This window comes from Rhinoderma darwinii, chromosome 1 (assembly GCF_050947455.1).
Source record: "Rhinoderma darwinii isolate aRhiDar2 chromosome 1, aRhiDar2.hap1, whole genome shotgun sequence".
Taxonomy (NCBI): Eukaryota; Metazoa; Chordata; class Amphibia; order Anura; family Rhinodermatidae; genus Rhinoderma; species Rhinoderma darwinii.
In genome coordinates, this window is record NC_134687.1 from 74,412,753 (window position 1) to 74,534,648 (window position 121,896).

General features: G+C 43.5%; 2 protein-coding genes across 2 annotated transcripts in view; one reads left to right on the forward strand and one right to left on the reverse strand.

Moving 5' to 3' along the window:
* The window catches only part of SCFD2 (sec1 family domain containing 2), a 578,236-nt gene extending 565,661 nt beyond the window's left edge, over positions 1-12,575 (reverse strand). The window contains exons 1-2 of the mRNA XM_075859720.1: positions 11,661-12,575; positions 469-637 (exon numbers count right to left, since the gene is read on the reverse strand). Coding sequence (XP_075715835.1) covers positions 469-637; positions 11,661-12,447 — 956 coding nt within the window. The 5' untranslated portion in view covers positions 12,448-12,575. The remainder of the gene's footprint in view (positions 1-468; positions 638-11,660) is intronic.
* Positions 12,576-49,378: 36,803 nt separating this feature from the next.
* Positions 49,379-120,487, forward strand: FIP1L1 (factor interacting with PAPOLA and CPSF1). The gene is made up of 17 exons (XM_075859729.1): positions 49,379-49,590; positions 56,879-56,927; positions 58,565-58,622; positions 59,826-59,926; positions 60,007-60,071; positions 61,514-61,621; positions 61,826-61,956; positions 65,205-65,314; positions 67,310-67,406; positions 72,143-72,305; positions 74,353-74,400; positions 76,326-76,394; positions 76,800-76,854; positions 83,425-83,480; positions 95,987-96,218; positions 116,197-116,361; positions 120,140-120,487. The coding sequence occupies exons 1-17, from the start codon at positions 49,413-49,415 to the stop codon at positions 120,282-120,284; spliced, it is 1,830 nt and encodes a 609-aa protein (XP_075715844.1). The 5' UTR covers positions 49,379-49,412; the 3' UTR covers positions 120,285-120,487.
* Positions 120,488-121,896: the final 1,409 nt, after the last annotated feature.

A 121,896-nucleotide genomic window follows, 5' to 3' on the forward strand; every position in this document is an offset into this window, starting at 1 on the left:
CCCATTCCTCCTCACTGCACGATTGCATTGAGAACTTTAAATGGAGCGGGGGCGAGAATGCGCACTGTCGCTCCATTCAAAATTTATGGGACTGACTGAGACAGCTGAGTATAGTGCACAGCTGTGTCCTTCAGCCCCAGAGAGACTGAATGGAGTGGCAGCATTCTAATGATCGGTATCATATGATCGTATATCACTCATCCGGTCTATCTTGTAACAACCTTATTAATACCAGTGGATCATGCAAGTGGTGCATCACTATCTTTCCCTTGTGCCATGTGGGCCAGACTCTTCAAAAGTGCACCTGGAGTTATATTTCCCCATTTTTTATTTTAAAAGTGGTGGAAAACGTTCATAAATGAACCTCACACGACTCGGACACCCTGCAGTGGCAGATAACTCGTATGAAAACATTGATTCATCTGTACAATGTAATCCTTTTAATAGATGCTTGTTTTCTTCACTTACTTTGGTTGTGACAAGCAACCTGGTGCTATTATCCCCTCGTTTTCACCATCAATTCGCAAATCTGTGAGTTCATCCATGTCGATCATCACATCATTTTTCTGTCCAGGAATAGAAGGAAGAAAGGAGAGGATCTTCTCTACAAGACTGTCTCCATGATGTCCAACAGCTCCTGAAACAATAAGGAATGAGGCAGTGGCTCAGTAGGTCTTGTGGGAAATTATTTTCCAGAAATATTGACATATATATTCTTATTTACTTTATCTGATTTTGCATTGAACTCTTTATACCCAGGCAAACTTCTATTTTTAATATTAATTCAGTAAAGACCATACAATATTGCATTTTGAATTTTGCGTAAACTCATGTTAAGAATATCATACTTTTACAGGTGTCTTAGGTCAGTATCACACTGCCGCAATACGGCCATATTTTATCATCCCTTTTGCACACGTAACACTCAGAAGCCTCACAAAGCATGACTCAAACTTGGATAACTATACGGTTCTATGGTGACCCAAGTTGACTTCATTAGAACTGCTGAAGTGCCGGGTCTTGAAGCTGTAATTCGGAAGTTAAACTGTGGATGTATTAAAGCCATCTGAAACTGGCCTTCGATAGAGCCAACACGAACAAATCTGGATTCTAGCAATACGTTGGAAAATTGTAAGCATAGACCAGGGATTTTTTTTTATAATACTGTAGATGAGTGGTGGTCAATCCATCATATTGTGAGGGCCTTTAATGCGGACATTGACTCCATCAATGGGCCACACATTACATTCAGCAAGAGCCAGCTCAAGGAACGCGCAAATGTAGGATTTGTTTCACACAGCTGTATTTGGGGGGGGGCTCTCATTTTTTCCATATATATATTTTATATAGCTAAAAGCAAGTTGGACAAATAAAAAAATACATATGGAGGTAACAGAGTACAGGCATTTATATAAAAAAAAAAAAGCAGATTTATTTTTAAATAGAATGCAGCTTGCATAATTATTTAACCCCTTCAGACATGGTAGAACCACATTTTGCTGCAATATTAAAAGTTAAAGAGGCTCTGTCACCAGATTCTCAAATCCCTATCTCCTATTGCATGTGATCGGCGCTGCAATGTAGATAACAGTAACGTTTTTGTTTTGTTTTTAAAACGTTAATTTTTGGCCAAGTTATGAGCTATTTTATATATATGCAAATGAGCTTTGAAATGGACAATCGGGTTTTTTTTTAGTTATGTCCAACTGGGCGTGTATTGTGTTTTTAACTGGGCGTGTTTACGTGTATGACGCTGACCAATCAATAACCAGTCAACGTCATACACTCATCTCCATTTATTTACACAGCAGTGATGTGCAGCCACATAAACAGAGATTAACGTTAATCAAGTGTCCTGATAATGAATACACATGACCTCCAGCCTGGACGTCATGTGTACTCAGAATCCTGACACTTCTGACTCTTTTCTGTGAGATTCCAGCGAGCCACGCGTAATCTCGCGAGATTACGGAGGTAAACGAGATTTCGTTTCCCTTGCTGGAAATCTCAAAGAAAAGAGTCAGAAGTGTCAGGATTCTGAATACACATGACGTCCAGGCTGGATTTCATGTGTATTCATTATCAGGACACTTGATTAACGTTAATCTCTGTGTATGCGGCTGCATATCGCTGCTGTGTAAATCAATGGAGATGAGTGTATGACGCTGACTGGTCATTGATTGGTCAGAGTCATACACATAAACACGCCCAGTTAAAAACACAATACACGCCCAGTTGGACATAACGAAAAAAAAACGCCCAATTGTCCATTTCAAAGCTCATTTGCATATATATAAAATAGCTCATAACTTGGCCAAAAATGAACGTTTTTTTAACAAAAAAAACGTTACTGTTATCTACATTGCAGCGCCGATCACATGCAATAGGAGATAGGGGTTTGAGAATCTGGTGACAGAGCCTCTTTAAGTTTCTACCAGATTTGCACTTCGTTTCGGAATTATTTTTTGCCCACTCTGCATTGCTGATTTGCTCCAGGTTGTGGGGGATGGTGTACTTAGAAATGCTGACTGCACATAGAAATATGCATGCACAATAATACAGTTATGCCAATTGTTCCATTATATAATATTAGCACCTTACTCAGGACCTATAACATGAAGAACTAATACAAATGGAAAGTGTACTCGAAATGAGCCATGGAGATTGATCTAAAGAATATAATTAGTCACAGTCAAATATTCAATAATCGTTTGTATTGTGGATACAATGTTTTAGGGTCTGTTAACCCGGATATGCCACCATCTTGACATGTACGTGGTTTCCAAAATTCTCAATGAAAAATATTGTGACGGTTATGCACCAGTCAGGTCCACACAATACACGACAGCCAAACTGAATTCAGGTCTTGTCAGCTTCACATGGAGAAAGGTCAGAACATGAAATACAAGTCCATAACCATTCCTTACCTCTTCTGACAGTAGATTAAAGAGGTTTTCCAATGATCTATATTTATCACCTATCCACAGGATCAAATATATGATAGGAGGGGGTCGGACCTCGGAGACCGCCAGTCAATCCCGAAAACAGGCTCACTTGGTCATCTCCGTGCACCACATACGAATGGAGCAGTACTGCGCATACTCAGCCACCACTCCACTGTCTATGGGGCAGCCGCTTGGCTAACTCCAGCAGCCCCATAGAAAATGAATGAAGCAGTGGCCAAGCATGCGCAGTACTGCTCCATTCATATGGGGTGCACAGAGCCAGGTAAGCCCTTCTCAGGATCAGTGGGGGTCCCAGCGGTCAGACCCCCACGATCAGATATTCATCACCTATTCTGTTGATATGAGATATCAATTATGGGAAAACACCTTTAAGGGACATGGCGCTCTGTAAAGCCCCACACCACCCCCTTCGTTACACCTATCATGGGGATCTCAGCACCCAGGTCCAAAGGAATGTTGAAATTTTAGTGAATTGGCAACTGGTGAACAATACATCTAAACCAGAGTTTACAAAGCTAGATATACACCAGAAAACAAAAGTACAGACCCAACAAACAATAAAAAAGAGCATTTATTACATAAAATATATTCTACATTTTAGTTTAAAGGAACATGACTGTATGACAGTGAAGCTAGTGCACACCTATAAAAGAAGTGAATGTTTTCATAAGAGACCCACATAGTCTATTTGAAAATCATAATATAATCTTCATAAAAATCAGCAACCGCTTTGTCTTCTGATCATTCTTCACCTTTAGGGTATGTTCACACGGAGTGTTTTCAGCCGTTTTTCTGGCCGTATATGTCCCGAAAACGTCTGAAAAATCGGAAACAGAGCGCCTCCAAACATCTGCCCATTGATTTCAATGAAAAAAACGGCGTTCTGTTCTGACAGGCCGTTTTTTTACGCAGCCGTTTTTACGCATGGCCGCGTAAAAAAACAGCCGCGAAAAAGAAGCGCATGTCACTTCTTCAGGTGTTTTTGGAGAAGTTTTTCATGGACTCTGCAAAAAAACATCTCCAAAAACGGCCGAAAAAGACGCTGCGAAAAACACGAGTATGATTAAAAAGCGTATCAAAATCAGGAGCGGTTTTCCCTTGAAAACAGCTCCGTATTTTCAGATGTTTTTGAGTTTGCGTGTGCACATACCCTAACTATTGTATTTCAGACAACAAGGAAAGACAAACACACAATTTGTAATGTCCGTGGATGCGGGGTGTCAGCTCCGTTCTCCCCCTGACAGCCGCGAGTCGGCAAGCGCTGGCCCAAGCCTCCTCCTCAGGAGGCGCCAGCGCTCGCGTCCACTCACCTCAGCCAGATCTCATAGGGTGCGCACACACGCTCGTGGCCGCTTTTAAAGCGGCAGCGCGCGCACCGGACCTTATTGATGAACTTTGACCCGTGAGTACCCTGGACTATAAGAGGGGTCCAGCCCCCTAGTTCTATGCCTGAGCGTTGTTGTGTTCCCTAGTTTGTCTATGTTCCCTAGTTTGTCTATGTGTGATGGCCTCCTAGTGTGTTACCTGTTCCAGTTCCTGTACCTGTCCCAGTTCCTTGCATTTCCATACCACCCTGGTTGAGCACTGTGCCGTGCCAAAGTCGTGTTGTGCTGTATTCACGTCTGACCTGCTTCACCTCGCCTGACGACTACCTGCTGCCTAGTCCCAGCCGAGCCTGCCCTGCTGCTGTCTGAGCTGCCACAGGTACCTATACGAACTATAGACTTTCACCTGCTCCCTGTTGGCCAGCTGCCTTACCGTCAAGGCGGTACGGCCCAGTGGGTCCACAGACCCTTCGTGACACAATTACATTCTGCATTTGGTAATCAGTTAATGGAAACCTAAAGGGTATGTTCACGCGGATTATTTTACGATTACTGCTACTGGGGGATCATGGGAGACCCTGCTGCAGCTATTACAGCTACTGGGGGATCATGGGAGACCCTGCTGCTGCTGATACGGGATCATGGGAGACCCTGCTGCTGCTCTTACTGCTACTCGGGGATCATGCGAGACCCTGCTGCTGCTCTTACGGCTACTAGGGGATCATGGGAGACGCTGCTTCAGCTCTTACGGCTACTCGGGGATCATGGGAGACCCTGCTTCTGCTCTTACTGCTACTCGGGGATCATGGGAGACCCTGCTTCTGCTCTTACTGCTACTCGGGGATCATGGGAGACCCTGCTTCTGCTCTTACTGCTACTCGGGGATCATGGGAGACCCTGCTTCTGCTCTTACTGCTACTGGGGGATCATGGAAGACCCTGCTGCTGCTCTTACTGCTACTGGGGGATCATGGGAAACCCTGCTGCTGCTCTTACTGCTACTGGGGGATCATGGGAGACCCTGCTGCTGCTCTTACTGTTACTGGGGGATCATGGGAGACCCTGCTGCTGCCCTTACTGCTACATAATGGGGGTTAATTACTATTAATGTGAGGCACATGGAGGTTCAAAATTCATAATACCTCGTGCCTCACATTAATAAGTGAAAGCAGTTTTTTATTTTCTAACAGCGTAAACATGAATGACGCTATAAATGTGTTATTATGGTCGCATATGTATCGAGACTTATTTTAATGTTTATTGTAATCTGTGGTTTTTTTTTATTTAACATTACTTTATTATTTCTTTTCACTTTTAAACTTTAATGTACTAGCATATATCTATATGCCAGTACATTAGCCTGTGTACTGATAGGTAAGTCCTAACAACTGCCTGTGTACTAAGTATGCCCTAACAGGAAATATGGTCAGGCAGCCCTGGGGTCCTTTAATGGACCCTGGGCTGTCTGCCCATATATGGTACGGCTCTCGATCGCATCACAGGAATTCCCTGTGATGTGATCCAAAGCGCATCTCCCCTTCTCATTTTCCCCTGAATGCTGCGGTCAGCTTTGATCGCAGCATTCTGGGGAATAGCGGCAGAGATGAGAGATTTCTCTGATCTCCGAGGTTAGAGCAGGGTTGCGGCTGTGTAATACAGTCATTGCCCCACTCCTGACAATAAGTGCATGCGCGGTCAGTATGAGATGATGCGGCTGGCGCTGCACTAACTAGCGGCGGCTCAGGCACTGAAGACAGAATATGAGGGTGTTTAGCAGTGCGCCCGCAATGTTCTGTCTTCAGTGACGCCGCTCATTAGTGCAGCGCTGGTCGCACCATCATGCTAACCGCGCGCACACTTCTCAGGAGCAGGGCAATGGCTGTATTACACAGCAGCAACCCTCATACATTCATGTGTTACAATGCTAAGCTGTGCGGCCGCACAGCTTAGTATTGACATACATGAAGTAACAGTATTGAACCGTTTGAGGGTTCAGGGTATCGAAGTTTCGATGCATCATGCATCCCCAATACACACACATTTTATTATATATATATATATATATATATACACACACACACACACACACACACACACACACTACCGTTCAAAAGTTTAGGGTCACTTAGAAATTTCCTTATTTTTGAAAGAAAAGCAGTTTTTTTTCAATGAAGATAACATTAAATTAATCAGAAATACACTCTATACATTGTTAATGTGCTAAATGACTATTTACTAGCTACAAACGTCTGGTTTTTAATGCAATATCTACATAGGTGTATAGAGGCCCATTTCCAGCAACCATCACTCCAGTGTTCTAATGGTACATTGTGTTTGCTAACTGTGTTAGAAGGCTAATGGATGATTAGAAAACACTTGAAAACCCTTGTGCAATTATGTTAGCACCGCTGTAAACATTTTTGCTGTTTAAAGGAGCTATAAAACGGACCTTCCTTTGAGCTAGTTGAGAATCTGGAGCATTACATTTGTGGGTTCGATTAAACTCCCGAAATGGCTAGAAAAAGAGAGCTTTCATGTGAAACTCGACAGTCTATTCTTGTTCTTAGAAATGAAGGCTATTCCATGCAAGAAATTGCCAAGAAACTGAAGGGAGTAGTACACACCGTTGTAGGAAATCTTCAGAGGACAGCACAAACAGGCTCTAACCAGAGTAGAAAGAGAAGTGGGAGGCCCCACTGCACAACTGAGCAACAAGACAAGTACATTAGAGTCTCTAGTTTGAGAAATAGACGCCTCACAGGTCCTCAACTGGCAGCTTCATTAAATAGTACTCGCAAAACGCCAGTGTCAACAGTGAAGAGGCGACTCCGGGATGCTGGCCTTCAGTGCAGAGTGGCAAAGAAAAAGCCATATCTGAGACTGGCTAATAAAAGGAAAAGATTAATATGGGCAAAAGCACACAGACATTGGACAGAGGAAGATTGGAAAAAAGTGTTATGGACGGACGAATCGAAGTTTGAGGTGTTTGGATCACACAGAACATTTGTGAGACGCAGAACTGAAAAGATGCTGGAAGAGTGCCTGACGCCATCTGTCAAGCATGGTGGAGGTAATGTGATGGTCTGGGGTTGCTTTGGTGCTGGTAAAGTGGGAGATTTGTACAAGGTAAAAGGGATTTTGAATAAGGAAGGCTATCACTCCATTTTGCAACGCCATGCCATACCCTGTGGACAGCGCTTGATTGGAGCCAATTTCATCCTACAACAGGACAATGACCCAAAGCACACCTCCAAATTATGCAAGAACTATTTAGGGCTAGAAGCAGGCAGCTGGTATTCTATCTGTAATGGAGTGGCCAGCGCAGTCACCAGATCTCAACCCCATAGAGCTGTTGTGAGAGCAGCTTGACCGTATGGTACGCAAGAAGTGCGCATCAAGCCAATCCAACTTGTGGGAGGGGCTTCTGGAAGCATGGGGTGAAATTTCTCCCGAATACCTCAGCAAATTAACAGCTAGAATGCCAAAGGTCTGCAATGCTGGAATTGCTGCAAATGGAGCATTCTTTAACGAAAGCAAAGTTTGAAGGAGAAAATTATTATTTCAAATAAAAATCATTATTTCTAACCTTGTCAATGTCTTGACTATATTTTCTAGTCATTTTGCAACTCATTTGATAAATATAATTGTGAGTTTTCATGGAAAACACAAAATTGTCTGGGTGACCCCAAACTTTTGAAAGGTAGTGTGTATATATATATATATATATATATATATATATATACACACACACACACACACACACACACACACACTAGGGATGCACGATGCATCGAAACTTCGATACGGTTTCATTACTGTGCATCCCCAAATAGTTCGATACCGTTATTTCATGTATTTCGATACTTCGCTGCACAGCTAAGTACAGTAACACATGGATGTATGAGCGCGGGGCTGCTGTTGTGTAATACAGCAATTGCCCCGCTCCAGAGTACTGACAAGCGTGTGTGGTCAGGATGATGTGATGCGGCCAGCGCTGCACTAATGAGCTGCGGCACTGAAGACCGAACATGGCGGGTGCACTGCAAAACACCCCCATGTTCTGTCTTCAGTGCCTGCGCCGCCGCTTATTAGAGCAGCGCCGGCCGCATCCCCTCATGCTGACCGCGCGCACTTGTTGTCTGGAGCGGGGCAATGGCTGTATTACACAGCCACAGCCCCGCTCTATAACAGCGGAGATCAGAGAAACCGCTCATCTTCGCCGCTATTCCCCTGAATGCTGCCATCAAAGCTGACCGCAGCATTCAAGAGGAAGTGAGAAGGGGGGGGGCGCCCCTTGGATCGCATCACAGGAATCCCTGTGACGCGAATTGAGGGACATACCATATATGAGCAGACAGCCCATGGTCCATTGAAGGACCCCAGGGCTGTCCTACCATATTTCCTGTTGTTAGGGCATACTTGGGTACGTCCTAAAAACTGCCTGTGTACTATCCGTACACAGGCTAATGTACTGGTATATAGATCTATGCCAGTACATTAAAGTTTAAAAATAAAAAAAGTAAAAACAAAGTAATATTAAATAAAAATACACATACACATTTTTTTACAATAAACATTAAAATAAGTCTCTACATAAAATATACACATATTGGGTATTGGCGCAGCCGTAATAACCTTCAGAACAATTTTTTTGCATCATTTATGATATGTACGCTGTGAAAAAATAAAATAAACACTGCTTTCATTCACTTATTAATGTGAGGCGCGAGGTGCGATGAATTTAACCTCCATGTTCCTCACATTAATAGTAATTAACCCCATCATGTACCTTACACATTAACACATTATGACTGAAAAACATGATGGGGTTAATTACTATTAATGTGAGGCACATTCAAAATTCATCACATCTCGCAGAAAATGGAAGAACTTTTTTTTTTTTTCATTACTGTTGGCAAAGTATCGTTTTGGTATCGAAATCGCAATACTAAACGAACTATCGGAACCAAACTGTGTGAGCTCAGCCCTAAGACTTTATTCACACAGAACGGAAATGTTGCGGATTACAGTCCCAGCCATGTGGATGAGATTTTATAAAATCTCATCCACATGCTGCTTAAACATTTTCTGGACAGAAATCAGAGCATGCTATGGATTTTCAAACCGCAGCATGCTCATTCTGTTATGGACGTTCACTGCGGATTTCAGCCTTTTCAATAGTGACAGCCGTAGCAAAATATGCACCAAAAACAAAGCCACTGCGGAAATGCTGCAGAGAAATTCATCAGCATTTTCGTCCTGTGTCAATCCAGCCTTAGGCCTCATTTACACGAGCGTGTGCGTTTTCCGCACGCAAAGAAACGCAGCGTTTTGCGTGCGCAAAAGGCACTTGACAGCTCCGTGTGTCACCCGTGTATGATGCGCGGCTGCGTGATTTTCGCGCAGCCGCCATCATAGAGATGAGGCTAGTCAACGTCAGTCACTGTCCAGGGTGCTGAAAGAGTTAACTGATCGGCAGTAACTCTTTCAGCACCCTCGACAGTGAATTCCGATCACCATATCGAGTAACCTGTTTAAAAAAAAAAGAGGTTCGTACTTACCGAGAACTTCCCGGCCGTTGCCTTGGTGACGCGTCCTTAGTGACGCGTCCTTGGTGACACGCCTCTCTTGACATCTGGCCCCACCTCCCTGGATGACGCGGCAGTCCATGTGACAGCTGCAGCCTGTGCTTGGCTTGTGATTGGCTGCAGCTGTCACTTGGACTGAATTGTCATCCCGGGAGGTCAGACTGGAAGAAGAAGCCGGGAGTTATCGGTAAGTCAGAACTTTTTTTTTTTTTACACGTTCACGTATATTGGGATCGGAAGTCACTGTCCAGGGTGCTGAACCAGTTTAACTCTTTCAGCACCCTGGACAGTGACTGTCTCCTGCCGGGTTCGGTCAAAACGAATTCGGCCGAACCCGGTAAAGTTCGGTTCGCTCATCTCTAAGACACTCCGTTCGGATGTTTGTAAACAGAAAAGCACGTGGTGCTTTCTGTTTACATTCAGTTTGACAGCTCTTGCGCGAATCACGAGTTCACACGGAAGTGCTTCCGTGCGACCTTCGTGGTTTTCACGCACCCATTGACTTCAATGGGTTCGTGATGCGAGAAAAACGCACGATTATAGAACATGTCGTGAGTTTTACGCAATGCACTCGCGCTGCGCAAAATTCACGCATTGTCTGCACTGCCCCATAGAGTAATATAGGTGCATACGACACGCGTGAAAAGCACGCGCGTATATTACGCTCGTGTAAATGAGGCCTTACAGTTTCTGCAGACCACATCAATACTGCCTCTTAAGCTGGGTTCACACTGTTTTTAGCATGCAGTTTTTTTTGTTGATAAAGTCCCTTGTGTCTCAATGGGAGTTTATCTAACAAAAAAACACGCATGTTAAAAATGCACAGCGTGAACCCATACTTAGGCCCCATGCACAAGACCATGCCCGTAATCATGGCCCATAATTAAGGGCACAGCCGGCCGTGGAGAGAGCCATCTGCAGTTGCGGTCCGCGTTCCCATTATAAAGTACAGGGGCACGGTCCGTAAAATAGGACATGTCTTATTTTTTACGGAAGGTTTCTACGGCACGAACACCTTCCCGTAAATATACGGGAAAGTGTCCGCCAGCCGTAGAAATTATTGGGTTCGCAATTACATACGATTTTACGGTCGTGTGGGGCCTTACAACGGAGGAAGATTTGTCCAAACCTGCCTCAGACTATAAACCAGGCAGGATTCTCTCTCCCTCGGTTTCATTCTTAGTAGATGTTTTAATCAACATGGACCACAATGTCTGTAAATGCTGCATTTGTATGGATTCGGCTGTCCAAATAGTTCTGTGTGTCACTATGTGCTTCCCATTGTATCCACTGAAGAAGAAAAAAAAAAAAAAAAAAAAATTATATATATATATATATATATATATATATATATATATATAAAATAAAGTCAAATATCACCAATAGAGGATTGAACTATAGGCAGCAGTCAGGCATCTCAAATTCTGCTTTTGACTAAGGAAAACCTAAAAGAAAACAAACAACAGTGGCGCAGCACCAGAGATTACATTTGTTAGCCAATGCACCTTCCTTATTGTTTGGTGCCCATAGCTTCACCTTCATATTCGAGAACAGTGTTGCCATAGCACGTGATGATGACAGGAAAAATGCAAATAGCTATGTTACAGCGGGCAGAGCTCTCTCGATGACACTGCAGCATGATGTCACGACACGTCAGTATGTGATGTCACGACACTTCAGTATGTGAGGTCAGTGGCTGAGGGGTTGGCCTGGGTATAACTTTTGCACTGGGAGCTTGAAGCTATGCCTATGCTACATAACGTCTTAATAAGGTCCTCATACCAGTAACGTCCAGCATCCGGTCTACGAAGACCAGTGACGCCTTGCTCTGGGCAGTCTTCCTGCGAGGTTTCGCCTGGGGATAGTTGGCCAGTTCTCCAGCAATGGTTCTGCTGAGATATCCCACAGAGAAGCACTCTTCCCGCACTCCAATGCCTTCCATTATGTTATTGAGTCCAGACACTAAGTTCTTGATGAGAATCTGCAGCTCCTGAGGAAGTGATGGGAAGTCCACATCCCCTAACCCAGGAAACCTCTTCTTGTCAGGTCGGCTGCGGTTCAGAGACTGAAGGTCTTGTCCAGGCAGGAGAGGGAAAAGGGAATGGAAAGCCGGAGCCAGGAGGAGATAAGGACTGATAGGGGCTAGCAGAATGGGAGCCCATAAGACCTCAGCAGTGTAGCCCATGTTCCCCATCCATTCACACAGCTTCTCCTCCAGCTGCTCATGGACAATCCTACCGTCAGCCTCCCCTGGGCTCACCGCAGTCACCACTATGCAGTACTGGAAGGAGCTCTGGCTCACCACATCCCTGATCACGTCCAGTGCCCGGCCCCGCAATGGGCTGCTCACTACGAAAACAGCCTTGGGCTGGCTGGGGCTACCGGACTCGAAGCTGGAGAACTCCTTGATGTTAAGCGCTCCAGCGGCCAGTAGGAGCTCGGCTCCGCCGCACCAGTGCAGAATCTCCGCGCAAGCCTCGTCCATAAACACAACAGCCCGCCGGGACTTAGCAAGTACTGGCTCCCATACTTTCTGACTGAACGACGTCAGCCCTGCTCCACTCGCCATAGTGACAACACGCCGGTTCCACTCTGACAGCTGCCTGCTGATGACGTGTCACAACACTGGGGACGCACACAATATACGTCATACCCAACAATGTCACGGGGGATGATAGTGCCGTACTATCATGCAGGTGTGGCGAGATTGCTAATAGCAACCAATCAGCGTTCGGCTCTCATAATACAGTGCCCTGATTAATGAACTGGTATCAGCAACTACCCTACCTATGACTTTTTTTTTTTTTTTGGCAGGTAACTTTATTTACACAACACTTTTTCCTGATTCAGGTAGCTAAAAAAAAAATAATTATAACTTTATTATTTTTTTTTTTTAATTCAACAGTAATTTATTTATATATGCAATAAGAAAAGGTACTATGCACACCAAGAGTCGTTATCCAAAGGTTGATTTTAATATTAATAGTTATGCCAGTATCAGTGCAACGTTTCGGTCATGTCTCTGACCTTCATCAGGCACTGTGATATCCTGGGTCCTGCGTAATGGCGCTTAGTGGAGGCGCTCTACTAGCGGCAAGCCGCCATACACTAAGCGCCATTACACTGGCATAACTATTAATATTAAAATTAACCTTTGGATAACGACTCTTGGTGTGCATAGTAGCTTTGCTTATACTATACGGGTTGGGCCCCTACGCATGCACCCATACGAAAACCTGGTGCGACATGAACACCTTCAAATCCTTATTTAGATATGCAATTACACAAGGTTTATGGTGTAAGTGCATTGGCGGGAATGACCCCTACTACTTTTTGTTGCAAAAAAACATGCTGGGTGGAGCTTTTCCATGTGACTAATTCAATAAAAAGCTTTCCACAACGTGAATTATGTCATGTACAACCTGGGGTAGTTCAGTAGCTGTGCTGTATTCCTCAAAAGACGTCTCAGTCACAGAAAGGGTATGTTTACATGGCATATTTTCAGCTGAAAACAGTTAAAATACAGAGGCTGAATCCCTCCAAGCATCTGCCCTTTGGTTTCAATGGAAAAAACGGCGTTTCGCTCCCACGGAGCGTTTTTTTACGCTGTTCAGATGAGGATTATTTTTACACTGCTGAATTCAAAAAACGCCTCGTAAAACAAAGCCTCGTAAAAAGAAGTAGCATGTCACATCTTGAGGCGTTTTTGTAGCTGATTTTCCATTGACACAAGAAAAGCCACAAAATAAGTTTCAAATTAAAAGAAGCTTAATTTTCAGATTCAAAAATATATATAGATTTTGCTGCTTCTGAAAAAAGCATACAAGGGAATGCTTGGAAATATTGTCAGGTTATGTATTACTGCATGGTGGCGGTTCAAGGGGTTAAAACTAGTTCCCATTAAATAGACAATGAATTGCAACAATTCCCTCTGCCCTGCGATTTTGTTATTATAAATATATCCTTTATAATTACAGCACTAGAACCATTCTCTGACATATATACAATACCAGAACCAAGCTCAGTACATAAACACAGTACCAGAACCAAGCTCAATACATATATAAATCCACAGAACCAAGCTCAATACATAAATACAGCACTAGAACAGAGCTCAGTACATAAATACGGCAACAGAACAAAGCTCTGTACATAAATACAGCACTAGATTCAAGCTCTGTACATACATACAATGCCAGAACCAAGCTCAGTACATACAGTTAGGTCCAGAATTATTTGGACAGTGACACAAATTTTGGCATTTTAGCTGTTTACCAAAACATATTGAATATAATCAATATGGGCTTAAAGTGCAGACTCTCAGCTTTAATTTAAAGGGAAGGTGTCAAGAATTTTTTTTTTTTATATGTTATTGCTTTTAGTATGTCACTAAAATAAATTTTATTTATTTGTGTTTTTGTGTTGTACTTTTTTCTTTCTTTTACTTCTCTATGGGGGCTGCCAATTTTTTTTTATCACTATGTGTCGATTAACGACACATACAGAGATGGAATACGGCACATACATCCCCATAGAGAATGCGAACGAGAGCCGTTCCATTCACTATAGCGTACGCCGTCTGTGTGGGAACGGCGCATGCGCCGCTCCCACACAGTCCAAAAGGAAGGTCTTCGGCAGAGCGACATCCGGCGCCATTTTCATGTGCATCAGAAGCCGCGGCCGGACAGTAAGATGACAACTTCCGGTCCCGGCTTCCGGCCATATGTTCAAGGCAGCGCAGACGCAAGGACTAGGAGCGGAGGCGACAGCGAAGGCAGGAGCAGGTAAGTTATGTTTGTGTATGTGATGTGTGTGTATGTTCGTGCTATACTGTGTGATTACCACTGTATCTAATCCTCCGACACTGTGCATTCGCTCAAAAAATGGCGGCACACAGTGTAGGAGGTTTGAACATTCAACCCCCTCCTTTCTCCGGGCACTAGCCAGGATAAAGGAGGGGGGATCGTTTGAGGACACTAGAGCGAGTGTGTCTTCTCCAATTTTGCAGCATAAAGCAATGAGGTTGCTTTACCACATGCAAACACTGCAATTTTGGGAATTGCTCCCTCTAGTGACCAGCACATGGAAATGTTATAAATTAGAATCTAATTTTTTATTAATATTTCCTGAATTATAGGAAAAAAATTAGAACATTGTGTAATCATTTATATACTAACAGTTTAACTAAAAACAATATATATATTTTTCTAGCGACACATTCCCTTTAAGGGTATTTACATTCTAATTTGAGGAATGGTTTAGGAATTACATCTCTTTAATATGTAGCTGCCTCTTTTTCAAGGGATCTAAGGTAATTGGACAATTATCTCAAAAGCTATTTAATGGACTGCATGGGCTATTCCCTTGTTAATCCATCATCAATTAAGCAGGTAAAAGGTCTGGAGTTGATTCTAGGTGTGGCATTTGCATTTGGAAGCTGTTGCTGTGAACCCACAATATGAGGTCAAAGGAGCTCTCAATGCAAGTGAAACAGACCATCGTTAGGCTGAAAAAAAATGAAGAAATCCATCAGAGAGATAGCACAAATATTAGGAGTGGCCAAATCAACAGTTTGGTACATTCTTGGAAAAAAGAAGAGCGCACTGGTCTTCTTGTGAACTCCAAAAGGCCTGGACATCCACAGAAGACAACAGTGGTGGATGATCGCAGAATCCTTTCTATGGTGAAGAAAAACCCCTTCACAACATCTACCCAAGTGAAGACCACTCTCCTGGAAGTAGGTGTATCAGTATCTAAGTCTACCATAAAGAGAAAACTTCATGAGAGCAAATACAGAGGGTTCACCACAAGGTCAAAACCATTAATCAGCCTCAAAAATAGAAAGGCCAGATTAGACTTTGCCAAACATCATCTAAAGAAGCCAGCCCAGTTCTGGAACAGTATTCTTTGGACAGATAAAACTAAGATCAACCTGTACCAGAATGATGGGAGGAAAAAAGTATGGAGAAAGCTTGGTGAGCCTCATGATCCAAAGCACACCACATCCTCTGTAAAACATGGTGGAGACAATGTGATAGCATGGGCATGCATGGCTGCCAAAGGCACTGGGTCGCTAGTATTTATTGATGATGTGATTGAAGACAGAAGCAGCCAGATGAATTCTGAAGTGTTCAAGGATATACTTTCTGCTCAAATTCAACCAAATGCAGCAAGGTTGATTAGACGTCGCTTCACAGTACAGATGGACAATGACCCAAAACATGCTGCGAAAGCAACTCAGGAGTTTTTTTTAAGGTAAAGAAGTGGAATATTCTGCAATGGCCAAGTCAATCACCAGATCTCACCCCGATCGAGCATGCATTTCACTTAAGACAAAACTTAAGGCAGAAAGACCCACAAACAAGCAACAACTGAAGACAGCTGCAGTAAAGTCCTGACAAAGCATCACAAAGGAGGAAACCCAGCGTTTGGTGATGCCCATGGGTTCCAGACTTCAGGCAGTCATTGCGTTCAAAGGATTCTCTACAAAGTATATTAAAAAAAAAAAACGTTTTATTTATGATAATGTTAATTTGTCCAATTACTATTGAGCCTCTGAAATGAGGAGGCTGTGCAGAAAAATGGTTGCAATTCCTAAACGTTTCACAGGATATTTTTGTTCAACCCTTTGGATTAAACCTGAAAGTCTACACTTCAATTGCATCTTAGTTGTTTCATTTAAAATCCAATGTGGTGGAATGCAGAGCCCAAATCATTTAGATTGTGTCACTGTCCAAATAATTCTGGACCTAACTGTATATACACCGCGTTCCAAATTATTATGCAAATGTTATTTTTCGCTGATTTTCCTAAATAGTCGATGCAAATGACAGTCAGTATAATCTTCAAGCCATCAACCGTTGGAGTATAATGCTAATTTTATTGAACAAATCTCCTAATGATAACAGATTTTTTTTTTAGACGTAAAAAACTCAAAATGCACTGTTTCAAATTATTATGCACAACAGAGATCAAAACATTTTAAAGGTTGTAAAGAGAACTAAAATGGTAATTTGTTGAATTTGCAGCATCAGGAGGCCATATTTACAGAAATCAAAAGCTCTTTCAATCAAAAAAAACTTAGCAGGCCAAGTTACATGTTAACATAGGACCCCTTCTTTGATATCAACTTCACAATTCTTGCATCCATTGAATTTGTGAGTATTTGGACAGTTTCTGCTTGAATATCTTTGCAGGATGTCAGAACAGCCTCCCAGAGCTTCTGTTTTGATGTGAACTGCCTCCCACCCTCATAGATATTTTGCTTGAGGATGCTCCAAAGGTTCTCAATAGGGTTGAGGTCAGGGGAACATGGGGGCCACACCATGAGTTTCTCTCCTTTTATGCCCATAGCAGCCAATGACACAGAGGTATTCTTTGCAGCATGAGATGGTGCATTGTCATGCATGAAGATAATTTTGCTACGGAAGGCATGGTTCTTCTTTTTGTACCACGGAAGATAGTGGTCAGTCATAAACTCTACGTACTTTGCAGAGGTCATTTTCACACCGTCAGGGACCCTAAAGGGGCCTACCAGCTTTCTCCCCATGATTCCAGCCCAAAACATGACTCCGCCACCTCCTTGCTGACGTCGCAGCCTTCTTGGGACATGGTGGCCATTCACCAACCATCCACTTCTCCATCCATCTGAACCATCCAGGGTTGCACGGCACTCATCAGTAAACAACACGGTTTGAAAATTAGTCTTCATGTATTTCTGAGCCCACTGCAACCGTTTCTGCTTGTGAGCATTGTTTAGGGGTGGCCGAGTAATAGCTTTATGCACACTTGCAAACCTCTAGAGGATCCTACACCTTGAGGTTCGCGGGACTCCAGAGGCACCAGCGGCTTCAAATACCTGTTTGCTGCTTTGCAATAGCATTTTAGCAGCTGCTCTCCTAATCCTATTAATTTGTCTGCCAGAAACCTTCCTCATTATGCCTTTATCTGAACAAACCTGTCTGTGCTCTGAATCAGCCACAAATCTTTTCACAGTACGATGATCACGCTTAAGTTTTCTTGAAATATCCAATGTTTTCATACCTTGTCCAAGGTATTGCACTATTTCACGCTTTACGGCAGCAGAGAGATGCTTTTTCTTTCCCATATTGCTTGAAACCTGTGGCCTGCTTAATAATGTGGAACATCCTTCTTAAGTAGTTTTCCTTTGATTGGGCACACCTCGCAAACTAATTATCACAGGTGTCTGAGATTGATTACAATGATCCAAAGAGCCCTAAGACACAATACCATCCATGAGTTTAACCCCTTAACGCACCAGGACGCACCGGTACGTCCTGCATTGAAGTGCTTTAAGGCACAGGGACGTACCGGTGCGTCCTGGCTAAAAACTGTCACCCTGTCAAATGACAAGGTGACAAAACTGGGCCGTCAACTGTTTATGACAGTTGACCGGCACAGTAAGACGGCAGGGGACCATTCACAGCGGTCTCCTGCCGGCGATCGCTGTCATTGGTCAGTCAAAGCAGACTGACCAATCACAGCTCCATGACGTAAGGTATGTGATGGCGCTGGCACATCTTGAGCCAGCGCTATCACCGCCGGTAATCAGATGTCCGGCACCCCTCTGTAACGGCCAGGACCGGAGCTAGGCTCCGATCCGGCCGATTAACCCCTTCGATGCATCGATCAACGCGATCGATGCATCGAAGTGTCTTGTAGCCTGTCGGCAACCACGATGGTTGCCACGGGCGCGGGTGTCAGATGTTTGTCACAGCTGACATCGTGCTCTAACGGCCAGGACCGGAGCTAGGCTCCGATCCGGCCGATTAACCCCTTAGATGCAGCTATCGCTGCATCTAAGTGATTAGACCGCACGCTATGGTTGCTAATGACAACCATCGGCACACGCGGGTGTTCCGATGGTTGCTATGTCAACCATAGCCTAACAATCGCTTCCTAGTATGGAAGCCTATTAGGCCCCGCCGGGAGGCGAAGCCTAATAGGCTTGCTGTCAGTGAATAGCTGACAGCTCTAATACACTGCACTATGTAGGTAGTGCAGTGTATTAGAATAGCGATCAGGGCTTCATGCCTTCAAGTTCCCTAGTGGGACACAAAAAAAAGGTAAAACAAGTTAATAAAAATGTTGTAAAAAAGTTAAAAAAAAATACGTTTCATGAAAAAAATAAGTTGCAAAAAACACTAACAGCCTTTTTTCCTATAATAAGTCTTTTATTATAGGAAAAACAGAAAAACACAGAAAGTACACAGATGTGGTATCACCGCGTCCGTAACGACCCAAACTATAAAAATATCACGCTATTTTACCCGTATGGTGAACACCGTAAAAATTTTTAATAAAAAACAATTCCAGAATCGCTGTTTGTTAGTCACTACCCCTCGCAAAACAGAATAAAAAAAGGGATCTAAAAGTTGCATGTACCCCAAAATGATACCATTAAAAACTGAAGCCCGTCCCGCAAAAAACAAGCCCTCCCGCAGCTTTTTTGACGGAAAAATAAAAAAGTTATGGCTCTCAGAATCTGGTGACATAAAAAATTAATTTGAAACAAGTGATTTTATCGTGCAGACGCTGCAAAGCATAAGAGAAACTATATACATCTGGTATCGCCGTAATCGTACCGACCCGCAGAATAAAGTAAAATTGTCATTAATAGCGCATGGCGAACGATGTAAAAATTTTTTATAAAAAACATCAGAATTGCAGGTTTTTGGTCACCTTTCTTGCCAAAAAAATAAAATACAAAGTGATCAAAAAAATCGCATGTACCCCAAAATGGTACCATTGAAATCTACAGATTGTCCCGCAACAAATAAGCCCTCACACGGCTCCGGTGATGAAAAAATAAAGACGTTCTGGCTCTCAGAATATGGCGATGCAAAATGTGCAGAGTGTCCAAAAGCGGATAAGATCTGGCACCATTTATCAGTGCGACACCGGCCACATATCTGCGGATTATTATTTATTTACCCCATTATTACACCCTCTTATTATGCCCCTGATGTACTCCGCACAGCTTACATATGCCCCGACATCATAACTGAAATACCAGCGAAACCCCAAACAAAACTGCCACTAAGCAAAATCCACGCTCCAAAAGCCAAATGGCGCCTCTCCCTACTGAGCCCCACAGCGTGCCCAACGGGCAGTTTACGTCCACATATATGGCATCGCCATACCCGGGAGAACCCGCTTAACAGTTTGAGGTATTAGTCTTCAGTGGCATGAACTGGGCACAAAATATTGTGCACTAAAATGGCATATACCTGTGGAAATTTGCAATTTTCACTTTGCACCATCCACTGAGCATTCATTTATTATAGAAAAAAAAAACCCTGTGTGGTCAAAATGGTCACTACACCCGTTAATAAAATGCCTTCAGGGGTGCAGTTTCCAAAATGGGGGTAACTACTTGGGGGTTTGTTTTACTATTTGACATCAGAGCCCTGCCGTTGTGGGCTAATGCTGCGAAAATCACCAAAATAGGTCTCACATGCGCCTTTCACGCCTAAGCCCTGTCATATATCCAGGCAAATGATAAATGCCATGAGTGGTGTAGTTTACAAAATGGGGTCACTTCTCAGGGTTTTACACTCTACTCTGGTACCTAAGAACGCTCTGCAAATGCGACATGGCGCCCATACACCAGTCCAGCAAAATCGGTGCTCTAAAAGCCACATGGCACTCCTTCCATTTTGAGCTCTGCCATGTGCCCAAACAGCAGTTTAGGGCCACACATGGGGTATTGCCGTACTCGGGAGAAATTGGGTAACAAATTATGTGTGTTTTTTTCTAATATTACCCCTTGTGGAAAAAAAATTGGGTGCAAAACTACATATTTTTGGGGAAAAAAAAATTATTTTTCATTTTCACTGCCTCATTCTAATACAATCTATGAAACACCTGTGGGATCAAAATGCTCAGTACACCACTAGATGATTACCCTGAGGGGTATAGTTTCCAAAATCTACATGCCAAGTAGCACTCCTGCCATTCTGAGCCCTGTGGTGTATCCAAGCAGCAGTTTATAACCACATATGGGGTATTGCCGTACTCGGGAGAAATTGGTTTACAATTGTTGGGGCGCTTTTTCTCCTTTATTCCTTGTGAAAATGAAAAAAAATCAACATTTTAGTGGAAAGAATGTAGATTTTCATTTTCACTGCATAATTCCAATAATTCAGCAAAAAAACTGTGGGGTCAAAATGCTCACTATACCGCTAGATAAATTCCACGAGGGGTATAGTTTCCCAAATGGGGTCACTTTTGCCGAGTTTGCACTATTTTGGCCCCTCAGTGGCTCTGCAAATGTGACATGGGGCCGCAAACCATTCCAGTAAAACTCGAGCTCCAAAAGTCAAATGGCGCTCCGTATTTTCTAACTTCCGCCATGTGTCCAAACAGCAGTTTATTACCACATATGGGGTATTGCTGTGCTCAGAAGAGTTTGCTTTACAAATATTGGGGTGTTTTTTTTCCTTTATCTATTGTAAAAATGAAAAAATCTGAGCTAAAACGACATTTTATTAGAAAAAAATTTAGATTTTCAATTTCACGGCATAATTCCCATAAGTTCAGCAAAAACCGTGTAGGGTCAAAATGCTAACTATACCCCTAGAAAAATTCCTTGAGGGGTGTAGTTTCCAAAATGGGGTCACTTTTGGGGAGTTTCCACTGTTATGGTCCCTCCAGGGCTTTGCAAACACGACATGGCACCGAAAACCAATGCAGCAAAATCTGCGCTCCAAAATCCAAATGGCCCTCGTTCCCTTCTGAGCCCTGCCGTGGGTCCAAACAGCAGTTTATTACTACATATGGGGTATTGCCGTAATCGGGAGACATTGCTTTACAAATGTTGTGGTGCTTTTTCTCCTTTATTCCTTGTAAAATCTAAAACATCGTATGTTTTTTCAGAAAAAAAGTAGATTTTCATTTTCACAGACCAGTTCCAATAAATTTAGCAAAAAACCTGTGGGCTAAAAATGCTAACTATACCTCTTGAAAAATTCCTTGAGGGGGGTAGTTTCCAAAATGGGGTCACTATTGGGGAGTTTCCACTGTTATGGCCCCTCCAGGGCTTTGCAAGCACGACATGGCACCGAAAACCATTCCAGCAAAATCTGCGCTCCAAAATCAAAATGGCCCTCGTTCCCTTCTGAGCCCTGCCGTGGGTCCAAACAGCAGTTTATTACCACATGTTGGGTATTGGCGTAATCGGGAGACATTGCTTTACAAATGTTGGGGTGCTTTTTCTCCTGTATTCCTTGTAAAAACTAAAACATTGTATGTTTTTTCAGAAAAAAAGTAGATTTTCATTTTCACAGACCAGTTCCAATAAATTTAGCAAAAAACCTGTGGGCTAAAAATGCTAACTATACCTCTTGAAAAATTCCTTGAGGGGTGTAGTTTCCAAAATGGGGTCACTTTTGGGGAGTTTCCACTGTTTTGGCACCACAAGACCTCTTCAAATCTGACATGGTGCCTAAAATATATTCTAATAAAATAGAGGCCCCAAAATCCACCAGGTGCTCCTTTGCTTCTGAGGCCGGTATTTCAGTCCATTACCACACTAGGGCCACGTGTGGGATATTTCTAAAAATTGCAGAATCTGGGCAATAAATATTGAGTTGCATTTCTTGGGTAAAACCTTCTGTGTTACAGAAAAAACTGTATTACAAATGAATTTAGTAAAAGAAAATTGAAATTTGTAAATTTCACCTCTACTTTGCTTTATTTCCTGTGAAATGCCTAAAGGGTTAAAAAAAAATCTGAATGTGGTTTTGAATACTTTGAGGGGTGCAGTTTTTAAAATGGGGTGTTTTATAGGGGGTTTCTAATATATAAGGCCCTCAAAGCCACTTCAGAACTGAACTGGTCCCTGAAAAAATAGCCTTTTGAAATTTTCTTGAAAATGCGAGAAATTGCAGCTAAAGTTCTAAGCCTTGTAACGTCCTGGAAAAATAAAAGCACGTTCAAAAATCGATGCAAACATAAAGTAGACATATGGGAAATGTTAACTAGTAAATATTTTGTGTGGTATTACGATCTGTTTTACAAGCAGATACATTACAATTTAGAAAAATGCAGATTTTTGCAAATTTTCTCTAAATTTTGGTGTTTTTTACAAATAAATATTGAATTTAACGACAAAATTTTTTCAGTATCATAGAGTACAACATGTCACGAGAAAACAATCTCAGAATCGCTTGGATAGGCAAAAGCATTCCGGAGTTATTACCACATAAAGTGACACATGTCAGATTTGCAAAAATCGGCTGTGTCCTGAAGGCCAAAACAGGCTGTGTCCTTAAGGGGTTAATTGATAAACTAATAATTAAATGTTTATTACACTTAAATCCAGTGTGCATAATAATTTGGAACACGGTGTAGTCTTGCCCTTGGAACCTCTCTGGAACAGGAGTGCACCAGCACCGGGCGTCCACCTCCAACGAGAACTGTCAAGATACATCTGGATATTGGAGAATAGAGGCTGATGTGAAGGCACTCTTCAGGCTATTAAATGCGTATTCCTCCTCAGGGGTCCACACCTCGGCGTTCATGCCTTTCTTGGTGAGGGTAGAGATAGGACATGTCAGTGAGGAGAAGTTTGGAATGAACTGTCTGCAGAAATTAGCGAATCCCAGGAAGCGCTATATGGGCCTCAAGCCTTGAGGGCGTGGCCATTCCAGGATGGCCTTTACCTTCTCAGGATCCATCTTGAGGCTTTGCTCCGAGATGATGTAGCCCAGAAAGGGTAGAGCATTTTTCTCAAACACGTACTTCTCCAACTTGGCGTACATGCGATTCTATCTTAACCGCAGCAAAATTTGACGGACATGTCTCTGATGAGTCATTGGATCTGGAGATAAAATCAAGATGTCATCAAGATAGACCACAACACAAACATAGAGGAGGTCATGGAAGATGTCATTAATGAACTCTTGGAAGACCGCGGGAGCATTGCACAGGCCGAAGGGCATTATTAGATATTCATAATGTCCGTCACGGGTGTTAAATGCTGTCTTCCATTCGTCACCTCAGCGAATCCGGATTAGGTTGTAAGACCCATACAGGTCTACCTTCGAAAAAATCTTGTTGTAATGTCCGTGGCTGCTGGCTGTCAGCTCCAACCTTCCCCTGACTGCCGCAGCCACAAGTCGGCAAGCGCTGGCCCCAGCCTCCTCCTAAGGAGACGTCAGCGCTCGCATCCTCTCATCTCAGTCGGATCCCCGTGAGTCCAGCCCCCTAGTTCGTTGCCTGAGCGTTGTTGTGTTCCCTAGTTTGTCTATGTGATGGCCTCCTAGTGTGTTACCTGTTCCAGTCCCTGTACCTGTTCCAGTTCCTGCTCCTGTTCCTAGCATTCCATACATTCCTGGTCTAGCACTGAGCTGTGCCAAAGTCGTGCCGTGCTGCATCCACGTCTGACCTGCTTCACCTCGCCTGACGTCCACCTGCTACCTAGTCCCAGCCGAGCCTGCACTGCTGCTGTCTGAGCTGCTACAGGTACCTATAGAACTATAGACTCTCACCTGCTCCCAGTTGGCCAGCTGGCTTACCGCCAAGGCGGTGCGGTCCAGTGGGTCCACAGACCCTTCGTGACACTCGTATACGATCAAAGAGTTCAGAAATCAATGGCAACGGATATGTAATGGCAGGGGGTAGGGAGACGGACAAGTGAGCCCTAATCTACCCGCCACTCTGTCCCTGCCTACTTGCAACGACCCGCCCTAGGCGACGGGGTGCAACTGGGCGGCGGTCCCTGCGCTCAGTAAGTGCACGACAAACACGACAAACATACAAAGGAACACAAGCAAGAAAAAGGGGCCGTTGCCCACGGCAACACCGTGAGCAACCAGAGTGGTGAACGAGCCGAGTCAAGCCAGGAGTGTGCGAGGTACAAAACGAAAAGCAGAAGAGTAGTCGGTAAGCCAGGGTCTGTATGGAGCAGGATCAAAAATAGCAGGAGCTGTAGCTGGGCCAGGAAACCACAAGGAAAGAATCACAAGCACCGAGGGACAGGAAGTGCAGGCTTAAATAGACCGAGGGCGGGAGCTAGCTGAGTCTGGCCAGGTTACGATAGGTTCTCCCACTCCTAAGCCTGCCAGCCTGAATGGTGGAAGCAGGAGTCAGTCTCAGGGATGTATTCTCAGGTGCTGACTGATTAGTTCTGGGAGTTAACCCCGAAGCTGTGCCTGGCAGATCCTTTACAGGATATCTATTTTTTACCGTGATCTGGTTGAGACCCCGGTAGTCGATGCAGGGACGCAGAGAACCATCATTTTTCTTGACAAAGAAGAACCCGGCTCCTGCCGGAGAGGAGGACTTCGTATGAAGCCACTCTCCAGGTTCTCCTTAACATAGGCCGATATGGACTGAGTCTATGGCAAGGAGAGAGGATATACCCTACCACGGGGAAGGGATGCACCAGGAATTAGCTCGATAGGACAGTCATACGCCCAGTGTGGGGGCAGCGTCTCCTCCCCTTTCTCGCTGAAGACATCCGAGAACGCAGAATAATGATAAGGCAATCTTGCCAAGGACTGAGGCAGAGGAGGCTGAGCCGGATGAACCTGTACCAGGCAGCGGTTGAGACACTCAGGACCATACTGGAGAGCCTCTCCAGAATTCCAGTCCAGGACTTGGGCATGTAGTCGGAGCCAGGGCAGGCCCAGCAGCACAGGGTTGATGGCCTTAGCCAGGACAAAGAACGAGAGGTGCTCGGAATGGAGGGCTCCCACTTGGAACCTCAGTGGCTTGGTCACAGCTACAACCGGGTCGTGCAGAGGTAGTCCATTCACAGATGCAACCATCAAAGGCCTCTCCAGAGGGGTTGTGGGCAACTGCAGAAGACCCACCAAGTCTCTCCGAATGAAGTTAGCTGCGGATCCAGAGTTCAGATAAGCAGCGACCCGATGTGTTTTTTCGCCGGACATTATGGTCACGGAATGGACAATTTAGAAAGATGACCTTCTTCACGCAGGGTTGTTTCTCCAACTAAACCTAGGCTCTGGGGCTTTTGGGGGCACAGATGCACAAGATGGCCTCCGAGGCCGCAATACAGACAGAGTCCCGAAGTGCGTCTGCGATGTCTCTAGGGTAGACAGCTTGAGATGGTCCATCTTCAAAGACTCCTTTGGAGAAACAGCTGATGAGGACAGCAGGGGTTGCTGCAAAGTAGGAACCGGGCTAGGGAGTATATCATTCCGGGCGGCCAGAAGGATGAGGTCATCCAGGGTAGACGGCAGATTTCGGTCGGCAAGCTCGTCCTTAATTTCAGGAGACAGTCCCTGCCAGAATGTAGCCACCAGGGCCTCATTGTTCCACAACAATTCTCCGGCCAGGGTGCGGAAGTGGATGGCATAGTCGCCCACAGCGGTGTCTCCCTGGCGTAGGCTCAGCAAGGAGGTAGCTGCAGACGAGACTCGTCCAGGCTCCTCAAACACCATACGAAATGTCCGTAGGAACCCCTGGAAGTCACGGGTCCCTGGTCCTTGTCTTTCCAAGATAGGGTTCACCCATGCAAGGGCCCTTCCAGTGAGGAGAGAGACGATGAAAGCGACACTTGCACCATCAGTCGAAAATGCCCTTGCATACAGTCTAAAGTGGATCTGGCACTGGTTCAAAAATCCACGGCAGGTCTTCGCGTCTCCATCATAGCGGTGAGGTAGCGACAAAGAAAATCAGGCATCAGCACTGCCAGGAGGTGTAGTCGGAGGATCTGTACTGCCAGGAGGTGTAGTAGGAGTAGCGACAGCTTGCACATCCAGCCGATGTGCAATAATGTTCAATGCCTGAAGGAGTTGGTCCTGTCGAGACCGGAGGTCTAGCATATCCGCCCGCATCTCTTGTGACGTCATCATGGTCTTGGATTGACCAGTGGGGCACATGGCCTGAGCTTACTGTCACGTTAGGTATGTTGACCCACTGGGCCGTACCGCCTTGATGGTATGGCAGCTGGCCAACAGGACACAGGTGAAAGTCTATAGTCCGCATAGGTGTATCTGTGGTAGCTTCAGACAGTGGCAAGAGAGGCTCGGATGGGACTAGGCAGCAGGCAGGCACCAGGCGTGGTGTAGCAGGACAGGCGTGGAACACAGCGCAGCATGACTCCAACTCAATACAGCACTTGGATCAGGATACCGGTTGTGATGGTGCATTATGTGTGGTTTATTATGAGTCCTCAGCAGAGAGGGATGACTCTCTAATCAAGTACCACAGGTCATGTCTCCAGCCTATGGACAATTGGACGAGTCAGAGGTGAAGTCCACAAGACAAAGTGTTGTCATTGTCCACTCTCCACAGGGGGTCATCAGGAGGCACCACAGTTATATTCAGCTCAGGTGCAGACCAGCAAACAAGGGTGATCCAATTATCTTCCCCATTGTGTTCTCATCCTGGCTGTGGCAATACACATCATAGCACAAAGGACCACAACTCACTTACAGACAGTGTATGATTACAAACTAAAGTCATTATAATGATGGTGACTAGAAACTGCCAAGATGTTACTCCCCCTGAGTGGATATAAGGGCTTGTCCTGGGGAGGATGGAGATCTTCTGGATTTAGACCTTTAGGAGAGCTGAAGCTGAGGCCAGCACTCTGAAGATGTTCCTGTGACTACCTTATTTTGTGGACTGTGTGTTGTTCCTGCATTGAACGTGACTTGTTCTGTCAACATTGGATGCAATAAACCCTGTTGGAGTTGCCCTGACGTCTCTGGCTCTGTTGATCGTGTATAAACGTAACGAACCCCATGACAACTGGTGTCAGAAGTGGGATCAACAGAGTGCAGGAGAGATGGACAGAGGTCTGAACACCAGGATGTCTATCGTGAGGAGAGCAATTGTGTTTTACCAGGAGGCAATGGACTGCCTTGGACCAAAGTTTACAGAAGACATTGAATGCTGGGCTTGGGATAAGGCTTTGACTATGGCAAGGAAGGAACAAGTTCTTGTGCGAGCTCAGGAGTTGCACCAGGAGACCATGGATGCTCTGGGATGTTTGGCCTCCAAGGATGATTGGTTCTGGGACTGGGACTGGAATTGGTGTCTGGCAACAGCGGAGCGAGAGGTGCCGCAAACATGGTGTGAACGGCCAGCACAGTGTTATAAGGATTGTGCAGGTGCTCCAGGCTCGGATCGCTGCAAATCTCCAGAGAAGGCTCCAGAGTGTCCTGAGGTGAGTGATGTGACGTCTGTGGGCAGCTTATACCATAAGACATGGGAGCACCAGGAAGAAGTAAAGGATTCTGGGCTTGATTCAGGACCGGAAGGAGTGCATACAGAGAATGTCAGTGTATCTGCAGAAACGGGTCCTGTGGATGATGAAGATGCAGGAGATGTGGCTAGCATTCGTGTGGATGATAAAGATACAGGAGATATAACTAGCACTGGTGTGGATGATGAGGACACAGGCGATATGGCTAGCACTGGACCTCCTGAAACTTTTGCCACTGAGATCACCAGTGCCAGTTCTGAAAGCCCAACTGAGGTTAAGTCACACGATACAGCCCCACTAGTGAGCAATGATGTTTGTGCTTCTCCTGGCGATGTGTTTCCTGCATTCCCTTCACCCCAGGATTTTCAAGAGGTTGAGGAACCCAACTGTATTGTTACCTTGAGGTCTGATTTGTCTTTGTCCAATGATGTTGTGGATATTACGGTCAGTATGGACTCTCCAGGCGCACAGTCTTCCAACATGCATGAGGATGACACTGGAGTGTCAGCGAGTTCTAAGGTGGAAGAAGGAGCATTGGAGGAGCAGGTCTGCGAAGGACAACAAGACACTGGTCCCAACAGCAGTGGTGACCTTCATGATGGTGAGACTTCAGACCCTTTTCAAATATGCCCAAGGCCCTTGTTTTCTAAAAACGGTTTGACTTCTATCTCCCCCTCTACTGCCACCAAATTCTCAGGACTCACTACAATTCTGAACAGTGACTATATATTTTGGTATGATCTTTGCCTGGGTGATGGGTCAGATAGTATGCCAGCATTACCCAATATATGGTGGTGGGATGCACTGGGGAGGAGGGTGTCTGGATGGTCCATGTGGAGTCTGCAGAAACCTGTAAACTGGATAAAAGGTCCCAAGAAACCCCCTGACCCCAGAGACTCCATCTCATGGGCTAAACTGTCCTGTAGGCCACCGGATCAGCTCTTTAAAAGCGAACAGATGACGTGGAACTTTTGTGGAAGTGTCTTGAACTTTGTGGTGGTGTTTCCAGACATTGCCCCGGATGTACATGTGCACTGGACTTTCTTTACAGCCTGTGGACTGTTCTTATTGAACTGTAATAAGTGGCTTATGAGTGAGGTGGCCAGCGGCCTGTGTAGGCCACATGGCCAGCTCACTTATTATATGAGGGGAGAGGTTGTGATGGTGCATTATGTGTGGTTTATTATGAGTCCTCAGCAGAGAGGGATGACTCTCTAATCAAGTACCACAGGTCATGTCTCCAGCCTATGGACAATTGGACGAGTCAGAGGTGAAGTCCACAAGACAAAGTGTTGTCATTGTCCACTCTCCACAGGGGGTCATCAGGAGGCTCCACAGTTATATTCAGCTCAGGTGCAGACCAGCAAACAAGGGTGATCCAATTATCTTCCCCATTGTGTTCTCATCCTGGCTGTGGCAATACACATCATAGCACAAAGGACCACAACTCACTTACAGACAGTGTATGATTACAAACTAAAGTCATTATAATGATGGTGACTAGAAACTGCCAAGATGTTACTCCCCCTGAGTGGATATAAGGGCTTGTCCTGGGGAGGATGGAGATCTTCTGGATTTAGACCTTTAGGAGAGCTGAAGCTGAGGCCAGCACTCTGAAGATGTTCCTGTGACTACCTTATTTTGTGGACTGTGTGTTGTTCCTGCATTGAACGTGACTTGTTCTGTCAACATTGGATGCAATAAACCCTGTTGGAGTTGCCCTGACGTCTCTGGCTCTGTTGATCGTGTATTAACGTAACGAACCCCATGACACCACGGTATACAGGTTACAGGTAGCAGGAACGGGAAACACTGGGAACTGGAAGACTCTAGGAGACCATTTGCAGAGACAAACTAGGGTAACAACAACAATGCTCAGGCAATGTGGGAAGGGGCAGAGCCCTTCTTATAGTCCAAGGAGCTCATGGGCTCACTTGGTCTTTAATTCAGGTGCGCGCGCTGGCCCTTTAAGAGCGGGCAGAGCGAAGCGGAAGTAAGCGCTGGTTTCTACTGAGGAGGAGATGGGAACCAGTGCTCACAGATCCATGGCTGCAGCCGTGAGGAGGTAAGCAAACCTGGCGGCCCGCGACCATGGGCATGACACATTTGCTTCACTGCAGGGGGGGTTTTAGACAAAGTGTGGCCATAGGCAAAGTTATAAGTCAACTGCGCTATTGATTCCGTCAAAAACGGAAACCTTACGGAACGGAGACAAACAGAAACCATTTGCAACGGAAGCATTACCATTGAAATCAATGGTAATGCAAACAAACGCTATGGTTTTCATTTGCCTTTCCGTTGATGGGTTCCTCTGATGGAATGGTCTGATGGAAGCCATCAATGGAGACCAAACGCTGATGTGAACACACCCGTACTGTATCAATAATGCAGTCAATTCAGAAGGCGGTGTGCAGAGAACTGCATCACTGATTTCTAGTGTTTCCAGGTGGGTTGCAACCCCCAAAGCATATGTCCCTCCTCTCACACAAAAAAATTATCTATATACATACACAGTTATTATACCATACCACTATAATAGATGAAATATTACCTGCATACTGTTACTGCACACAACTCTCTCTTATAAGACCAATATTACCAATAATAACACAATATAAGGTCCAAATAGTACCGCCACACCATAACCACACAGTGACTGTATAATACCTCATACTGTTATTGAATAATACCACAAGAACATAACCACATAGTGATGAATAATACCCCCATACTGTTACTGAATAATACTACCACACCTTAACCACATAGTGACTGAATAATACCCTCATATTGTTACTGAATAATACCACCACAACATAACCACATAGTGGCTGAATGCCCCCATACTGTTATTGAATGATACCACCACACCATAACCACCTAGCGACTGAATAATACCCCTATACTGATACTGAATAATGCCACCACACCATAACCACATAGTGACTGAATAATACCCCCATACTGTTACTGAATAAAAACCACTATACAAACACCAATATTACCAACATATAGTGACCATGTAATGGAAGATTCCAGTTATACACAGGAGCTCTGCTCACGATATATTACCTCCATATAGTGACCATATAGTGGTAGATGGCAGTTATACACAGGAGCTCTGCAGACAATATAAGACAATATAAGTGATTACAGAACATTTATATCCAGTGACACACAGGTGATGTTTTCTCTGATTAGTCGTTCACTTTCCCATTTTTTCTCCATCCGGCCCAGACCAGTGTGACGACTTATTCCAGCCACGACTCATCTCTGCAGAATTTGACACACAGACATGTTGGTTTCTTGCTTTTCCAGCATCTTGCTTTTCCAGCATCCTCCACACCTATACTCCATCCTCTAAACAAACTAGTAATCCACAGTGCCCCAGATGGTAATAATGATCCCTGAGTGCTCGACCTGTATATTGTCACACAGCCCCCCCAAAAAGATATATCGTACTTACCTAGCCCTGTTCCCGCGACGGACGGAGCGCTGCACTTCCTCTGAGCAGGATGTTTGCGCTGACCGGCGTGATGCAGTGACTTCATCGGGCCGGCTTGCACAGGGAGTCTTCGCAGTGCCTTATAGGCTGCAGGCCACATAGTATTCATTTGTATCTACATCCCGAAGACGGAGATACAAGTAAATGTGGCTGTCGCTAGCACTGGGGCCCCCTCCCGTGCTAGCAATGCCACCTGGCATGAGGGGGCCCGTGCCGCCTGGCCCAGCTAGGCAGGGAGCCCTAAGAGGATGGGGGCCCTGGTCAATTGCCAAGTTTTCCCCCCCTAAGGCTGGCCTTAGGGCAGCCACCTCGCATTAGCACTGGTTAATAACGTCCTGCCTGGGACTGACTCATTACATTCCACATTCCACCTAGCAATTGCTTCCAAACAGGGCAAGTTCTGCCTCACCGCTCACAGCTTCTCTTTGAGTGACAAATAGAAGGTCCTAGGTACAGCACCCCTTCCGGGTCCTCAGGCCTCTGCTACAGATTAGCAAAAGTCTTATGACACTCCGCAGATCCACTCTTCACATCTCTGCTTTCCATCACTACACTTCACAGCTCATTGCCAGCATCACGGTGACTGAAGCCAATGCCCAATAGGACTCACAGTAGCTCCAGGGTCCAAAGCTACAGGGCTCAACTACAAGATTTCAGAAAACACAGCACTACATGCGGTCGAACTGCACACTCATTAAATGGCACCAACTCTCCCCATTAAATCTCTTCTCTAGCGCCCCATGTCCAGATGCGGGATCTGCAAGGGTCCGCACTAACTTCAGACACCTCCTCTTGCAGTGATAGGAAGGACTGGCAGCACAGCTGCGTAAGGCGACCCGCCAGTCCTTCTTCACCATGGGCAAACAGGGTGTGCAGCACATACAGACAAATACACCAATGCACACAGACACAAAATTCAGTTACACAGACACGCATGCACAAACACACATACATACAGCAACACATGCAGTCCAAACAGAGCAATATCTCTCTCACTGCTCACAGATTCTTTCCCAGTGACAAGCACAAGCTCCTTCAGGGACTTGCACTGTCACGGCTGTGGGGAATGTGGACACACTCGGCCACTCCACCGTAATGGATTAGCAGCTGGTCAAACAAATGTCAATAACAGTCCCAGGGCGAGAGTTCCTGGATAGCTGGCTTGTGCAGGTTTATCGGTAGCTGGCTTGTGTTGGATAATTGGAAGCTGGCTTGTGATGGATAATCGGAAGCTGACTTTCGCCAGATTATCGTCAGCAGGCTTGTGCTGGACAATCGGACTTGTCTTGAATACAAGACACGTAAACTGTGGTCGTCACGGACACAGGACTTGACACGAACACCGGACATGGATACTAAAGTCATCACGGGCACTGAACTTGGCACGGACACCGGACACAGATACTGAAGTCATCACGGACACTGGACTTGGCATGGACATCGTACACGGATACTGAAGTTGACACGGACACTGGATTGGCATGGACACCGGACGTGGATACGGGATACAGAGTATAAGATAATGCTATGGAACCTTTGCAGACTAACACAGGGTTAGACACAACATTGCTCAGGCAATAAGGAGGTGGTAAGACTTTTTTTTAAAGTCCTGGGTGTGCTGGGATTGGTTTGGGATGAAATTCTTGGTGCGCACTGGCCCTTTAAGACCGCACCCTACGGGCATTAGTGTCTGGGAAAGGAAGCGCCAGAGGAGTTTCAGAGTCCTGCTGCCAAGTGGGGGATGCCGGCATTACAGTACACCCCCCTTACACCTACTCTTCATAGGTCTAGAGCGTAGAAGGAACTTCTTGATGAGATGTGGGGCATCAACATTTTCTTCATGCTCCCAAGACCTCTCCTCAGGACCAAAACCCTTCCAATCCACCAGGTAAAAGGTCTTCCCTCCTACCTTCTTGTAGTCCAGGATCTCCTTGACCACGAAGACATCAAAAGAACCACTGGGAGCAGTTACAGAACCAGGAGATTTATTGTACCGGTTGAGGACTACAGGCTTCAGGAGGGACACTTGGAAAGAATTGAGTCTTGAGAGTAGGGGGTAGACATAACTTGATTGACACAGGGTTGATCTGTTGCATGACTTCAAAGAGACCAAGAAATCTAGGAGCGAACTTGTAGATGGGAATATTCAGACTAATATTTTTTGAAGATAACCAGACCTTAACTCCGGGAAAAAACTGAGGAGGCCTTCTCTTCCTATCGGCATACTTCGTCATGTGATTCACTGCCTGCAGGATCGCAGAATTGGTTTGCTGCCAGACCTGAAGAAAACTTCTGAAAGAAGAATTAGCTGCAGGCACTTGAGATGTAGCCGATACAGGAAGAAGGACACGTGGATGTTTGCTGTAAACAATAAAGAATGGAGATGTATCAGTAGACTCACTCGTGTGAGTTATTGTAATATTGTAAGAGAATTAGGCCCAATTTTCAAGCACTTGGTTAATCCTTTCAACTTGGACGTTGGTTTGCAGAAGAAAAGTCCAATTTGACATCCAAAAGCTTACACAGGGTTCTCTAGAACTTAGACGTGAATTACACACCCCGATCAGACAAGATATGGAGGACAGGATCTGTGCAAACTAAAAATATGTTGAACAAATAAATTTGCCAGGCGAGGAGCTGAGGGAAGACCAGACAGAGGAACAAAGTGTGTCATCTTGGAGAAATGATCCACTACGACCCAGACAGTGGTACATCCAGCAGAAGGAGGAAGATCTGTAATAAAATCCATGGTAATATGTTGCCAGGGACAATCAGGAACAGGCAGGGTGTGGAGTAGACCCGCAAGCTTGGAATAGGTAGCATTGTTTTGGGCACAGTTGGTACACGAGACATAATCCACAACATCTTTGGCCAATGTGGGCCACCAGTAGTTATGAGAAATAATGTCCAGAGTCTTACAAATGCCGGAATGCCTTGCCAACTTAGAATTATGACAACCAGATGAGAATTTTTTCCGGTTCTTGTGATCAGGGTAGATGATAATAGGATGAGCAGCCCTCTCTAGCAAATGCCTCCACACTTCTAAGGCTAATTTGATGGCAAATAATTCACGGTCCCCAATGGAGTAGTTTCTTTCGCAGCAGAAAAGAGTTTAGAGTAGAAGCCACAAGAAACAGCCTTACCCTTGGAGTTTCTTTGAAACAGAAGTCCTGCAGCACCAATGGAAGAAACGTCAACCTCCTATAATGATAGGGGTAGAGAAACGGACAAGTGAGCACTAATCTACCCGCCACTCTGTCCCTGCCTACTTGCAACAACCCGCCCTAGGCGACGGGGTACAACTGGGCGGCGGTCCCTACGCTCGGTAAGTGCACGAGACAAACAGACAAGGGTACACAAAGCTAAGGGAAATGGGGCAGTTGCCCACGGCAACACCGTGAGCAACAAGAGAGGTGAACGAGCCGAGTCAAACCAGGAGTGTACGAGGTACCAAACACAGAGCAGGAGAGTAGTCAGTAAGCCGGGGTCAGTATGGAGCAGGATCAAATAGTCACAAGCTGTAGCTGGGCCAGGAAACCACACGAGAAGAATCACAAGCAAGGGAGGAACAGGAAAGGCAGGTATAAATAGACAGAGGGCGGGAGCTAGCTGAGTCTGGCCAGGCTGCGATAGGCTCTCCCACTCCTAAGCCTGCCAGCCTGAGTGGTGGAAGCTGGAGTCCGTCTCAGAGACATAGACAGGTGAAGACTGATTACCTATGGGCGTTAACCCCGAAGCTGTGCCTGGCAGATCCTTTACAGTACCCCCCTTTTATGAGGGGCCACCGGACCCTTTCTAAGTGGACCTGGTTTATTGGGGAAACAAAGGTGGAACTTCCTGATCAATACCCCAGCGTGAACATCCCGGGCGGGTACACAAGTCCTCTCCTCAGGCCCGTATCCTCTCCAATGGACCAGGTACTGGAGGGAGCCTTGGACCATCTTGCTGTCCACAATCTTGGCCACCTCCAATTCCACCCCCTCAGGGGTGAGAACGGGAACAGGAGGTTTCCTCGAGGGAGCCAAGGACGGGGAGCAGCATTTAAGGAGGGAGGCATGAAACACGTCGTGTATTCGAAAAGATGGGGGCAACTCCAGTCGGAAGGAGACAGGATTGAGGACTTCAATGACCTTATACGGCCCAATAAACCGGGGAGCAAATTTCTTTGACGGGACCTTAAGGCGCAAGTTCCTAGACGATAACCACACCAGATCCCCGACCATAAACAAGGGGTTAGCAGAACGTCTTCTATCAGCCTGAGTTTTTTGTACGCTCTGGGACGCCTCTAGGTACTTCTGAACCTGGGCCCAGACTGTGCACAGTTCCCGATGAACGACCTCTACCTCGGGATTGTTGGAACTACCAGGTGAAATGGAGGAGAACCGTGGATTAAACCCAAAATTACAGAAAAAGGGGGAGACCCTTGACGAGTTACTGACCCGGTTATTAAGGGAAAATTCGGAGAGGGGAATGAATGAGACCCAATCATATTGACAGTCAGAGATAAAACACCTTAAATATTGTTCTAGAGATTGATTAGTCCTCTCGGTTTGGCCATTAGTTTCAGGATGGAAGGCAGAGGAGAAGGACAGATCAATCTCCAACTTTTTACAGAAGGCTCTCCAAAACAATGAAACAAATTGTACCCCTCTGTCCGAAACAATATTGACAGGGACCCCATGGAGACGCAGGATGTGTTTGACAAACAAGGTAGCTAACGTCTTGGCATTGGGTAGTTTCTTGAGGGGCACAAAGTGGCACATCTTACTGAAGCGGTCTACTACAACCCACCGACTTGCCTTGAGATGGAGGCAAATCAGTGATAAAATCCATGGAGATATGGGTCCAAGGTCTCTGGGGAATGGGCAACGAATGTAGTAAGCCCGCTGGTCGGGACCTGGGAGTCTTGGACCTAGCACAAACCTCACAAGCGGCGACGTAGGCCTTAACGTCTTTAGGCAACCCAGGCCACCAATAGTTTCTAGCAATGAGGTGTTTGGTACCCAGGACGCCTGGATGACCAGATAGTGCGGAGTCATGATTTTCCCTAAGTACCCTTAGCCGGAATTTCAGGGGAACAAACAGCTTGTCCTCAGGAAGGTTCCCGGGAGCTGAACCTTGATCAGCCGCAATTTCTGAGACTAAATCAGAATCAATAGAAGAAATTATTATACCAGGAGGCAGAATACAAGCAGGATCTTCCTCCGAAGGGGGGCTGGCCATGAAGCTACGCGACAGTGCATCAGCCTTAATATTTTTAGACCCAGCCCTATAGGTAACCAAAAAGTTGAATCTGGTAAAAAATAGCGCCCATCGAGCTTGTCTCGGGTTAAGCCTCCGGGCAGATTCTAGGAAAACCAGATTCTTGTGGTCGGTAAGGACCGTTACCTGGTGCCTAGCCCCCTCCAGGAAGTGGCGCCACTCTTCAAATGCCCATTTAATGGCTAAGAGTTCGCGGTTGCCAATATCATAGTTACTCTCAGTGGGCGAAAACTTCCTGGAGAAGTAGGCACAGGGACGGAGATGGGTGAGGGACCTGGTACCCTGGGACAAGACAGCCCCCACTCCCACCTCGGATGCGTCAACTTCCACGATAAATGGCTCCATTTGGTTGGGCTGAACCAGCACCGGGGCCGAGATAATGCACTTCTTAAGGACCTCAAAAGCCTGGACAGCCTCAGGAGGCCAGTGGAGGAGATCAGCACCTTTGCGAGTGAGGTCCGTAAGAGGCTTAGCGATGACCGAGAAGTTAGCAATAAATCTCCTGTAATAATTAGCGAACCCCAAGAAACACTGTAACGCCTTCAGGGAGGCAGGTTGGACCCATTCCGCCACAGCCTGAACCTTGGCGGGGTCCATGCGGAATTTATGAGGAGTGAGGATTTGACCCAAAAATGGTATCTCCTGTACCTCAAACACACATTTTTCGGTTTTCGCAAACAGTTTGTTTTCCCGAAGGACCTGGAGCACCTTCCTGACATGCTCAATGTGGGAGGACCAGTCCTTGGAAAACACCAGTATGTCATCAAGGTACACTACAAGAAATACCCCCAGGTAATCCCTTAAAATCTCATTTATGAAATTCTGGAAGACCGCAGGAGCATTACACAACCCAAAGGGCATGACGAGGTATTCAAAATGACCTTCGGGCGTGTTAAACGCAGTCTTCCACTCATCCCCCTCTTTGATGCGGATAAGGTTATACGCCCCCCGTAGATCAAACTTAGAGGACCATTGGGCCCCCTGAACCTGATTAAAGAGATCAGGAATCAAAGGAAGGGGATACTGGTTCCTTACAGTGACCTTATTCAAGTTACGGTAGTCAATGCATGGCCTAAGACCACCATCCTTCTTCCCTACGAAGAAGAAGCCAGCACCTACCGGAGAAGTAGAGGGGCGAATGTAACCCTTGGCCAGGCATTCCTGGATATACTCCCTCATGGCTTCACGTTCGGGACAAGAATGATTAAATATCTTACCCTTAGGGAGCTTAGCTCCTGGTATCCATTCGATAGCGCAATCGTATTCTCTATGAGGAGGTAACACTTCGGAGTCCTCCTTAGAGAAAACATCAGCGAAGTCCTGCACAAACTCAGGTAATGTGTTCACCTCCTCAGGGGGAGAAATAGAATTAACAGCAAAACATGACGTCAAGCATTCATTACCCCATTTGGTAAGCTCCCCAGTATTCCAGTCAAACGTGGGATTATGCAACTGCAACCAGGGAAGGCCTAAAACCAAATCGGACGATAATCGTTGCATCAACAGTACAGAGCACTGCTCCAAATGCATGGAGCCAACAAGGAGTTCAAAAACAGGGGTATGCTGTGTAAAATAACCATTAGCAAGAGGAGTGGAGTCGATACCCACTACCGGGACAGGTTTAGGCAAATCAATCAAAGGCATAGATAGAGACATAGCAAATTCCACAGACATGATATTAGCAGAAGACCCTGAATCCACGAATGCACTGCCGGTAGCAGACCTACCACCAAAAGAGACCTGAAAGGGAAGCAAGATTTTATTACGTTTCATATTTACGGGAAATACCTGTGCGCCCAAGTGACCTCCCCGATGATCACTTAGGCGCGGAAGTTTTCCAGCTGCTTATTCTTACGCCTAGGACAGGTGTTTACTTGATGCTTGTCATCCCCACAATAGAAGCAGAGACCATTCTTCCTGCGGAACTCTCTACGTTGTCGGGGGGACACGGAGGCCCCGAGTTGCATAGGTACCTCCGAGTCTTCCGTGGAAGAGCGAAGCAACGGGACCTCGGGAGTCATCATGGGGGAGTCAGAGGGGAAAACACAAAAACGTTCAAGTTGTCGTTCCCTGAGACGTCGGTCAAGTCGTACCGCTAAAGCCATAACCTGGTCTAGGGAGTCAGAAGAGGGATAGCTAACTAGCAGGTATTTCAGGGCGTTCGACAGACCCAACCTAAACTGGCACCTTAAGGCAGGGTCATTCCACCGAGAAGCTATGCACCACTTCCTAAAGTCAGAACAATACTCCTCAACAGGTCTCTTTCCCTGACGTAAGGTCACCAGCTGACTCTCGGCAAAAGCAGTCCTGTCAGTCTCGTCATAAATGAGTCCGAGAGCAGAAAAGAAACGATCAACGGAGGAAAGTTCAGGGGCGTCAGGAGCCAAGGAGAAGGCCCACTCTTGGGGCCCTTCCTGGAGCCGGGACATAATTATACCCACCCGCTGGCTCTCAGAACCTGAGGAGTGAGGCTTTAACCGAAAGTAGAGCCTACAACTCTCCCGAAAGGAGAGAAAAGTCCTCCGGTCCCCTGAGAACCGGTCAGGCAACTTGAGGTGGGGTTCAAGAGGTGAGGTGAGGGGCACTACCATGGTAGCGTCAGGCTGGTTGACCCTCTGAGCCAGGGCCTGGACCTGTAGGGAGAGACTCTGCATTTGCTGGGCCAGGGTCTCAAGGGGGTCCATAGTAGAGACAGGGACCAGGGTAGACTAGGTAAATGGCTTGTGATTATGTAATGATAGGGTAGGGAAACGGACAAGTGAGCCCTAATCTACCCGCCACTCTGTCCCTGCCTACTTGCAACGACCCGCCCTAGGCGACGGGGTACAACTGGGCGGCGGTCCCTACGCTCAGTAAGTGCACGAGACAAACAGACAAGGGTACACAAAGCTAAGGGAAATGGGGCAGTTGCCCACGGCAACACCATGAGCAACAAGAGAGGTGAACGAGCCGAGTCAAACCAGGAGTGTACGAGGTACCAAACGCAGAGCAGGAGAGTAGTCAGTAAGCCGGGGTCAGTATGGAGCAGGATCAAATAGTCACAAGCTGTAGCTGGGCCAGGAAACCACACGAGAAGAATCACAAGCAAGGGAGGAACAGGAAGGGCAAGTATAAATAGACAGAGGGCGGGAGCTAGCTGAGTCTGGCCAGGCTGCGATAGGCTCTCCCACTCCTAAGCCTGACAGCCTGAGTGGTGGAAGCTGGAGTCAGTCTCAGAGACATAGACTCAGGTGAAGACTGATTACCTATGGGCGTTAACCCCGAAGCTGTGCCTGGCAGATCCTTTACACCTCCATTGAGAATTGCCGAGAAAAATCAGGATGGTGAACAACGGAGGCAGAAGTGAAGACCCTCTTGAGGTTGGTGAATGCTGACTCTGCTTCAGGGGTCCAGACTTTAGCATTCACGCCCTTCTTAGTGAGAGTAGAGATAGGAGCGGTAAGTGAAGAGAAGTTTTGGATGAACAGGTGATAGAAATTTGTAAAGCAAATAAATCTTGGTACGGCATGGAGAACTTGAGGACGTGGCCACTCTAAGACAGTCTTCACTTTCTCCGGATCCATCTGGAGTCCATGATCGGAAACTATATAGCCCAGAAAGGGCAAGTATTTTCTTTCGAATACACACATTTCTAGATTGGCGTGGACGTTAGTCCCCCTTAACCGCAACAGGACATTGCGAACATGCTTCCGGTGATTCATCAGATCTGGTGAGTAGATTAAAATATCGGCCAGATATACCACCACAGAGATTTACAGTAAATCCTGCAATATGTCGTTGACGAAGTCCTGGAACACAGCTTGAGCGTTAAATATCGCCAATGGGCATCTCGAGATATTCGTAGTGATCATCTCTGGTTTTTAATGCTGTTTTCCATCGTCACCTTTGCGGATATGGATCAAGTTATAAGCCCCATGTGGATCCAGCTTTGTGAAAATCTTGGCACCACGTATTCTGTCGAAGAGCTCTTTGATCAGCAGTAAGGGGTATTTGTTCTAGACAGTGATTTGGTATAAACCACGATAATCGTTACAAAGCCGGAGAGATCCATCTTTCTTTTCCACAAAGAAGAATCCGACTCCGGCTAGAGAAATAGATATCCTGATAAACCCTTGACAGGTTCTCCTTGACGTATGCTGACATGGGTAGGGTTTCAGGCAAGGAAATAGGATAAACCTGTCCATGAGGAGGTAAAGATTTAGAGAGCAATTCAATCAGACAGTCGTAAGGACTATGGGGAGGAAGGACCTCAGCCTCCTTCTTGCTGGAGTCATATATAACAGGCATACTGGGGAGGCAGACCAAACAGTGACTGAGATACCGGGGACTGGACAGGGCAAACCTGAGGCAGGCAGCAGTATAGACATCGGGATCCCCACTGGAGAATCTCTCCAGATTTCCAGTCAAGGACCGGGGAGTGTTTTGGCGAAGCCATGGCAGTCCCAGCAGGAGATGCGTAGCTAGGGGTTTAACACAGGGGGGGGGGGGTGAAACACATCTAAGTGGGCCCCAACTCAGTGGGCCCCCGACACAGTATAATGACTCCTTAGTGTGCTCCACATAGTACAATGTCCCTATTGCTGCCCCCACACAGGATAATGCCCCTATGGTTTGCCCCACACGGAATAATGCTCCCATAGCTACCCCCACATAGTATAATGACCCCTTAGTGCCCCCAAATAGTATAATGACCCCTTAGTGGCCCCCATACAGTATAATGACCCCTTAGTTGCCCCCACATAGTATAATGTCCCAATAGTTGCCCACGCACAGGATAATGCCCCTATGTATGCCCCCACACAGAATAATACACCCATAGCTGCCCCTACATAGTATAATGAACCCTCAGTGGTCCCCACACAGTATAATGCCTTTATAGTGCCTCCCCACACAGAATAATGCCCCATAGCTGTCCCCACAATGTATAATGCCCCTATAGTGCCTCCCCATACAGTATAATGCCCCTATAGCTGTCCCCACACAGTATAATGCCCATATAGTGCCTCTCACACAGTATAATGCCCCCATAGCTGCCCATATACAGCATAACACCCCATAGCTGCCCACATACACTACATCGCGCCTGTCTGTGTCGAGTCGCTCACAGCTGGAGCTGCCATAACAAAGTGAATGCTGGAGCAAGGAGCCGTTGGCTCCATGCTCCAGCATTGAATTCAACTGTATCTGCATCCTGTGGATGCAGGTATAGTTGAAACCAGGACCCACCACGGCTGGGGGACCAGCCTGGGCCCCTCCATCTCTGTGGGACATGTGGCCACGGGCCCCCCTGCTCCTCCCGCTAGCTACACTACTGCCCAGCGGGATTGGGTTAATAACTTTAGGCACAACATAAAAGGCTAATTGTTCTGAGTGTAGAATACCCACTTGCAACTTCAAAGGTTCTGTAATGGAAAGAATTGGGTCTGGCAGAGGTTGACCATTCACAGAAGCAACTGCTAGGGGTTTCTCCAGGAGGAGTCATGGGCAAGTGGAGCTGGTCTACTAAGGCCTGATAGATGAAGTTCGCAGCCGCTCCAGAATCCAGATAAGCGGAAACAGAGTTTGATTCTTCCCCAGAGGAGATTGTCACAGGAATCGATAATTTAAGAGAGAATTTTGCGGAAGGCGTCGCTCCACCTAGGTTAGTCTCTCCTTTCAACCATAGGTGCTAGAGTTTCCCAGCTTGTGGGGACATTGACGCAAAAAATTACCCTTGCAGCCACAGTACAAACATAGGCCTGTGGAACATCTGCGCTGCCGCTCCTTGTCAGACAGTCTGACTCTATCGAGCATAGGCTCGTCAGGAATGACAACCCAAGGAGGTAGCAGAGGTCTCTGGAACTTAGGCGCCAGTCTGTAGGACCTTCTTTCTTAATGAACTGCCTTGGTGCATTCTTGGAACCTCATGTCGATCCGTGTAGCCAGAAGAATCAGGGCATCCAAGGTAGAAGGGAGATCCCTGCCAGAAGGTTGCCATCAAGGCCTCGTTGTAGGCAAACTCCGCTGCAAAAGTAGGGAACTGGATGCCGTACTCTCCTACCGTCCATTCCCCTTGGCGAAGAGTCAGAAGCGAAGCAGTGGCAGAAAACGTTCGGCCCAGTTCTTCAAACGCAGTGCGTAAAGTCTCTAAGAACATCTGTAGGTTGGAAGACTCCGGCTCCTTACGTTCCCAGATAACATTCACCCATGGCAGAGCTTTGCCAGAGAGTATGGAGACAATAAAGGCAACTTTAGTCAGATCAGACAATAAAGGCAACTTCCTGGTTGAGGAAGCCTCGACAGGTTCTTGCATCTCCATCGTAACAAGGAGGTAGTGGCAATGAAATTCCCGGACCCATAAGTGACTGGAGTGATGGATGGTAGCGGAGAAGGTGGAGCAGCAACTTTAGGCAAGATTCAAGCGTGTCTCAATAGAATTTACCGCTTACAGAAGCTGATCCTGGCATGCTCGGAGATCTCGCATGTCTCCTTCCATTGCTTGGACTGGCGACTTGGGTTGAAAAATGGGATCCATGGCCTGAGCAAACTGCCACGGCTGTGGGGAATGTGGACCCACTGGGCCACTCCGCCTTAACAGAGTAGCAGCTGGTCAAACAAATGTCAATGACAGTCACTGGGATGAGAGTACCTGGATAGCTGGCTTGTGCTGGTTTATCGGAAGTTGGCTTGTGCTGGATAATTGGAAGCTGGCTTGTGATGGATAATCGGACATGGGAACTGTAGTTGTCATGAACATAGGACTTCACATGGACACCAGACATGGATACTGAAGTCGTCACGGACACTGGACTTGACACAGACTCCGGACACGGATACTGAAGTTGTCATGAACACTGGACTTGGCACGGACATCGGACAAGGATACCAGATACAGGATAACGCTATGGAACTTTTGCAGACTAACACAGGGTTAGACACAAAATTGCTCAGGCTATGAGGAAGTGGGCAGCATTCTTTTTAATGTCACGTGTGTGTTGGGATTGGTTTCGGGTAAAATTCTTGGTGCGCGCACTGGTCCTTTAAAACTGTGCCCTATGGGCTACTACTGTGAGTTCCGTTGGGAGTTGACTTCAGCTACCGTGAGTCTGGCAACCAGCTGTGAATTGTAGTGACGGGAAGTGCAGAGGTGCATGTAAGGCCCGGCACCCCCCACTTAACGGGAGCCGCGATTGCAGGACCCTGAAACTCTGCCGGCGTCTCCTTCCCCAGAGATCTCGGCACGCACTGCTCTCCCCTCCGGCTGATGCCAATAGGGCACAGTTTTAAAGGACCAGTGCGTGCCGGCATCTCTGGGGAAGGAGACGCCGGCGGAGTTTCAGAGTCCTGCAATCGCGGCTCCCGGTAAGTGGGGGGTGTCGGGCCTTACATGCACATCTGCACTTCCCGTCACTACACTCACAGCTCCTTGCCAGACTCACGGTAGCTGAAGTCAACTCCCTAGTAGATAGGTTATTTTAAATAGGTGAAGAGAAGTTCCCGTTTCATGTGAAGATAGAACAAATCCTATTTGGGCTGTTCGTTCCTTTGCTCTGGGGTCACTTTGTAACACAACCACAGTTTTCCTGTTTTAACCCAATTACTAAAGGAACAATTTATGTCTTCAACAAATATTTTACTTCTCTAGATTCTCCCAGACTCTTCTCCCCAATGGCACAAGTTGGCTAAATTCCTCTGATTTTGAGTCTCTCTTATTCCGCAGACAGTATTTGGTTGTAACTAAATAAAATTCCCCTTTGCAATGCTTTTCGCGACCGTGACTTACCAGACCTAGATACCCTCCTGCCAGAATCTCATAGACAAAGCAAACTCTTCCTCCACACTGAGGGATTTCAGATGCTCTGTTGAAAATTCAAGCAGAAATTTCCCTGCCTTACTTTTTTACTGTGGCTAGATTACTTCCTCTGCTTCCAAAACCCCCTTCTTAATTTTTGTTTAAACTCTACTCAGACATTATTTCCCATGGAGCCTCTAAGAAACCTAGCTTTATTTTGGCATGGGAGAAGGTGCTAAACTTCATATTTTCGGCCACAGTCGTCACCTCCATACTCTAGATCAGGGGTCTCAAACTCGGCCGGGTAAGTGGGCCGCATATAGAAAAAATGGGAAGTTGACGGGCCGCATTACTTTCAAATTTGATACAATACAAAATTATTGTTAATCAATTAGTTATTTGAACTACTATAACACTATATTACTAGAATAATATTACTACATTACTATAATAATAGCGCTAGGTTTAAAATTTTAGATATTTCTCCACGTGCTTATTTCAACAATCCAGCTTTCCAGTTTAAGTGTCGCTTAATGCAGTCCGGCGGCTCAGTTAGCACACATGTCAAGATTGGGCAGCCCCTTTTTAGATAGTGCCGCAGTGCCCTCTGTGGATGCTGCCGCAGTGCCCTCTGTGGATGCTGCCGCAGTGCCCTCTGTGGATGCTGCCGCAGTGCCCTCTGTGGATAATGCAACACACCCCTAGATAAGGCCACAGTGCCCTCTGTAGATAAGGCCACAGTGCCCTCTGTAGATAAGGCCACAGTGCCCTCTGTAGATAAGGCCACAGTGCCCTCTGTAGATAAGGCCACAGTGCCCTCTGTAGATAATGCAACACACCCCTAGATAATGCCAGTGTCCTCTTCAGATACTGTCACACACCCACTTGTAGATAACGCCACAGTGCCCTCTGTAGAGGCTGCCACAGTGCCCTCTGTAGAGGCTGCCACAGTGCCCTCTGTAGAGGCTGCCACAGTGCCCTCTGTAGAGGCTGCCACAGTGCCCTCTGTAGAGGCTGCCAAAGTGCCCTCTGTAGAGGCTGCCCCAGTGCCCTCTGTAGAGGCTGCCCCAGTGCCCTCTGTAGAGGCTGCCCCAGTGCCCTCTGTAGAGGCTGCCCCAGTGATGTCAGGGGCTTGCCCAGAGCTGGAGTCCCAGGCAGAGCGCTAGTAGGCTCTTCCTGGGACTCCAGCTGTGCTCCTGACATCACTGGGACTCCTGCTCTGGGGAAGCCCCTGACATCATTGTCGATGTATGGACAGCGATGTCAGAGGCTTCCCCAGAGTCCCGGAGCAGAGCCGATAATAGCGCTCTGCCCGGGACTCCGCTCTGGGGAAGACCCTGACACACTGTCCATATATGGGCAGCGATGTCAGGGAATCCCACAGAGTCCCGGAGCAGAGCCGACACCAGCGCTCTGCTCGGGACTCTGGCTCTGGGGAAGCCCCAGACATCGCTGTTCATATGTGGACAGCGATGTCAGGGAATTCCACAGAGTCCAGGAGCAGAGCCGACACCAGCTCTCTGCTCCGCTCTGGGCAAGACCCTGACACACTGTCCATATATGGGCAGCGATGTCAGGGAATTCCACAGAGTCCCGGAGCAGAGCCGACACCAGCGCTCTGCTCGGGACTCCGGCTCTGGGGAAGCCCCAGACATCGCTGTTCATATGTGGACAGCGATGTCAGGGAATTCCACAGAGTCCAGGAGCAGAGCCGACACCAGCGCTCTGCTCCGCTCTGGGCAAGACCCTGACACACTGTCCATATATGGGCAGCGATGTCAGGGAATTCCACAGAGTCCCGGAGCAGAGCCGACACCAGCGCTCTGCTCGGGACTGCGGCTCTGGGGAAGCCCCAGACATCGCTGTTCATATGTGGACAGCGATGTCAGGGAATTCCACAGAGTCCAGGAGCAGAGCCGACACCAGCGCTCTGCTCCGCTCTGGGCAAGACCCTGACACACTGTCCATATATGGGCAGCGATGTCAGGGAATTCCACAGGATCCCGGAGCAGAGCCGACACCAGCGCTCTGCTCGGGACTCCGGCTCTGGGGAAGCTCCAGACATCGCTGTTCATATGTTGTCAGGGAATTCCACAGAGTCCCGGAGCAGAGCCGACACCAGCGCTCTGCTCAGGACTCCGGCTCTGGGGAAGCCCCAGACATCGCTGTTCATATGTGGACAGCGATGTCAGAGAATTCCAGAGTCTCGGAGCAGAGCCGATACTAGCGGCTCTGTATCCCGCGGGCCGCAGATGACAGCCCCAGGGGCCACATGCAGCCCGCGGGCCGCGTGCTTGAGACCCCTGCTCTAGATGGTTTCTCCAGGTGAGTGCAGATTCAAAAGAACACTTTTAAGCTTCTAACTAGGTGGAACAGAAATCCTGAAAACCTTCACAGGATAAATTTAGCCTCTAAAAACTCTTGCTGGCGCTGTGGTAGTGGGATGGGCTCCTTGTCTCATATTTGGTGGGATTGTCCTCTCATCGAGCACTTCTGGCAGGAGCTATCTTCATTGATGCGCAAGATCTGCAAAAGATCTTTAGTTTTGACCCCTGCCTTAGTGCTGCTATAGGCCCCCACCCCCTCATTCGAACATAATAAGACTAGCCTCATCACCCATTTATTGATGGCAGCTAGACTTCTCACTGCTCTCCAGTCAAGATTAATCGATCCCCCTCCATCCAGATATGGATTGATAAGGTAGATCTGCAGGATGGAGGATGCCACGTTGGATACGTGGACCCACTGGGCCGTACCGCCTTAACGGTATGGCAGCTGGCAAACAGGACACAGGTCAAAGTCTATAGTTCGTATAGGTGTACCTGTGGCATCTTCAGACAGTAGCAATGCAGGCTCGGAAGTGACTTTGGCAGCAGGCGGACACCAGGCGTGGTGTAGCAGGACAGGCGTGGAACACAGCATGACTCCAACTCAATACGGCACTTGACCAGGATAGCACGGGATACAGGTTACAGGTAGCAGGAACGGGAAACACTGGGAACTGGAAGACACTAGGAGACCATTTGCAGAGACAATCTAGGGTAATGACAACAAAGGTCAGGCAAGGCAGGAAGGGTCTGGGCCCCTCATATAGTCCAGGGTGCTCATGGGCTAATTTGGCACTTTAACTCAGGTGTGCGTGCTGGGCCTTTAAGAGCGGGCACGACCGTGTGCATCCTATGGGACCCGGCCGGGAGAAACGGAAGTGGGCGCTGGCGTCTCCTGAGGAGAAGATGAAGGCCAGCGCTCACAGACCCATGGCTGCAGCCGTCTGATAGCCCGTGGCCATGGGCATGACAGAGGAACTTGCAAGCTGGAAAGACAGGAACCACCCTAAGTTTGAAAAAATATGGCTCCTCTAGAGATCTTTTAGGAACTTGATGAAGCTGAATAGGTCCTATGTCTCCTTTTCATTAACAGATGAAAAGATGTTTCCCTACCTTTTCTGTAAGGTTTTTAGTTTCTGCCTGATATAAAGATTGCTGTCAAAGTTACTTTTATACCAATCCCCTGTATTGAATTCTGTATATACTGTAGTTACATAACTATTTCTTCCCATGTATGAATATCTATTTTAATCAATATTTAGTGACTATACTTGTGTTCAGAACTGTATTGTCTTATGTGCCTTCGCTTTCTCTTTATTTTTGTGATCGTTTTAATGAAAACTTTTCAATAAAATAAAAATAAAAATTAATAATTAATTTGTATGTGTTTGCTGGAGACGGCCTATAGTTTGTCCGACAAAAAAGATGTATCCCCTATCCACAGGTTTCAATAAAAAATGAAAGGAGCGCTGGTCACGCATGCGCACAAGCGCGACCGGTGCGCAAGTCATTTTTATGGAGCTGCAAACAGACCCCGGAAGTCCGAGGTTTGTCATGGAGAACTTCGGGGGACTTTCGGTCCCCCGTTCTCCTTATCGCTGTGCGTCCCAGCGATCACACATGTATCCCCTATCCTGTGGATAGGGGATGCATGTCTTTTGTAGGAACAACCCCTTCAGTGGCGTCGCGCTGTAGCAGCCATAGCGGGTGCTAGCGGAGCCTCCGGCCATGGGCGGGGGGCCGTGCCGGCGGGCGGCACGGGCCCCCTCATGCTGCGGGCCCCGTAGCGGCCGCTACGGCTTCTATAGCGGTAGTTACGCCATTGACCTGCACAGTCCCTTTAAGTTATATCCAAGTTGGCGTATAATGAGGGATGGCCCACAAAAATTTCTTGGCATTCAGTAGTGCTCCACAACAAAAGCGGACATTCAACACATTTCTGACATCTATGACAATTTTTTATTTGTGTAATTGTGTCAAAACTGTGCCATTTAAAAAAAAAAAAAAAAAAGGACGCGCAGGGTTTGCTGCATCACAAAAATTTTAGAAAAAACTATTGTCCCAAAGGGTCTATAAAATTTGAGTCGTTTTTGTTGCAGTTTTTGTAAATACACCATGTTGTGCTTCACCTGCACAGCACACAACGCAGCCTGGCCACTGCTTACAAGGGCACCTTAAGGCCATATTTACATGATGTGATAAAACCATTTACATTTCAGCACTTATTGAGTACCCAGCATGGAATATGCTTGAGGGCTCGTGCTCTGTCTTGACTAGAGAAAACAATAAAGTTTTTAGAAAACTGGCAAACTTAGCCCAGAGGCAAAATGGCCGCCGTGACTTCGCGGCCACTGTCACGTGACATTAATAGTTAATTTCCATTGGTTGTGGGTAGATCCGGACACTGTTCGTGACTGGAGCGTGAAATTTCTCGCGATAGCTTGTTTTCCCTCTTTCCACAGGAAAGATGTCCGCCAGCGGAGAGCTGCTGGAGCGGATGGTGGTTACGTCGGAGATTAGCGGCTCCAACCCGGCCGCTACTCCTTCCTCAACCACCTCCTCAACAGTAGCGAGCACAGCCACCGCTACTACAGTGACGGCGGGCGGAGGAGGCGGGGATGAGGAGGAAGAGTGGCTGTATGGGGGTACGAGTAACTGCGTGTGTTGTGTGGTGTTAAGCCTAATAATGCGGCCTGAAGGGGTGAGCACCGAGTTTGCTGGTGCTTGTTTTCTATACTGCAATTTCAGAAGCTCTCGTGGCCACCTCTCGTGCATTAGAGTGGGGGAGGGTGTAAATCAATGTTCAGTCCATCTGACTACTCACACCAGTGTCTTGCCACCTATCCATCAGGGTCGGCAACCTTTGGCACTCCAGCTGTCCTGGTAACCCAAGGCTTTATTATTCCAGGAAAAGGCTGTCAGGGAATTCTGGGAATTGTAGTATAATAGCTGGAGTGCCAAGGGCTGCTGACCCCTGGTATAGGTGATAAATGTCTGATCGGTGGGGTTCTGACCGCTGTGCCCCCCACTGATCCTGACAAAGGGAGTCCCAGAGAGCCTTATGTGATTGGAGTGGTACTGTTCATGCTCGGCCACCGCTCCCCTTTCACTTTGTAATCTGGGGGATTGCGCATCAATAGCACTTACTGGACAGGGTCGCGGTTCGTAGTATTGTTTTGGAGTCAGAATAACAGTATCTCTAAAGCTGGACGTACACTAGAAGTTTTACTTTGCTGAACACTATAGTTTTTGGGTTATTGGGCGCACTCATGGGAAAGTTGTTCATGCCCAGATGCATCCCATGAATCAAGTGCAGACCACATCAAGGGAGAGATGGATTATTGGCAAATTGCTTTCAACTCATTGGAATAAAGATACTCTAATCTGAGGGCACCTGTTTATGGCGGAGTAGGGAGGGGGGGAATGGCTTTCCACCGATCATTTTCACGTGTAATGCAACCTCTAGGCTTGGTTTACACTTACAGGTTTATGTCCAATCAGATCAATATCGATCTAACCTGATGTGTGTAAATGGCCCATTAATCTTTTTAAAATCTGTCTTATCGGTCACAAAACTGATCCAATCTAAGAATTGGTTCTGTCCTAACAAAATAATGGTCAACTTTACTATTAGAGATATTGAAATTAGTCATGTGTTTGTGTGTGACATCTACTTAAAGGGAACCTGTCCAGTTGTTTATGCTGCTCTCGCTGATGGCAGCATAAAGTAGTGACAGTCATACTGATTTCAGCGGTCTGTAAGTACTTTTTGTGTACTCACACAGTGGATGTTGCAGTGTGATGCTGTGGGTGAGGAGTCCGGCGTACACCACTTTTGCATAAACTTGCCGGACTCCTTGACCCCAGCGCTTGGCATCGCACTACAATGTTCACAGTCACTCCCTTAAAGGTTCCCTTTAAACCACCGACAAATGGTCATTGGTTTTAAAACTCATGCAGAGATGATATGGTTTTTACCTTCAGGACCGTCCTCCCAGTGGGGAGCATCATTGTTGCCTAGCAACAGTTCCTACGATTGTGGTCCGCTAGGCAGCAATGCTTTTTGTAAATGTTGCTAGAAGCGGTATTTAATTTGCAATCCGGCTGTCATTAACTATTTTTTATAGATTCTCTTTTTCTTCATGTACATAGGCGTACAAACAGGATTAAAGGGGTTGCCCGATCCTAAGAATTCGATATCCTATCCTCCCGATAGGCCATAAGTATCTCGTCGGTTGGGGTCAGACTCCCAGCACCCCCACCGATCAGCTGTTTTGAAGGCCAGGGTGCTCTTACGAGCGCTGCTTCCCCTTCATTTCCTTTGCTTTCATACTGTGAGTCGCCAACACAATTGCAGCGGCGGTTCACACTATTACAGCCTTCTCCCATTGAAGTGAATAGGAGAAGGCTGGAATACTGTAAACTGCCGCCACAAGTGTGTCAGCAATTCACAGTATGGACAAGCAAGGAATGAAGGGAAGCCGTGTTTGTGAAAGCACCGCGTCCCCTTCAAAACAGCTGATTGGCTGTCCCGGAAGTTGGATCCTGACCATTGAGATGTTGATGGCCTATCCTGAGGACTGGAAAACCCCTTTAACCGGTTCAGGACTGATCTATTTTGAGCCCTCAGGACCAGACACGGTTTAACCATTTTTGGCATGCATCAGTTAAATACCTATAATTGTTTTTATAGGTAGCGACGTGATTTTTGCAACTTCTTATCGTAGACAATGCAGGTTTCTTTTTTTTTTTTTTATCATTTATACGCATCCTTTTTGCTATTTTAGAATTTTCAGGCTTAGGCTGGGTTCACACGACCTATTCTCAGGCGTAAACGAGGCATTTTACGCCTCGAATTACGCCTGAAAATACGGCTCAAATACGTCGGCAAACATCTGCCCATTCATTTGAATGGGTTTGCCGACATACTGTGCCGACGACCTGTAATTTTACGCGGCGCTGTCAAAAGACAGCGCGTAAAATAACAGCGTCGTCAAAGAAGTGCAGGACACTTCTTGGGACGTAATTTGAGCCGTTTTTCATTTACTTCAATGAAGAACAGCTCCAAATTACGGCCGTAATTGACGCCTCGCAAAACGCCAGTATGAGCAATTACGTCTGAAATTACGGAGCTGTTTTCTCCTGAAAACAGCTCCGTTATTTCAGCCATAATTGTCGTTATCGTGTGCACATACCCTTATGGTTTGAAAATAATAGTAAAGACATGCTTTTGTTTACATTTCAGCTATTTCTTTTCTGGTAAGAACATAGTTTTACCCAAAATAGACCTTTTCTTTGTGATCGTCATTGTCTACCGTAAATTTTGATATATTACATGTCTATATTAGGGTAATTGGGTCAGGGCTAGCGTTCCGACAATGATTAGCGTTGGGAACGTTTGTTTGGGAGGGTTGGTATTTTTGTATATCTATTATTTGGTTTATTTTACTTTTATCTCTTTATTAATATGGTCTGTCCCTCAAAGGTCAAAATAAACCTCTAGGGGACTTTAGTTATTTATTTTTTTCTTTGCGGCCCCATGCACGTGACCTTATTTTTCATCAGTCTGTAAATACAGATCCGTAAATACGGATCCGTAGTCATTTATTGTCATCCTTTTAATCATCCGCATATACGGAACGGTGCCCGTAAAAACGGTCCGTAGTGCATCCTTAATTACGGATCCACATAAAAACTGAGGAATCTTGGGTAATTCTCCTGGCGTCGCATAACAACGTGTCCATAATTACGGATGGCTACAGATGCATATCCATAGCCGTCCATAATTACGGAAGCACCCATAGACTTCTATTTGGAGTCCGTGCCGTAATTCTGGACAAAAAAAAAGGACACGTCCTATAATTTCTACAGCACGGACACCCACCCGTGAAAATACGGAAAGGTGTCCGTAGCTCATAGAAATGAATGCGGATGAGAAACACGGTCATGTGCATGGGGCCTAATACCTAGTTTTTCCACTGTAACTGAGACTGCACAAAAATTAGGCCTTATTCACACGAACGTGTCAGTTTTTACGCGCGTATGTCATCTGAATGTCACACATTTTTTTACATCAGCAAAAAAACTTGAACGAGGTGTTTTTGTTTTCCTCATAATTTTTTTTAGCAACTGTTGCGTGAGTCACGGACAGCACACGGATGACGTCTGTGTGCTGTCCATTTTTTTCACGCATCTATTGACTTCAATGGGCTGCGTGGTGCGCAAAAGGGAACCAAAATAGGACATGAAGTGAGTTTCACGCAATGGACACACGCTGCGTGAAAAACAACGCTTGTCTGAATAGCCCCATTGGTTTTCATAGGTCCGTGTGGTGTCCGTGAAAAAAACGGGCAGCACACGGATGTGAAATACGCTCTTGTGAATAAGGCCTTATAGTGACTATTGTCACTAATAGGGCTGTGCTGGTTCTCCTTAGACCCAGCAGCAGCCTCCCGCTAACGGGATCCCGGCAATCATGTGACCAGTCACATGATCACAGGGACTAATAGAAGCAGCAGTGCTGCTGCCGCCTCTATTCTATAAACAGCGCTCATTGAGCACTGTGTACAATTGATCAGAGAAGATAGGGGCAGTGAAAGCTGCTTCTGTCTTCAGGGTCCTGTCAGGCACCCGATGTTTAGCTGCCCGATCGCTTGGGCAGCCAGCTAAGACCTGCACCGTCGATACACTATGACGCGGGTTTTAAGGACCTCGACAGCCAGCCGTTTATATACAGCTGGCGGTCGGCAACCTGTTAAAGGGGTTATCTGGGCTTTATAAAAAAAAATAAAAAATACTTTACCTGCCAATGGCATAGTTTATTGAAAGAAAGCCCATACTCCCCTTTTAATCCCCTGCCTCTACAACACCACTGGAGTTGTGATTTTCCGTACGGGCATGTGATTACTCTAGCAGGTCACTGGCCAAAGCGGTGACTTCAGTAAGGCTTCGTTCACATCTGTGTCAGGGCTCTGTTCCGTCGGAGCTTTCCGTCGGAACGGAGCCCTGACTGACACAAACAGAAACCAGAGGTTTCTGTTTCCATCACCATTGATTTGACGGATCTGGTGCCAATGGATTCAGTTTGTCTCCGTCGTGCGGGGGCTCCATCGGGTTCTGTAGTTTTGACGGAATCAATAGCGTAGTCGACTACGCTATTGATTCCGGCAAAACGACGGAACCCTTGCACAGCTGAGACAAACGGAAACCATTGGCACCGGTTCCGTCACCATTGAAATCAATGGTGATGGAAACTTCTGGTTTGAACGGAGCCCTGACGCAGATGTGAACGAAGCCTAAGTAAGGCGCATGACTGATAGTACTGTGCTGGTATAGCATATCACATTCCTGTGAATATATATATATATTTTTTTTTTCTTGAAGCCCCCATTTAAAGAGGATCTGTCACCAGTTTAATTATTCCCTATCTCCTAACTAATCTAATAGACGCTTTGCTGCCGATAACTACAGCGTGATTTGTTTTAAACAAAAAAAACGTTTATTATTTGCAAAGTTATGTGCATTTTTCTAAATTTGCTAAAGTGGCTCTAATAGCTAAGTAGGAGGTGACTCCTTCTTTTCACTCTGGGCGGTGTAATGTTTTCTGTATGACGCTGTCCGATCGGCATACAGCTTCTCCCCCTTCCCTGCCCAGCAACACAGCGTGATCTTATAGTATACAGGTGGCATTCCCGACACTGTATTCAACTTGCGATATCTCAGGACGTGTAAGGGCAGAACGCCTCCAAACATTTGCCCATTGATTTAAATGTGAAAAACGGCGTTCTGTTCCAACGGGCCGTGTTTTTATGCAGCCGTTTTTATAAACGACCGGGTTAAAAAAACGCCCGCGAAAAAGAAGCGCATGTCACTTCTTGAGTTGTTTTTGGAGTAGTTTTTCATTGACTATAGAAAAACAGCTACAAAAATGGCCGTAAAAAACGCTGCGAAAAACGTGAGTTGCTAAAAAAAAGTCTGAATCAGGAGCTGTTTTCCCTTGAAAACTGATATCCTGGTGTCATATGAAAGATTAGAATATCCTCCTTCATATTCCCTAGATATTACTGTTTGAAGTGATCCCCCTCAGTCTGAGGCTGTGAGGTACCTCCACCCCAGGCGAATCGCTGCTGTTACCTTCCAGTTGTCTAATAAAGGCTCATTTACATATTTAGATAAACGCTCATAGCTTTAAAAAAAACCATTTCAGGACAATTTTCACTAGCATTATCAGGGTGACAGCGCCTATTAGATTAGCTAGGTGATAGGGCTTTACTAAACTAGTGACAGAGCCTCTTTAAAGAGGCTCTGTCACCACACTATAAGTGGCCTATATTGCACATGATGTGATCGGCGCTGTAATGTAGATTACAGAAGTGTTTTTTATTTATAAAAACAATCATTTTTGACCGTATTATGACCTATATTAGCTTTATGCTAATTACTTTTATTAATGGTCAACTGGGCTGGTTTTACTTTTTGACCAAGTGGGCGTTGTGGAGAGAAGTGTATGACGCTGACCATTCATGTACTCAGACATCGCGATCTTGCGAGATCACTATATGCTGTCACTTACTCACACATTAACTTTACTGAAGTGTCTTGAGAGTGAATAGAATCACCTCCAGCCAGGACACAATGTCTATTCACAATCCCAACACTTCAGTAATGTTTGTGTGTGATTTACTCACACAGCACAGCATGATCTCGCAAGATTACGCTGTAAATGACAGCACAGCGTGATCTCGATGTGCTGTGCTGTAAGTCCCACACAAACGTTACCGAAGTGTCGGGATTGTGAATAGACATCGCGTCCTGGCTGCAGGTGATGTCTATTCACTCTCAAGACACTTCAGTAACGTTAATGTGTGAGTAAGTGACAGCACATCATGATCTCGCAAGATCACTATGTGCTGAGTACATGCATGGAGAGAAGTGTATGACACTGATTGGTCAGCGTCATACACTCCTCTTTACAACGCCCACTTGGTCAAAAAGTAAAAAACACGCCAGTTGTCTATTAAAAAACACATTAGCATAAATCTAAAGTTGCTCATAACTTGGTCAAAATTGCTAATTTTTCTAAATAAAAACACTGCTGTCACCTACATTACAGCGCCGATCACATCATGTAGGAGATAGGGCACTTATAATGTGGGGATAGAGCCTCTTTAACTCCTAAAGGAGGTTTTACAGAGGCCAATTATCTGGCAGACAAGTGTTCATAGAACGCTCGTTGCCGATAATTGCCCTGTGTAAAAAGGGCAGCGATCAGCAGATGAACGAGCAAACGCTCATTCATCTGCTGATCATATTGTTTTAAAAATCTGAAGTATCGTTGTCGGCAGCAGAAGACGCGCTGCGGAAATGACACAAATGTATGGGGATGAGCGATCTGAGTGACGACCGCTCGTCCCCATACATAGATCCTTGTGACAGGAGAAAACGAGTGACGATCAACGTGCTAACTCGTTGAGCGGCGCTCGTTGCATCGGCTGAATTTGGCCGGTGTAATAGGGCCTTAGGTCATCACCCCTATAACCTCTGTTTTATTGCTCCGGCTTATCTTAAGATGTATCGCCTTATGTACTAATTGTCTTTGTGTAACATCTTAAATGTTGTTCTTTTTTCTAAGTCATTAATTTGTAAGTTTGCCTGAAGAAGGGGCCAGTGTGCTCTGAAAGCTTTCTTATATCATTTTTATGGTTAGCTAATAAAGGTATCATATCTACAATACTTGTCGTTTTTTACACAAAAGTATTTAACATTGCATATAGTTATAGGCAAAAACGCTTGGGTAGTTGACAAACTCATGCTTTTCTACAAAAAAAGGCATTAATTTTTTCAGATGCGTTTTTGTGGCAGCGTTCGAAAACGCACAGTGTGAACCCAGCCTTCTAGGGAATCAATCAGTAAAGATTACATTTTCTTTTGTAGAGGAAAATGAAGCTGCTGGACCAGAAGATGATGAAGAGGATATAACAAGGTGACATTATTATTTATTTATTTTTTGCAATGAAACCCTAATGTGTTTATAGCAGTCAGGGCAGTGTTTGGGTATATTCACATGTGGCATATTAGTTTCAGAAATTTCTGAAGATAAAAATCTTTCCCATCTGAATGAGGTTGTTTCTGCAGCCAGTGCATGGCTTATTCTAAATCCCATTGAGATGTTTGGAATAGTCGATTACATTTCTACAACAAATCTGCCACATGTGAACATATTTTAAGGCCTCCTTCACACACACACACACACACACACACACACACACACACACACACACACACAATTTCTGTCAGTTTAAACTGCATTAAAAATGCAAGCAATTTTTAAATGTAGCGTGTTTTTTAATGGCATTTTCTTCGGTGTTTTTGAAGTGCTATAGGAAAAAACGCCTAAAAAAAAGCCATACCCAGAGCATGCCGCCTTTTGAAAAAATGCCACTGACCACAAAGTTGCCATAAAAACGCCACAAGCCAAAACGCAGTTGTATGTAGTCCATTTGATATTTTACTAAAGACTGTAATGTAATATCTGGCCGCACTGAAAAACGCAATAAAAAACACCACCAAAAACAAAGCAAAATGTGTGTGAACCAAACCTAAATGGGTTATCCGGGCATTTTTTTATCGATGGCCTATACATAAGATAGACCATCAATATCAGATCGGTAGGGGTCCCACTCCCGTACTCACACCAATCAGCTGATTGATGGGGCACAATTTACAGGCACAGTGCCCTACCCTTCCGTAGTGGCTATGCCTGTTATTGCCGTTCTGGTCCCATTCAAGTGAATCACAGGCACAGCAGCTACGGATGTGGTGCAGTTTTTAAAATGGAGAGATTTATGTGGGTTTGTATTGTTTGGGCTCCTAAAAGCCACTTCACATCTGAACTGGTCTCTGTAAAAATAGCCTTTGGAAATTTTCTTGAAAATGTTAGAAATTTCTGCTAAATTTCTAAGCCTTTGTAACGTCCTAGAAAAATAAAATGATGTTCAAAAAACGATGCCAATCTAAAGTAGACATATGGGAAATGTTAATTAACAACTATTTTGTGTGGTATATCTATCAAGTAGATACATTCAAATTTAGAAAATTAAAAATGTTGGTGTTTTTCACAATTAAATACTGAATGTATCGACCAAATTTTACCAGTAACCTAAAGTCCGATGTGTCACAAAAAAAACACATTGTCAGAATTGCTTGGACAGGTAAAAGCATTCCAACGTTATTACCACATAAAGTGACACGTCCGATTCGAAAAATGGGGCTAAGTCCTGAACGTGCCATCTAGTCCACGTCCTTAACGGGTTAAAGGGGCTCTCTGGGACTTTTATGATGGCCTCTCTTTAGGATAGGTCGTCCATATCAGATTGGTGGGGAGTCAGACTACCAGCTGATTGATGGGGCCGTGCAGTTAATCAGCTGATCGGTCGGAGCCCCCATCGATCTGATATTAATGACCTATCCTAAGGATAGGCCATCAATATAAAAGTACTAGAGAACCCCTTTAGCTTAGTTTCTACTTGTAAGACCCAGAAGTAGATGGGAATGCATTAATTTATATCAGTAGCATTACCGTACATTGTCCTTCATTTTTTAATGCATTTTATTCCATAGCTCTCATCCTTTACCTGTTGTGGAACCAGAGACTACTGAGAATGGTGTGGCCAAAATGGTAAGTTTTAGAAAACGCAGAGTTGGAAAAGTCCCTACTTCTTGATAATTTTGTTTCTAATGGATGACAATGGGTATGAAAGATTGAAATCTTAAGAGGTTCTACTATTTCAGTTGACCCAAAAGGACCCGATAATAACACAAATTACCATCATTAATGTCAGTCCAATTCCCAATGGGGCTCACCTTTTTCCATATCACTGTTTTTGTTTTTTAAATCACCTTTTTCCAGTTGCAACACTCACAATTTCCAAGCTGTCTCTGGCAGCAAAGTAAGAGCAAAAACTGTTCATTGGGAGTTTTGTCGATCTACTTTTTTTGTGTGCCGAGCAGCTCCACAAAATGATGTGATTAATGTACAGTATTTCAATTTGGGACTTCCTATCCAAATATAGGCTGGGGTGGTTACCCTTGGTTTGGCCTTGGCCACTTCGTTTCACTGAGGGGAGTATTTGATTGTACACCATAGAAGCTTCCAGGTTTGTGAACATGTTGGGCGAGGCTTCCTGTTTCCGCACAGTTTTATGAGCCAACCACAGAAGTGCACACACAAGAAAGGAGATGGATCAGTTTTTCATTATACCTTTCCATCTGTCTGGATCCGCTTCTGGCATTGGCTGTGTATTTGGTTGTGTGTGTGAACCTACACGCTGCAGAAAACGACAATGAGTACCTATGGGAAAAATATTCTCCAACACAGACCGATTTCTCTAGTTCTTGCATTGCATCATTTTTCCCATAGTCATACGTGGTCGTTTTTTGCAGCGTAGTTTTTAATATGCAATGTTTATTATCCTGTCCTGTTCTTTTAGTCATGTAGCATAAGAGCGGAACGGATAGTATATATAGAAATGTTGTAATCTGTAATATTTTTTTACATTTAGTAACCATATTTGTTTTACAAAACCAATTACTATGTTTTGTAAATTGAATAAATGTGTGTATGTATGTATATCTGTGTGTGTGTGTGTGTGTATATATATATATGTGTGTGTGTGTATATATATATATATATATATATATATATATATATATATATATATATATATATATATACACACACACACACTTTTAACGATCACAAGAACGAGGGACCCGTGTCTGTCATTTGAATGGATCGGTGGTCACGTGTGCGCGCTACCGATACTTTTATTCTTATATACATATATTGCATTACAGTTTATATTTTTCCTCCTATTTTTAGGTGACTGAAACTGAAGATGATAGTGATAGTGACAGCGATGATGATGACGACGATGTCCATGTTACTATTGGAGATATTAAAACAGGAGCTCCTCAGTATGGGTATGTAGTTACTGCCTCAATACTAGATGGAACTTGAACACAATTAATTTTCTTAACATGCAAATATCTACTGTTTGTAGGAGCTATGGGACAACCCCCGTTAACCTGAACATTAAAACTGGAGGTAGAATCTATGGATCCTCTGGTAAGCCACAACTAATTTATTGCCCTTTTAACGTTTATAGCTAATTTAAGAAATCGTTAGAGGACAACTTAATACTAAGAGAGCACCGTGTCTCCCTGACCAAGCACCACGCATCCTCCCCAGCTTTACGGACTGGAACAGGCAGGTAGACGTAGGCAAAGCACATCACCAGCCTCCACCTGCCTGCTTTGTACAGGAGACTGTAATAATATCTAGGATTAGGCCTCAGCGTAGTCTTGTGTTTTAGGCCTTATTCACACATTGCAGATTTGGCTAGTATTTTGCGTCAGTTTTTTTTCTCTCTAAATTTTTATTGTTTTGGAATAATAACAAAGTCAAACATTCAGATTGTACCTCGACATGAAACAAACATCTTCTAAACGTACAGGTAATGAAGTGTACATAATACAGAGCATATATATAAACACCGTTTTAGAGTGTATTCACATGGACCGGTTTTGTTAAGGTTTTTTCATGCCGTTTAAACCCAAATCCAAGAGTGGTTTCAAATAGGGAAATCGGTCGCATCTGTCCTTTTTATTTTTTTCTCGCTTTATGATCCACACCTTGTTTTTGCTTGAAAAACTGCATAAAAACCTGAGTAAAACCTGCACATGTGAATACACCCTTTGACAGATGCTTCTGTTGAATCGCCATGAGAAATCTTATAAAGTGATGGAGAAACTGCATTAACTGGGAGGCTTTAAGTCCTAGATTATCGTATAAACGATGCATGTACATTAGTGTATAGATGAATTAGAATTAGCATTTTTTTTTTAAGCCAAGAACAGGAGAGGATGCAAAGAAGAGATGTTTAAATGTTTCCATTATATTTCCCCTCCCTGTGTTAAGGAGTGAGGCCTCATGAAGACGATCGTGTTCGGACCGTGATATATGGACCACATGTCGGCCGAATTTCCCAGACCGAGCACAGTTCAGGGAGCCGGACTTCTAGAATCATAGTTCTGTATGACGCTGTGAGTCACTGCCTCCCTGCGGGACTACTGTCCCATACTGAAAACATGTTTCAGTACGGGACAGTATTCCCGTGGGGAGGCAGGGCCACCTAGCATCATGCTTAACTATGATGCTAGGAGTCCGGCTCCCTGAACTGTGTTCGGTCTGGGAAATGCGGTCCATATATCACAGACCAAAGACGGTTGTGTGTATGAGGCCACTCCTGGTTTTGGCCTATAAAAACCAAAAACTGATTTATAATACTGACATATCTGCCATGATCGCACCGGTATCTTTTTAGTTGCTAGCATGTTCTTAAAGAAAACTTGTCAGAGCTGAATAAAAATATTTTAGTTCTGCGAACTTCGGTATAGTAACCCCCTGTCACTTGACGTAAGAACCTTGATGCTGTTGACTAGTTAATAAAATGTCAAAACAAAAATGTAATCCGGAAATGTAATTTATTCACTATTTTACTTTTTCAGGAGGAAAAGTTAAAGGGGTGGATTTGGATGCTCCAGGCAGTATTAATGGAGTTCCTCTGATGGAGGTGGACTTGGATTCTTTTGAAGACAAACCTTGGAGGAAGCCAGGTAAGTTTATGGGCCATGTTACTGTCTATTCACAGCAGTAATAGTGTTTGTACTTGGGTAGGAGTTTTCAGACTCCTAATGAAACTATTATGGTATATGCAGCCACTTCATACTCTAGCACTACCAATACATTTACCTACTATTTTCACCTATACAAAAAAATAACATAACAGCCAGTTTTGTCGTCATGTTTTTAACCTCTAGGTGCTGATCTCTCAGACTATTTTAATTATGGATTCAATGAAGAAACATGGAAAGCATACTGTGAAAAGCAAAAGAGGCTTAGGATGGGCCTGGAAGCACTTCCGGTCTCCTCTACAACAAATAAAATTACGGTACAGTGGGAAATAGTTTTGCATGGTTTCACCTGTTATTAAAGGGGTATCCCAACAGCAAACTTTTATGGCATATCTATGCTGATGATTGGAGCCCCACTAATGGAATGGGCAGGATGTGGGTACCCGGTTGCTTACCTGAAGCTGGACAAAAGTAGGAGTAGAACGATGGCACTTCTGCTTCACTTAGGGTCTATAGAGAATAATGGAAACATTCGGTTCCCGTATGTCCCTTTGACTTGTACATCATTCTATAAATACTTCTATTAAACAGGCTCTGTCACCAGTTTAGAATCTGATAGGCGCTTTAATGTAGATAAGTAATGTTGTTTTTTTCTTTTTTTTAAACTTCGTGTTTTTTTTTTACAAAGTAATGCCCATTTTTAGTGTTATGCAAATATGTTCTTAATGTCCAAGTGGGCGTTTTTTTTAATTTTCACCAAGTGGGCGGAGTAAAGGGAAGTGTATGATGCTGACCAATCTTCATTCATGTTCAGCTGTACTCAGCACAGCGTGATCTCGCAAAATCAAATTTGCATAACACTTAAAATGCCCATAACTTTGTAAAAAAAAACATTCCTTATCTACATTAAAGTGCCTATTAGATTAGGTAGAAGATAGGGCAGTTATAAACTGGTGACAGAGCCTCCGTAAACGGCCTGAAAAACGGCTGAATATACAGGGGCTGAACGCCTCCAAACATCTGCCCATTGATTCCAATGGGATTAACAGCGTTCCGTTCCCACGGGGTAAAAAAGTGCATGTCACTTCTTGAGCCGTTTTTGGAGCCGTTTTTCATTGGGTCAATAGAAAAACAGCTCCAAAAACGTCCGTAATAAACGCTTGATGCCTAAAAAAACGGCTGAGAATCGGAGGCGGTTTTCCCTTGAAAACAGCTCCGTATTTTACAGCCGTTTTTTGTTAAGACTGTGAACATACACTGAAGCTTCCATGTATAAAGGCTCTAAGGAAGCTGTATTGGAAAAAAACTTTTTTTTTTTTTTTTTTTATAAAAGATACATTTAAAAAAGGTTTAGCATTACCTAAAACATTGATTTAATAAAAAAAATAAAGTGTACATAGCCTCTAAATGGGCTATCTAGGTTATTAATATTGATAGCCTATTCTTATTAAATCAGTGGGAGCGACTGTCGGCACCCTCGCCATCAGCTGTTTAAAGGGGCCGTTGAACTTGTGTTGTATGCCTTTTTAATTCTCTTGTTTGAGTAGTTTCTCATCTGCAGTATTGACTTAAGTTCTGCAGCTCTTTGTTTAGAAATCGAGAATGTCGAGCATTTACGTCTTAAACGTAGGAATTCCCCTTTGGGGATCCCCTTGATAGTATTAAGGGATTCAAGGAATTTGCGCACTCAGCATCTAACAGGCTATTGGTGGAGGTCTTTTTTTCTATAGTAATCAGTATTTGGCTCTCCTTTTATATCCTGATATAGTCTAATGTCCAGAAAAGGTACGGAGTTGTGATCAAAATCCAGTATCAGTTTAAGGCTGGGTTCACACGACCATGTTACGTCCGTAATGTACGGAACGTATTTCGGCCGGAAGACCCGGATCGAACACAGTGCAGGGGGCCGGGCTCCTAGCATCATAGTGATGTACGATGCTAGGAGTCCCTGCCTCGCTGCAGGACAACTGTCCCGTACTGTAATCATGATTACAGTACGGGACAGTAGTTCCACGCAGAGGCAGGGACTCCTAGCATCGTACATAACTATGATGCTAGGAGCCCGGCCCCCTGCAATGTGTTCGGTCCGGGTCTTCCGGCCGAAATACGTTCCGTACATTACGGACGTAACATGGTCGTGTGAACCCAGCCTAAGAGTGGTAGTGGTAGTAGGCAGATGAAGGCCTGTAAGTTGGAAACAGTACCACTCCAAACCACTAGAATGTCATCTATATAACGCTGCCAATAGCCTGACATGGTCAGTGAAATTCCTCATCTGGTCATTGAACACCATCACTTCTTCCCACTAGCCTAAATAGATGTTCGCAAAAGTAGGAGCAACTGCAGCTCCCATGGCAGTTCCACGCACTTGTAAATAAAATCGACCATCAAACAAAAAATAGTTGCATGTCAAAATGAATCTAAGAGCACGGAGAACAACATTTTTTCGAACTGGGTTATCGTTTCTATCTCTAGTGAGGAAAAAGTCCACTGCTGCACATCCTCTAAAGTGGTCGATATTTGTGTAGAGACTCTACGTCACAAGTCACCAACATCTAATCCGGGCTCAAATGAATGGCATCCACTTCTTTTAAAATTTGCATAGTGTCTCTGGTATAGGAAGGGAGCTGGTAGACGATGTTGCTAATTTGATATCTATGTAGGCAGTTACTAACATCATCTAGGGATTTATATAACTAATTCCAACTACCTTGGCTTACTCAGCTGTCCTTCCCTAGTACCCAGACAATAGGGACACTTCATATGATTAATATAGGTGGTTTTCAGGCATTGGCACAACTGTGACCACTGCCTCTGGCATTGTTGTATAGAAATACACTTACAGGCTAATTTTGTCCTTCATTAGTGCAGCAAAGGGGTTCTCCTGCACTCAGGTTCACACAGATCCACATTGGACGCTTTTTTTTTTAACAATTCTTATATATTTGTATTTTAATAAATCTTTTTTATTTTATTTTGCATGTAGGCTGTAGAACCACACACTATTCCCATTTAATACTTGTACAAGACTGGTGGTGTACACCTTGTGGTTCCTTCCATTTATTTTACATGTAGGAATTGGGAGGGTAACTGCACACTTCTCCCCAACCGTTGAACTTGTATAAGCCCGCAGTGGTTCGTTCTTCTTTCTTTTCGAATTTTCACTTGATTGGGACAGTGGGGGAATACCTTACACGGCAGCTACAAATGTAACGGAGCATGCAAGTACGAACAGAAAGAAGAACCATGTGAACAATGAAGAGGCTGCGGCGCTCGTACAATAGGCCATCAATTTTAATAACTCCGAAAACCGCCTTAAGGGGTTAATGTGTCGATGCTTTAGGAACTGTCAGAGCAGCACACTTCAATTTTGGTATGTTCTTATATTAAAACTTCAGTACTTGGACAGTGTTGATAGTGGGATAGAGTAGGCCCCGGAAATGTTTTATTTTATCTACAGCTCTGTGTCACAGTGATGCGTTAAAGGTTTGCGTGTGATCTTTTTGTATCTCAAACAAGTTACATTTATCAGATTTGTTTTTAAGTATTGCTTTATTATTAATAGGTACAACAGGGCAGAACTGGAAACCCAGAAAAAGATACTGTCCTACAGACAACAAAACCTGAGTTCGCTTCTCCAACATCTCTATTTAAATCTGGTGCTCCACCTCCAAGGTGAGATATTAAGAATGTCTTATTCTTGCCATCTACTGGCAGTTGGGTATGAAAAATGTTGCCCATAGTAGCCAATAAGATTCCAATGATAGTTTTTCTTGTATCTGGTCGCTTTGGGTAGCAACATCCATTTATGTGAACAAATTACAAAACACATTTGTAAATAGGATAGATCCTTTTTTGACTTATTAACTAAAGGGAGCACCATAACTATGTGGTGATGTGTGAACAATGCTAGAAGGAAATTTGCACCCAAAACTCAGACTCCAAAATGTTCGTTTGTTTCAGTACTGCGGCTCCTATGTATCCACTTTACATAGAAGCTGCAGAATGATGCTGTCAGCCGAATTCGTCAGTTAGCTGGTCTGATGGATCGACAGTTACTACTGTGCCTCTGACCCTCATCTAACCCTAATTCTGAATCTAAAGTAGATACATAGAAACTGCAGCGCTGTAACGAAAAACACATTTTTTAATAAATGTGTATTAGAAAAGTGCTGATCACCAAATACGTAGATTACATTAAGAAAAAAAAAATGTCCCCAAAGGTTTCCATAGTTTTTAACTTACTTGGGCTCCTAGGTGTTTGAGATTGGAAGAAGTTGTCTTTCCCTGAAGATGCTCCTGACTGCCTTATTCCTCCCCCCCCTAAAAAAACACTTAGTATTGGTGTTATCTGACTATTTTTACAAATGGCTGCAAATGTCCTTAAATAATTAAAACCGTATTCACCTATTTTGTGCTTTGCCGGTTCTCCCGCTGTTAGTTTTACATGCGGCAGCATGTGTCTGCTTCAGCCAAGCAGAGGGCTCAGCAGTGATGTGTGGTGTTCCCGCCATCATGGCGCTCATCATTGATAGCGGTCATGTATTGTATTTCTGGCATGAACTGAGTCCTCTGATTGGCTGAAGCGATCATATGCTCCTAGTATTTAAACAAACCAGCAGGACCACCAGTGTTTTAAGTGATGGATCGCTTTGGGAAGGAGCAGATGAGTACTGATTCTTTGTTATAGGACATTTGCAGCTTTTTTTAAAAATCTAATCTGATAGGCGCTATGATGCTGATAACTACAGTGTGATTTTTTTTTTCCCCCCCAAAAACGTTTATTATTTAAGTTATGAGCATTTTTCTAAATATGCGAATATGGCTATACTTGCCAAATAGGAGGTGACTCTTTCTTTTCACTGTGGGCGGTGTAAGGTTTTCTGTATGACTCTGTCCAATCGTCATACAGCTTCTCCCCCTTCCCTACCCAGCAACACAGCCTGCTCATTTAGTATATAGCTTCCACTCCCGACTGTGTTTTTAACTGGTGATATCTACGGTTGTTTCACAGCTATAAGTTTGATTAGATTTGAATCTCATCTTTCATATGCCACCAGAGCCACTGTTCTAGGTGGTCCACAGCTCGAGATATGGCGGTTTGAAGTGATTCCCCCCCCCCCCCCTCCAGCCTCAGTCTCTCACACTGTGTGAAGCAGCTTCATGCTGATAGGTCAGAGGCTATGAGGAGGCTCCACCTCAGGAGAATCGCTGCTGTTGACACCCAGTTGTCTGGTATAGCCTCATTTGCATATTTAGAAAAAAGCTCATAACTTTTAAAATGATAAATATTTTGGGATACATTTTTCACTAGCATTATCGGTGTGACAGCACCTATTAGATTAGCTAGGAGACTGGGCATTACTAAACTAGTGACAGATCCTCTTTAAGGCTATTATTAAACATCAACCTGTGGATTGAGACATAAAAAATGACTCTCAGACTCCACCACCATAATTTTTCTGATAGGAATATATGGCCTGGCAGAAAATAGTTTTTGGCTAGATTTTCGCCTTTAAATCTGAAATGTTTGTTTCAATGTTTTGATGTTTTTTCTGTTATTGAACCATTGTTGTCTAGTTCTTGCTGACGGTTGAGGTATTGTATTCAAATATATGTGGTGTAGTTAGGATTTAAAATGTATTCTCTTACTATTCAAATGTTTTACAGTAGAAAGCTATCGGGCACAATTGACGTCATCGGACAAACCACCACAATCACTCGTGTGGAGGGCCGTCGACGAGGTGCCAATGAAAGCAATATTCAGGTATTGTGTGGCATGTAATTCTACCCCACTTACACAACTTTTAAAATGCTGTGCTGCTATGGACATAGAAAATAGATTCTCTATTTGTCTGTATTGTGTTTGCTTTGGTAATTTAAGCGCTGTTTTGTTTTTCAGATTTTATTGACTTGTACACAGCATATTGAAACACTTTTAGAGTGTGCTGTGTATTTTAATTCCTGACATGTAATATTTGGATTAAAATAACCTAGGGAGAAATATTTAGTATTTTGAAGCTTCGGAACCAATACATGATTTAATGGGTTTCCGTCATGTTGTACATCGTTTGACCAGGATTGTTTTGCACTATTGTTTCTTGCCTTTTGGACCACATCTGTGATGGAGGCCCGTAAAGGAGCTGCTACTGGAGATGTGAATAGTCTAGTGCCTAAAAATAGTTTCAAGGAAATTAAAGTGGTTGTCTGGGCACGGGGTGACTTTTCATACTGATGACCTATCCACAGGATAGGTCCTCAGTATATGATCGGTGCGGGGTCTGTCACCCACACCCCGCACCGATCAGCTGCCTCTGGGCACGGATGTCTGTACCGAAAGCAGATGGCCTCGGTCACAGTATAGCGGCTGTGCTTCAGCTCGGCCGCTATATGGAGCTTCTGACACAGGCCACTGCATAACATCCGGTGCCTGGAGGCAGTCGGAACAGCTGAGCGGTATCGGTATGAAAAACCATCCCATGCCCGAACAACCCCTTTTTAAATATTGTCCCTATCTTTTTATCAACAATAAATTTAAAATATTCTTGCACTTATTTATGTTAACTACAGCTAATGCGGATGTGCGGATTTAGTCCATTATGTGGCAGTTATATTAGCTTAAATGTCTATATATTTGGCTGATTGATTATTATTTTATTTTTTCAGCTATCCATAGTATGTATGAATTTAAACATTTTGCAATATGTTCTATAAAGACCCCCCTCCAATTGTGGAATCCGCTTTTGGCTATTTGACAGGTTAACGGTGTGGGATAACGGAAGTCTGATTGTTCGCACTATAGAAATGCAATATTGCAAAAATGCTCCGATTCATACATGACACTGATTTCTGCAAAAACCGTTTCAATGTGAATTGTTATGGTGGAACTCCAGAAAGTAGGAAATAGTTTCTGATTTGCAAACTGCCATTGCATGAGAATTTCTTTTTGTAAGTGTGGTACAGTGCAAAACCATAGAAAGAGGGAAAAAAACTGCTAGCATTTGTGAATTTTGATACTACAGAAAGTGTTTCTTCTGGCAGTTTTCCAGCGTTTGCTCGTGACTTTCAAGTTAAATGACCTCCTTTCTTTGTAGGGTTGCTGCACATTTGCTGGTAGAAGTACAAGGGCCTTTGTGTGCTTTTATGCCTGGGTTCTAATGACAAAGCAAATTCCATTGGCTCAGAAGCTAATAATCAGTTTAAACATCTACACTAAGGCATTGTGTGTTTTTTCAGATTAACAAATAAACCTACAAAATAAGAACCTTCATGTATAAGATAATTATAATATTTCTATACCCCCCCTAAATAAATAAATAAAGTAATACCTCTTTAAAGACCACCACCAAAAATTGGAGTGATAAATGGTCTTCTAGGGGTTTGGTCCTCTCAAAGAAGAGACTAATATGCACAGAAGATTAATGAGACCTTGTGGTAAACGGTTCTAAAGAAATCCGGTTGATTTTAAATGTACTAGACTTGATGACTGAAATAAGTGTCATTCATTGGAAAAATCCTTCAAACTCTTTAATTAGGCTGGGTTCACACGACCTATTTTCAGACGTATTGGAGGCGTCTTACGCCTCGAATTACGTCTGAAAAACCGGCTCCAATACGTCGGCAAACATCTGCCATTACTTTCAATGGGTCTTCCGATGTACTGTGCCGACGACCAGTCATTTTACGCGTCGCTGTCAAAAGACGGCTGATAAAATGACAGCCTCGTCAAAAGAAGTGCAGGACAGTTCTTGGGACTCCAATGAAGAACAGCTCCAAATTACGGCCGTAAAAGACGCCCCACAAAACGCGAGTACATCCAATTACGTCTGAAATTCAGGAGCTGTTTTCTCCGTAATTTCAGACGTAATTGCAGTTATCGTGTGCACATACCCTTAGGCCACATGCACATGATGCGTTTTCGGTGCAGATTTGTACGAGCCAAGTAATCTCATCTACATGTTACGGATTGTTTCTACATGTAAATTGACCTGCGGTGCAGATTTTACAATCCGCAGCATGTCAATTTATTTAGCGTTTCCATTTTAGATGTATATCTGAGAAGTTTAGATTAAAAAAAAAAGCATTAAAATCTGCAGCATAAGATCTGCACCTGCCTCCGCACCAAAATGTCAAATCTGCAAAAAAAACACGCAATAATAAGGGCAGATCTTACATGCGTTTATCTGCGGTTTTGATGCAGATTTTCCACTTCAAATTTAGCATCATGTGCACGTAGCCATAACCTAAAATGGTCAGCATGAATACTGAGATGAGCGGCTAATATTTCATATATTAACCCCTTGTCGCCAATAGTAAGACACAGTACACGTACAGCGGATGTGCGTCATCACAATGTGGAGTGGGCTCAGGAGATGAGTCCTCACCATATCTGGCGGGTGCTGGCTGTCAAGATTGTTACAAGATTGGAGATGACTGATTCCGGCCGTTTAACCCAGCAGATGCCTTAGTCTATAGCGACCGTGTCAACTGAGCGGTTTGACATAGGGGAGAGGTAAATTTCTGTACCCCGATCATGACCTCCCCTCATGTGACATGCCGATTGGATTTCATGGCAGTTGGAGGGCTCGTGTCCTACTATTAACCTGGATAACCAGTTTAAAGGCGTTGGTCAGTTTATAGGTAGTACTAATAAATGTATGAGACAGGAATATAGGTAACTAATATACATTCTTTAGAAGTTCTGCATTGTTTCCTTTGCCCGGCAAGCCACGCACCCTGGTTACAGAAAGGCCTTCCTCCTCGTCAGCACGCTGCTTCGTCCTTAAAATGGCAGGAGATGATGTGATGAGGCAAGTCCATGGTAATCTGCGCGAGCACACTGCTAAGATCCGGGACTGCCACATCTTCTCCCCCCCCATCCTTGCCGGACAAACAAAACAACGCAGAACTTCTATATTAGTAAGTCATATATATTCTTACCTCACACTCATTTAATAGTTGTACATATAAACTGACCGACCCCTTATCCGGGTTATTAAAATTGATGGCCCATCCTTCGGAGAGGCCATCAATATTAGGAATTGGTGGGGTCTGATTGTCGGCATCCCCGCCGATCAGCTGCTGGAAGGGGCTTCGGCCCTCGTATGAGCGCCACAGCCTCTAAATTGTTTAAATGTTTCGTCTCTCCTTTCGTACTTGCACGCGCCTTTACATTTGTAGCGGCCAAGCAAGTTATTGCACTATTATCCCATTAAAGTGAAACATTCCTGGGACTTTTAAGAAATCCGCAGTAATAGATGGTATAAAGTAATATTCTGCAGTTAATTGCTGGCCTCATCGGTGATGCTGCCATGAAGAGCACATGACCGCTGAAGCAGGATAGTACCGATGATTGCCATATAACTGCTGCAGGAGCTTCCGGTATCAGTGGACAAAGGGGCCTCAGTGCTGGAGCGTGTAGCACGTCAGGGGGTGATTATCTGCTAGATTAATATTTTATACCATTCCCTCCCTTGCTGCCGATTTTGACAAGTCCTGATAACCCCTTAAAAAGTAGAGGACATAAAAATGCAATGTATGAGTATTGATTGAGCGATCTAATGATCTCATGGTAAAGTCCCCTACAGAAAATAAAAGGGAAAAAATAAATTATATATATATATATATAAAAAGCCCTTTTCCCATTTTTGACATAAAAATATGTAAACAATAAAAAACAAAACACAATTCAAACAATTATATTCACGTTGTTTAACCGGATGGGTGAAAGCCTAGGAAATAAAAATCACAATGCCAGAACTGTTTTTTTTATTTTTTTTTTGGTCACTTCATTACCCCCCCCAAAAATTTTTTGAAGAACTTATCGTAGTCATATGTAACCCTAAATGTTACGTTGAAATAGCTCGCCCCACAAAAAACAAGCGCAAACACATCTCCATTTTTAAAGTTATGGCTCTTAGAATATGGCGACACATAACTTTTTTTTTTTTAACAAATGTTTTTATTTTATAAAAGCAGTAAAACATAAAAACGACTACGGTATATAAACTTAGTACTGACTCTCCAAAAAAAAGTTAGCATGTAATTATTGCCGCACAGTGAATGCCGTAAAATCTAAACCCAGAAAGCTATTGTGGAATTGCAGTTTTTTTTTTTTTTTTTTTTTATACCCCCCCCACCACAAAATAATTTTACTTTTCTCAGTATACTATATGGTACATTACATTGTACCATAAAAAAATACAACTCGGCTCGCAAAAAACAAGCCTTCATACGTCTATAACTATGGAAAAACAAAAAAGGTATGGCTCTTGGAATGTAGGGTAAAATGAAAACAAAGTACAAACGATATTTGGCTCTCGGTTGAGGTGATACATTTTTTTAAAAATAATTTTGCTGTGCCATTATCTAAATGATATTATATTTTTGTCAGAAGATCAACTATGTATATGTTACATTAAAAAATGTTCTTTTGTTACATTTTTTTTTTAAATTTAAAACTTTTATTTTTTATCTTTTTGTCTATATATTTTTATATTTTAGGTAGTCACAGAACAGTCTCCTTCAGAGGTGGATAATAATAATTTTATCAAGCCGCCACCGCCATTTTTTCCTCCTGGAGCACCCCCACCTCACCTCCCACCACCTCCGCTATTTCCACCACCTCCAAATGTCAGTACCGCCCCCCCTCTTATACCCCCACCAGGTAAGCTTGGAAGGCATTATTTGTTTATTTACCATTATTTCTTCAACTTGCTCCCTTTGAAAAGGTATATATGAGGGAATTGCTGATAATTCTGTATCCTCATGGAGTTTAACGTGGCTCTAAGTAGGTGCTTCTCTGCTCTGGGACTGTAGTAAAATGTCAAAGCCCTCCTAAAACTTCCCCTATTAAAAAAATTAGTCTTCGTAATATACTCCCTTTTATCTTGTTCCTATAATGCTGGCCTCTGCGTGTCCTGGTAGTTTTGTGTTGCCTTTATGGTTGAAACGGCATGTCTCATGGCAGCAGCGATCTATAATCAGTGATCACCGGGGGAAGGCGGAGCATACATACAGCATACATGCCAGCCATTTATATTAATGACCGTCCATGTAATGCTTGGATTGGTTAGGTCTGCTAGAGCAGCTGTCCTTGATGGCTCATAGGAGGGGGGGGGGGGGAAACAGAAGACAGAAAAGCTACACTGTGAACGTCTTAGTATATAACCTTTTTACCGGTTTCTAGCTTTCTTAGACCAAGTTCACATATGCGTTGTATAATCTGTTACTCTGATCAGTTTTTAGATCAGAAAAAGCATAAAAACGTATCTGTTAAAAATCCCATTGAGATCAAAATAAAGCCCTTGTTCACATCTGCGTCTGGCCATTTCGTTGTTCTGCTCCATCAGAGGAGCAGAACAAGGGAATATATCGTAAGCAACGGTTGCACTACAATCCGTTTTACCTTCACACCAATGATAAAAAGAACCCATCCATTAGACATCCGCAACCATTTTTTGTCATTCTCCTAATGCATCTAAAATGAAATAATCCTGATCACAATTTCCTATCCTATAGTTTCTACAGCTCCGATGCAGAGCTATGTCTCCATAGTAACAGACCATAAACAAATCCTGAATAGTTTGATCCTGCAATTCTATTCATTTTTTTCTGTCCCCTATTCTTGCTAAGCTATTGAATGTATATTAGTAGGTGAGAGATCGAAGGGGAGAATGACTCTTGACTCAGACTACACAGTTTGTTGTCTGCCTGGAGACACATAGTTCTGCATTGGAACTGTATACACAAAACAAAAGAAAAATGGAATCAAGCTCTGTTGTACAGTTTTCCTTTTTAGATGCATTAGAGCAATAAAACAAAATTGGTTGTGAAGGTGGACAGCCCTTTATTGTGTGTAATAGTGACAAGTCAACGACTCCTGATCTGCAAAGCTTGCATTTATATGATGTCTGCTCCATAAGCAAGTTTCTGATTTTCTCTTCACCATGTAAATCAATACTTGCTGTACATCTGCAGCAAACCATGCAGGCCTGTGGCTTTGGCTCCCAGTAGGCCCATTTTATTTGTGCTGTCGCCAGCTCTTTATCTTCAAAGCAGTTCTAAAAATAGCATTTTGCCATCCCTCCCTGGTTCAAGTGGGGAGAAAAAAAAGGCCCAGTTGTTACCTCATATTAACTAGGCGGAGTTGGCCAAAATATTAGGAATTACAAATATAAAACATCCTGTGGAAGTTCCTAGGAGAGCAGAAGCCACTTTGAAGTCTTATTTCTAGACTGTATTCTCTTTATTGTGAGATTCTTAGCCAGGAAAGCGCAGATTTACTCGGCGTAGGTGACCTAGGTTTTTATTTAACACCTTCTCCGCCATATACAGCCGTATATGAAAGGAGTGAATGCCTGTGAATGTTGTATTATTATGCTATTATGACCCTAGTCTGGATTTTTTTTTATTTTGCTGGCAGGAGAATCCCAAGTCTAGATTAGTAATCTGGCGATGTGTTCATGCTTAGATTAAGGGTTCCCAGGCTGCATTGTCTTTACTAATTGTATTAAAATGGTTCCATATGTGGCCTCTGGTCAGGAACTTGGTAACATGGTCGTCATTTTAGACTCCTCAAAGCACGAGCGCGTTTACTGTGCATTGATATCCGTCCTCTAATATACAAAGCTCTATTATGTTACCAATTCTGAATGCAAATGACTGGTTCTAAGCGACTGTATAAATCTTTCCATTATTTCCCCTTCTTCTAGGATCTGGATTGCAGTTATCTTTCTCCATGCAGAAACCATCTAGATATGGTATAGAGGCTTTCCTACTGCTCATGATTTCTAGATTGTAGCAATGGATGCTGATGATTCATAAGGAGTAATGGTGTTTGTTGTGTATTGTGAATGTGTGTGTTGTGGAACCCCGTACCAATCAAGATTCCAAGTATCATTAGTTTACCCATCGTTTTAGTTTTACATAACACATTAATGTTCTCTGGTCGGCTGTATTGGATTGTACCAGCGTGTCATGTGCCCGTGTACTGTAGATACATGGAAGGCCTATGCTTCTCTACAGGTATTAGATTTTACTAGCTGGCAGGGGATTAACGGTGGTTAAGGTCAGTGGAGACCAAACCAATGCGTAGTAATGTAAGGTTGAATTCATACGCTGCGGAATCGCTGCAGATTTTCACACTGAAAACCTGCAGCAATTTACAGTACAATACACGTGGATGGGATTTAAAAAACACCAGGCACATGTAGCAAGAGAAGTCCAAGCGGAATTGACAATATTCTGCGGGCTTTCGCAAGCCTGAGAGAGGCTTGAGAAAGACCCTTTGTGTATTACGGGTCGAAACGTTACCATTCTCTATGTGATGTTTGACGAATAAAGAATATTTTTCTACTTTGAGGATGCCACTATATGTCATACGTCATAGGCAACCTTTTAAAGAGGCTCTGTCACCAGTTTATAACTGCCCTATCTTCTACCTAATCTAATAGGCGCTTTAATGTAGATAACAATGTTTTTTTTTTTTGTTTTTTTTTAAAAAATTTTTTTGACAGTTCTAAGCATTTTAAGTGTTATGCAAATTTGTTCTTAATGCCCAAATGGGCGTCTTTTTTTTTTACTCTGTTTAGACTGGGCAAAGAGCGTTCTATAAACGCTTGTCTGCCCGATAATCGGCCAGTGTAAAACCCCCTTAAGATGATTAGGTGCATTTCTAGCCGACCCTGCGCCACATAATCCAATTATTTTCAGCGATGAGCTGCAGTAGATTTGCACTATAATGTGAGGAAGTGCAATAAGATATATTATGAATTTTATATATTCACATGTGCTTCTAATTTATGCACAAAAACAATAGGTACACTTTAAAGTAGACCGGATATTGTAAAGTCTGAGCACTGAAATTTCCCTTTATTCGCTCCCGGAGTACTCCTTTAATGGGTACCATAATGTTTGCTGTGGTTTTCACGCAATGTGAAATATGTTTGGGGGAAAATAAGTTTTTTGTTTTTGGTAAATGATGCATCTGAAACTCATGTTGCTTGGAAACCTATTTCAATTATTTTATCTAATGAAACATGTATGATTTCACATTGATTCTGATAACTTATGTGGCACGTGCATGACTTGTAGAATGAAAGGAATAAGAAAATGGAGACTATGAAATTATCAAATTTGCAGTTTTCACCACTTGCATCAGTTATGTGGTATCTGCACTTTTGGAGTTCCTTTCATTTCATAACATCAGATTTCGATCTGTGCAGGGATTGGCAGTATTGAGCATTCCAGTATCTGATAAACATTACCCAATATATTATGGGAAAAGCTTTTATCGAGGACCTGTCACCTCTCCTGACATGTCAATTTAAGTAAACAATTATATTTCCTATGAAATGTGGCCTATAGATTCGCTTTGTGTACTGCATCCATGGGCTAACTGAACATGGCGTCAGCCAAAATGACCCCTGGCATTCAGTTAGCATCAAAGTCATGACATAGGACATGTTTAGGCGTCAGCCGTGTTTTGTTCGGGACACTGTCCAGTTGTGTAACAGGTGAAAAGTTGAATACTTTTTTATTATGCGCACAGAATTTTATATACATGATTATTAGTACGTTTCTTATTCTATAAAGTTTCCTATTCTATAAATAAAAGCCAGAATACCCCTGTAATTCTCTAGTTTGGTTTGAGCTTAATTAATAGTTTTGTATGTTCTTTTTCTAGGTATACCAATCACTGTGCCCCCGCCAGGTAAGTATCTGAGCCTACGTTGTGCTGTAAAACCAAACCTGCGCTGGGACACCACATATCACGATCTTGCTTTTATTTGCGTAACTTGCACAGACTATAATGGAGTGCGGCCTCTGCTCTTATTATGTCCTTCCTACTGACCTGATCATAGAGAACAGGAGACACACAACCTCCGTTTCCTTGATTAGCGGATATCCCAGTACTCGGGTCCCCGCTGATATTCCAATGTTCCAGGGGGGGAAGACCACTTTAATGGGGATATTACCGAGTATTATGCTACTGGAATGATGAGGTATACTCCATTCATGATTGCGGCAACCACATTTTTTTTTATAATATACATTTTCTACAAGTCTCTTAAATGTGTTGAATCCGTTAGCATTCATTACAGTCAATCCAATACATTACAGAAATTCATATCAATTAATTGATGGTAACTTTTTTCAGGTTTCCCTCCTCCACATGGCGGGCCGCCACCATCTCTTATACCAACGATAGAAGGGTATGTCTTACTACTTTTTGCCTTTTGACTATGCCAGCAAAGGCATGCCACATAAATTAGTTTTTTTTTTTTGCTGATGACTACCACTACCACCAATCTAATGTCTGTGGTAGCTGCCAGACCCTCTTACTAGAGCTGTGGGTTTGAGACACACAGATTGAATAGCAGCATAGGTTTTTCCTTTCCCATCCTATTGTAACAGAGAAATGTGCTGCCGGCTTTGTCTCCCACACTCTTTTCAATCAACTCACACATGAGTGAAGCTTGCGTTTCTTGGCGAGAATCTAAGTGAACGATTGTATTGTCAGCAACCAACTTGAGCTAAAAGGTGCCCATAAACTTAAAGAGGCTCTGTCACCACATTATAAGTGCCCTATCTCCTACATAAGGAGATCGGCGCTATAATGTACGTGACCGTAATGCTTTTTAAAAGATTCAGAAGTGTCAGGATTCTGAATACACATGACGTCCAGGCTGGAGGTCATGTATATTCATTATCAGGACACTTGATTAATGTTAATGTCTGTGTATGTGGCTGCACATCGCGTTCTAGTAAGAACACGATGCTGCTGTGTAAATGAATGGAGAGGAGTGTCTGACGCTGATTGGTCAGCGTCATACACTCCCCTGTACAACGCCCACTTGGTCTAAAGTAAAAATACGCCAACTTGGGCATTAAGCAACTCATTAGCATAAATCTAAAAACGCTACTAAAGTGGTAAAAATAGATTGTTTTTTACATAAAAAGCACTGCTGTCACCTACATTATAGCGCCCATCTCCTTATATAGGAGATAGGACACTTATAATGTGGTGACAAAGCCTCTTTAAGTGTTCTCCCCCCCCTGACATTACATAATGTAAAGTAATATTTGTATTTAGCTTCAGTGGACTTGGTGAGGTCTGTGATGGTACAGTACGTTGGTTTTAGCATTGTATTTAGTGTAACTATAGCCAATCTTGCCCACCATTCCCCACCAAAAATCTCACTCCCATATACTCTGCTTCTCTCTCAGGCATTGCGAAGCACTAGATTTTGAGCCTCTTCAACTATTGCCTGGTTTTACTGTGTTACAGTATGTGCACCTTAGGCTTCGTTCACATCTACGTCGGGACTCCGTTCATGGGTTCCGTCCGAGTATTCCGTCGGGAACCCATGAACGAAAAACAAACAGAAACCATAGGTTTTTGTTTGCATCACCACTGATTGCAATGGTGGCGAATCCGGTGCAAATGGTTTTGGTTTGTCACCGTTGAATGAATAGCGCAGTCGACTACGGTATTGATTCCGCCAACGACGGAACCCTTAAACAACGGTGACAAACGGAAAACGTGCACCAGATCCGTCACCATTTAAATTATTGGTGATGCAAACGGGAGCCTATGGTTTCCGTTTGTTTCAGTTTTGATTCCGTTCATGGGTTCCCCTGACGGAAAGTTCAGACAGAACCCATGAATGGCGTCTCGAGACAGATGTGAACAAAGCCTTATGTGTAGCCACAGCATAATACAGATAAGAAGTTAGTAGTATTACATTTGGTATTGAGAATTGCATGAGAACCTGATTAATGACTCAGATGTTTATAGGTAGTGACAAAAGAATTTGCAGGTAGAACCAATATTCTGATTTAAACGGTCACTAACTTTTCATCAAACTTGGCATCAATCAACAATAGTACAAGCAAATATAAAAAAACTTTGTAATATATCTTATTAGAGAAAAATGTATCTTTGTGCACTTATCAGGCTTTTCCCACCCTTCTCCCCCCTGCCTCCTGCATTGATCATTTAGGGTCCGATTACATGGCCCAATAAGGGCTATGAAAACAAGCGCCGATCATCGAGACAGCTTGTTGATCAACGCTAGTTTCCTCCTTTCACAAGGAGCTATGATCAGTAATAGGGATGAGTGATCATTACTATAATCGTTTGTCCCCATTCATTTCCATCATGTCGGCCGTATATCATGTGCTGCCGACAATGATAATAAATGCTGCATAAACAATATGATCAGCTGATGAACAAGCGTTTGCTCGTTCATCGGCTGATGTTTGTCCTTTTTAAACAGGACAACGATCAGGAACGAGCGTTCATATGGACTCTAGTTTGCCCGATCCTTGGCTCGTGTAAGAGGGCCTTTAGTCTCAATTCACTTCTAAAATCCATCTTGAGAGACCAGATGGATTTTCAGTTCACGGAGGCATCAGGTTACATTCTGGCCATAGAAGTCTATATAGATAAGAGGGAGAGAGACACAGACGGTGCTGCAGCTTCTAGTAAGTGTTCCATCTTACTCCAGTCCTGGATTCTGAGCTACACTACTCATTACTGCTGTATAAAGTCCTCCATGCTGCTGCAGCAGCTTCTATGTATCTGATAGAGATAGTAAAGCAGGATTCTCTGCGCATGCGTGCGGTAAACATGATAGCAGTTAGACTCCGCCGACTAGATCAGAGACACCTGAGCATTAGATAGAGCTTGCAGAGGGGAAAACGGCTAAATGATGCCGAATACAAGTCATATAATGGCCAGAAATAATGTTATTCCTCATGTACACAAATATGACAGCTTATTCTGATAAGTAATTTCAAAGTGAAGGCATGCTTTCATTTTCCATAAGCAAGGGCTGCATAAAGGTCTGTACTGGCACAGAATGGGAACTCCCATGGCTTCAGTAGAAGAATTGTTATAACAGAAGAGTCCTGTATGATGAAATATACTCTGGAAATGAGGAATGCAGCTTGCTGCACTGTGTGATAAAGTGACAGCACTTGAGTTGTTCTTGCATCCTATTTGCAGACTTTTTTTGTACATGAGCCACCTGGTTAAAAGACAACAGATTTTTCTCCTTCAAATTTGTGTTGTGATCTGTACATGCCTTCGATTATAACACTATAGCTCAGAGTTTCCCAACTTCTTCAGACACTAGGCACCCCAGGAAAAAAAATAATTCTCAGGGCACCCCCTACCAAAAATTGTTTACAAAACGACAAAAAACTGCTAAAAACAAACAGTACACTCTTAGGGTATGTTCACACAACGTATTTTTGTAAGGCAGAAACTAAAAATCTGCCTCCAAATTCATTTAGGAATTTTGAGGCAGATTTTGAATTGACAGCGTTGTTTGACTTTGTTTTTTTTGCTGTGTTTTTTGCCCACATTTTTCTTAAGCCGTTGAAGCGAATGCAAAAACCGTAGACAAAAAAAGCACCAAACGAGCGCCGCAGGTTTTTTCTGCCTCCTCTTAATTTCAATGGGAGGTCAGAGGCAGACACCATTCGTAGACCATCAGCCCCCCACTCAGTAAAGTGACCATCAGCCCGCCACTCAGTAAAGTGACCATCAGCCCGCCACTCAGTAAAGTGACCATCAGCCCGCCACTCAGTAAAGTGACCATCAGCCCCCCACTCAGTAAAGTGACCATCAGCCCCCCACTCAGTAAAGTGACCATCAGCCCCCCACTCAGTAAAGTGACCATCAGCCCCCCACTCAGTAAAGTGCCCATCAGCCCCCCACTCAGTAAAGTGCCCATCAGCCCCCCACTCAGTAAAGTGCCCATCAGCCCCCCACTCAGTAAAGTGCCCATCAGCCCCCCACTCAGTAAAGTGCCCATCAGCCCCCCACTCAGTAAAGTGCCCATCAGCCCCCCACTCAGTAAAGTGCCCATCAGCCCCCCACTCAGTAAAGTGCCCATCAGCCCCCCACTCAGTAAAGTGCCCATCAGCCCCCCACTCAGTAAAGTGCCCATCAGCCCCCCACTCAGTAAAGTGCCCATCAGCCCCCCACTCAGTAAAGTGCCCATCAGCCCCCCACTCAGTAAAGTGCCCATCAGCCCCCCACTCAGTAAAGTGACCATCAGCCCCCCACTCAGTAAAGTGACCATCAGCCCCCCACTCAGTAAAGTGACCATCAGCCCCCCACTCAGTAAAGTGACCATCAGCCCCCCACTCAGTAAAGTGACCATCAGCCCCCACTCAGTAAAGTGACCATCAGCCCCCCACTCAGTAAAGTGACCATCAGCCCCCCACTCAGTAAAGTGACCATCAGCCCCCCACTCAGTAAAGTGACCATCAGCCCCCCACTCAGTAAAGTGACCATCAGCCCCCCACTCAGTAAAGTGACCATCAGCCCCCCACTCAGTAAAGTGACCATCAGCCCCCCACTCAGTAAAGTGACCATCAGCCCCCCACTCAGTAAAGTGGCCATCAGCCCCCCACTCAGTAAAGTGGCCATCAGCCCCCCACTCAGTAAAGTGGCCATCAGCCCCCCACTCAGTAAAGTGACCATCAGCCCCCCACTCAGTAAAGTGACCATCAGCCCCCCACTCAGTAAAGTGACCATCAGCCCCCCACTCAGTAAAGTGACCATCAGCCCCCCACTCAGTAAAGTGACCATCAGCCCCCCACTCAGTAAAGTGACCATCAGCCCCCCACTCAGTAAAGTGACCATCAGCCCCCCACTCAGTAAAGTGACCATCAGCCCCCCACTCAGTAAAGTGACCATCAGCCCCCCACTCAGTAAAGTGACCATCAGCCCCCCACTCAGTAAAGTGACCATCAGCCCCCCACTCAGTAAAGTGACCATCAGCCCCCCACTCAGTAAAGTGACCATCAGCCCCCCCACTCAGTAAAGTGACCATCAGCCCCCCCACTCAGTAAAGTGACCATCAGCCCCCCCACTCAGTAAAGTGACCATCAGCCCCCCCACTCAGTAAAGTGACCATCAGCCCCCCCACTCAGTAAAGTGACCATCAGCCCCCCCACTCAGTAAAGTGACCATCAGCCCCCCCACTCAGTAAAGTGACCATCAGCCCCCCCACTCAGTAAAGTGACCATCAGCCCCCCCCACTCAGTAAAGTGACCATCCCCTCCAGTAAAGCCACCATCAGCCTTAGTGCCCTCCTAATGACCATCTGCCCCTCTAGTAAAGTGACCATCACAGAGAGAGAGTGTGCTTAATCCTGGGGAAGGAATAAATAAGGAGGTATAAGAACAATAACTCCCAGCATGTCCAGGCCATCATTATGTGATATCAATGGACATTAGTTAGGAGATATAAGAGGAGAGAACTACAACTCCCAGCATGTCCAGGCTGTTATGTGATATCAGAGAAAGTTTACAAGAGGAGCAGGTAAAAGAAAAGAGAACTACAACTCCCAGCATGTCCAGGCTGTTATGAGATATCAGAGGACATTACAGGGAGGGGGTATAAGAGGAGAGAACTACAACTCCCCGCATGTCCAGGCTGTTATGAGATATCAGAGGAAATTACAGGGAGGAGGTATAAGAGGAGAGAACTACAACTTCCGGCATGTCCAGGCTTTTATTATGGGATATCAGGGGACAATACAGGGAGGAGGTATAAGAGAGAACTACAACTCCCAGCATGCCCAGACTGTTATTATGTGATATCAGAGGACATTACAGAGAGGAGGTATAAGAGGAGAGAACTACAACTACCAGCATGTCCAGGCTGTTATTATGGGATATCAGAGGACATTACAGAGAGGAGGTATAAGAGGAGAGGACTACAACTACCAGCATGTCAAGGAGGTTATTATGGGATATCAGAAGATATTACATAGAGGAGGTATAAGAGGAGAGGACTACAACTACCAGCATGTCCAGGACGTTATTATGGGATATCAGAGGACATTACAGAGAGGAGGTATAAAAGGAGAGGACTACAACTACCAGCATGTCCAGACTGTTATGTGATATCAGAGGACATTACAGAGAGGAGGTATAAGAGGAGAGGACTACAACTTCCGGCATTCCCCTGGCTCCATTTCTCACACAACTGCTAACAAACGAAAGAAAAAGACTTACCCTGCCCAGCGTTAATGGCTCCTCTCCCTCCGTCAGGCTTCTAGTTGGAAGCGGTGGGCAGCACTCGTAACAGACGTCCACGCGTCACGTCTGCTACAACGTCGGGGGCGGAGCTTGTAGCAAGAAAAAAATTTTTTTTTTGCAGTGGATGAGCGGAGTGCCGCGGCACACCTGGACGGCTCTCGCGGCACCCCGGTTGGGAACCACTGCTATTGCTGCTAGACACTGATAACCGCTGGATGCAATGTCAGAAAGGATGAAGCACCTGTACAACCATATTGTGCTCATACTGCTGCATTGTTTGACCAGGAAAGAAGGGGAAGGGGTGACATGAGTTTTAATACATGTTTATTTCTAAGGCCACATGCACGCAACTGTGATTTGCGGCTCGGACGGCCGCAAGCCACCCGCAATTCGCGGGCCGTGCACATGGCCACGTGCATTAATTTCAATGAGCCTGGACCGCAAAACACGGCCGTAATAAGACATGTTTGTTCTTTTTGTGGTCCAGGCTCCTGGGCAATGCGCGGACCCTGGAAAACACAGTCGTGTGTATGGGCCCATTGAAATGAATTGCGGCCACAAAAATAAGTTTGTGTGCATGGGGCCTATGTGGCTTGAGCTAATTAAAGCAGTAGCGTTATGAATTTCTGAAACCTTTTTTCTAGGAATAAAAAATTAAACGTGTTGCGCTTAATTAGAAAAAAAATACAGTTTTACTTATAAACGTTTTCTGCTTCTAGTGGGCATTCCTCTGGATACGATGGACGATCCACACCAGCATTCCCATATGGCAGCGGTAAGTGGACATTTATTTTTCCAGTGATGTTAGATATTTCTATGCCCATATAGACTTGGTAAAAAATGGCTTTTAAGAAAGAATTTACAGCAAAAAGAGCAGTTCTTGACAATCACACTTATGTGGCAGATGGGTCTTAAGAGTCAACCTTAGAGATTCCTCCCCACAAAGAGGCAGAAAGATTCAGAGAAACAGCTGGCTCTAGTCATAGGTTATTTCTCTTATCAGGAAGGGGGTTCTAGTACCAGTACCGAAATCAGATAGGGAAGTGCTACTATTCCCCCCTTTTTCTAGTAAAAAAGCTGGAAAGCAGATTCACGGTTATAATAAACCTAAAACAGCTGAACACTTTCCTAATTTACAAGAGATTTCGGATGGAGAGTATCCCCTCTACTGTAAATATCCTCTTCAGGAACTGTGATGGCATCAATAGATCTGGAGGATGCTTATTAACATGTCCCTGTCTGCATCACTCACCAAAAGTATCTGACGGTGGCAGTAGTTTTGAACGACTCCCTAATCCACCTCCAATACAGGGCCCTCCAATTTGGCATCTCTCAGGCTCCGAGTCTTTACCAAACTTAACCCCTTTACGCTATGTGATGTAATAGTACGTAACAGGCTTTGTCCTGTTAACGCAAACTGACGGACTATTACGTCACAGCATTAACGGTACTGTCGGCAGGCGCATCTGCAGACACCGTTTTAAACCAGTGATAGCGTTAAGCTATCACTGCTTCAAGGCCAGGACCGGAGCTAGCCGGGGGCTGGGCCTAAAAGGCGCCCGTCCGCAGTAACAAGATGGCTCAGAAGCTGACACGTGCTGTAACGAGAGGGAACGATCCCTGCCATTAACCCCTCAGATGCCGCAATGTTATCGTGATGATGCCGGTCGTTGCTATGGCAACCGGAGGCCTAATAATGGCCTCCTGGTCTGCCACGTACGATGGACCTAATAGGTTTGCTGTCAGTGAATGACTGACCGCTCTAATGCATTGCACTACTTTATTGGTCGTGCAATGCATTAGAGTAAAGATCAGAGGTGCAGGACCTCAAGTCCCCTAGTGGGACAAAAAAAAGTTTAACAAAACCGTAAAAAGAAAAGTTTCAAGTTAATAAAAACAAACACTGCCTTTTATTATTGGGGGGAAAAAAACAACATATTTGGTATCGCCGTGTCTGTAACGACAAACTATAAAACTATAATATTATTTTTCCTGCTCGGTAAACACCGCAAAAAAAAACAAACGATGCCAGAATCACCACCCCTCAGAAAACATTAAATAAAAAGTGATCATAAAGTCGCATGTACCCCAAAATAGTACCAATAAGAACTACAACCCGTCCCGCAAAAAACAAGACCTTACACAGCTTTTTTTACTGAAAAATAAAAATGTTCTGTCTCAGAATATAGCGACACAAAATGTGCAGTGTCCAAAAGCGGGTAAGATCGGGCACCATTTGTCAGTGCGACACTGGCCACGTATCTCTGAAATATTATTTATTTACCGCATTATTATACCCTCTTATTATGCCCTGATGTATTCCACACAACTTACATATGCCCCCACATTATAAACTTAAATACCAATAAAACCCCAAGCAGAACAACCACCGAGCTAAATCTGCGCTCCAAAAGCCAAATGGCGCTCCCTCCCTTCTGAACCCTACAGCGTGCCTAAACTGCAGTTTACGTCCACATATATGGCATCGCCATACCCGGGGGAACCAGCTTAGACGCTTACGAGATGTGTCTTCAGTGGCACAATCTATGCACAACATATTCTGCACTAAAATGGCATATAAGCGGAAAATTGCAATTTTCACTTTGCACCATCCGCTGCGCATTAATTACTAATGGAAAAACACCTGTGCGGGCAAAATGCTCACTACACCCCTTAAAATGCCTTAAGGGGTGAAGTTTCCAAAATAGGGGTCACTATTTGGGGGGTTTGTTTTGCTTTTTGACCTTAGAGCCCTGCAATCGTGGGCCAATGCTGTGAAAATCACCAAAATGGACCTCAAATGCGCATGTTGCTTTTCACTACTGAGCTCTGTCATATTTCCAGGAAAATGTTAAATGCCTTGAGTGGTGTAGTTTCCAAAATGGGGTCACTTCTTGGAGCTTCCACTGTACTCTGGTACCTTAGGGTTTTGCAAATGCGACATGGCACCCAAAACGCAATACAGCAAAATCTGCATGCCAAATAGCGCTTCTGCCTTTCTGAGCCCTGCCGTGTGTCCAAACAGCAGTTTATGACCACATGTGGGGTATTTCCGTACTCTGGAGAAATTGCTTTACAAATGTTTAGGTGCTTTTTGTCCTTTATCCCTTGTGAAAATGATAAAATGCACTCCACTAAAGTCAGCAAGAAACCTGTTGGGTCAAAATACGCACTATACCCCTCGATAAATTCCTTGAGGGGTGTATTTTCGCAAATGGGGTCACTTTTGGGGGCTTTCCACTGATTTGGTCCCTCAGGGGATTTGCTAATTCGTCATGGCACCCGAAAATCATTGCCGCAAAAGTTGAGCTAATAAAGCCAGATGGTTCTCCTTCCATTCTGAGACCTGCCATGTGTCCAAACAGCCGTTTAGCACCACATATGGGGTATTGCCGTAATCAGGAGAAATTGCTTTTCAAATGTTGGGGTGCCTTTTCTCCTTTATGCCTTGTAAAATGTGAAAATTTCGACATTTTATTGGAAAAAATTTAGATTTTCATGGTTTCATTCCACTAAATTCAGCAAATAAAAAGTGTGGTCAAAATGCCCACTATACCCCTTGATAAATTCCTTGAGGGGTGTAGTTTGTGAAATGGTGTCTTTTGAGGGTTGTTTCCACTGTTTTGGCACCACAAAACTTCTCCACACCTGACATGGTGCCTAAAATATATTCTAATAAAATGGCCTCAAAATCCTCTAGGTGCTCCTTTGCTTCGGAGGTCTGTGTTTCAGTGAATTAGCACACTAGGGCCACATCTGGGATATTTCTAAAAACTGAAGAATCCGGGCAATAAATATTGAGTTGCGTTTTTCTGGTAAAACCTTCTGTGTTACAGGAAAAAAAAGGAATAAAAATGCATTTCTGCAAAAAAAAATAATTTTGTATATTTCATCCCTACTTTGCTGTAATACTTGTGAAACACCTGAAGGGTTAATAAACTTTCTCAATGCTGTTTTGAGTACTTTGAGGGGTTCAGTTTTTAAAATGGGGTGATTTATGGGCGTTTGCATTGTATGAGCCCCTCAAAGCCACTTCACAACTGAACTAGTCCCTGTAAAAATAGCCTTATGAAATTTTCTTGAAAATGTGAGAAATTGCTGCTAAAGTTCTAAGCCTTGTGATGTCCTAGAATAATAAAAGGATGTTCAAAAAACGATGCCAATCTAAAGTAGAGATATGGGGGATGTTAATTAGCATTTATTTTGTGTGGTATAACTGCCTGTCTTACAAGCAGATACTTTTAAATTTAGAAAAATGCAAATTTTTCCAGTTCTTTGCTCAATTTTGGGATTTTCACAATAAAATACTGAATGTATCGACAACATTTTACCACTAACTTAAAGTATAATGTATGTAGTGGTTCAGAGCGCACAAGATCCAGGTAGGTGCACGAATAGAGTCCCAACCCAATTACGTAGTAAAGAAATATTCGGCACACAAGGTAATGATTTGAGCAAATCTTTCGGTTTTATATCAACTTTTGATAAAATAAAACCGAAAGATTTGCTAAAATCCTCACCTTGTGTGCCGAATATTTCTTTATTAAAGTATAATGTGTCACGAGAAAATAGTCTCCGAATCGCTTGGATAGGTAAAAGCATTCCAAAGATATTGCCACATAAAGTTACACATGTCAGATTTGAAAAATGGGGCTGCGTCCTGAACGTGCAAACAAGTCCATGTCCTTAAGGGGTTAACCCCTTAAGGACCAGGCAATTTTGTGCATTAATAACCAAGGATTATTTTAGTTTTTTAACTGATGCATTCTAAGAGTCGTAATTATTATTTTTTTTTATGCTGTCGACATAACCGTATATGGGCTTGTTTTTTGCGGGACGAGTTGTATTTTTCAATTGCATCATTTTTGGGTTCATATAATATATGGATTACATTTTATGAACTTTATTTTAGGAAAGAATTGAAAATATTTTTTATGTTAGACATTTACGCCATTCACCGTGCGGTATAAATAACATGTTACCTTTATTCCATGGGTCGGCACGATTATGGGGATACCAAATACGTAGAGGTTTTATGTTTTCCTACGTTTGCAAAATAAGAGCCGGAACCTTTTTTTTTTTCTGTTGATGTAGCCATATGTGGGCTTGTTTTTTCCCGGGCAATGTGTCGTTTTCATTGGTAGTATTTTGGGGTACATGGGACTTTTTGATTAACTTTTATTTTTTATGGTGGGAATGGGAGAAAAAAGGAATTTTGCCATTGTTTTTTGCATTTTTTTTGGACACCGTTCACCCGGCGGTTTAATTAATGCAGTAACTTTATTGTTTGAGACGTTACGATCGTGGTTATACCATATGTGTTACTTTTTTTTTTTACACTTTTACTAAATAAAACTACTTTTTGGGGGAAAAAGTGATTTTATTTTTGTGTGGAGATGTCTGTCCTTTTTTTATATCATCCGGCTTCCTGTCAAGCGAATGGGATGTCTTTCCAGGGGTGCGGTGATTGGTTCATGAAAAACCGATTACCGCTAAGTAAGCACTCTTTTCCGGTTAAACGACAGAAAGCTGACAGATCCCATTAAAGTCAATGGTTTTCGTCGGCTGACAGTGGTGTCAGCGTTGCAACGGAACCATTGCGTGCGGCATTCACTTCTGCCCCCTCTGACAGAGCAGTACAACGCCATGCCCTGACACAGATGTGTTACAGGGCCTTACATTTGGTCTCTTGGTGCGGCCTGATTGTTGATGGATATTATCTGCTAATTACATGGTAAAATGTTCAGCCACTGATCGGTCCTATGTGCCAGGGTCCATGTTCCAGCTCAAGTTAACGTTTTTTTTTTTCATATTCGAGAACAAATGCTTTAATATACAAGCAGACTCCTAAATTGAAAAAAAAATCAATTAGATTGCATATATGTTAATTTCCAAAAGACACTACGCATCTTGTTGACATCATGACAAGTCAGGGAAATTAGTGGGCCAGAAAATCCAGCTGCTGCTTGCTATTTCTGGCTGCTTTCCCTGTTTGGGGAATTTGACTATTGGCTGATGTGCGCTTATAGGATATTAAACGTCTTCCCTTTAACTCTGTAGTTACGGTTTCTGTTAAATAGTTTGCTTAGCTTATACCAGTTTGTCTTTTTTGGGGTTTATTTTGGACTTACAACTATCCGTTATTTCAGTTAGACAAGAGGTGCTTGTCATTTACCTAAAACTGAAACGTGCCAGGAGAAAGGAAAGATTTCATATTCCTACAATTTAATGTAGATTCACTGAAGGCAAAATCCACTCCCTGTACCGTATTTATTTACTTTTTAAATGCTCCACAAGCAAGTACTATATTGTCTCCCCTTCCCCATCCTCAGGGAAACGGGCTATGGGATGAAACATAACAAAAAGCTAAAAGAGAGAGATTGTTCTGTGGTAAACCTTGCAAATTGGCCTGCAGTGTCTCATTAAAGGGGTTATCTAAACACTGATTTAATACATAATAAATCACTTTGTAATATACTTTCTATTTCGTTTCTCAAACATAGTCTGTCGGCACTGTGGTCACGTGATCCGTTCTTTCTGTCGTTTTCCTGTTATGACGCACCGCTACACGTGACGAAGGTCTTTCTCATTTACTTGGTGTCGGTGCATCATTCACCATGTGACCGAAAGGGGCTTTAGCTGATTAGAAAACCCAGCCCCCGCATCAATACCTCATTGCGCCTGTACAGGGTCTGTGATGTCGGGAATCCCCCATCTTCATTCTGCGCTACGGCTGCGTATTCCAGTACCATAAAAGCCACTAACGTCACTGGATAGCGACATCGATGGCTTCTCCAGCAGCGAAATGCATGGAGAGTCGAAATACCTCTGACATCTTCTGTTTCTTCTTTGGAGGTAAAGGGCTGAAAGAAATGTGACACATTCAGGATAGAAAGTGCAGAGGAATAAAGGAGGGATGGGCAGAGGGATTTTTTGGGGGTGGAGATAATTTTGAATTGTTGGATCGTTTTTATAAAACCCTGCAATTCTTATGTATTGCAGGGTATTCTACCTGTCAGTTTCACACTGACAGGAGGCATATTAGGTCCCGTCCCCGTAGCTGGTTTAAAACCCCCCTCCCGTCCCTGTAGCTGGCTCAATCCCCTCCCCTATCGGTACCGTTATAGAATTTAGATCAAACAGCACAAGACGATCTGACACTTTCCATAGCTGATTGGTCAGTGTCAGAGCGCTAAGTATCACGCACCCTGCCATTTACAATAAAAGAAGCGCCCCATTGACTCTTCAGGGGGTTATTTACATATCGGGCGCCAAATATAACGGCACCGATACCGAAATAAAGGAGGAGGCTAGAAACATAGTTTAAATTGACAGGTTTATTCAGCAGTGCCTAGTACATGGTGCACTCATCTGCACATGTATGGACTGGTGAAAGGTTCTCTCTAATGGTTGTCTGAGGAATGTTATACCATGCTGAATGCACTTAGGCACACAAATCATCAAGATTGGCTGCTGGCAGCTCCCTTTGCAGTTGCCAACCAATGACGTCACAGATGTGCTCGATGGGAGACAAGTCTGGAGATGCTGCAGGCCATATGGAAGCACATTTAGGCCACGCAGACTGCTCACAGTAGCACAAGCGTTGTCCTGTTGAAAAACAGCTTTTGGGACACTTTGGGGAAATGGCCGTACCACTGGCTCCACGACCAAATCAATTTAACGCTGATCTGTTAATGTACCTGAAATTCAGACTAGAGGGGTCCAGCTACCGTACATTATACTACCCCACACCATAATCCTGGTAGTACGACCTGTGTGACTTTCTCTTGTGAAGACCTCCATTGCAGTCTTGCTGGGCAACATGATAGCCTTTGGGAGCGGTGACGTGTGGTCAATGGAACACCTTTTCCTAGGGAGTTACAAGGCTTAGAACATAAACCGCAATTTCTCATGTTTTCAAGAAAATTTCAAAAGCCTTTTTTCTTTTTAGCTACCAGTTCAGTTCTGAAGTGGCTTTGAGGGGCCTATGTATTATAAACCCCCATAAAAAGCCCCATTTAAAATACTAGACCCCTGAAAGTATTCAAAACAGTATATACACAAAGTTTCTTAACCCTTTAGGCGTTTCACAGGAATTAAAGTGGAGGTGAAATGTGCAAATATCATTTTTCTTACAGAAATTCAATTTGAATCCATTTTTTCTGTAACACAGTAGGTTCTACCAGAGAAACACCACTGAATATGTATTGGTCAGATTCTGCAGTTTTTAGAAATGTCCCACATGTGGCTCTAGTGTGCCAGTGGGCTAAAACACAAGCCCCAGAAGCCAAGAAGCCTCTAGTGCATTTTGGGGCCTGTTTTTTATTAGACTATATTTTAGGCACCATGCTAGGTTTGAAGAGGTCTTGTGGTGCCAAAATAGTAGAAATCCCCCAAAACTGACCCTGTTTTGGAAACTAAACCCCTCAAGGAATTAATTTCTGGGTGTTGTGACCATTTAGACCCCACAGGTTTTTCACAGAACTTATTTGAATTGGGCTGTGAATTAAAAAAAAAATAATTTATTTTTTCCAATAATATGTAGTTTTGGATCAAAATTTCTCATTTTCACCAGAAATAAAAATGCCCAATTTTTTTGCCCAATATGTCCTGAGTGCGGCAATACCCCATTTGTGGTGATTAGCTGCTGTTTGGGCCCATGGGAGGGCTCAGAAGGAAAGGAGCGCTATTTGTTCTTTGGAGTCCAGATTTTGCTGGATTGGTTTTCGGGTGCCATGTCGCATTTGCAAAGCCCCAGAGGTATCAAAACAATGGAAACCCTCAAGAAGCTACCCCATTTTAAAATCTATAAATCTATACCCCTTAAGGCATTTGTCTAGAGGTGTAGTGAGCATTTTGACCCCACAGGTGTTGTCTAAAAGGTAATTCTCAGCAGATGGTGCAGTGTGAGATTTGCAATTTTCTATATATGTATGCCATTTCAGTGTCCAATATATTGTGCCCAGCATGTGCCACCGGAGATATACACCCTATAAATTGTAATGTGGATTCCACTGGGTACGGCAATACCCTACAAGTGGCTGTTATCTGCTGCCTGGGCACTCAGCAGGGCTCAGAAGTGAAAGATGAGGGGGATAAGATGTGCGGAGTGCACCAGGGTAAGAAAAACTGGGGTAGATTAAAATTCAAGGGATTTCCGATAAATTTTAAAACACTTTCATACAGAGCTCTGGTTATTCGGGACACGTGTCACATTGATATATTGTGTCCTCCCTTATCCCCCTCTTATAGCAGACTTTGCACCTCTTTTGACTTTTTCCCTTCTTGCCAGTTTGGGGAACTTCTTCTGGAAAGTGTTGCCGCCCTGGTACGATGCGTGTGGCCTCGCTTCCAGAAGTACTGGGTGCCCCCCCTTCTTGGTCCCTAAAGATTAGGTTCTTGATGATCACCTCTTGAAATTCCAGGAAAGTTCCCGTCTGGCCTGCACATCGACGTAACACGTACACATTGTACAATGCCATCTGCATGATGTGCACGGCCAGCTTCTTATACCACACCGCATGGCGCTGTAGGGCTTCAGGACTTGATCTGACAAGTCCACCCATCCCATGTACCTACTGTAGTCCAGGATGCAGTCTGGTTTGGGGGTCTCTGTACAGGTACATGGGTACTGGTGTGGCCATGTATTGTTGTCAATACAAGGACATCTCCCTTGTCCTTGACACACAAAATATTTCTTCTAGAATGTGCCCTGCTCTCATCCCTTTTGAGTGTTTGCCCAAGCAGAGTCTTAGGTAGGCCTCTCAGGTTTTTTCTAGCAGTGCCGCATGCCGCAGGACTTCTCGAAGCAAGGCACTTGAAGAGTGGGACGCTGGTATAAAAATTATCCAGGTAGAGGTGGTAACCCTGGTCCAGCAGTGGGTGCACCAAATCCCACACAGTTTTTGCATTAAGTCCCAGTAAGGGTGGGGGGGCATTCTGGGGGCTGAATACTGGTGTCCTTCCCTTCATATATCCTAAATTTGTAGATATACCCTGATGCACTCTCGCACAGCTTATACATCTTCACGCCATACCTTGCCCTCTTACTCGGCAGGTACTGGCGGAATTGAAGCCTTCCTTTAAAATGTACCAAGGACTCATCAATAGAAATACACTTCTCAGGGGTGTATGCTTGGGAAAACCGGGCACTGAAATGGTCTAATAGGGGTCTCCGTTTATACAAACGGTCAAGACTGGGGTCATCTCGGGGTGGGCACTGCTCATGATCAGTATAATGTAAGAAGCAAAGTATTGCCTCATAATGCATCCTGGACACGGCCATGCGGTACATCGGCGTGTGGTATAAGAAAAAGCCTCTTTTTTTTTTTTTTTCTTAGGTTCCAGTTCTGTTCTGAAGTTGCTCAAAGTATTCAAAACAGCATCTAGAAAGTTTATTAACCCTTTAGGTGTTTCACAGGAATTTAAAGCAAAGTAGAGGTGAAATGTACACATTATATTTTTTTGCCAAAATCCTTTTTATTCAATTTTTTTCTGTAAAACAAAAGGTTTTACCAGAGAAACGCAACTCAATACTTATTGCCCAGATTCTTCAGTTTTGAGAAATATCCCACATGTGGCCCTAGTGCGGTAATGGACTGAAGCACCGGCCTCAGAAGCAAAGGAGCACCTAGTGGATTTTGAGGCCTCCTTTTTATTAGGCACTGTGTCCGATTTGAAGAGGTTTTGTGGTGCCAAAACAGTGGAAACCCCCCAAAAGTGACCCTATTTTGGAAACTAGACACCTTGATGAAGTCATTGTAGTTTTCTTGGGGTGCATGCGGCTTTTTGATCAGTTTTATTCTAATTTTAAGAGACATTGTGACTAAAAAACAGCAATTCTACTATTGTTTTTCATTCTATTTTTTTACAGCGTTCACCGTGCGCTATAAATGACATATTCACTTTATTCTGCGGGGCGATACGATTACGGAGATACCAGATGTTTATAGTTTTTTTTATGTCTTATGGCGTTTGCACAATAAAATACTTTTTGTAAAAAATCATTTACTTTTTGAGTTGCCTTATTCTAAGAGCCATAACGTTTTTTTATTTTTCCATCAAGAAGCCGTGTGAGGACTTCTTTTTTGCGTAACGAACTGTAGTTTCTAGCTGTACCATTTTTAGGTACATGCGACTTTTTGATCTCTTTTTATTCAATTTTTTGGTAGGTGAAGTGACCAAACAATTGTGATTCTGTTATGGTTTATTATTCTTTTCTTTTATGGCGTTCACCGCGTGGGATAAAGAATTGGCAATGCCTATTATGTATAGTTTATTTTTATTAATAATAAAGGACTGATCATGGAAAAAGGGGATTTTTACTTTAAAAAAAAAATGTATGGTCTTATATTTACACAACCTTTTTTTTTTTAACTTTGTCCCAATAGGGGACTTGAGGGCAGGAGGCCCTGATCGCAATTCTAATACACTGCACTATATGCGTAGTGCAGTGAATTAGAGCTGACAGCAAGCATAGTGGGTCCTGACTTTGTCAGGACCCACTAGGCTTCTGTAGATGGCATAGCCGGACGCCATTATTTGGCGTCCGGTTGCCATAGCAACCATCGCCGCCCGCTATCATGTAGCGGGCCGTTGGTGGTTTAACCCCTAAGAAGCCGCGATCGTTATTGAACGCGGCTTCTAACGGGTTAATCAGCGGGCACACAGCGATCGGTCCACGCTATGGCCGTTACTCCCGTGACGTACTATTCCGTCATGTTGCGCGAACGATGTGGTTACCATGACGGAATATTACACACTGAGCGCGAAGGGGTTAAAGAAGTGCATGTCAGAAATGGTAAATTTGATCTGGAGACGCACATTAATGACCCTTGGTCATGAAAGTGTTAATTTGAGAATTGCTTTAATTGACAATTTTTTACACTTCCATTTTGAACTTGAAGAGACGTATCGATCATTACTGAAATGTCAGACATGGCTGCAGCGCATTCTCGTTTCTGCCTGTAAGGATGAGATTAGATTATTTTGAGTATAATGGGGTAACATCAACATGACCTGTCATACAATCCATACGTTTTCTGTAGTGTTGGGTGGACACGATAGTATTCATTACTTCCATAAATAGAAATACAATGTACATTAAATGTTGCCTGTGTACAGAGACTTCTGACAGCCTGCCAGCCTTTACGTGTCTACTGATGTGTAATATAAACTGTAAGATCTGGAGTTTGTCCACATTATTTTTCCGTTTTATGGGTCAAATTATCTTCACACTTTGGATTTAGTTTGATGAATCTTTTCTGGTATGTTGAACCCTCTGCACACCAATCATTGTCATTAGATGTTACATTAAAGAGGCTCTGTCACCAGATTTTGCAACCCCTATCTGCTATTGCAGCAGATCGGCGCTGCAATGTAGATTACAGTAACGTTTTTATTTTTAAAAAACGAGCATTTTTGGCCAAGTTATGACCATTTTTGTATTTATGCAAATGAGGCTTGCAAAAGTCCAAGTGGGTGTGTTTAAAAGTAAAAGTCCAACTGGGCGTGTATTATGTGCGTACATCGGGGCGTTTTTAATACTTTTACTAGCTGGGCGTTCTGATGAGAAGTATCATCCACTTCTCTTCACAACGCCCAGCTTCTGGCAGTGCAGACACAGCCGTGTTCTCGAGAGATCACACTGTGTCGTCACTCACAGGTCCTGCATCGTGTCGGACGAGCGAGGACACATCGGCACCAGAGGCTACAGTTGATTCTGCAGCAGCATCGGCGTTTGCAGGTAAGTAGCTACATCGACTTACCTGCTAACGCCGATGCTGCTGCAGAATCAACTGAAGCCTCTGGTGCCGATGTGTCCGACACGATGCAGGACCTGTGAGAGACGTCACAGATCTGCACTGCCAGAAGCTGGGCGTTCTGAAGAGAAGTGGATGATACTTCTCGTCAGAAAGCCCAGCTAGTAAAAGTAGTAAACACGCCCCGATGTACGCACAATACACGCCCACTTGGACTTTTGCAAGCCTCATTTGCATAACTATAAAAATGGTCATAACTTGGCCAAAAATGCTCGTTTTTTTAAAAATAAAAACGTTACTGTAATCTACATTGCAGCGCCGATCTGCTGCAATAGCAGATAGGGGCTGCAAAATCTGGTGACAGAGCCTCTTTAATACAGTTAATTATTTCTGATGCCACAACTTTTTTATTTTTTTTTAACCATTCTTATGAATTAGTCTAGAAACCTAAATGGTATATTTTTTCTTTGAGACCGTTGAGAATAAAATGTTTATTTTCTGCTTTTTTATCTTGCCACAGTATCCTTCCCACACATGCCAGGGACTGGAGGCCCATGGTCCAGTCTGGTAGAGACTTCCAAACCATGGGACTACTATCCTCGAAGAGAGAAGGACAGAGAACGTGATAGAGAAAGGGACCGTGAGAGAGACCGGGACAGGGAAAGAGAACGTGAACGTCCAAGAGAGAGAGAGCGTGAACGAGAGCGAGATAGAGAACGTGATCACAGTCCCAGCGTGGGAGCTTACAACAGGTGAGAAAAGTTGCTATTAACATCACTTCATGTGCTAGCAAAAGTAGAAGAAAAGGTTTGTTATTAAAGTGATCGCTACTGTAGACAACAAAATAGCTTTAACCTGTTAGTGACCGCCCCATGGTTCCCTCGTCTCTCAAAAAATGCAATAGCGATAAAAAAAAAAATCGCATGTACGCCAAAATGGAACCAATAAAAATTACAGCTCGTTCCACAAAAAACGCGCCCTCACACAGCTCCGTCAACGGAAAAATAACACGTTATGACTCTCGGAACGCAATGATGCAAAATGAATCTAAATGATGGCCCATCCAATTTTTTTTAAGGTCCAGTAGTTTTTCACTAAAAACCCAACATCATTTGCTAGAACGCACAAGTGGACCCCGTAAATGCAGCAGAAATGAGGACACTTTAGGGCCTAGTGCTGCTTATGGGGCTAGTGAAGAAGTCAAAGATCAGGCAATACTGGAGCGCAGATATTTTGTACAATACCCAAAAAACCCGGCCTGTGCATAAAGGATTGATTCAAAGCGTACCACACCAATCCAGGGATTATTCATTTTATTATTCATTCGCCCCATTATTACATCATCCTATAATGCCCCATTGTACTCCGTCCAGCTTACATATACCCTGATGTACTCCGCACAGCTTATATATACCCTGATGTACTCCGTCCAGCTTACATATACCCTGATGTACTCCGCCCAGCTTACATATACCCTGATGTACTCCTCACAGCTTACATATACCCTGATGTACTCTGCCCAGCTTACATATACCCTGATGTACTCCGCACAGCTTACATATACACTGATGCACTCGGCACAGCTTACATATACCCTGATGTACTCCGCCCAGTTTACATATACCCTGATGTACTCCGCACAGCTTACATATGCCCTGATGTACTCCGCACAGCTTATATATACCCTGATGTACTCCGCGCAGCTTACATATACCCTGATGTACTCCGCCTAGCTTACATATACCCTGATGTACTCCGCGCAGCTTACATATACCCTGATGTACTCTGCACAGCTTATATATACCCTGATGTACTCCGCACAGCTTATATATACCCTGATGTTCTCCGCCCAGCTTACATATACCCTGATGTACTCCGCACAGCTTACATGTATCCTGATGTACTCCGCCCAACTTACATATACCCTGATGTACTCCGCACAGCTTACATATACCCTGATGTACTCCGCCCAACTTACATATACCCTGATGTACTCCGCACAGCTTACATATACCCTGATGTACTCCGCCCAGCTTACATATAGCCTGATGTGCTACGCACAGCTTACATATACCCTGATGTACTCTGCCCAGCTTACATATACCCTGATGTACTCCGCACAGATTACATATACCCTGATGTACTCCGCGCAGCTTACATATACCCTGATGTACTCTGCACAGCTTATATATACCCTGATGTACTCTGCACAGCTTACATATACCCTGATGTACTCTGCCCAGCTTACATATACCCTGATGTACTCCGCACAGCTTACATGTATCCTGATGTACTCCGCCCAACTTACATATACCCTGATGTACTCCGCACAGCTTACATATACCCTGATGTACTCCGCCCAACTTACATATACCCTGATGTACTCCGCACAGCTTACATATACCCTGATGTACTCCGCCCAGCTTACATATAGCCTGATGTGCTACGCACAGCTTACATATACCCTGATGTACTCTGCCCAGCTTACATATACCCTGATGTACTCCGCACAGATTACATATACCCTGATGTACTCCGCACAGATTACATATGCCCTGATGTACTCCGCCCAGTTTACATATGCCCTGATGTACTCTGCACAGATTACATATGTCCCCACGTTATGAGCTGAAATACCTGTAAAACCCCAAACAAGGCTACTTCTAAGCAAAATCTGCGCTCCAAAAGCTAAATGTCGGTCCTTCTGTTCCGGGCTGGGGTATTACTGTACTCGGGAAAACCCGCTTAACAATTTATGGGGTGTGTCTCTCCAGTGGTACAAGCTGGGCACAACACATTGGGCACTGAAATGGCATATCTGTGGAAAAATGGTAAATTTCAATCTCCAACCTCTATTGTGCACTAATTTTTGCAAAACACTTTTAGGATTAAAATGCTCACTACACTTCTAGATTAATTCCTTGAGGGATGTAGGTTCCAAAATGTGGTGCTTTACCTTAGCTCAATGCAACATGGTGTCAGAAAACTATTCATGTGCTCCTTCCCTTTAGAGCATTGCTGTATGTCTAAATAGCAGTTTACGACTACATATGGGGTATTGCCTTAATTGGGAGAAATTTTGTGACAAATTTTGGGGTGTCTCTTCTCCTGTATTCCTTGTAAAAATGAAAAATATTGCGCTAAAACGACATATTGGAAAAAATGTACTTATCTGGATAAAAATTGCTCCTTGTATCGGGCGCTTCTGTGTAACTGATGCGATGATCTAGAGCAGGGGTCGGGAACCTATGGCTCGCGAGCCAGATATGGCTCTTTTGATGGCCGTATCTGGCTCGCAGACAGGGCTCCTACCCAGTGGCGGATTATCATTAGGGCGTTTCGGGCGGTCGCCCGGGGCCCAAGACTGCCAGGGGGCCCAAGGAGCCTATGACCGCCCGAACCCCCTCATGCCCAGTGGCGTCGCTAGCACCGGAGGGAGCCCCGGTGCCAGGACCGCACCTGTCAGACGAGGGGAGCTTTGCTTCTACTTAGCAGCCGTGGTCTGTGCTGCTTTAGAAGCTCCCCCTCCAGCCCCCCTTCCCTGCTCTAAACATCTCTGCTGCTAGCTGTCGGGACATGGGGGAGGGGAGACTGTCGGCGGGCTCTGTGCTGTGAGCAGGAGAAGAGCTGCAGTGAAGACATAAAAGGTAAGTGCATGTGTGTTTAATATCCATATTCATGTGTGTTTAATGTCCATATTCATGTATGTTTAATGTCCATATTCATGTATGTTTAATGTCCATATTCATGTGTTTACAAGGTGTACTTTGTGTATAATGTGCATACTCGTGTATAATGTGCCTACTTAGTGTATAATGTGCATACTCGTGTGTACTTTGTGTACTATGCATACTTTGTGTATAATGTGCCTACTTTGTGTACTTTGTGCATAATGTGTGTACTTTGTGTACTGTGCGTACTTTGTGCATAATGTGCGTACTTTGTGCATAATGTGGTACTTTGTGTACTGTGCATACTTTGTGCATAATGTGCCTACTTTGTGCATAATGTGCGTACTTTGTGCATAATGTGCGTACTTTGTGCATAATGTGCCTACTTTGTGCATAATGTGCGTACTTTGTGCATAATGTGGTACTTTGTGTACTGTGCATACTTTGTGCATAATGTGCGTACTTTGTGTACTTTGTGCATAATGTGCGTACTTTGTGCATAATGTGCCTACTTTGTGCATAATGTGCGTACTTTGTGTACTTTGTGCATAATGTGCGTACTTTGTGCATAATGTGCATACTTTGTGTACTTTGTGCATAATGTGCGTACTTTGTGCATAATGTCCTTACTTTGTGCATAATGTCCTTACTTTGTGCATAATGTGCGTACTTTGTGTACTTTGTGCATAATGTGCCTACTTTGTGCATAATGTGCCTACTTTGTGCATAATGTGCGTACTTTGTGTACTTTGTGCATAATGTGCGTACTTTGTGCGTACTTTGTGCATAATGTGCGTACTTTGTGCATAATGTCCTTACTTTGTGCATAATGTGCGTACTTTGTGCATAATATGGTACTTTGTGTACTGTGCGTACTTTGTGCATAATGTGCCTACTTTGTGTACTTTGTGCATAATGTGGTACTTTGTGTACTTTGTGCATAATGTGCGTACTTTGTGCATAATGTGCCTACTTTGTGTACTTTGTGCATAATGTGCGTACTTTGTGCATAATGTGCGTACTTTGTGCATAATTTGCGTACTTTGTGCATAATGTGGTACTTTGTGTACTGTGCGTACTTTGTGCATAATGTGCCTACTTTGTGTACTTTGTGCATAATGTGGTACTTTGTGTACTGTGCGTACTTTGTGCATAATGTGCGTACTTTGTGCATAATGTGCCTACTTTGTGTACTAGTGTTTAGGTAGTGTTAGCAATAGTTACGGCGCGGCAGGGTGGTGGTGGAGAAGGGGGGCCCAAGTTTGGGTAACAGCCCAGGGCCCATGGTCTTCTTAATCCGCCACTGCTCCTACCTGTCTATGGGAAGGATGCATGCACCGCGCTCCATCAGCCCGTGCACCGCGCTCCATCAGGCCGCGGTGCACGCTGATATTGGTAGTTCTTTGATGGCCTGATAAGCATTGGCGGCAGTGGTGAGCGGCAGGGAGCATGGACTACATTTCCCATAACTCCCTGCATAGCCGCGCCGTCTGCAAGCACGCACCTGCGTCCCCTAGTGAAGCGGCATCTGCCTCCTCCCTTGTGTCTCCCTTGGACGTTAACGGTAGGAAGTATTCTATTCGTCGTTGGTTAGCAACAGCATTAAAACGTTATTATGTTATAAAAAAAAGAGTTCGGAGATTTGTTGTTCTTTAAAATTAAATACAAGTCAATGTGTGCACTTTATGTACAGTGAGACTATTTAATAAAGTTCAATTATTTATTACGCTGGGTGTGCCTGCTTGTATGTACCACTTTAAGTAGTAAATGCTTTAGTTCCCTATGGGTCTGAGCCTCTCTTTTTTGTTCATTTTCTGTAAGACCAACACTTTTAAAAGGGCCACTGACAGATACAATTGCTCCAGCGGTCACTTAGTACACAAAGGAGTGTTCCTCTCTGCTGCACTAAGCCACCGCTGGACCTAAACAATAATTCGCTGTAAAATAATAAAATAGATAATTGACATAACTGACAATGCGTTGTGTGACATGTCCAACATTCCAGCTTGTTTCTTCTGCGAATGCCTCAAAGCTGGCATTCTCTCAACATCAGGTGGGAAGAATGCCAGCTTCCAGTCATGCGCAGGAAAAAGAAGAAGCTAGACTGCTGGACTGATGTCATGCATCGCAAGCTCACAATGTAAGTTATTTATTTAATTTTTTTACTGCTAATTACCATTGTTTCAGTCCAGTTGTGGCTTTATACAGCAGGGAGGAGCATTCCTTGCTGTACTAAGTGAACATTGGAGCGATTGATCTGTCAATGGCCCTTTAAACATATTGTACGGCTCTCGCGGAATTATATTTCAAAATATGTGGCGTTTACGGCTCTCTTAGCCAAAAAGGTTCCTGACCCCTGATCTAGAGGAAAAAAAACTTTTGAAAGAATGGAGAAAAAGGCAAAAAAAGAACAAAAGTGTTTGCTGAAAAGTCTATAGTAATATAAAATAGAAATGTCCTATATCTAAATAAAACAAAGGAACAGATAGAAAGCTGGCGGGGGATATAAACAACGAATAAAAACTAAGAATATATCTGTAACAATACCATCAGCGTATTCTTTTGTTCATTACGTTCCTTGACATCATGATGAACTTCGATGTCCTAAGATGAGTCAAAAAAAGAAATATTAATTTGATGCCCTAAAATCAGTTCTCAAAAAGAAATAAGTCTTATTCAAAGAAGCTGGCCAGAAATACTCTGGATTACATATAAGAAGAACCTATATAATGCAAAATAGGGTCACGAAAAAACAATGTTAGTAACATGAATACATCCAGTCTTGGAGGATCCTGCAATATAAGCTAAAAGGCACAAAATATACTCTCTCTATATATATTGCCGATAAGAAGAATAAAAAATAACAAACTTAAAACGAACAATAAACTCTTCACCTATAGTAAATATGTCGTTGAAAAAAACCACAAATAGTTTGTTTAGAACGAAGCCGATCCTTACTTACCTCTTTGAACTCCGACCCTGACAATTTAACCCGGGTGTGAACCATACGATACGGATATTTAAGATGCATGTGTTTTTTTTAAAAACTTCTATGCCTGACGAAGACCTCAGCTCGAGGTTGAAACGCGTTGCAGCAGTTCCACTCATCTCTTTTATTGTTTAATACGAGTTATCCAATAAATTGTTTAAACATTTACCTAATTGGTCCGTGGTGATCATCGCATCAGTTACACAGAAGCGCCCGATACAAGGAGCAATTTTTTATCCACATAAGCGCGTTTGATGACCACGTCAAGGAAACTCCAGCACAGGAGGTATCCACCGTGGGTCTGCTCCAGAGGCTAGCACAGTGTACCAGAAATTTCACCAGACAAGCAATAAAGATAAGTTGTGCTGACAATCCTGCACAACTCTATCAGGTGAGCCGATTACAACTTCACTGCATACAACATACCATCAATTCTAATAAAATATATAAAACGCCTGTGTGGTCAAAACATTCACTACAACCCTAATTTAGATCCTTGAGGGGTAAAGTCTTGAATGAGGTCACATCTGGGGAATTTCTACTGTACTGGTACCTCAGGAACCTTTGCACATGCGACATGGCACCCAGAAACCAATTCAGCAAAATATGCACTCAAAGTCAAATGGCGCTTCTTCCCTTCTGAGCTCTGCAGTGTGTCCAAACAGCTGTTTGCGATCACATATGGGGTATTGCTGTACTCTGGAGGAAATGCTTTCCAAACATTGAGGTGCTTTTCTCCTATAGTCCTTGTGAAAATCCAAAATTTTGAGCTAGAACTACATCTTGGGAAAAATTTTTTTTTTTTTAATTTATTTTCACATCCCAATTCTAATAAATTCTGAAAAAGACCAGTGCAGTCAAAATGCTTATTACACCCCTAGATTACTTCCTCAAGGGGTGTAGTTTACCAAATGGAGTCACCTTTCAAGGGTTTTTACTGGACTGGTACCACAGGGGCTCTGTAAATGCAACATGGTGCCCAGGTATCAATCCAGCAAAATCTCTGCGCCAAATGGTGCTCCTTCTTTTCTGAGCCCTACCATGTAGCCAAACAGCAGTTTATGACCACATATGCTGTATTTCCTTACTCTGGAGAAGTTGCTTTACAAATGTTGGGGTGCTTTTTCTCCTTTATTTGATGAGAAAATGAAAAATTTTGAGCTAAAGCTGTCTTAGTGGAATTTTTTTTTAATTTTTAATTTTCACCTCTCAATTCTAATCTATGGAACACCTGTGGGGTCAAAATTCTCATTTCCCCCATAGATGAATTCCTTGTGGGGTGTAGTTTCCAAAATTGGGTCTTTTTTTAGGCGTTTCCTTTGTTTTGGCACCAAGACCTCTTCTAACCTGACATGATGCCTAAAATATAATCTAATAAAAAGAAGGCCCCAAAATCCACGAGGTGCTTCCTTGCTCCTAAAGTCCTCAGTCCAGTAGCACATTAGAGCCAGATGTGGGATATTTCTAAAAACTGAAACATTTGGGCAAAAAATATTGAGTTGCATTTCTCTGGCAAAACCTGTGTTACAGGAAAAAAAATGGATTCAAATTTAATTTCTGCAACAAAAAAAAAATAATTTGTATATTCTCCACTTTGCTTGAATTCCTGTGAAACGCTTAAAGGGTTAAGAAACTTTCTAAATGCTGTTTTGAATACTTCACAACTGAACTCTAAAAAGAGGCTTTTGAAATTTTCCTATGAATCTGAGAAATTGCTGCTAAAGTTCTTAGCCTTGTAACGTCGTAGAAAAATAAAAGGATGTTCAAAAAACGATGCCTATATAAAGTAGACATATGGGAAATGTTAACTATCAACTATTTTGTGTGGTAGAACTGTCTGTCTTACAAGCAGATATACGTTAAAATTTATAAAAATGTGAATTTTCTAAAGTTTGGTGTTTTTCACAAATAAGCAATGACCAAATTTTACCACTGACATAAAGTACAGTTTGTCACGAGAAAACAATTTCAGAATCGCTTGGCTATGTGAAAGCATTCCAAAGTTAAAACCACATAAAGTGACACATGTCAGATTTTAAAAATGGGGCTTTGTCATTTAGTCCAAAAGTGACTGTGACCGGAAGGGGTTAATATAGATTTTTTTCATTTGTTTTTAAAATTTAAATGTTTTTTTTTTTAATGGGAATTAAACACAATTGATGGACTTCATAAGTTCAAACCTTTGTTGATTTCTAAAATTACCAAACTCAAACCTCTGTCAACGATTTCCAGTGCTGAAAAATTTCTGGTGCAAAAGGGGTTAGGATGCTCTACAGAGTTTCCACTAATCAACTGTGTTCTTCATGTGAAACTTCATTTGAGATTCATGCATGTATCTAAAAATTTGCGTGGGTTTCACTTTTAAGGCACTCTGTCATGATGATCGATCTTTTTTTTTTTTACTGTAAAACATATTAGCAGGACGGATGAACATAGAGAATGGCACCCAGAACGCCTGTTTAGCGCTCCTAAAGCCAGCATGTTCTTATGTGTAAGAGGCACCATGTGAGAGTATACATGCCACCTACACAGTCGGGGTCATGGATGCCATTCAGACCAAGACGCTTTCACAGTGGAAATGCTTCATTGCTAATCTTTTGCGGGGACTTGCAGACTGTACACTTTACATTGACTTTAATATGGCCAACATTGGGTTGGAGCTGCCCACACTTTGTCATTCTATAGAAAGTTTTTGTGTAGCCAAAGCGTTATACATTTTTTGACGTTATTGGTTGTAATGTTCTGTTCACATGAATACCAAAAAAAGTTGAATGCTTATTTATACTTGCAGAGAAAGGAGTATGGTAAAGCACAGCATCGGGGCTAACACCTGGACTTACAGTCTATGGACATCCTTTGACATGGAAAAAAATATTTTTACCTATGTTAGTGGTTACCTTCGGTTAAATACGTTGCAAGAAGTTTCAGGCTGCAATCTCTGTTCCTTCATTAATTTTCAGAACCTCTGATATGCAGTTTTACAACTTGCTCCTAGTTTCAGACTTTTCTCATTTGGGTTGTCTTTTTCAGTAATACATACTGGATGAGAAATCTGTGACCCCAGGATGCTGTTGCCTTCACTAGCTCTCCAGTATCCGCACAGCTTCATTCCTGTACTGCTTTTTCCTTCTACAGCCCATGAGGGATCTCCTCTCACTTGTGCTGACAGATGCTAAGCAGTGTGTAAATCTCCCCTCCCTCCCCCTGCATGGGTTCTCACAGGCTGTGTATCATTATATAAAGAGTCACTCCCCTACCTTCAGGCCTCTGTGTGTCTTTCCTTCCTATATTCACTTGGAAACTGTTAAGCTTGTTGATCTACCCTCCCTAAATACTTGGATGCTTTCCATTCCCTGATTTACAGTCTACATCTTCCTCCCCGGTGCTGCTTTCTCTAACACTGAGAGAAGGGAGGGTGAGTGCAGAGACCAGACACTGCCATGAGCAGTGTGTTGTCTGATCTTTGTCAGAATCAGCAAGACAACCAGCTGTGTACAGGGGTTGCACAGTCTCAACAGCAGCAAAACTATTTAGAAACTATCTTAGCTTTGCATTTAGGAAGCAAATTAACAATACAAAAAAAAAAAAACAGTTCAAAAGTGTTCATAGCCTTTAACATGACAGTCTATATTTCCCTGCGCGTTGCCTACTGAAAGCACTAGGAGTCAGTGTTGCTTTTGATAAACGTTTGGTTGTTTACAGTGTTTATTTTGCAAAGTTTATCCCCTCCCCCCTGCACAACCCGTTAGATTGAGGTGTCCGGTATATACTGAGAATCAGTGTTCCGTTTAGGCACTAGGGACTAGAAAATTTTAATTTTTTCCTCTGCAGTTACTGTGTTATGGTCCTGTAAATGGCGTGTGTCTTGTTACAAATTACAGGGTGAATGTTTTGGAGTTTAGAAGCCTTATCCACATGTGTTGAATAGACACTTTGATTCCGTTCCAAAATGTAAAGGAACGTTACTGCTTAACCCAATCAGGGTGCTTTTCTTTTCTTTTCTTTTTTTTTGCCACTATTCTTGGATCTTAAGGAGTTAATCATAACAGAGTTAATAACTTCCAGACAAAGCCAAGTCTCTGTGCTTCAGCCAGCTATGAAAACACTGAGGCATCTAACGGGAGGCCTCAACCTTTTATTTTTTTCTGCTTTCTCTGTTTAAATTGTCCACTCTCTCTACCGCTGCCATATGGCTTTTCATGAGTGAACCAGCCCTTGCCGTGATTAAAGACAGCCATGGAATTGTGGGCCAGAGGAACTTCAGCTTGGTCTAACTCACTTCTCAGCTGCATGTTATATTCTTGTAATGCATTATTTTAAGAGCAGAATTAAGGCTTTTTAAAATAGGGACTATTATTTGCAGCATGTTATTTCTAGAATTGGACATAGGATAAAGATGTGTTGGTTACGGTTTTTATGTGTGCATACCTTTCTATAGTTATTAGTATCTTCTGATTTTACATACTGTTAAGGCTTTGTTCACACCTGCATTGTGGCAATCCGTTGTTCCGTCAGAGGAGCAGAACAAGGGAATAACGGAAGCAACGGCACCGTTAGGGACCTTCGCTGCAGTTCCGGCAGGGATTATCAGAGACAATAGCGCAGCATTGTGTCACGGACACCCGGACGGAAGCCATTGAAGTGAATGGGTTAGGTCGGCCATACGCGGATATGAACAAAGCCTTAGTATGTTTACTTTTTTTTTTTGGGGTGGGAGGGCATTTCACAACTGACCACAAAGGCTTCTAAAAGTAGTATAGAAGTGGTCTGAATGGTCCGCATCATTACATAAGTAATTCAATGTAAGTTACTAGACTAGTATATATTTTATAGCTGGTCTTGGAAATGAGCAAATTGTAATTGACCAGTGTAAACTGACTTTAACCCGTTAGTGACCGGCCCATCGTGTTTCTACGTCGGTCACTAACGGGCCTTATTCCGATGCCATAGACTTTTTACGTCGCGGCATCGGAATAAGTAAACAGCAGGAAACTGTCAGATCTCCCTGCTCTCAGCTGCTAGAGGCAGCTGAGGGCTGGGGGCATCCCTGCTCTGCCGGGTGAGATCGATATTAGTATCGATCTCACACGTTTAACCCCTCAGATGCGGTGCTCAATAGCGAGCACCGCATCTGAGTGGTTTTGGAGAGAGGGAGGGAGCTCCCTCTCTCCCGCCACCGACACCTGGCGATACGATCGCCGAGTGTCTGTGTCTCTAATGGCAGCTGGGGGTCTAATAAAGGCCCCCAGGCTGCCTGGAGTGAATGCCTGCTAGATCATGCCGCAGGCATGACCTAGCAGATGCCTGTCCGTGTTAAACGGCCAGGCAGTAATACACTGCAATACAAAAGTATTGCAGTGTATTATAAATGCGATCGCAGAATCGCATATTATAGTCCCCTAATGGGACTAGTAAAAAAGTGAAAAAAAAGTTTCATAAAGTTAATTTAAAAAAAAATGTGAAAAAAAAATTAAAAACCCAGCTTTTCCCCTTACAAACTGTTTTACTATTAAAAAAACAAAATAAAGATAAAAAGTTACACATATTTGGTATCGCCGCGTCCATAACGACCCCGACTATAAATCTATTACATTATTTAACCCGCACGGTGAACGCCGTAAAAAAAATAATAAGCTATGGAAAAATTGCTGTTTTCTGTGAATACTGACTTAAAAAAAAAATTTAATAAAAAGTGATCAAAAAGTCGCATCTACTCCAAAATGGTACCAATAAAAACTACAAGTCGTCCCGCAAAAAAAAAGCCCTCATACAACCGCATCGGCGAAAAAATAAAAACGTTACGGCTCTTCAAATATGGAGACACAAAAACAAATAATTTTGAAAAAAAAGCGTTTTTACTGTGTAAAAGTAGTAAAACATACAAAAACTATACAAATTTAGTATCGTTGCAATCGTAACAACCCGCTGAATAAAGTTATTGTGTTATTTATATCACACGGTAAGCGGCGTAGATTTAAGACGCAAAAAAGAGTGGCGAAATTTCAGATTTTTTTCTATTCCCCCCCAAAAAAAAGTTAATAAAAGTTAATCAATAAATAATATGTAGCTAAAAATGGTGCTATTAAAAAAATACAACTTGTCCCGCAAAAAACAAGACCTTATACAGCTATGTTGACGCAAAAATAAGAAGGTTACAGCTCTTGGAATGCGACGATTGAAAAACGTAAAAAATAGCTTGGTCATTAAGGTCCAAAATAGGCTGGTCATTAAGGGGTTAAATGTAGATATAAATTACTGTACTTTAGCACATATAGTTAAAGAGGACCTCCTGGCATTCCAGCTCTACTGGCATTGACGTCTTGAGTAAACACTTGGTTTCCCCATGGAATCACAATTGTCGATCATGGTTTCTCAACTCTGCATTGGGCAGTTAACCCTTTCCCGACCTATGACGAAAATGAACGTCCTGGTCGGCAGCTAGATTGTGCACCATGACGTTCATTTTCGTCAGTATTTCAAACTGTCACTCTGTGTAAGCAAAGAGTGACAAGCCCGCGCTCACAGCTGTCCTAGACAGCTGACACATCCGTGTCGCCGGTCAGTGGACCATAGCCGTTGCTTTCGGCAATTAACGGATTGCCGTCGCCGCATTTAAGTGGTTTGAAGCACATCGGCAGCCCCCACGAAGTGATTGTGGGGGCTGCCGATGCTTGTTGTGGCAATCGGAGGCTAAACAATGGCCTCGGTTGCCATGTACGGAAGCCTCGGAGTAGCAGCCTCCGGCCGGTCCTCCTCGGCTTCCTGTCAGTGACAGTTACGTCACAATGACAGAGTACATTACACTACGTGTGTAGTGTAATGTACTCTAGCAGCGATCAAAGCTGCAGGTCTCATAGTCACCAAGTGGGACAAGTAAAAAAAGTAAAAATAAATGATAAATGTTTTTTAAAAAAAAAGTGTAAAAATGATTTATAAGTTATATAAACACAAAATGCTTTTTTTTTCCTATAATAAGACTTATTATAGGAAAAAAAATGAACACGCTAAAAAAAGTACACATATTTGGTAGCACCGCGTTCGTAAGAACCCCAACTATAAAATTATAATGTTATTTTTCCCGCACGATGAACACCCCAAAAAAAAATCTATAAAAAACTACGACAGAATCACAATTTTTTTGGTCACCACCCCTCCCAAAATAAAGAATAAAAAGTGATCAAAAAGTTGCATGTACCCAAAAATAGTACCAATAAAAACTTCAATCCGTCCCGCAAAAAACAAGCCTTTACACAGCTTTTTTGACTAAAAAATAAAAAAAATGATGGCTCTCAGAATATGGTAACACAGAAAATATTTTTTTTTATAAATAAGTAATTTTATTGTGCAAACGCTAAAAAAAAGGACCAAACCTATATACATATGGTATTGCCGTAATCGTACCAACCCGCAGAATAAAGTAAAAATGTCATTAATAGCTTACGGTGAACGCCGCAAATAAATAAACTAAAAAATGTTGTCAGAATTCCTTGTTTTTGGTCGGGATTGCAAAAAAATTTAATAAAAAGTGATCAAAGAAATCGCATGTACTACAAAATGGTACCAATGAAAACTACAGATTGTCCCGCAACAAATAAGCCCTCACACAGCTCCGGTGGTGAAAAAATAAAAAACTTCTCGCTTTCAGAATATGGCGATGCAAAAGCGGATAAGATCGGGCCCCATTTATCAGTGAGACACCGGCCACACATCTATGAATTATTATTTATTTACCCCATTATTATACCCGCTTATTATGCCCTGATGTACTCTACCCAGCTTACACATGCCACCACAGTATAAACTGAAATACCAGTAAAACCCCAAACAGAACAACTACCAAGCAAAATCTGCGCTCCAAAAGCAAAATGGCTCTCCCTCCCTTCTGGCGCCCACATATATGGCATCGCCATACCCGGGAGAACCCGCTTAACGGTTTAAGAGGTATTTGTCTTCTGTGGCACAAACTGGGCAGAACATATTATGCACTAAAATGGCATACCAGTGGAAAATTGCAATTTTCACTTTGAACCATCCGCTGTGCATTAACCCCTTTGCGCACTATGACTTAATTGCACATTATGGTGCGGGGGTTGATGTATCGATCCGGCTCACATGCTGAGCCCGCTCCATACGCTGCGTGTGTCAGTTGTGTATTACAGCTGACACCCGGGACTAACGGACAGGTACAGCGATCGCTCTGTTACAGAAGCCTGTAAAAATAACAATATACTGGCGACAAGGCTTCTTTACCGTGAGAACTGTGAATCTCTGGAATAGTCACCGCAGGAGCCGTCACAGCAGGGACAGTAGATGGCTTTAAAAAAGGGTTAGATAATTTCCTAGAACAAAAAAATATTAGCTCCTATGTGTAGAAATTTTTCCTTCCCTTTTCCCGTCCCTTGGTTGAACTTGATGGACATGTGTCTTTTTTCAGCCGTACTAACTATGTAACTATGTAACTGCAATACATTAGTATTGCAGTGTATTGTACCAGCGATCCAATGATCGCTGGATCAAGTCCCCTAAGGGCCTGTTCACATCAGCGTTCGCTTTCTGTTCCGGGGTTCCGTCTGAGGTTTCCTTCGGATGAACCCCCGCAACGGAAAGTGAAAGTGAAACCACAGCTTCCGTTTCAGTCACCATTGATATCAATGGTGACGGAAACATTGCTAATGGTTTCCGTTCGTCACCATTCCGGCAGGTTTCCGTTTTAACGACGGAATCAATAGCGGAGTCGACTGCGCTATTGATTCTGTCGGAAAAACGGAAACCTGCCGGAATGGTGACGAATTGAAACAGGCCCTAAGGGGATTAATAAAATGTGTAGAAGAATTAAAGTTATTAGTAGTGAGAATTTTTTTTTTTTAAAGTAAAAAAAAAAATACTTAATTTTTCTTCTAAAGTAATGTAAAAAAATGAACAAAATTGATATTGCTACGTCCATAAAAGTCTGAACTATTACAATATACCATTTATTTAATTTGCACAGTGAACACCTTCAAAAAATTAAATCATTGAAACTGCCAAAATCGCTGTTTTTTTTTGTCACCTTCGCTCTAAAAAAAAAAAGATGTAATACAACTTTTTAATCCCTTTTTATGTATCAATAAATGGTACTAATAAAAACTACAGCTACTCCCGCACGAAATAAGCCCTCACACCACTCTATTGATGGAAAAATAAAAAAGTTATGGCTCTTGGAAGGCGGGGAGTGAAAATCTAAAATAAGAAAGCAAAAAATGGATCAGTCCTGAAAGGGTTAATTCATTTCTAATGAAAAAAACGTATGACCCCATGTGGGGAATTTCTGTACTCGGGAGAAATTGCTTTACAAAAATTGGTTGTTTTTTTTTCTCCTTTATCCCTTGTGAAAATGCGAACATTCAATATTTTAGTGGAAAGAAATTTGATATTAATTTTCGCAGCCTAATTCTAATAAACTTTGCAAAAGACCCGTGGGGTCTAAATTCTCACTATACCCCTAGATAAATTCCTTGAGAGGTGTTTCCAAAATGTGGTAACTTTTGTGGGGTTTCCACTGTTTTGGTCCCTCCAGTGCATTGCAAATGCGACATGGCACCGAAAACCATTCCAGCAAAATCAGAAATCCAAAATCCAAATGGCGCTCCTTCCCTTCTGAGCCCTGCTGTGGGTCCAAACAGCAGTTTATTACCACATATGGGGTATTGTCGTAATCGGGAGACATTGCTTTACAAATGTTGGGGTGCATTTTCTTCATCGTTCCTTGTAAATATTAAAAGATTTTAGTTTTTGCAGAGTAATTCCAATATATTTAGTGAAAAACCTGTGTGATCAAACTGCTAACTATACCCCTAGATAAATTCCTTGAGATGTAGTTTGCTAAATGGGGTCTTTTATGGGGAGTTTCTATCGTTCTTGTAGCTCAAAGCTTCTCCAAATCTACAGTGGGACCTACAACATTTTCAAGCAAAATATCCTGAAAGTCTCCGTTTGCTCTCTTACTTTCGGGCCCTGCCGCGTGTCCAGGCAACGCATTAGGGCCACAATGGGGGTATTTTTGAAAACAGGAGATACAGGGTGATAGATTTTGGTGTGTGTTTCTTCATTCTCATGTTCGCTTTAAAAGAAATCGGTCTTAAAAATGACACATTTGTGAAAAAAATGTAATTATATGTTTTTACGCCTGCTTTGCATGAATTCTTACAAAAAAAACTGTGCGGTCAAAATACTTACAACACCCCTTAATAAATACCTTAAGGGGTGTCGTTTTCAAAATGGGGTCACTTGTGGGGGTTTCCACCATTCTGACACCTATGAGCCTCTGAAAACCTGGCTTGGTGCAGGAAAACAAAATGTACTTCAAAATTTATAAAATTATTATTAAATTTGTAAGTCTTCTAAATTGCTCAAAAATTATTATTTTTTGTCAAGTGCTGCCAAAATAGTGTAAAGAGCTGAAAATATATATTTAATTAAAAAAAATGTACAGCATGTGTGTACATATGTGACAATGCAGTTAAAAATAGGGGAAAATGTTAATGTTTACAAAATTTCTTCAATTTTTCTATTTTTTTATTAATTTCCGCAAATCGTATCAGTCTACTTTTACCACTAAAATAAAGTACAACATGTGACGAAAAAACAATGTCCGAATTACTTGGATATTCAAAACTTTCGCAGAGTTATTCTCCGATAAATTCAGACATACCAGATTTGACAAATCGGCTTGGTCAGTAAGACACAAACAGGCCCGGTCATTAAGGGGTTAATCTCTTATTCCTCCTGGAAATATTAAATATATTGAAAACTGGTTGTTACCGACTTGTCAATAGAGCCGACGGGATCTCTTTAATGGGCGTGTGTCCATTTCCAGACTTTTAAACGTATTTTTATATGCCATTTTTAAGACCTATTAATAGATGTTGAACCCTTTATTAGGCCGCATATAATAGTTTTCAACAGGACTATCATTGGAACAAGAATGATCAGGATAGGCAAGTTTAAATGGAAGCTTCTTAATATTTTGTTTTCTGTGCATTGGTGTTGCAGAGAAACCCCCTAATCCATGTAGGCCCTCAACAGCATGTTTGTGTGGGTCCCTTAATATCAAGCCCCACCTCTCTTAGCAATTGGAATACATTTAACCTGTTATTTGCCAGTATTGATTGTGAACTGGTGCATCTTTGCTTCGTTGTTTATCATTGCTTCCATTTGTGTGTTCCTGTGATGGTGCATCAGTGAACATGAGAAATTCACGGTACGTGATGTTCCCCATAAGTGTTCTGTTGTGCGTCTGCCATAGCTCTTACTCATAACAGTTGTTAAACACTATGTTGTGGTGTTCTGCGCTCCTTCAGACGTGGCTAACCAGTACATGTGGCCTGTGCCAGAACCTTCTTATTTTAGTACAGCATTACGTAGTGCAGTGATTCATATCAGGAGACAAATTTTGTGTGAACTGCGGGAGTCAAAATAGAGCAAGGATTTCAATATACCATCTCCAAGTCTTGATGTCTGTGAGTTGTATCTAACCAGTAGGCAGTAATACAATTTCCAGGATGTGACAGCTTAGGAAGATGGAGTATAAAATGTTCATCATTGGCAGTATCAGAGCCTCGTCAGGATGGACTCAAGGAACAGAGAGCTCAGGATCATTTTACCACTGCATCAGCACTAGTTTGCTCATCCATAAGTCGTCTGAAGGACCTATAGTTTTATATTTAACTAGAGTGAAAAGTTTTTGTTTGTAGCTATTTAAAGTGGGGTTTTTCCCAGAGTTTTGGTGCTCTACCTTCTCCCAGTTATACTTCGTATAGGGACTTGAGCCAAAACGCTCTGGTATCATCTCTCGAAACCTTCTCCATCACTTTGCTCCAGATTGGTGTTTGTCATGAATCTTCAAGGGACATGCAAAGGAGATATTTATCTGTGCACATGTTTCTGGATGACCCATGACAAATGCCACTCATAAACAAAATGTGGAGTAGGCTTTAGGAGAGAGGTACGGACAAGTACTATATGGTGGTGCTTTCAAGTAATAATAAATGCAGTTAAAATTAAGCACTACCTTCGTAATGACAGACTTATGTATTAGGGATTTGGTTAATAGTAGGGGCAGTATATGGAAATTCTGGGAATGGAGAAAGGATAGGGAATGCCACAGTTCTGACAGTCCCCTCAGTCTGTAGTTTGCTGATAGGGCTAGTAGGATGTTCACGTTTGAATCTCTCATTGCTGTCTTTTATTATTTATTAGACTGCTTCTTCTTGTAAAAGAATCAATATAGATAATGGATGCGTTTAAAGATATCCATCCAAATCTTAAAATTGACCATATATATGTAAATTAGAAGTTAGAGCTGTAACCAAAGTTTGGCAATTATGTTCATATATTGCCATTTTTCTCCTTTTTTTTTTTTTGCGGGGTCTGTTCTGCCAAAATTGACAACAGGAAGTGCAATCATGTGGATTGTCACTCTTTAAATTGGCTTCTAAGAAACTAATGGTAAATTTGAAAGTTACCTGAAGTTAGGTACGCTTTAAAGTGGCGCTAAACGGGAAGTCGCTTTCACTTAAAGGCAACAGAACACATTTTCATAGATACAGTGCCGCCCCTTTAACGTTGTACGATAGATAAATAAAAATCTGTCACATTGTTTATAGATAGGTCTCCTAGTTTGAGAGGTCTGCCCTTTTTAGAGCCCCCTCTGTGGCGCTGGCACCAGTTGCACAACACAACAGCATATCAGACCATGTAAGGCCAGCTTTAAAGATTGTGAATTTGACTTGTTGTGAGCCATGATTTATTAATAATATTTTTCCAGTAAGATGGAAATCGGTTATCTCTTCCTCAACTAATTTGGCACAATTTAAGACTCTTTATCTTTAACAGTAGGAACTTCAGTAAATTAAGAGATTTGCTTCTGGGGAAGTAAAATACCCTCTGTGATCACATCTGGTCCATATCTCTGGTGATACCATCTTTTGTCTAAATCTGTGTTGCGATCATTAAGTGTTTGCAAGTGTACAGAACTTTTCCTCTAAAATACTTATAGTAAGAATAAAAGAAATATAACAACTAAGGCCTCATGCACACTTACGTAAAAACGCCCGTAATTACGGGCCCTTAGACTTCTATTGGCCACGGGTACCTTCCTGTATGCATACTGGAAGGTGCCCGTGCCGTTGAAAAATATGGAACATGTCCTATTTCAGGCCGTAATAATGGCACGGGCAGGCCCATAGAAGTCTATGGGGCTCCCGTAATTACGGGTGGCTACGTGTGTGCACCCGTAATTACGGGAGCGTTGCTAGACAACGTCAGGGGATAGTCACTGTCCAGGGTGCTGAAAGAGTTAACTGATCAGCTGTAACTCTTTCAGCACCCGGGACAGTGACTACCGCTGGAGTTAAAAGTATTAAAAGTTAACTTACCTGCTTCTTCCTCCAGTCCGGTCTCCCGGGATGACGTTTCATCCCATGTGACTGCTGCAGCCAATCACAGGCTGCAGCGGTCACGTGGACTGCCGCGTCATCCCGGGAGATCGGACTGGATGTCAAAAGAGGGACGCGTTACCAAGACAACGGTACGTATGAACTTCTTTTACTTTCAAACTCTGCCCGAAAGGGCTGCCCCTTCTCTCTTTCCACCACTGATAGAGAGAAGGGGCTGCCGATTAGTGCAGAGAAAACTGGTCCGTAAATACGGGTGGAATACTGGTGACACTTGACCCGTATTTACGGGCACGGGTCTGTAAATACTGGTGGAATACGGGTCGAATACGTGTGACAAAGGACCCGTATTTACGGGAGGAAAAAAAATACGTTTGTGTGCATGAGGCCTAAATGTAAAGAACAAGGAGTCAGACTTTTTGGGATATTTATAAAACCTGGTCTCCAAATCTACTGCTCCATAAAGATGTACTTCATTGTGGTTGAGGAAAATATTGCATAACCCATCTGTCTTCTGGTACTTTTATTTACTCTTTAAAATCACTTCCATTCTGACTTACTGTATGCTGCAATGTTTTATTGTCATGGCTCCTGCACTGTGTGACCTAATTGTGAGGTTTTTTTTCTTTCTCCACAGTGAAGAAGAGCGATACAGGTACAAAGAGTACGCTGAGAGAACTGAGAGAACGGACAGGGGCTATGAGCGACACAGAGAGAGAATTAGCAGAGAGAAGGAGGAACGGCATAGAGAGAGGAGGCATCGAGAAAAGGAAGAGTCTTCACGGCATAAAGCATCAAGAAGGTAATATCAATTAAATGTCTATGTACTTAAAATAAACTCTAAATTGTGCTTATGAAAGGTAAGGTATTTATGGTGTAGGATGGACAAGACAAGTTATCTTATATCCCATGGCCAGTTTTGCAGCATTCAAAACCATACATACTGATGCCCGCCATGTAAACAATATGAATGTGTAAAGCTTGGGCAGGATTGTTGAAAAACAAGACTTCTCTACACGTTCTTATTATTATTTATTGCCAATAAGAACAGGGCTCTTGATGCACAATTCAGCTCCTAATCATAAACCATCTTTTCCCAACAAGGGCTCTACACTGTGTTCCAAATTATTATGCACATTGGATTTAAGTGTCATAAACATTTAATTATTAGTTTTTCCATTAAACTCATGGATGGTATTGTGTCTTAGGGCTCTTTGGATCATTGTAATCAATCTCAGACACCTGTGATAATTAGTTTGCCAGGTGTGCCCAATCAAAGGAAAACTACTTAAGAAGGACGTTCCACATTATTAAGCAGGCCACAGGTTTCAAGCCATATGGGAAAGAAAAAGGATCTCTCTGCTGCCGAAAAGCGTGAAAACATTGGATATTTCAAGAAAACTTAAGCGTGATCATCGTACTGTAATAAGATTTGTGGCTGATTCAGAGCACAGACGGGTTCGTTCAGATAAAGGCATAATGAGGAAGGTTTCTGCCAGACAAATTAATAGGATTAGGAGAGCAGCTGCTAAAATGCCATTGCAAAGCAGCAAACAGGTATTTGAAGCCGCTGGTGCCTCTGGAGTCCCGCGAACCTCAAGGTGTAGGATCCTCCAGAGGTTTGCAAGTGTGCATAAAGCTATTATTCGGCCACCCCTAAACAATGCTCACAAGCAGAAACGGTTCCAGTGGGCTCAGAAATACATGAAGACTAATTTTCAAACCGTGTTGTTTACTGATGAGTGCCGTGCAACCCTGGATGGTCCAGATGGATGGAATAGTGGATGGTTGGTGAATGACCACCATGTCCCAACAAGGCTGCGACGTCAGCAAGGAGGTGGCGGAGTCATGTTTTGGCCTGGAATCATGGAGAGAGAGCTGGTAGGCCCCTTTAGGGTCCCTGACGGTGTGAAAAGTTTATGACTGACCACTTTCTTCCGTGGTACAAAAAGAAGAACCGTGCCTTCCGTAGCAAAATTATCTTCATGTATGACAATGCACCATCTCATGCTGCAAAGAATACCTCTGTGTCATTGGCTGCTATGGGCATAAAAGGAGAGAAACTCATGGTGTGGCCCCAATGTTCCCCTGGCCTCAACCCTATTGAGAACCTTTGGAGCATCCTCAAGCACAATATCTATGAGGGTGGGAGGCAGTTCACATCAAAACAGAAGCTCTGGGAGGCTATTCTGACATCCTGCAAAGATATTCAAGCAGAAACTGTCCAAATACTCACAAATTCAATGGATGCAAGAATTGTGAAGGTGATATCAAAGAAGGGGTCCTATGTTAACATGTAACTTGGCCTGTTAAGTTTTTTTAGATTGAAAGAGCTTTTGATTTCTGTAAATATGACCTCCTGATGCTGCAAATTCAACAAATGACCATTTTAGTTCTCTTTACAACCTCTAAAATGTTTTGATCTCTGTTGTGCATAATAATTTGAAACAGTACATTTTGAGTTTTTTTTACTTCTAAAAAAAAATCTATTATCATTAGGAGAATTGTTTAATAAAATTCGCATTATACTCCAACGGTTGATGGCTTGAAGATTATACTGACTGTCATTTGCATCGACTATTTAGGAAAATCAGCGAAAAATAACATTTGCATAATAATTTGGAATGCGGTGTATAGAGCCATAGTTTTCTGGGAGCTCCTGGCCTGGATCCATTAAAGACAAAAAGGACAGTCTGATCTCTGTGCTCAAAGACGCTTGTCATAGGGGTCAGACAAAGCAGTAAAAAGAAAAAAAACGACCAGAGTTGGTGCTCCTTTATGTTAGCCATACACACAAAGGGGTTATCCCATGTAAGCACATGTAAAAATGAGTACGTTTGAAATATTGCATTATAAATATTTTTTCTGTGCGATGACAACTTACATAGGTGCCACTGATGGCGCCCCTAGTTTGTTTTTTTTCTTCCGTCCATATACAACAGGCAGTGGTGGGCATCTATGCGCTGTTCTTTTGGCCCATTCTCCGGCTCAGCGCTGTGCATTAATCCATCCTGGTGATGTGGCCCATTGAATCTTCGTATACATAGGACCTTACGTTGTTGGCCATCAAGTTCAAATTGCTTTCTGTAAGAGTCTTCTATTGTGGAGTCATATTTTTCCTTGAACAAACAGAACAGTCATTGCAGACTTCACACCACCACCTCATGAATTATGCAGACACAACTACACACCCCACTGTTCGCCCTCTCCTGGATTGGCCCAGGCTCTGTCTGCGATCCTTGTCCATTTCCACTTGGGCTGTGTGTCCTGAACGAGCAATGGAAGTCAAGCGGGAGACAACAGGGATCCCAGACATGGCATGGGCCCATCCAAGAAGGGGAGGGCTGCGGACTGTGTGTCAAGTTGAGTATTACGGACCCATTCATTTCTATGGCCAACGGAAAGTCTCCGTGCCGTAGAAATTTCTGTAAAAAAATACGACGTCCTATTTTTTTATTTTACGGACCGTACTCCCATACTTCATAATGGGAGCCGTGCCCATAATTACCGGTCTTCATTACAGGCACGGCCGTGTGCAATAGGGCCTTAGGCTCTGTTCACATCTGCTTTCTGTTTTCCATTGCTCTGCTTGGTCATACGAGCAACAACGAGAAAAACCGAAGCCGGGATCCGTCGCATGACAGAAGCTCACGACGCCTGGCGGTGCCCATTGACTTTAATTGGCTGCATATTGCACTATTTTGTCCAACAAGACGTAAACAGAGCCTGATGTGTTGAGATAAAAAGGAGGCGTGCTTCTCATCAGTAATCCTGTCATTCTATCAAGCAAATTGCCCACATATTTTTGAGTAAAATAGACTTTTCCAAAATTTCCATTTCTCATCATTTTCAGCGTACAGTCCATTTTATTTCCTATTTCTGCTCAGAATTCCTAATTCTGTTTTTAGATTAAGTTTCTGGTCCACTTGGTGTTTAGTTTTACGTGATATTCTTCTGTAGGATGTAAGAATGGTTTCATTATGTTCCCAGTCATTTTTTGATTAATGGCTCAGATTTGTTCTAAAATATCTTTCTGGTATGATAAACATTTAAAAATCGACATTTAGAGAATTACAAATGATTTGTTCCTTACCAAATGGAACTTTCTTTGATGCGTTGTTTTCCGTTTGGTTATTTAATAAGGTGATTGACATAAGTGAATCCATTTTAATTTGTCGTATTTTATTTTTTTCTCTTCTTGATCAAAAGCATAATGCACAATGATTCATTTTCAGACCTATACACTTTTATTAAATTAATAAAATAGATCTAATTGTCCAGTGACTAAGTACACAAGCTGTGAGCTTCTAAATGTGGCTGAACATATACAGATACCTGACCAACTCACAAGTCATGTCCTCGGTTACATTTTTTCAGGTATTTTCACTGATCAGAGATGTAACTAAAGGCGCTATAGAGGTAGCAGTTGCACCTGGCCCTGGTGCCTGAGGGGACGTATAGGCACCTCTGCGACATAAGACACTAGTATTAAAAATGGCACATGTTTAGGTGGGGGAAGGGAGGGCACTGTTGTGAAAACACCTTATAACTACGGTATACCTGTGTGTTTCTTTCCCTAGCAGCAGCAGGCGCCGTCATGACAGTGAAGAAGGTGACAGTCATAGAAGACACAAACACAAAAAATCCAAACGTAGCAAAGAAGGCAAAGACACAGGAGGTGAACCTGCCCCAGAGCCAGAGAGCGTCGAGGCGTCTGCTGACTAAACCTGCAAAACTCATGTCCAGTGCAGAAACTACTATTAATTTTACCAAAACGGATTCATGGGCCAGGATGTCTGTTAGAATTACAAGTATTTTCTTCAGGGTATTAAAAATATAAAGCTTAACATTTGTTTGTTAGCATGACATTGTTCATAATTTCTTTTGTATTTTTCTGGTTTCTGGGAAAAATAAAGTGATTTTTTTTTTCATGCTTTGTTGATTATTAGGAAGAAAAAAAAGATATATATATATATATATATATATGTGTGTGTGTGTGTGTGTGTATATATATTTTTTCTTTATTTAACACACACACGTTCACACCAGTGACTTGTACATATTTCCTGTAATCTTGATATGTCTATGCCACAGCCACCTATCTTTGAATTAGGGCTTAATTACACGAACGTGATATGCGTCCGTGCAACGCGTGATTTTCACGCGTATCGTACGGACCTATGTTAGTCTATAGGGCCGTGCAGACAGTCAGTGATTTTTGCGCAACGTGAGTCTGTTGCGTAAAACTCACGACATGTCCTATATTTCTGCGTTGTTCGCGCATCACGCACCCATTGAAGTCAATGGGTGCGTGAAAATCACGCATGCCACACGGAAGCACTTCTGTGGGACGAGCGGGATTCGCGCAACAGCTTTCAAACTATGAATGTAAACCGAAAAGCACCACGTGCTTTTCTGTTTACAAACATCCAAACGGAGTGTCATAATGATGGCAGCTGCGCGATAATCACGCAGCCGCGCATCATACGGGGCTGACGCACGGAGCTGTTAAGTGCCTTTTGCGCACGCACAACACTGCGTTTTTTGCGTGCGCAAAACGCACACGCTCGTGTAAATCCGCCCTTAACTTGTTGAATTGTACCACCTGTGCATCCAGGTATTTTCCACATGCAGACAAAGCTCTTTTTTGGAAGGATATTGTAAGTACATGCTAAAGTTTCTTGTTGCTTCCAAAGGACTTTTCATGGTCTGCTAGAAAGCTCTAGTGTTTGCACGGTGCTGAGGAACGGAACAGTATTTTATAGTATTCCTGAACTGTATGGCTTTTACACAGGCTAAATAATATATTAAGAAAGTCACGTCATGTAACAGAATACATAATTGTGGTTAGTGCTGCCACAAAACTAACTTGGAGGGTAGCTAGTTGGAAAGCTTTGTACTAGACACATTTGGACTGTATTTTTATCTAGGAGGGCCTTAGTCAGAGTTTGCACAAATGTGTTGAACACAACTCAGGCAGGGTTCACACGACCATGTTACGTCCGTAATGTACGGAACGTATTTCGGCCGAAAGACCCGGACCGAACACAGTGCAGGGAGCCGGGCTCCTAGCATCATAGTGATGTACGATGCTAGGAGTCCCTGCCTCTGCGTGGAACTACTGTCCTGTACTGTAATCATGATTACAGTACGGGACAGTTGTCCTGCAGCGAGGCAGGGACTCCTAGCATCGTACATCACTATGATGCTAGGAGTCCGGCTCCCTGCACTGTGTTCGGTCCGGGTCTTCCGGCCGAAATACGTTCCGTACATTACGGACGTAACATGGTCGTGTGAACCCAGCCTCACGGAAAAGTTGTGCACCTGTCTTGCGTCC

What these genes read in the sequence shown, in the direction of transcription:
- FIP1L1 (XM_075859729.1), top strand. Translation starts at nt 49,413, where the DNA reads ATGTCCGCCAGCGGAGAGCTGCTGGAGCGGATGGTGGTTACGTCGGAG. An exon ending in TAGAATCTATGGATCCTCTG is followed by an intron (nt 60,072 to 61,513) that starts GTAAGCCACAAC and finishes TTACTTTTTCAG; the next exon opens with GAGGAAAAGTTAAAGGGGTG. An exon ending in TGCTGTAAAACCAAACCTGC is followed by an intron (nt 76,395 to 76,799) that starts GCTGGGACACCA and finishes AACTTTTTTCAG; the next exon opens with GTTTCCCTCCTCCACATGGC.